General features: G+C 43.8%; 1 protein-coding gene across 1 annotated transcript; it reads right to left on the reverse strand.

Moving 5' to 3' along the window:
• Positions 1-12,548: 12,548 nt before the first annotated feature.
• Positions 12,549-81,068, reverse strand: LOC147886472 (O-fucosyltransferase 29-like). Its single transcript, XM_087395175.1, has 10 exons — positions 80,763-81,068; positions 80,607-80,663; positions 80,412-80,502; positions 53,020-53,096; positions 33,471-33,559; positions 31,867-32,053; positions 28,802-28,983; positions 28,423-28,525; positions 27,981-28,312; positions 12,549-13,772 (listed from the first exon to the last, which is right to left on the reverse strand). Exons 1-10 carry the CDS (start codon positions 80,931-80,933, stop codon positions 13,349-13,351), a joined length of 1,713 nt encoding a protein of 570 aa, XP_087251301.1. The 5' UTR covers positions 80,934-81,068; the 3' UTR covers positions 12,549-13,348.
• Positions 81,069-107,421: the final 26,353 nt, after the last annotated feature.

A 107,421-nucleotide genomic window follows, 5' to 3' on the forward strand; every position in this document is an offset into this window, starting at 1 on the left:
GTAGCTAGAAACTCAAATGCAATGTTCATTGTATAGGATATTGTCAAGGAAAAATATTTGTTTTACAAGTTCAAGTACTTTTTTTTCCCCCTTTGCCATTATTTAGTCATGTTTTGTGTACAAGCTAAAGAGAAGGTGTTAACATTTTTTTCTCTATGTTGTTTTCCTTGTAAACTTTAAATCCTATTTACGATTCCATTTTTGTTTTCACCTTGTAGATTGCTCCTACATTTTTTTCCCCTATGTATAAGCATGAGTTTCAATGTACTTCAATCGCAGACTTTGTTTTGATAGAAACTACACAAGAAGCAGTGCCTTTGTCCTCTTGCCCTTTACAAAAACAACTTTTGCACCAAAAGTACTATGCATTTGTTGTCTCTCTTTACAAACAACTTTGGTAGCAAAAAAACTATGATTATTGATAAAAACAAGATTGTAAAAGTGACTACTTAGTCTCTTGAAATCTCTGACAAGAATGTGAGTTCTAAATATGCCTGATCTCATTGAAAACAACAACACGCATGACAAAATATGAAGAGGGGAGAGGAGATGAGTGGAGATGAAAAGAGGGCACAGCTAGAGAGCACACCAAAAATGACTAGTTATACACTAGATTTAGTTAAAAATGTAGAATATATACAAACCCATTTAGGGTTAAGGTTAAGGCATCCAACCCTTTCCTTTATAGCACTCTATATGTGTTAGTGCTCTACACATGTAATCACATGATGTTGAGCGTGATCTCTCAACACCTTCCCTCAAGATCAACATCATGAAGTAGGCCTTTCCTCAAGATAATGATTCTGGGGAATCAAAGAAGGACTGAGCATTACATTCCATCACACCCATTTAATGGGAATGTCCTTCCTTCGCATTAAACTACGAGGTTTCTCGAAAAGCTGTTTACTGAGTGTTTTGGTAAAGATGTCTGCAACATTCTCTTTGCTATCACAATGCTGTAGTGTGATGTCACTAAGTAACACTCTTTCTTTGATGAAGTGCTCTCTGAAATCAATGTGCTTTGTCTTGGAGTGATATACTGGATTCTTGGCCAATGCTTGAGCCGATTGATTATCACAATATGTTGTTGTTGGCTTTGATTCATCAAAGTAATCTGTTTCTGACAATAGTCTTCTAAGCCATATAGCATCACATGCGCCTGTAGTGAGTGCCCTATATTCTCGAAAAGCTCTTTACCGAGTGTTTTGGTAAAGATGTCTGCAACATTCTCTTTGCTATCACAATGTTGTAATGTGATGTCACCAAGTAACACTCTTTCTTTGATGAAGTGCTCTCTGAAATCAATGTGCTTTGTCTTGGAGTGATATACTAGATTCTTAGCCAATGCTTAAGCCAATTGATTATCATAGTATATTGTTGTTGGCTTTGATTCATCAAAGTAATCTATTTCTGACAATAGTCTTCTGATTCTGTTGTACCAACTTCTGAGTGCTTGCTTTAAGTCATAGAGACTTTTCTTAAGATGGCAAACATGATTCTTCTTCCCTGGTTCAACATAACGTGCTGGTTGTTGCATATAGACTTCCTCGTCTAGGTAACCATTGAGAAAAGCATTCTTGACATCAAGCTAATACACATTTCATATGCTGAGTCTCGCTAGTGATATCAAGAACCGTATGGAATCCATATTTGCTACTGGAGCATAAGTCTCATCATAGTCTTGACCATATTGCTGTGCGAATCCTTTTGCAACTAGTCTGCCTTTTTATCTTTGAATGCTTCCATCTGGATTGTACTTCACTTTGTATATCCATTTGTTTGCTATGGCCTTCTTTCCTAGTGGAAGGTTGCATAATTCCCAAGTATTATTCATATACAAAGCATCCATTTCTTCATTCATAGCAGTTTGCCATTCTGGCTTATCTAGAAGCAGCGTGTGACAACAGTAACTCATTGTTGAGCCTCCTCTCTGCTTGCTACCTCGGCTGCAAAGAACTTAGGTCGAGCTCCTCAGGACTTATTTATCTTCGTGCCCAGACCTGTATCACATAGGAACCTGCATCTTCAAAGTACACTGGCTCTTCTATAGCCATAATGGTAGTCATAAGAGCATAGTTGGTGGTTTCAACTTGAATTGCTTTGCCTTTCTGAGCATATGTCAATCTGACTGGAGATCTACTTTCTCTAGTAGACCGTCGAAGTTGTTGTGGTTCATCTCGGGGTATTTCTAGCAATTTTTGCTCTTCTTCATCAACCTTTTCTGTAGATAATTGTGAAATCAGTACATCTATCTTCTGTGTATTTGACGTTTTCCATTCTGATTCACTGTAGCCAACCGTGATGCATTTACGTGACTTTGCATTCAATTTCCTGCGATGGTCGTCAATATGTGGACATATGCTGTGCAACCAAATATGCGGAGATGTCCAATGCATGGTTTGTGTCTAGTGAATGCTTCATAAGGTGTCATATCCTGAATCAGTTTGGTAGGAAGCCGATTAAGCAAGTAGTTTGCAGTGGCTATTGCTTCTGCCCAATACTAATTTGAAAGATGCTTCTCACTAAGCATTGCTCTAGCACTGTCTGCTAAAGTACGATTGTTCCGTTCAGCTCTTGCATTCTACGGAGGAGTATCTGCACAAGTGAATTGTCTTCGAATGTCGTGACTTCTACAAAAGTTCATGAATGCTAAAGACATATATTCACCTCCTCTATCTGATCTTATGACTTTGTTCTTTCTGCCTATCTGGTTTTCTACCATGGCTTTGAATTCTTGAAATTTGGAAAAGACTTCATATTTCTCTTTCAGAAAGTAGACCAACAATATCTTCTGTAGTCATCGAAGAAAGTCAAGTAGTAAAGTGAACCATTGATGTTGCGGGTCTAGGCATAACCCATACATCTGTATGAATCAAATCAAGACTACCTCGTGCTCGAGAGGTGATTCTACTAAAGTTGGTTAGCCTTTGTTTGCCAAAGCAGCATGCTTCACAAACTTTTCCAAGAAACTGTAGCTTAAGAATCCCAATTACCATATTCTGATTCTTGAGATCTATCAAGCTCTTAAAATTGACATGACCATATCTCTTGTGCCATTTTGTGAATAGTGGCATCTGTTGTGGTTGAGCTAACATGGCATGCAAATCTAGTACTATAGCTAGCATTCTGAACAAGCGTCCTTCCTTTGACTCCTTTTCCTACTAGTAGCTAAAATCCTCTGGATTTGTCTCTAATCATGCATTCATCTCCGTCGAAGGTAACTCGGTAGTTATGTTCTGTCATTTGACCTACTGACAAGAGGTTCTTGCTGAGCTTCGGAACATAGAGTACATCTTTCATGAATACTTTCATACCAGTGAAATTGTTCATAGGGATAATGGATCTCTTAAACTGGATTTGGTGTATTATCTGCCATGTAGATGACATTCTTATGATCTTCTAATCGTTTCATCTCTATGAACCATTCTTGATGCTTTATCATATGAGATGATGCACCGTTGTTGATGTACCAAGAATCCTGATCTGCTTGGTCGACTTGATAACTGAAATTCTCTTTTGAATTGCACTCAGTGTTTAGATACATTGTATCAGTCTACTGCATTTCCTCGATTAGAAGAAACATATTCCCATGTTCATTTGCATAATGATTGTGAGACTATAATGTCCACCATGATGATTTCCTCTTCCACAAAAATTCACTTGATTGCTACTGGGGATTGACCGCCTTGGTCGTACTACTTCTTGCGGCAATCTCTTTCATAGTGTCCAAACTTATGATAGTAGTTACACTGGATGTTTGACACGTTGGTGGATGCATTCCCTCGTCCTTGGAATCTTCCTCGGTTGGAATGATTTCCTCTTTGCTGATTATGATGTTGAGGATGATGCTGATGCTAATTCTTACTTTGATGCTGATTTTGTTACGGATGATGACCACTTCGTTGGAATGATCTACCTCTACCTGTGCCTCTACCTTTTCTTCTATCTGAACCTATGAACGCTTGATCATTAGAATGACCTTTGTGTGCATGAATGGCCTGAGTCCTGAGTTCTTCACCAAGTAAAACTGACTGAATTTCTTTCTGTATCGAAATTTATCGTTAAATGGTAATACTCTGATCTAGATTCTCGTATCCCTCTCCTAGTCCATTTAGGATGACTTGAACCATTTTTGTTGGATTCATGGTCTCTCCTACTACTACGAGTTGATTGTCATAGTCTTTGATCCTTAAGCATGACCGATTTCACTTTGCTGTTGCGGAACTCTGGTTGATTTAGTTTCTCAGTGTGAGAATCCTGGAAGTATTCTTGGACTCGTAGAGAGTTGCAAACATATCCCATGCTTCTTTTGATGTCTTGACGGTATTGAGTTGTCCTATCATGATATCTTGCACATTCAAGATTTCTTCCTATATCGAAATTTGCCGTTAAATGGCAATATTCTGATCTAGATTCTCGTATCCCTCTCCTAGTCCATTCAGGATGACTTGAATCATTTTTGCTGGATTCATGGTCTTTCCTGCTGCTACGAGTTGATTGTTGTAGTCTTTGATCCTTAAGCATGACCGGTTTCACTTTGCTGTTGCGAAACTCTGGTTGATTTAGTTTCTCAGTGTGAGAATCCTGAAAGTGTTCTTGGACTCGTAGAGAGTTGCAAACATAACCCATGCTTCTTTTGATGTCTTGATGATATTGAGCTATCCTAGCATCACATCTTGCACCAAGCGAGTTCCATTTTAAAATATATGGACCATCTGTACCATCTCAAGGCCATAATAGGTGTATAAATTCACATGTCCATTCAACCATATTACAAATGACATGGTACATCCCAAGGGGTTTAGAAACATAGTAAATCCAGTCTTACAAATCAGAAAGACTCGCCAAACCACCAAAGAAAAATTTTTGGGGTTTTCCATTGATATCTGACATTACCCAAGCTTTACATTGGATATTAAGTCGAGACATAATCCCAAAAAACAAAGATCCCCAAGGGGAAGTGTGTGTGTGTGTGTGTGTGTGTGTGTGTGTGTGTGTGTGTGTGTGTGTGTGTGTGTGTGTGTGTGTTTATCCTCTAAATGCAATATGAAGATATTAATATTTAAAACGCTTAACCTAAAGAGTACAACTTCAATTCTATAAAAGTTCTAGATGCACAGGTGCAACTTGAAGAGTTTAAGTAATGATCTCGTGACCCTCCCCTTATTCTGGAGGAAACATTTTGAAGAGTTTACAAAATCAATTAAGATTGTAGGCACATGATGTTGAAATGGGCAATTTTATAATCATGGCTTCATCTCCTCCATAGGCCGCATTACGACATTCTCATCAACATGGTGGGTATGTAATCTTGTCAGGGTGTCCTCCATTATAGCTCTTTTGTCACAATCTTATGGCAATCCATCAAGAGCTTGATTCTTGTTCCTCCCCTGTGTGAGTTGTCATGCAATGCACCTGCACAGTCTATGATGAAGATGGCCACTTGGCCAAACAACTAACCCATAGTAAAGGAATCCGATTTCCGTGACCATTTGCCCTTATTCTTTGGCCATGTCTTAGGACTTGCATACAACTCCGGTGCAAACCAAGAATATCCATTTTGGGGAGCGAATGCCAATGGGCTTATTCTTGGTTCCATGTAGACTCTTCCCCCATCGAAGATTCCCACCTGCACCAATTTATCATCACGTGTGCAATCTAGAACATAATTACAAGCATTCAAATTGATACATGTGAATTTTGCTTATGCCCTTAAATCGATGCATTTACAATGGTGGCTGCAATTTCCAAGGCATTCTGGAAAAACAATCATGCTCACAACTTTGTGATTGGGGAATGCCATGAAAAGCGAGATTCTTCTAGGGGATTATGTTTTCTCACCCAACTATTGTACGATACAAAGGAGGGAGGGAGAGACATGGATAGTACCTCCATTGAAGAATGAACTAATCTCTTTGTCATGTGTATAGCCTATTGCTCGACACATAGCTCTATGCATCACAGACATTGCTAACTCTGTCTTTAGCGACAAATGCACTCGTGCATTATCCTTTTTGAGTCTCTTCCTAACATAGGACAAAGTTGGCGTGAAACCTAAAACGCCTTGAACTTGCACTCGGTACATCCTTCCTTCCAAGCCCCACCCAAATATTCATGGTGTGTCAATGTTGCTTATAGAAAATATACAATGGAAGACACGAGTCAACAAACTGAGGGCATAGTTCAATATGTTTCCTCCCTTCAAGATTTGCAAGATCAATGCTTAGCTCAAACCCACTAGCCATCTGAGCATAATGAACAAGGACACTAGTTGTTGCTTATTCCTACTAACCCTCTCTCTCTAGCATTGTTTCTAGCAGCACGCGATTATTGGATTGTCCGTAGGCTCAACTTATCCTCTCTATTAACAGACAAGGTAATCTTTTACTTTAGTGAATATTTGCAATTGATTTGTTATATCCCCAAATACTTGAGGGAAAAATTGGTTCACTATCCCACAAACCTCGAGCTTTGACATTTGCCCATGCTCTTGCCAAGGAATATAAAAGTTTTCAAATACTTGCTCTTGCATTTTGAATAGCAAAGGTTTAGTAGCTTTAGTGGCCCTACTGTCTTCGTCGCTCAATCAATATGTTGGATTGAGAACTATGGATGAGCATTTGAATCTTGAACTTCAGCTTTTCTCTTTCTCCCTACTAAGTTGTCGTGGTGAATGGTTGTATGATGATCTAAAGCACACATAATCATTAAGTGGTTTGAAAAATAAAACATGACAATTGTACATGGTACAATAATTTCAGCCAAAATACACACAGTGACAAGTGTCGCAATGAAAAGTACATAAGTTCAACATCCACACCATCCAACAGTATGCTGTGGGAGAAGCTCACAATGTCATAATATAATTACACGTCTACACCATCAAATAGAAAATCGATAAAAACTACCTATGTCCAAAACTTTGAAGTAGTAAATGACGGACACATATGTGATAATGGTACAAACCGTACGTAACCTATATTGAGTAGATGTTTAAACCTTCGAAAATCGAAAACCTGCAAGAGTCACTGGTGGGTCAGAAAGATGCAAAAAAGGTGGTAAAAGCTAGAACAAGTAAACGTTTAATAGCATCACATAACCAACATGATCTAGATCATAATTTGAGATCACACATCTAGTTTGAAAGGTTGTCATTAAGGTGGATCGACTAGCAGAAGCAAGCCATGACCTCCCTTGCACCAATGTGTGTGTGTGTGTGGGTTGTGTGGACATATAGGAATTGTAAAGTCTTTGGTGATCCTACTTTCACTTTGTTTGGCCTTTTTAGGCGTTCTCTGCAGCAATCTTTCTTTGATTGCTTGCAAACCCGCTGCATAGATCATGAGGTCTTTTTGGCATATACTGAAATTTTCAATTGATGTAATTATAGCACCTTATTTTGAGGTTGCTACTCATATAAAATAATTAATCAAAGATTTCACCCCAAAAAAAAAGTGTGTTGTGCGTGCATGCATGCGTGCGTGCGTGTGTGTGTGTGTGTAATACTAGATCATAGCGAGATGATTGCGATTGGCAAGAGCAAGCCCGACTATAATTCTCTATCGCTTAAGTGTGCACGTCACTCAAGACCAGGTGATTTTGAGTCTCGTGACTAGTATTAGGAAGCCATCACCTCACCCTGAATAACAAAAGCAAACGTAAAATAACATGAACACAAATGCAGTAGATTTGAAGGCCTCCCATCCATATTCAAATGTATCTCTAATGCTCTTGCACTTCACAGCAAGTTCCTAAAGGCAAGGATGTGCAACGTTTCATGATGTTTGATTAGTTGAAATCTGTAGGAGTGTTGCATTTTTCTCTGAAATCTGTTGACTAGTTGAAATCTGTAGAGTTTGGTTTTAGCATTTTTCTCTGAAATTTATTCAGTCTGCTCGCGCCCTGGAGGGTGTCGCTTCTTGGAGAACCAATGGGCCGTCTCTGTGCCTAACTGGCAATCCTTCAAGCGGCTCATTTTTTAGCTCTAGACCTCTTTAGTTCTACTCTTCTGATGCCTTCAATAGATTCCCAAATTCACGACTCTGAGTTTCTTTAAGTTTTAGAGACCCATGCTTAATCTGTTTTCCTAGATTGGTTCATATGGCGTGCACTTGCTTACATATCGGTTTCACTAGAGTTTTGGGGCCTGCTGAAGGAGACAAAGCTATCAATTTACACCTCAAAGGGTAATCCAGATGAAGTGTAAAATAAATCACAGGAGTGTTCGGTACTCATCGTCAGCATAGTGTGAGGGAGAGAGGAGGACGAATTCTCGTGCACTGTTGCGAAGGAGTCGAGTTAGACAATTTGAGTTGCAAGACGGCACTCAATCTGTGGAGAAATGAGGTAGGAAACTCAGGACTAATGCTGCATGCCTGCGTTGAAGGGCTGGATTTCAACTTCTGATTCCTATCCAAAGCGAGCAGTATGATGGGCAAATTCTTGGGTCCCGATGACACTGCTTCTCGCTTGTCCACCAGTGAGCTGCGCACCTGCATCAAGAGATCAAAGCTCTCTAGCTTCTGGCACCTGCTCTTCATCCATCTTGCCATCTCCTCCCCCTCTCGTTATCCTATCCCTCCATTATCTTCGTCTTTGTTTTCCTTGCAGTACGGCCTGTCTAGATGCCCTCTTGATCGGTCCTGCACAGTATAAGTAAGTCCATCCTCCCGCAATGGATGAGATTTTCCTCCGTCTTTATGCTTATACATAACTTGCTACTGTCTAGTAAACCTTTGCTGCCCTTGTTCGTCTTCCTTTACAAAATAATCCTACCGTAGCTGCATCGCACATGGTAACTCCGAATCGGACAACTTCAAATCCATCTAAAACACAAATGTCCGTCGTGGGAGACTCAAAATCCAGCTTCGGAGAGAGAAGAGAGAAGACCCTAGATCTTAGAGAGAGAAGAAGCCACTTAAAATTGAACAAATGCAAGAGTACGCTCATACATACGCCCCAAATCGTAGCGTAAAAAATCTGAGCTCTATGCGACAGCTAGAAGAGCGCAAGAGATTAATCGCTTGGCAGTTCCTTCGGCCAAAAAACGGAAGTTCTATGAACAGTATCAAAAGCCGAGAGACGCCAAGCTGATGGAAGAACAAAACTGTAGAGGAAAGAGAAGGTAAGCTTAGACGCATAGAGAAAACTCTGGAAAGAAGAAAGTGAAAATGGATGCACGAACATCCTAGTTAAACAATCATGTTCAAGCTCGCTCAACGTTCGTGTATGGTCCTGAACGAAGAAAGAAGAGATACCAATCAGGTTTACAATGTCTTTTGTTGGAGATAGTGCACGTCGGCTGCGTGTTGTCTCTGAGTGTAGTCTTTGTTTGTGAGAGACATGAGTTGTACGTGATGGAGTTACAGCAAAATGATGGAAACGAAGACAGAGAGGAGGAGAAAGAAAAGGACGAACGATTGATTTGCAAAGGCCATGGTGTATAAAGATGTGCTTGATGAACAAATGAGCTGTCTGAACTGCAGTCAAGGTCTTCTTACAAAGAATAAAGTGAGCCTGCTTGCTAAATCTATCCATGATAGTCCAAATCATATCAAAACCCGAGATAGTTGTAGGAAATCCAGTAATAAAGTCCATAGAAATCTGCTCCCATGGCCCAGATAAAGGCATAAGTAAACCTTGATATTTACCCTTGTAGCTCTTGACTTTTTGACAAATAAGACATTGTGCAATAAAAGTTGCAACATCTACTTTAAGCTTAGGCCAGAAAAAATCTTGAATTACAGTTTGATACGTAGCAACGATGCCTCTATGTCCCATGTAGGGTGGCTGATGTACCTCTTCTAGTATCAAGCATCGAAATGGTGCAGTGACACACACACAAGCGCTTTTCATAGAATAGATAGTCATTATGAATGGAATACGAGGCCATAGGGGTGCTATTAGCTTGCTTAATATCATGCCAAATTTCTAAAAAGTCTCCATCAGTAGGATAGTCTACCTTCATAGGCTCGAAAGGGTCTCCCTCGATGACTGAGATATTATTTATGCTAGGTCGACAACTCAATGCATCGGCAACTACATTGTCTTTACCTGGTTGATATTGGATCATCAGTTTAAAGCTGTCAATAAAGGCAGCCCATTTAATGTGCTGATTTGAGATCACCGGCTGAGTAAGGGGACGTCTAAGACTCTAGTGATCAGTCTTAATGAGTAACTCGGAACCCATAAGATAGTATTTCCAGAGTTTTAAGAACATGCACCACAGCGGCTAGTTCTTTATCATACGTGGAATAGTTTAGCTCTATTGGTTTTAATTTATGTGACTCGAATGCAATTGGATGGTTATCTTGCATGAGCACAGTCCCAAAACCCTGTCCACTAGCATCAGTAACCATGACAAAGAAGGATCTCGTAAAGTCCGACATGGTCAAAACTGGTGGTCAATGGATGTGCCTTATGTGTAAAATTTCTAACAAATCTATAATAGAAACTACACAAACCTAGAAAAGATCGTAACTCATGGATATCTTTAGGTTGTGGCCAGTTTACTATCACTTCTAGCTTCTTGGGATCTACTTGAATGCCTTCAGCTGAAACAATGTGTCCAAGATATTCAATTTTAGGCTAGAAAAAAAAAAAATTTTCTGGATTGGCATATAGTTGGTTCTCATGTAAGAGAGAGAAAACAAGATCCAAGTGTTTCTCATGTTCCTCTTGACTCTTGCTATAAATCATGATATCATCAAAGAAAACTACCACAAAGTCCTGGTAGGGTAGGAAGATACAATTCATCATCCGACTAAATGTGGCAGGTGCATTGGTCAATCCAAAAGGCATAACAAGAAATTCATAGTGACCAGTTTGGGTTCTAAAAGTAGTCTTAAAAATATCAGGCTCGATCACTCTCACTTGATGATATCCTGACTTAAGATCGATTGTGGATCCTTTTAACTTATCGAGTAGATCATTAACTCTCGGAATGGAGTGTCAATTTTTCACTGTGATTTTATTTAAGGCACGATAATCGATGCACATCGAAAAGTTTCATTTTTCTTCTTGACAAGAAGAACGGGTGCCCAAGGTAAGCTACTAGGTCGAATTAGGCCTCTAGCCAAAAGATCTTCTATTTGGGTTTGAATCTCTTGCTGCTTAGTAGGATTGTGTCTATATGGTAATTTACACGGTGGTGCGCTACCTGGAATAAGGTCAATCTTATGATCCTCAGGTCTAGATTGAGGTAGGCTAGGGGGTAACTGTTCCATAAAGCAGTCGTCATAAGTAGCTAGAAAAGGATCCAAAGGCTCTTGCTTAGTTTTCTTAGTCTCAGGACTAGCCTCAATCTTATTGACCATAACCAGATATGTCTTTTCACGTTTGCGCAAAGCTCTTTTAGCTTGCACTACTACACATAGATCCTATTGCGATGCCATAGTATCAAAATTGGCAAGCTTCCTTTGAAACAAACGTCTAGCCACAAGGCTAGGCATGGGCACAAGACGACACGGCTAGACATAGCCACTAGATGACATGAGCTGCCTGGCGAAAACCTATTGGAAATAGACTTTTGTTGGTAAAAATCAATTGGAGGGACACTTTTTTAAAAGTGTCAGTATAGCACTGTTTTGTAAGGCAGTGCTAATAAACTGTAGCTCTAACTGAATGATCACAACAATTGCAAGGCCTTAGCATTGAATGTCAAAAACACGTCAAAATGTGAAACGTGAAACGAGAGGCAAAAATCCCTTGTTGAAAAGTTGACACTCCAATTGAGGGAACCGTTCTACTATCAAAAGGTTGAGACCATCTGTTTAAAAGCTTCCAAACTAGCTCAACACAAAACCTAGTAAAAGATGTACACATGGCCCTTGCCAATTGGCCCCCGGTGGAGGGCGGGAGGTGGCTGAGAGAGAGAGAGAAGGGGGGGGGGGGGGGGGGGGAAGAGGGCAACATAGCCCTAGCAGAGATGGCAAAAGGCAAGCAAAGCAAGGTCAAGAGTAGGCGAGGGGGAGGGTAGCTCAGAGATTAGATGGGAAGCATTGTAATAATAAGAAAATACCTCAATTTGCTCTATGCCACATAAGGCCATCTAAAATGGTAGCTGCATTCATTCTGCAATTAATGAGGAGATCTCACTGTAAAAAGCATTGAAAATGCTCATTACAGTAAATTGCATATGTTATTGTATTGAAAATGCTCATTACAGGAACTTGTATATCTAATTGTATTGAAAATGCTCGCTACAGAACTTGGATTTCTTATTGCACATTAGATGTTACAGTTCGAAATATGAGCCAAAGAATCTGCACAACAGCGGGAATTGGATTGATACATAAGAATCAAAATGTATGTGCATTTGCTCAAGCTGAAGTTGTACAAGATAAGCGTAATCATGAACAGAAAGAGGAGAGCCGTTGATTTCCAGGACATGAAATTAAAAGGGTACATTCAGGATACTCAGGGAATTTTTAAGATCTGAAAAACAGAAATCTCACTTTAAACACCATTAAAAATGCTCATCACACAAACTTGCTTAAAAATACTGAAAATGCTCACTACGGAAATTTCCATATCTATTATACATCAGATATTACAGTTTGAAATATGAGCCAAAGAATCTGCTCGACTGCAGGAAATGGATGGATACATAAGTATCAATATCTATGTGCATTTGCTCAAGCTCAGGAAATGGATGGATACTTATCAATATGTATGTGCATTTGCTCAAGCTCCCGTTGTACATAATAAACAGATCCTTACACAGTGTCAGATCTTCAGAGTGAAAAAGGAAAAGCGGTGACTACCCAGACCGATGAGAAGCCAGGGCTTCCACCATATCATGGTCTCTCTAAGAATCCCAGTTATTGAACCGTTCACTCCTTAAATTGTGAGCTTAAGTTCTGTGTGTATCTGAATAGCTGTTGACCCAAGGTGCTTGGGTAAAAAACAATCCAGTAATACTGAGACAATGTCTATTTCACAAGGAACCCTCTCCCCCTCCCCGGCGGGGGAATAAGAAAGAAATGAGAGAAAAGAAAAGCTCCAGATGGTGCATCCAGAAAGGAAAAAGAGACCTTTGCAAATACACCCTTCCCCTTCCGATGAATCCACAGTGCCATCATTTTGACTGGGACCTGAGAATGCATAGAGAACCAAAGAATATGACAGCCCTGTGGGTGCATTTATGTACTCTTTTTTTACATCTCTGATGTTTTTTCAATCCTCAACATCTTTTAGTATTTGTCGTTTGTCATAGCTGTATGTGTAACGTCCCTTAACATGCTTCAATGAAGCAAATCTTGCATAGTTGAAGCTCCATCCAACTCCCTTTGCTCCATGTCTCAGCTACAAGAAGTCTCTGTAAAATAATCAATCCAAAGCCACTTCACTAATCTGAGAGCCAGCGAATTCCCTCTGATTCTCTGCCTTCCATTTGTACAATTGCACTAGCCTCGCTGTCTAGATCTGCTTGCTGGATTGAAAGATTCTCATCCTCTAAGTAGTCATGGTCCAGTTCATCAGTATTATGAGGTTTACCGGCAATGCCTACAGCCGTTTGCACTCTTGCTTCTCCAATCTGTTCTCGTTGTTCAGCATTTGCCTTCTCTTCTTCATTTAGACAAATGCAAGAATCAGGAAATTCAACAAATTCTCCTCCTGACCTTATTTCATTTGGGTCTCCTATAAAACCCCTCTGGGCAATCCTCAACTTAGATGAAAAAACCTTCCATGTCATGTTGGGCCTAGAAAGAAAAATACTTCCAAGCTTCTTCACGTTCGGCTGTATAGTCCGTCTATGACCAAAGTAACGCCTGCAAGGAAAATCATAACAATAATTTGGTGACTAGCTCTCTTATAAGCATGGATGTGCATACTACTAACCCAGACCGCTCCTCTCCAACCTAGAAAACCTAGTCATTCACAAAATGGTTGTACAAGTCTTTAGGTGCACAATATTTGAGGCATGTTAGGTGCTAGCTTCATTTACAAAAAATTATTATCAAAATTTTAAGGTGCAAGCTTGGGAAAGTTTTGTATTTGAAATATTTGAAAAAAAAAAAGTTAAAGGGAGAGGGAGAAGGGGAGGGAAAATATTGCATGACATGTACAGAAGCATAGGATATACTTTGACGACTTAACACATACAGAAATGATCATCAAAAGCAAAAAAACCATGAGAGAAAAACTATGAGAGAATCTTACAATGGGAGGTCTGAGAATGAAAGGGGGGGGCTGAGAGATTGAGAGAAGCTAAAGAGAGGGAAAGGGGTTAAGAGATGGTTAAGAGAGCATGGACATTGAGAAAGAAAGGAAGGGAGTTTCTTAAAAGTCTTGGAAAGACAAACGGGTCTATGAGACTGAAAAAACTAGATACAATGAGCTGAATGGGTGGAGCCTCAAAGCCGGCATTTACACCCAAGACAGATACAACATAAACATTGAAACAATAATGCATAAAATGTCTAAGCCCATGGAGAGGATGGACGTTGTGGTGTGGCATCACTGTGATGGTACTCTAGAAGCTGGTGCAAGGGTCAGGCCTAAGGGAACACCAGGTGGTGTACGAGGCTACAGTGGCATAAAACCTGTGTTAGCTGTGGTAGAGCGCTTGCAATGGTCGGTGTGTGTGGTCCACTATGATCTCCTAGCTATGCCACTATCACACCCATCAATCCATGTCTCCAACCTGTTGAACATGGAGGGAGGATCGCCGACCCTGATCTGTGCATCGAGCTGCTAGCAAATCTGTGGTGTATCTTGCTCCAGGGCCTCCGCTCTGCTGTCTCCTTGGGACCTGTTGGTCCGTACTAAGCTATCTGGCTGGAAAAAATCAGCAATCATGCTATAAGTGGAGTCTGGCTAAGAGGGCGAAGAGAAGGCGAGGTGGGAAAGACAGGGCTGAGAGCTGTGAGAGGGTCGAGAGAGGTTCAAGGCACGAAAGGAAACGCCGTAAGTAATGTGGAAGGAGTAGTTGTGGAATCAAGCAAGTTTTTAGGGGGTTTTAAGGGTGCTAATGGAAGCAAGGTGCATTCCAAAGTCTCAGAATGCTTTGTACAGCACCTTACGATAAGGTGTGATCTTTGAATCAATCATGATTCACAACCGTTCTCAATGTGAGAAAGAGTACTGAGCCTTCACAGGGAGAGATGCCGTCAAGAGTATTGTCCAAAATGGCTTATTCCTAGATGCATCTACAAGCATATTAATTACGTGCATGTACAAGCTCCCAAGGAAAAGAGCACCTCATATAGTCATACAGGAACATATTCGCATGGCATGGGAAGACTCCTTACCTTATCATTACTATAAAGACAAAATATTCCCATTCATTTGTAACGCTTGCAATGGTCGGTGTGTGTGGTCCATTATGATCTCCTAGCTATGCCACTATCACACCCATCGGTCCATGTCTCCAACCTGTTGAACATGGAGGGACGATCGCCGAGCCTGATCTGTGCATTGAGCTGCTAGCAAATCTGTTGTGTCTCTTGCTCCGGGGCCTCGGCTCTGCTGTCTCCTTGGGGCCTGTTGGTCCGTGCTAAGCTATCTGGCTGGAAAAACTCAGCGATCATGCTATAAGTGGAGCCTGGCTAAGAGGACTAAGAGAAGGCGAGGTGGGAAAGACAGGGCTGAGAGCTGTGAGAGGGTAGAGAGGCTCAAGGCACGAAAGGAAACACCAAAAGTAATGTGGAAGGAGTAGTTGTGGAATCAAGCAAGTTTTTAGGGGGTTTTAATAGTGCCTAATGGAAGCACTTCATGGTAAGGTGCGTTCCAAAGTTGCGGAATGCTTTGTACAGCACCTTACGATAAGGTGTGATCTTTGAATCAATCATGATTCACAACCGTCCTCAATGTGAGAAAGAGTACTGAGCCTTCACAAGGAGAGATGCCGTCAAGAGTATTGTCCAAAATGGCTTATTCCTAGATGCATCTACAAGCATATTAATTACGTGCATGTACAAGCTCCCAAGGAAAAGAGCAACTCATATAGTCATACAGGAACATATTCGCATGGCATGGGAAGACTCCTTACCTTATCATTACTATAAAGACAAAATATTCCCATTCATTTGTAACGTCATATTTTTAGCAAGGCTCATGCACACGAACAAAAACGTGTGATGTATTCGAAGCAGATTGCATGACATTAATGGAGCGTTTAGTAACATGCTAATAACATTACTAAAGCTCACAAAGGTCAATAGAAAAATATGATACAAGAAACTCAAAAGAAACCGGTTAGATTTTGTACACTTTTTCCCAAGATGTGCGCATTTAGTACCATGAGTTTGAAGTTTAAATTACAAACACAAATTAATTGAACTAGAACCCTGAATGTTCAATGTGGAAAGATTCCTTGCCTCAACTCAAGCGAGCGGCAAGCTACTCCACAGTCACATCCCCTCCGTATAACCACTATGACTGAAACCATTAATGGACCACATAAATGATAGCTACATATATGTAGATGAATGCATGGACATGCCCAAACTCATCCTCTAAACATAGTGCAGTTTCAATCTCATAATAATCACTCACAAGGTTAAAACCATTAACTCCATCATGCATAGCACAGACTAGCTACTATGGCATTCCCACCGACGTCGTCAGTGCCCAATGGTGGGTATAGACCATAGTATAAACATGTTCTCTCACACATACAAACACCCACACACACTTGAGCATCCATTTATACAAAGGTCTTCGTACTGAGTTTCTATCAGCACTCCGACAATAAGAGGCAGACTCTGTTGTAACGAAGGCTAGAAGGCTGATCAAAAAGTAAACGACATTCTCTTCGTTCTAGGTACAAACGAGCAAGAGTGCTTGGTCTCAGCTAAGTTCACAGAGACCACGATGCAGCTTGTAAGAGAGAGAGAGAGCTCCTGCGAGCTTCCCCTCCCCCCTCGCCGTTAGCCCCTACCTCCCCTTCGCTCCCCCCCCCCCCCCCTCGCCGCGTCCACCTCCACCCCTCCCGTCCGCCCTCGACCCCCGTCCCCTCTCCTCCCCCCCCGCCGGCACCCCGCTACCCCTCGCCTCACCTCCGCCCCTCGCTCCATCCCGCCCCTCGCCTCACCTCCGCCCCTCGCCTCACCTCCGCCCCTCGCTCCAGCCGCCCCTCGCCCCATCCCGCCCCCTCGCTCCATCCCCGCCCCTTACCTCCGCTCCATCCCGCCCCCTCGCTCCAACCCGCCCCTCGCCCCCGCTCCAACCCCCCCCCCTCGCCGCCGCTCCAACCCCCCCCTCCGCTCCATCCCGCCTCGCCTCGCCCGCCTCCGCTCCAGCCCGCCTCGCCTCGCCTCGCCCGCCTCCGCTCCATCCCGCCTCACCTCGCCCGCCTCCGCTCCATCCTCGCCCGCCTCCGATCCATCCCGCCTCGCCTCGCCCCCTCCGCTCCATCCCGCCTCGCCTCGCCTCGCCCGCCTCCGCTCCATCCCGCCTCGCCTCGCCCGCCTCCGCTCCATCCTCGCCTCGCCGCCGCTCCAGCCGCCCCCTCCGCTCCAGCCGCCCCCTCCGCTCCATCCCGCCTCGCCGCCTCACCCCCAGGCTCCACCGCCGCTTCATCTCTTCTTGGGTGGCAGCCTGTTTTTCTTCATCGGAAGCTTGCAGTTAGTCTTGGCGGTATGGCGGCCCCCAGCCCGGATCCGGAGGCCCAGTCGGACCCTCCCTCTCCAGATGCCTACCGCGTTATCCTGACAGAGCAACAATCATCTCGTGTTCAGGAGGTAGCCAGTGACTTTGCTCGTACCTCTGTTTACGGTAGAGTCATTGGACACTCCCCCTCCAGGTCTACCATCAGGGACTGGCTCCAGTCCACGCTCTTGCTAGAGGATGGCCATATCGAGGAGGTGGCCCTTATGGGAAGGGGCATCTTCTGGCTCAAACTCTCCAGTGAGAAAGCTGCGAGCAATCTGATTGCCGGTTCCCCCACATCGGTGGATGGGAAGATCATCATGATAGTCCCGTGGTACCGTGGTTTCAGCGCAGCGGATTTCGACACTCGGTTCCGTATACCTCGCCACCCAGTGACACTCGTTTTTCCAGGGCTTGCTACTGAGCTGCAGCCGATTGTCAGGGACTTGGGCTCCCATTTTGGCTGGGTTATGCACGACACCTTTGCCGACGCGGTGACCACGGCAGGAGCTCCCCGAGTCCGTGTGGCTGTGGCGGATCCTGCGACTCTCCCTGCAGTGATCGAGATCGTTACAGGTGCCGGCAGTATCACCCAGAGCATGATAGTCACCGGACAGCCAGGTCAGTGCCTGCGGTGCCATGGCTTTGGGCACTTGGCGGCTACTTGTCCACGCTTTGCCAGCTCGTCTCGACCCTCCCCGCCCCCGCCCCCTCCGCCCCCACCTCCCCCCCCCGGACAGCCACGTCAGGAGGAGCCGAGGCAGTCGGAGCCTGGGCCAGAGGTAGTGGGCGGTTGGACCGAGGTTCGAAGGAAAAGAGGAAAGAATAAGAAGATTTCGGATAAAGGCAAGGAGGCAGAGGTCACCATTCCTGCAGCAGCACTCCACAGGCCTGACAGGCAGATGCCCCAGGGACCTGGGAGAGCCTCTTCTTCGACGGCAGCCCGCCCTCCACAGCCTCAGATCCTCCTCTCTCCCACCCCCCCGCCTTCTCCCCGGTTTCCCCAGTTTCCCCCCCCTTCGCCCGCCCCGCAGTTTCAACCCCCGCCTCCTTTTCCTCAGTCCCCTCCCCCTCCCCCTCCCCCTCCCTCTCAGCCCCAGTTCCAGATGCATCCCCATCCCCCTCCCCCCCCTGCTCCCCTCGCCCCTCCTACAGAGTTAGCTGCACCGTCGCCTTCCCAGCCGAGTGCAGCCTCCGCTCCACCTTCTCCGCCAGTCGCCTCCGTGGAGCCCGAGTCGCCTATCCCGCAGCCTCCTCCCCCTCCTCCCCCGCTTGCAGGACACCCGGTGTCTGTACCACCAGTGGAGCAGGTTTCCCTTCCCGCTAGCCCCCCAGTGGCAGACTCAGCTGGGTCTCAGCTCCAGGAGAGAGAGCTCCCTCGAGACTTTTACAGATCTGGCCCCTGGGACTACCTGGATGTGGCCGACCTTGGGACCTTCCCGGCTTGTCTCGACATTAGTATCTTCATGCTCCGCAAAGGGGCGGATGGGAGGATTGGTGCCTTGGCTCCCAGGGATGGCCCTAGCTTCGCCTTCACGTTCCTCAGCGATGGCACCGAGACCTGGACAGACGACTCGGTGTGGGAGGCTCTCAGAGAGCAGACACACGCCCAGATTTGCTCCTGGATAGGCCCGTCCGGTGGGCAGCTCCTCGAGACTCAGTGGTCCGAGGGCGATGTGCGCTTGCGGTGGCGTTGCGCTGCCAAACGTTTCCGATTGATTGTGATCCTCAGACCCCCCCTGGCATGGCCTCTTCCCCAGGATGTCAGAGCTTGGTCCCAACAGAAACTCCGAACCTTCTACGGGATGACTGCTTCAGAGATCTCGAGCTGGCTCGAGAAAGCATTTGTTCATGGCACTAGAGGCCTCTCGCCTTTGCTGAAGGTGTTGAAGAACGGGCAGGACGACCCCGTCTCCCCCTCCAAACCTTCTCACAAGCGGCAGCGCCTCCACTCCGATCTGTCTGATTCTTCTTCGACTTCTTCTGCGAGCAGACAGCTGTTCGCAGCCCCCCATCCCTCTCCATGAGCCTACACCTCGTATCCTGGAATGTGAACGGGTTTCACTCTTCGAGTACCCGTGGTCCCAAGAAGCTCATTTTGCGTCAGGAACTTCAGCCTGCAGTGATTGGTCGATTGGATGTACTGCTGCTCCAGGAGCACAAGCTTTCTGCGGCTCATGCCCGTAGCTGCGGGAAGGTTCTCCCCGGACGCTCCTACACTTATTGGGAGCCTTCGATCGGCGCACAGGGGAGGAGCGGGGGGGTCTGTACCTCCGTGTGCGAGCAGTTAGCTCAGTCAGTTTTCGGTCACGGCACGTTGATCCCAGGCCGAGCCCTTTGGGTAGGCCTGAATTTGGAGGGATCCAAGATAGGAATCCTCAACATTTATGCTCCCACAGACCTCAGATGCAGAGCCACCTTCTGGAGGACACTTACAGGGAGTCTTCCAGACATGGATTCCTGGATTGTTGGAGGAGACTTCAACAACCTGGAGACCTTGGAGGACCAGCAGGGTAGAGATCCGGAGTTCACAGGTATGGCTCAGGCAGAGCAGTCAGCTTGGGATTCTTTCATCTTCGCGACAGGAGGGAGGGACAGTTGGAGAGACCCGTCCTTCCGGCGTTGGCACGGGAGCCTGGACTTCTCTTGGGGCTTCCGCAGGGAAGGAGGCAGACTCCTGGAGCGGCTTGATAGGTTTTATGTCAGCGATTGGGCCATCAGCAGAGGTGGCCAGGCGGGCATTGTTCCAGGGACGACACTATCCGACCATGCGCCTGTGCTCCTCTCATTAGATTCGGCAGCCCAGACTCTCCCCCCCCGATCATGCAGGATTCCCGATTCCATCTTCTCGAGGGCGGACGTCCGTAGCAGCATTTGCAGTCTTTGGGACAGAGACTGGGGGGAGGGCATGGATCTGGCAGACTCGGTCGCGCAGGCTCTGCAGGAGTCCAGCCAGACCTGCCAGCTTGCAGCCCTACAGGTTCGACAGGATTGGTGGGGCAGAGAGAGAGCTCTTCGGAGGGACCTCGCCTCCATTCAGCGACTTCAGCAGTCTTCCCCGGGCTCGGAGGAGCTTCGGATCCAGGCCCTTCGAGCCAGAGCCCTCTTGGAGGAGACCCTCCAGCGTCGCTCCGAGTTCTCCTTTCACGCCTCTCTCTCCTTCTGGGCCCGGAAGGGTGACCGGATGTGCAGGGAGTTCTTCAGGACACACGGCCAGAGAGCTGCAGGTGATCAGCTACGGAGTCTCAGGACAGCGGATGGTCACATTGTTACGGACCCGGGGGAGGTCCTGGGGTTGGCCACTGACTTCTACAGGACCCTCTTCCAGCAGGAGCCACTTGCCCCTCGTGCTAGTCGTGACCGTGAGGAGGTGTGGAGGCACATTCCATCCCTGGTCCAGCCCAGCATGCAGGCGACGTTGTTGGCGCCGTTCACCGCGGACGAGATGTTGGAGGCCTTGATGGCTATTGATGGGCAGAAATGCCCAGGTGAGGATGGGCTATCCCGAGCTTTCTTCACCTCCTTCTGGGACCAGATCCATCAGCCCCTCCTTGCAGCTCTGCAGGGGATTTTCAGCAGCGGTCAGATGCCAGAGAGCCTTTCCTCGGGACTGATTTGCCTCATCCCGAAGGGAGGAGATAGACAGGAGATCCGCCAGTGGCGTCCGATCACTCTCCTTACCACTGCCTACAAAATCCTCGCCAAGATGATCAGTGCCAGAGTTCGACCTCTACTCCCAGACCTCGTCCATGACACTCAGACAGGCTTTGTCCAGGATCGCAGTATCCTGGATAATGTCTTCACCTTTTCAGAGGCGGCGGAGTGGGCTCAGTACAGCGGTTCACACCTTGCCATTTTACTTCTCGACTTCGAGAAGGCCTACGATCGCGTGGATTGGTCCTTTTTGGAGGGGACTCTGGAGCGACTAGGTTTCCCGGCAGGCTGGATTCAGGGTATCTCAGCTTTGTACAGGACAGCGTCTAGCAGAGTCATCATTGGAGGCAGGATGGGTGAGCGTTTCAGCTTGGAGAGATCAGTACGTCAGGGCTGCCCCCTGGCTCCTTATCTGTTTCTCTTCTTCGCCGAGGCCATGACTTACTACCTTCGGGCGAGGTCCACAGGGCTCAGGGGTGTTCGCCTTCCACTCCGGGAGGACACGGAGCTTCTGGACTCAGAGTACGCAGATGATACAGCCCTTTATGTCCAGGACGATGAGAGGATGCTAGAGAGGGTGCGGATGGCCCTGGAGGTTTTCTGCTCGGCCGCTGGTGCGAAAATCAACTGGAACAAATCAGTTGGTTTTCTCACAGACCCGGGGGCGTGTTCTCAGTGGGGGCGATTCCTGGGCTTTAGATGGATTCCACGTGGACAGACAGCTAGATACCTTGGCTTCCAGGTTGGCCTAGACATTACGCCAGCTCAGCAGTTTCTCCCGGTGCTAGATTCCATCCGACGGAAGCTGGCTTTCTGGAGCACTGCTAAGCTGTCCCTTGCAGGTCGTGCTTTAGTAGTTAACCAGGTCCTTCTAGCCACGGCTTGGTATGTGGCTTCCTGTTGGTGCTTCTCGAGATCCAGCGTGGCACAGCTCAGGAGGTTGGTTCGGAACTTTCTTTGGTCTGGGGAGGATGGGCAGAGAGATACCAGAGCCAGGGTTGCTTGGCAGACAGTCATTCTTCCGCAGGCGGAGGGGGGTCTGGGGGTCATTGATCCAGAGCTTCAGAGTCAGGCCTTGTTAGGCAAGCTTATCATCCGCGGTTTGACCCCAGGGGGGCAGACGTGGAAGATGTTACTTCAGCAGGGAGTCGGCTCTTGTGTCCCGCGCCGAGGTGGAGAGTGGCTACCGTCCTTCAGGTGGATCTTCACTTCCGCCCCGCTCACTCAGTCCCGCTCCCCACTCGTTCGTAGCCTCCTCATGGTTTGGAGGCGGCTCCGTCTCAGTCTCATTCAGTCCCAGCCCAGCTGTCAGGAGGAGATCGATCGCCAGCCGCTCGTCTGGAATGGGCAGGTCAGAGACGCCGAGGGCCTTCAGCTGGGGGAGAGATCACATATCAGGTGGGACGGCTGGATGAGGGGGCCAGCCAGGTCCCTTCGAGTTTGGAGGGACACGTACAGACATCTGGAGATGGCCGATCTGGCAGACGCAGCGGGAGGTGCACGCGGAGTCCAGGCGAGACGCACGGAGATCGACGGTGCGATCCCAGCCGCTTGGTTGGCTCCACCTGAGCCTCAGGTCCTCATGCCTGGAGACACCCACTGGCTGGGACAGTTCACCCCCCGTGGCATCCCACTGGTGGTCGCAGGACGTTTGGATGACTCCTCTATCGCCTTCTTCGCGGTTTCAGGGGACGGACGACTCAGGAGAGAGGATGCGCTCATTGACCCCCTACTCCCATGGCAGAGGGTTAGGGTCGTAGGCCTTCTGGGGAAGGTCTGGCATACCGACCCTAGTATCGAGCAGGACCAGTTGCAGCTTTGGCGTCTTTGGCTCTGGGAGGGGCGGGCCTTGTCAGAGCTTGAGTGGGACCCAGGAGAGTGGTGGTGGCCAGAGATTGTGACAGGACAGGGCAGACTTCCTTCTTCGCTTACAGCACGACTCTGGGCAGGCGAGTTCTCGGGAGGATGCAGAGCCGCCCCCCCACCCAGCGTCCTAGCTGGTACGCACAGGGTATTTCCAGGTTCTTTTTGCAGGCTTTCTGGAAGGCCTTGTGGGAGAGCTGGCGGCCGCGGAAGATCTCATACTTCCTGTGGCTTCTTACCCACAAAGGTCTTCCAGTGGGGAGCTGGTTGAGGCAGATAGGCCAGGACGGTTGCTGTCAGATTTGCCATGCGGATGAGGAGTCACCAAAACACTGCCTGTGGAGCTGCATGCGCGCCCAGGAAGTGTGGAGGTGGACTTTCGGGCTTCTTACTCGTGCAGCACCAGAGCTAGGAGTGATCACTTGGGGCGCGTTCTGTTGGTGCAGCACCGCACCTGGTCTTCATCACTTGTTCGAGGCATGCCAGCAGGACCCCACTTTCCTTATCACACAGGGGACGTGGGGGCCGCTCGAGGGTATCCCACAGCACCTAGCAGAGGCTGATACAGGAGTTCGGGAGAGGCAGCCAGTCTGGGAGATTATCAGCAGCATTACAGGATGGCACATCTGGACCTCGCGCTGCGCGCAGATCCTCGGTGGCACCTCCTTATCGACTGCCCAGATCATGGCGGAGATTTGGAGTGAGATTATTCATACCCTCAGAGGCCAGTGGGACCAGATTCAGGGAGACTCCCGGGCTGGTCAGGAGAAGCGGAGACGCTTCCTCCAGGCTTGGGATTCACAGAGCCTCTTCTTCGAGCAGACTACGCAGGGCCTTCGGTGGCACTACTCACCACCCCGATGGCTGTTCATTCACACTCAGCATATTCCTCCGTGAGAGTATGATTTATTATGCTACCTTTTGGGCTGCGTCCGGTTTGTGAACGCAGCCCGTCAGCTATAAGCTGACCTCTTGTATCTTGTTCTCGAAGTAATATAATTAGAACTGTTTTTTCGGCAAAAAAAAAAAGGTACAAACGAGCATCTAAGCAAAAAAGAATGCTTAGACGATCTTGTTGATAGGACAAGCCGCAACGCACCACTTAAGATAGGAAGAATTTGTCACAATATCAACAAGCTGCAAAATGGACAAAAAAATTCACAACAATTTGCATGTCCGCTAATATGGCGGGAACATATATCTAGATGTAACCAGGATCATGCCTAAACTCATCCTCTAAAAACACAACACATAGTACAATTTCAATCTCATGATCATCACTCGCAAGGTTGACAATCATATAATCATAAACTCCATCACACAAAGTGGGGACTAGCTACTATGACATCCCCACCAACGTCATCAGCACCCCATGGTGGGTGTAGAAAATAGTATAACATATGCTCTCACACATTCACATCCACACATCCATACAAACTTGAGCATTCATTTATACAAAGGTCTTCATACTGAGTTTCTTCTAGCACTCCAAGGTGAAGGGGAAACTTAGCTGTGCCAAACGCTAGCACTGAAGGAGAAGGCTAATCAAAAAAGTAGTCTACATTCTCTTCATTCATGCTACAACTACTTGTGAAGAAAATACAATTTCATTTTCACACTCTAGAGATATCGACAATCAACGAACACGAGATGCTAGATCCTAGCTTCTTGTGCAATCTATCCACATCACTGCACCACGCTCCTTTTCTTATAAGGTCAAATTGATGGCAAAGCCACCCATACAAACGGTTCCCTGGAATGGTCAATATATGAGAAGCGCAAAGCACTTAGGTAGCTATGTCGTTCCTAGAACTTAATGGGCATTCAGAAAAGAACAATAACTACAAAACGCTATTGATGCTTAATGCCTCTTTTTTAAAAGGCTATTGAGCTTATTTTCTATGTATTCATCTACATTATACAATCTATTTGGTAGTCCCCCAATTTGTAGAGACAAAGCGTCATCAGATCGTGTTTGATATTCTATGATTTGTTCATGAAGGGCCACTTTGATAGCTTGTTATCCACTTCTTCCGTCCTATTTTCTTCCACTAACTTCATCTAAGTGTTGATCATGTCCTACATAGTAGAAATACATTGTAGTGCAAAAAGAGAGATATTATATTGTTGTATTACCTCTTCAATAACTGCTTCCTCGCTTGCCGTGCTTTGGATTTCTTGTATTTTCCTCTCCATAGTTGCAGGTTGAATGTTGAGTTTTCGGATCTCAAATTGTAGATGAAAATCTGCTCCTGGGGTCCCAAAATACTCATGTGTTGATCACATCACCTCTAATATATTGTATGCTTGTGGGGGTCGCAGTAGCAAAGGCCTTTGACTTTGAATGTCCCATTTCGATGTATTTAATTTTTGTTTGACCCTCCATCTCGGCGTTAACCATTGAGTTGAGCTGGAGAGGTCACCCCAACTCAGAGTCGGGGAAAGATTCTTAAAGACCATAATTTTTCTTTGGTTTGGTAAAATCTCCTCTCCATCAATCATTCAACACTTGTGCGTCTGGCAAGAGAATGTGGCTAATTGTTGAATTTTGTGGGGCTCTTTTAGCTGTTCGGGCAACATCTATGTGAGTCTTCCTATTCATCTTCATCCTCTTCATATGTATGACTAGACTTGCTTCAGCTATCGTGCATATGTACATGGTCAACTCTCTCACACCACCTAGGGTATGCCTCACAAGGAGAGCAGCACCTCTAGTGTGAAGCTGGGTGTCTTTATCCCCTATCCTCCACCCTCTTTGAGAAATACATTGAGTTGGCATCAATTGTCGACATTCTGGGAGGATTGGTATAGTTCCTATATAATTGAGATGACATATTGCTAATTTCAACCACAGTAGAGAGCTTGTCAAGACCTCTAGCAGCACTACAAGTTTTGTCACAGCCAAGATATGAAGGCCACAACCTTGGCAAAACCAAGATAGTAATCTTCAACACTAAAAAGAGACAACTGTCATTACCCTTGCAAGGGAGCGCCTTAGGATTGTCACACTCTATGTCTACTGGGGGTAGTCTTCAAAGACCCAAGTTCACCATGACATCAGCAGCCCAAACAGGGTTGACTAGAGGACCTAATTCATTAGTGAGGCTTGAGTTACAGTGCTCCAATGGATCTCTGAGAGGATGAAATGAGTTGGATTCGAGAGGCTACAAGTCATGATGCTTTCATGCATCATCCGGGGTAAGAGATGCACTCCATGTTATTATCCAGGGTAAGAGATGCACTCCATGTTATTATATATAGAGTTAACAAACGTATCCCTATGCATAGATTCCTCTTTAAGAGTTAGAACCTACCTCAATGAAGCTCAACAATATGGCCAGACCAGAGTTTAAACACATGTTATCATTGAGGGGTCTCTCATCATTCATGCAGCTCGCAACTACAAGGGAGAAATGCTGAGGTTTCAATCTCATGCATGGCCATTTTGACAATCTTCTATACCAGGACTCCCTAAATGCCCTTGGTGGTTCAGCTTGCGGTGGATGTTGGGGAGAGCATGTGTTGCTTCCGTTCCACTTGCTGAGTGAATGCACTCAGATTTCCAGCGCTTACATGTGCTGAGATCATGTTCACCCCCTCCTCCCTTTTACTGGCTTTTTGCAAATTTTTCGTTTTTCCCATTTGTGGGTGACTGCTTGTGTCAGCCTTTTTGCGTTTTCCCTCTATTGAATAGTGTGTTACTCTCTGTGAGGAGGTGTGTACCTAAGGAAAAGCGAATTCAGTCACAAAGGGATGTTACGACTAAGATTAAAGCAACTGAAAAACTTTCTCTATCTGTTATTTCAGACCACAAAGGCCGCAGCCATTCCTTGTTCTTCTCCCAGTGATGGGATTCTCTTCGGTGGCAGCTTCTAAGATCTTAAACCTTTAGTAAGAGGGCACTAAAAGGAGCCTTAGGAAATATCTGGTGACATCTATAGATGCCACGTTAAGGTGTTATCACAAAGCCAGGGCTCAAGTGGGAAGCTCTTCAAGGGGCTCGAGCAATCAAACAGCAGCTACACGAGCACAGTGCAGCCCTAATATTTGCCAATACAAGCAGAGAAGCCCAGGCTTCAAAGAGAAGGAAACAAAGCTCAAGAGGATCTTGCTTTTTAACTCTGCGCTATAGATAGTCAGTAGCAGTAAATAGGCCAGTTCTAGGGAGGCAAAATGGTTTGAAAAGGATGGTGTTTGCAACAGCGAAAGTAATTCTCACTGCATGAGCACATAGAAGCAAGGCTTAAATGCCTCGAGGAGACCTCACAGCCTACGAAAGCATTTGCAACACATAAGACAGCACAATCAGTGCAAACTTGAAGAAGCAATATGCAACCACTTGAGGCCTCAGGAGAGGTGACTTAGTTGTGGCAACGCAATGGATTGCAAGCAACTAGTAGAACGCTTGGAGGCCACAAGAGAGCCAGGTAGCAACATGGCAAGCTTAGACCTTGAGGAATTGGCAAACCGAGCATCCATGACCCAGCAGCACTGTGTGACAGTATACAGCTCTTGAAAGCGAAGACTAGGAACAACTAGCCCTAAGCCAAGAACCAAGGAAGGCTGAAGCAGCGTGACACTGTCACCTACCTGCAAACAGAAGAAAGAAAAGAAAAAAAAATGATCGAAACACTAAGGAGCGCATAATCAGCAAAGTGCAGTCGGGCCTCCTGACTGCAGCAGCAGAAACAGGTCACCTTGCACTGCTACATCTGGTCTCATGAGCCTTTACATGAGTTCTTTACCTGTTCTCAATCACATGTTCTACTAATCTAGAGGCAATCACATAAATGTTTCATGACTCAAATTGAAGACAAGACACAAAGGAATTGGTAAACAAGAATGAGAGAAAAAAGGCAGGAGCACACCTGCTGCCTGCAAGAATTCGTGCCATATTCCCATTATAGTTTGTGATAAACACATCACTTTGCTCACACACGATGTAGTCAATTGCTGCCATGCGAGAAGCATACGGAATGAATGGCTCCAGTTCCTTATGACTGGCTAATGAATCTTTGCTGTGGAAGTTTGGGAACAGAGCCCTTAGAGGAGCTAAGGTATCTTCCCCACCATAGATTTCCCCTGAAGCAATATAGATATGAGCATCGGTGCTGAATCCCAGGGCTCGTAGCATCAATCCAACTTCTTCTGGAGTGTGAGGGCATTTCCCACTACGATGCTCACTCTCAGATTTTATTGGCTGTACAAACATACCAAATACTTTAAATGGTCAATAAGTATTACCCTGTATAACAATGACTGTAATCAGAATATGCATGCACAATTTGACCAGCTCATCAACTTACGTACAGATAGTGTAATCCAGCGTTTTCGAAGTTCACCTAGCTCTTTTTTTTCTTTTTCACCACCACCATAGTAGCAGCCAGTGAAAGCTAGCATATCAGGCTCAAACCTGCATCCATGATTGGAATACAAACAACAAATCAGAATCAAAGCTTTGCAACGTTCTATTAACTGATGCCTCACCGTGGTACCCATAAACTGAATCTAATAGATATTGCTTGGAGTGTATTTGAAACAAAATACTCTCTCTTCCTTTTACAAGTTGAGCTTCCAGCAGTCCCTTGACATAGAAACCCATTGCATCCTTTGATTGACAATCAAGACGTTGCTACGTCCACAAAACGGGGGAACCTCATGAGATGAAGTAATCACTTCTCAGCCAAACCTCAGATGTAAAGCAATATATCGCCTACTCCTCTGTTTCAATCTCTCTACCAGTGACTGGCCAAAATTTGTGATAGCAGGAGTAAACCGTAATGCATTGTAATTCACCCTGCAACGAAGTTTTTGCAGGTCTTCCTCCAAGTTATTTGCAAGTCTGTAATCAAACTTAGTCAAGCGAATAGCCTGCATTCAGCCAGGGCCCGAAAACTCAAATAAGAACCACAATCCACAAGAGATGCAGCGGTATGCAATATACAAAGACAATCAAATATCAAAAATCAATGATTCCTTTCCAAAACATCACATTGCAAAGAAACCCTGGGCATTGCATTTTGGGAAGCAAGAGTGGTGGGTAGGCAGCTCCTGAAGAATTTGAAGCAAGTATGCTGGTTCTCCTTTATAAATCCAAGGTGCAAAGAAACCAAATTTCTATGCAAAATACATAGCACACTTCATTAAAAGATCTAGATGGATTGGAACCCCTTGTGTCATGACTCATAAATAGACTCTAAGTGAATCCTTTCACAGTCGTGACTTGTCTTTTTAGCCCTGTAATGATCATAACCTCATCCTTAACCAGTAATAATGATTTATGCTCCCTGCTCACGTGGTCAAATTTCATTCTTTCAAGACTTCACATGAATTCAGTGATGTGTAATTACCCGTCAGCTGGTGTTATATTCACCATCAATGTACCACTTTGCTGGCAGCTACCTCCCTCAACCACACAAATGATGATCTCAATTAGCCTTTTCAAGTCAGCCAGCTCATTCTCATTCCAACTCGCACTGACATCCTTGTGGGATGCAAATATCCTTTCCGTTCTATTCCTTCAAAAGCCCAATTTTACCCTTGCCTTCTTTCTCCACCAAACTTTACTTCCAGCATACTTACCCTATACCTCTCCCCACTTTCCCCTTGATCTCTCAAGCCAACCCTTTACTCTTTGCATACTTCAATTCTATAACATTTCCTCTGTCTTCCACCATTTATCTACCTCCAGTACAACAAACGGAAACTCAACTAGAAAGAAGGAAAAAGCAAAAAATTGACACGCAGCAAATCAAAGTGCTGGCAAAATGAGTATGGAATCCCACTGCCAATCAGTCGCTCCACAAAAGATATCTCAACAAATTTTGTGACCTATTGCTAATCAAACTATCAGATCCTTCAATGAAGATACACCTTCCTTTGTCGTCAAACAATCAAACAGTATTCTCCAAAGAAGACAACGTTGCACAGGTCTTCCAGCCTCGACATGGATGATGAAAATTCCATTCCAACATCGTCTAACAAGTAATGTGATGCTTATTCCAATCAGGTATGTTAAAACCAATAAAAGCTAACTTTTGTCGCATTTGCTTGAAGATTCCACACTATTTTTCAATTGTAGAATGGGTATAGATGAAGTGCCTCGATCGCACGCTATCAAGGGACTTAACTATCGACGGATCAAAGGACACAAAGGTCAATTGAAGTACATAACATTCGGACTCAAGTCCTCAAGGAGGCAAAAGGCCAAAAGTCAATGACAGTCAGCCTGCATTTGTGCTTTGTTCGCACAATGCTTTTATCCCAGGATTACCAGGGAAGGACACAGTAAGTTCAAAGACAAGACAACAAGCACAAATCCAAGCAACCTATGAAGCCTAAGGACACCCAGCAAGAACAAACCAAGGAAGACAAGGACTCTTGGGTGAGCTCTTTCACATTGAAGCCAATTCGAAGCAACAAGTCCAAAGTCACTAATGAATAAAGCAAGCTTTATATTACAAAGTAGCTTTCCCTGAAAGGGGAGCTCAATTGTACATCAGCTGAAGATTTCAGTATATGACAAGTATAAATTATTCTATCCGAGCGAGGTACTAGGATTAGATCATCCATAGTCAGTCACTGGGTTTCCAAAAAAGTTCATAGGGTGACAACTTCACCAGTATCAAAATGAAGGCATTTGATCCCTTTACAATTCTTGCGAATGACAGCCGGTTTTCTGAATTTTTGAATCAGCGGATCGAATGCCGACTTCATAAGGGGGTGAAAAAACTGTAAATTAAAAGATGTATCGGAGCCTGCATCTTGGACAGAGAGGCAATGATCAACATCTGACTCAGCTGTAGTAACAATAGACCCAACCTTGATTCCAACATCTAATTCAACCATAATCCCTACATCTCACAAGCTCAGTGATCATTTAGCTGTGATGGACTTCCTTATCAATCAGCTGACAAGCCTTAAAGTAAGCTTGATGAGGAGGACAAGATGGTTGTCCTAATCAAAAATATGAGTAATTTAACTCGATTTCAATCTTCCTTAAGGTATTCAAGTTGCTTTTACAGCATTCAATGATATGGTGGCCTTATTGCTGGAGAAAGATCACAGAAATAAGGACAAGAACACTAACAAAAATGAACACATGCATCCTGGACTTGCATCTTCCTCAAAATGGAGGGATGGAAAGAAAATGCAAACGCTTTGATCACAATGAATAATTTTGCTTCCAAAAAAAGGAAAACGAGCAAAAAGAGCATAATTTTTGCAATAGGGAAGAAGAAGAAATCAATATTGACGCCTTCGAGATACATGCATGCACTATTCAGGACCTCAATCTTCAGGATGAAGATTATGTTTTCTAAGTTCTCTGTTTATGTAAGTGTCAATAAAGAGTCTCTGCCTAAGATAGTTCTTAGATTATCCCTATATTCCTTGGTTTTTAGATTAGGCTGCAATGCTCTATGAGAAGGCCACAATGATGTGCAATGAAGCTAAAGAATCTGTACGGATATCATGATAGGTCAAGAAACATGCCTAAACTTCTTATATGGGAGCAGAAGGTACATTGCAGTTCTTATCTATGGGGCTGCATCATTTTAGTGCAGACAATAATGCTAGCTATCATCTGGATAGGAATCCGAGGTTTCTCAATGCAAAACTATCTTCGATTAAGTGGTTTAGAAACTTCAATACTTAAAGGCAAAAGCCACACATTCAACAGTCATTGCCATCCAGGATCAATATTGCAGAAGACTTACTAATTTGCCTTTGGTGTTGCCACCTCATCATACAGACCTTCTTTCTTCGCAGAAGAGGTAAAATGTTCCTAACATAGTATTCTGGTTCACACTTTCTTGGTGCGCGTGTTGAATACAACAGTTCCCTCGCTACTTTCGATTTTGCAGGTACCTCTTTCACAATGACTACATCAGGGGCAAGTGCAGCAATAAACCACTCCACATCAAAAATGTCACTGAAGTTGCTGCAAAATCAATCATTAAGAATACGAACATGGTGAGAAATTTCCAGAATCATATGTAAGCAAAGAAAATTTAAGAATGACAACAAATATGGGCAATCCAAAAACAGGTATGACTTTGTATAGTTGGTCATTAAAGGAGAAAAGCCAGCAAGGACCACATCTCTTCAAGCAAAATGAGTCACTAACATGTGGCATATTGATATTTACACCGTCCTTACCTCAGATATGTGTTCACAGATCTCAGTCAAAACAACTGATAGAAAATGAATCCAGGAACAAGGGGCCAACTCATCGTGTAAAGCTTTGCGAGTACACTCCAATTTCTTTTCTTGCTCTCTCGCATTCCAGCTTCCCTTCAAATGCACCCCATCCAACATGCACAGCAAGAGAGGCTGTGCAGGGCTGATGGAGGCAGATCTGGTGGCTAAAATATAGCCAATGGCTGGGGCAGGAGGAGTGCCCAGCCACGGGCCAAAAAGAAGGGCTGCAAGGGACCTCATGTAGGCCATACCCGGTCGGCCAGTAGAGGCAGGCCCAGCCAGGGTAGAAACAAGGTTGTGGACCATAGAGCGGGATCCGGATGAGCAACACACATGATTGACCAGATCTACCCTGTGATCTGCCCTAGTCTGGCCACAAACACGTCAGAGACTAGTCATTGGGGCACCAGCCGTTAGTTCCCTCGATCCACCAGACAACACTGACGCTTTAGGAAGAGCATCCAGCAGACCAGAGGAGGTGGCAGAGACTTTGGAGCAGAAGTAGCAGCCCTCGGTGCAAAGAGACCAGCAGGTTCTGCAGGCATTTGCACGCCGGTGCCTGCATCATTTTGTTCACAGACTGACCTATTTGGTGCCAATATATACTTGGAAGTTAGTATTTTATCTGTCCTATTTTACTGTACTTATCCCTGACTGTCTACGCATTTCCTTGGACCCCTTAGTGTCTACGTATTTGCTTGGACGTCACTTGTGTACACATTACCTTTTAATTGACTTTGCATGTTGATTAAAAGCTGTGATTGAAACAGTGTTTCTGATAAGTTTATACAGAGCTTGGGCACCGTTGATGCAACCAAGAAAATAGAACCAATTTCAGACTCTATTGAGAAGAGCTTCAACTAATTTTGAAATGATCCCCATGTGTAATTTTCAAAATGTGAAAACGAGCCACAGAATACTCAGGGAGCAGAGCTCATTGGAGCATACAACTTACCCAAGTTCCAACTCCCTTGCAGAATTTTGAAAAATCAGTGACATAGCCTCACACGAATACCAGTACACTAAGGCAAACTCCTATCGGCTTCACCACGTGTCAGCCTTCAAACTTATCCCTATATTTCCTTTATAAAGCTACGTATGTTTTCATTCATTTATATAAGCAAAACAATGTAGGAATCTGAAGTAACAACCCTAACCTGCTATCTTTCCAAAAGGATTCATGATCCAAGAAGGGTACAACAAGTGTGGCATTCAAGATCCGTGCAACCACCACAGCATCAGTAATCTGCCACAACAAGGATCTTGGTGAGGAAACTGGATAAAATCAATTTTCTTTTCTTTACTATCAGGAGTCCTAGATAAATAACACTATGGAGAGAGAAACCATTGCATGCTTTAAGAGAAAATCACTACATAACAAAAGGAACAAGTCAATATTTTGAACCCGCAGATAGGATGGGGTGCAATGGTCCACAATATTTAAGGAGAAGTCCACTCAAAATATGAGGGGACTTTAGTGTTCAAGAGCTTAGTGTTAAAGGGAAGTCAACTCAAAATATGGGTTATTTTAGTATTCAGGAGCTAAAACCCACAATCTCAAAAAATTGAAAATACAAAGAAAGGAATATAAGCTATAATCAACCCCCATATACACTGTACAAAAACTATGCGAAAGCCACCATATTGCTTAAAGCGAATCAATGCTACGTCATAGTATCATTCTATTGGTCCTCCTCCCATATGGTAGTGTTACTCCGACACCATTATGTGCATTGAATGGTATAGCATCACTATGCTCAATTGATGCAACTCAAAAAGAGCTAGCGATGCACTGAAAAGTAGCCCACTTTAAACCATTGATCCCATGGGTGTCATGTTGAAGAACACCTTCTGGTGTTGTACACAGATCAACTCGAAAAGAGGCATTGAATCTCAACCCTTGATATTGCCCTACATCTTGGGTAGTTTCCATCTCCTCGTGAATCACATCAAGGATCTAGGGGCATTCAAGAGCTCCTCCTCTGCATCTCACAACTCTACTACCTGTTGAGCTTAAGCTAGCTTACTAACATAGAATTGACATTTTCCACTGTCCATGATGACCTCACAATGCTTTCTCCCTTCTGATTTCTCATATTGTTTACTCTTTGTGAAAAAATTTGCAACTAGAATTCAATATGACTTGGCATAAGGCTTCTCCTAAGTCCTGCCAACACTTGGGAAGTGGAGCTGCTGCAAAGCCACTCAAGCATCTTGAGTGTCATATCAGCCTCGAATGTGGTACCGTATGTGCTATTCTTGTTGGCCTTGTATTGGCCTCAAAAATGTCAAGAGGCTTCACAACCCGCTCTACGGTCGGCTCATGAACTTTAACATGAAATGCCAAATGAGGGTGCAACCTGTCATGACAAGAGAAATCACTAATCCGTGATTAGAAGACATTAGAACATTATTAATATTTTGTACACCATTGATGTAACATGTATTTGTATTTATGATGGACACTGACCGAATTGTTATGGCGGTGAATCATCTCAGTAGATAGGGCTAGTCGAGCTGGAACCACTGCTTCAGACGGCATCAAATTTGGACATGTGGCACTTACTCTATTAATAAAAATATGCACACGTGTCTAGGTCCTAGGGGTAATAGGAACGAATGGGTGCATTAAGGTGCATTGAAGGGTGATGCTGGATCATAGGCTAAGGGTAGGTGTAAATGGGAAGATGAAACTTGAGTAATCTCAAGGGACGTTAATGAAAGGGTACCACTTCTTCATTGTGAATCTCATGCAACATACTCTCTATTCACCTTGGATTCATCCTCCATCTCTTTCCCACCTTGCATGTAGGTCGAAAAGAGAAACAAGTACTCTCACAAGGACACTCTTCCACCATTGGAGGGCCAATTGGCATTCAAATATTCTGCAGGCAATGCGCACATTTGCATTCTTGAGAAGTATGGTTCTTCACATATGGTATCAGAGCAGCGGCAATCCACACCGGACAGGAGAAAGAAAGAGCGGAAGCGTGCAAGACAGAGGCACGAGCAGCCAACCCAACACAGTGAAAGAGTTTGCACAAGGGGCCGTACAGACAGCGCGACACGCGTGGAAGAGACCCCGCACAGGTAGACAATCCGCAGAGATCCGCACCTGCAAGAGGCCTTGTGACCTGCAAGTAGACCATGAAAGCAAGGTTCGCATGTCCATATGACGAGACCACAATTTCAATGGGCAAAAATCGCAAATTGAAAGTTTTCCTACGCACATTGGTGTTCGCTGATTTTGGAGGTCTTGAGATAAGGACTTCTAAAAATTTTGGTCTTTGAACGGAAAACAGGGTGTCCTAATGCCTCCCTCTCTCTCCCACATGAATGTACCCTTAAAACCCTTGAACCGTGAGGAAAAGAGAAAACCTCCCCCCCCCGGTTCTCCAACAACATTTTACGGAGGTGATCCACCCACAAGTATCCCCTATAACGGTGTCTAGAGCTCCAATCCACTCAAAATAAGTAGCCCAAATGGAGTGTACCAGTTTACAGCATAAAAACAAGGAAGAAGAGGTCAATTCAAGTGGTTTTTCCACACACCAAAGCGGGAGTCGGATAAGTACCACCAACTCTATAACACTGGACTTTTGCTGTAAAATAAACCCCTTTTCTGGAATTATAGGAAGACAATTTCTCTCTTGTATTACTAAAAGAAAAGAATGGAAGGGGAAGGGAAGGGAGACTTGATAATGAATTTGTCCTTTTTCCTTCACGACCAAAAGGGAATTTAGGAAGAGAACACCATCACCTCCTCCTGAAGAGCATAATTTAGATGAGAGTTACACACATATTGAGTATGATAACCCACGTATAAAATTATCTTCATCTCTCTTTCAAGAACCTCCTGATAAGGAGTTTTCTTTTAGAAATGAAGGGAGAAACGAGTCCATCCAACGACAAGGCGCTGAGTTTACAACTTTAACACAAAATCCCATACACATGGATTATAATTCAAGTGAGAGAGAGAGAGAGAGAGAGAGAGAGAGAGAGAGAGAGAGAGAGGAGTCTCCCGTTGATAACTTGGTTCATATGACTGAACAATCCATTGTGACAAAAATTGGAACTAGACTGCTAAATTTTGGAGATGAAGATTTAAGTACCCTATCGAAGAGAGCTAAATTCCAACCCCGAGGGAGAATAGAATTCTCAAAATATGATGCAGTAAGAGAGGCGGATAAATTTCTTAATTGGATTCGCTATTTTGAGCTATATTTTGCCCATCAAGATAAGACCGATCACGAGAAGCTTGCTCTTGCCACACTGCATCTACAGAAGGATGCTTTGATGTGGTGGTCTTATTATGAATGGGAAAAGAGTCTATTCTTCAATGGTCCAAGTTGGTACAACATCTGAGGGCCACTTTCATGCCTCCGAGGCATGAAGAAGAATTCACCTTCAATTGGGAAAGGTTCAGGCAATGTGATAACGAGAGTAACGTTAAATTCACCGCTAGGTTCTGAAAACTCTCTTTAGAGTTGCCTGAGAAGAGTGAGGATGATAGAACGAAGAAGTATTTAGCAACCTTAAGCCCGAAAGTGAGATATGAGGTTGAAATGTTTAACCCAACCACCCTTGGAGACCTCACTCAATTCGCTGAGATTGCTGAGCTAGAATTTCCGCAAGTCTCAATGGCTAGAGATTGAAAAATGTTTTAGGGCTTTTCTCTAGGTATTGAACCCTCGTAAACCCTTCAACAAAGGAAAGGAGAAATCTATTGTACAACAGCCAATCACATCCTGGATGGATACCATCTCCTTCCATGACTGACGATGAGAAAAAAAAGCTAATTAAGAAGATACATGTTTCGGATGTAAGAAACATAAGCCAGGGCATCCATGGAATAAATGTCCTACTCTATTAGCCAAAATTGCCAAGATCAATTCTGTAAACGAGAAAAGCGTACACAAGAGAAAGAGACAAGAGAGGATCCAGAAGAGGACTTATGCCCATTCAAGCAAGAGGGAGTGTCATGACAAGAGAAATCCCTAAACCGTGATTAGTAGACAAGAGACAAGAGAGGATCCAGAAGAGGACTTATGCCCATTCAAGCAAGAGGGAGTGTCATGACAAGAGAAATCCCTAAACCGTGATTAGTAGACATTAGAACATTATTATATTTTATACGCCAATGATGTAACATGTATTTGTATCTATAATGGACACCTACTGAATTGTTATTGCAGTGAATCACCTGAGTAGAAAGGGCTATTCGAGCTAGAGCCACTGCTTTAGATGGCATCAAATTTGGACTTGTGACACTTATTCTATTAAAAATGTGCACACACGTGTCTAGGTCCTAGAGGCAATAGGAAGGGAAAATGGTAGATGCATGGGTCATAGGCTAAGGGTAAGTGTAAATGGGAAGATGGGACTTAGTGATCTCAAGGGACATTAATGAAAGGGCATCGCTTTTTCATTGTGAATTTCACGTAGCATTCACTCTATTCACCTTGCATTCATCCACCATCTCTTTCCCACCTTGCATGTAAGTCGAAAAGAGAAACAAGTACTCTCACGAGGGCGCCCTTCCCCCATTGGAGGGCCAATTGGCATTCAAATATTCTGCATGCATTGCTCACATTTGCATTCTTAGAAATCCGGTTCTTCACACAACCCTTGAAATTTGAATGTAATGTATCAAGTTTCCTCTCTCAAACAATGGCTTGCACAAAATTAGTGCTCGCCCCCCATGCCCATATGCATCCTCTCGCTTCAGGCTGACATACTCATGTTAAGTTGAGGGACTACTTCAGAAGTAACACTATGCAGCGGAATAAAATAATCCTCTCACTGTCGATGCATGCACACACTGAACCCACACTCATGCCCATATGCGTCCTCTCGCTTCAGGCTGACGTACTCATGTTAGAGTAGAGAGACTACTTAAGAAGTAACACTTCCCAGCTGCATAAAATCAACCTCTCACATATCTCTCTCTCATTGTCGGTGCAATGCGCACTCAAAGAAATGTAGAAGAAGATAGAAAAAAAGGACTCAGACTTTATTCATCCACGAGCGTGGGAAGAGGTAAGAAACATCCAAACAGAGAGCTTAGTAACCCCCATCATGTGCGGCCGTATGCTGAGATCTACAGGGAGCCTAGATACTCCTCCTGGAAAAGGCTTCAGTGGAATAGACTGTAGTGTGCCAAAGCCCTTATTTATAAAGTGGAGTGACTAGAATCCCCCCCCAAACCTTTCCAACTCATAAGGAGGCGACCAGATCCAAAACCAACCAGTAAACAGGCTGACCAGATCAGGTGACGCCCCGACTGGTCTGTGACAGAGGCCGACCTGCTTGCTGCATGCCGACCAATTGATACGCCTATAAATAGGCCCTGGCCCTACTGTCAGTGCTGCACTGCTCTCCTGTAGTGCTGCCACATGTATGCTTCTGTCTACAGCTATCCTCCAAACTGGCCCAGTGTTTTAGGGACCTTCGCACTGTTCCAGAGAGTATACCAGCCCATACTGCAAGCCATGAATCAGGCCATCCAATAGGCAGATGTTCCAGGCTTAACCAGGGAACTAAACCCTCGTCCTCCTCATATAGGGGCTCCTAGATGGGTTATGACCTTTTCTAACACCCCTTCGTAATGACTTAACTATGGGCCAATACCCATGCGTCGAATGAGATGCTCCAACTGCTCTCTGGGAAGAGCCTTTGTGAAGATAGTGGAGATAATATCCTCTGTCAAGAAATAAAGCAGATCCCGGATCTCGTCCATAATCAACTCTTGGATGAAATGGTACTGGACCTATGCTTCTTCTGGGCATCAAATATGGGGTTCATTGCAATTGCTGTGCAACTCATGTTGTCTCACATGATCACTGTCACATCCTCCTGAAGAACCTCCATGTCCTTCAGTATCCATCTGAGCCAAACACACTCGCAAGCTGAAAAACATGCTGCTCTATATTCTGCCTCTGTGGAAGATAGTCCAACTATAAGTTGCTTCTTGCTAAGCCATGATATGGCACCTAACACAAGCACAAAGAAACAGCCTAATATCAAGCGCCATATACACAATCTGTCCACAGAGCCCCTCAAGCTCCATGAATAACTTCCATGTCCTTCAGTATCCATCTGAGCCAAACGCACTCGCAAGCTGCCAAACATGCTGCTCTATATTCTGCCTGTTTGTAAGATAGTACCATTATAGGTTGCTTCTTGCTAAGCCACGATATGGCACCTAACACAAGCACGAAGCAACAGCCTAACATCGAGTGCCATATACACAATCTGTCCACAGAACCCCTCAAGTTCACTCCCAATGTGGTACATGATCCCATGATTGTGTTTGTATCCTTCAAATACCTCCAGACCATGAATCCCATCATTATATGGTTTCCCCCTCAGCTTCAATATGAATGAATAGAGGAAACCCACTGCAAAAAATATATCTGGTTAAGTAGTGATGAAATACAATAAACCTCCAACCAACCTTCGATACAATGCTACATCAATCAATTAACACGGGGTTGTCATTGCTTGTCCCAACCTCCATTGGGGTTGGTGCTTCCTTATTTTCATCCCCATAGAATCTTGTCAGTAACCTCTTGACAATACTTTATTAACAGATGACAATGCTATCCCTTTTCTACCAGACTTCTATGCCAAGAAAGTAGTGAAGAAGTCCTACATCTGTCACCTCAAACGCCTCCATCAAGAGTCCTTTGACTTCCTAGATCTTCCTCCTTTGGCCACTTGTGACAATTAAGTCATCTTATGAAGAGATGGACTATACGCCTATCTCATAGAATAATCAGCTATCCAATGATACCATGCTCTCGAGGCGTGTTAAGTACCGCAAAGTCTGCATAACTTCGTTCTTCTCTTGGATGCCGCAAGCCCTCTGGCTATTCAATATAAACTTACTCCTAAGGCTCTCCATTTAGAAAGGTAGACTTCACGTCCATGTGAAAGATTGGCAACTAATGGTGGGCAGCCAAAGTTATGACCATGCATATGGTAGTCATCCTCTTCTGCAGTCTATCAGCAAGGTCCCATGTATAGTTCTTCACAATGATCTCCATTTTTGCCCCCATGGCAGCTCTAGACCTTCCTTTGCTTCCTCAAAGGCCCTTGGTTCCACGATCTTTTGAATCTGAACCATTAGAGCGTAGTTCAAGATCAGAGCTTTCCTTTGAGATCTCCTCACTTCCCAACTGCTCTCTGGAATGTTTTGGACTCTTTATTCCTCCAGGGTCTTCAAGACCACCTTTCTAGCTTCCTTTCCGTTACCACGATCTGTCTTGTTGGCTTTTGTGCCTCTGATTTTGACTCCGAATCTTCAATCTCTAGATCCTTTGTCTCCTTTTCTTGCATAATAGCAATCTTGGGTCTCTAAGGAGGAACAACTGTAGCCTCTAATGCAGTTGCTAGCAGCTCAGACTCTTACCTTAGCTTTGTTTCTGTGTTATACAGCCAAGAAGCCTTTGATGCCTGAATGCAAACTACAAAGATGCAATTCTTGCTCTACGGATCTGACTTTGCTCTATCTACTTTGTTCGCATGTACAAAAGCGCATTAGAACCGAAAATCCTCAAATGAGAAATGATAGGTTTCTTACCATAGTATGCCTCGAATGGGCCCCAACCGACTTGGTCTTTGTCTTCTTTAGGATGTAGACTTGTTTTATCTACTTTGTTCACATGTACAAAAGCATCAAAACCGCAAACCCTCAAATGGGAAATGAGAGGTCTCTTATCATAGTACGTCTCATTTGGTCCTTGTCTTGTTCAAGATGGGAACTCCCAACAACATGGACTACCTCACTCCAAAAGGGTCTGGGAAGCTTCTTCCCCTCAACATACATAGCCCCATCTTTGTGATTACTCGATTCTTCCTCTCTACCACCCTCTTTTGCTAGGATGTACCTACAAGGGTCAACAATCTCTTGGTCCTTTCTTTCTTGCATAAGCATCGAAAGCCTTTGAAGTGAATTGTCCCCATCTATAGATTCAAAATTTTTACTTTCTTTCTTGACTCCTCCTCGACTCTAGCCTTCCCTTCATTAAACTTATTGAATGCCTGAGATTTCTTTGCTATGTGAAAGACCCATGTCATCCTACTAAAATCATCAATAAAAGTAAGATAATAGGTGGCTCCAAAGAATCAACGTGGTAGACATCTTTCCAATTATTCGGAAAGAACCACCTCTAGTGGAACCTTGGCTCTTGATGTAGCCTCCTTTGGGAATGTTTCCCAATACTCCTTGCGCTACATCCAAGCCTAGCGCACCTCTACACAATTCCTAGTGTATGGAAGTCCATCCACAAATTCAACCCTCTGCGTTTCTAAGAGAATTTCACAACTGTCGTACCTGAATCTCTCATGCCACAAGTTTGAATTGTTTGCATCTACATGGGCCCACAATGCCCTGATTTTGTACAACTCATGTTTCTATGTTCCTTGTGCTATGATCGTTTTGGTATCCTTTGATCGGACCGGAATTTCTTCATCATAAAACTCTATCTTTATCTTATCCTTTGTAATCTCACTAACAAAAAGCAGATTCTTGCATATAGCAGGTACATAGAGAACATTTGAAAGTTGTATTTTTCTCACTTGACTCCGTAGCGAATGGAATGCTCCCAATTCCTTTGACTGAGCACTCTTGCTATCTCCAATACATAGTCACAACGAATCCGGGCATGCAAGCTGCAACACCTTGAACCAATTCTTGTTATTGAACATGTGTCTCAAGGGGTCACTATCAACAGACCAACCATCAATGTCCTCACCCACCACTGCATGAGCTATGCATTGCTATATTACTAGAAAGAGATCATATTTTGGCAACATTTGCTAAGCATGGACCTCGAGGGGCCACTATCAACATACTAACCATCAATGTCCTCACCCACTGCATGAACTATGCATTGCTATATTACTAGAAAGAGAATAAGCATGTGAGAAGCCAATAAGGGCGCTCGAGAACCACCTGACATTCCTAACAAACTTTGAACTAAGAAAAACACTCAAACAGAAACAGAGTCTCCCTCTTGAAGGGATGCCTTCCTTTAATTCCTTGGATCAAATTACGAGGGTATCAACTTTGGCTCTAGAGTTGAGGAACTAATGAAGTTGTAACCCTACACGGTAGAATAAACTCAGCCTCTCACACACACACGCTAAACCAATGGAAGATAGGAAAGAAGAACTCAGACTTTATACATCTACAAGTGTGGGAAAATTGCTTAGAGAAGAGCAAGAAACATCCAACAAGGAGCTGGGTAAAACCACGGCCAACTGCTGCTATATGCTAAGATCTAAACGAAGCCTAGATGCTCAAGCACTCCTCCTTTGTTGCCTAGAACTAGGCTTCATGGGATGGAGTACAGTGTGCCTAAAGGCCCCTATTTATAAGGATGGAGGGAGTAGGCCCCCGTGCTGCCACTCTCTGCATGTGTTTTGCTTTGGGGTGTTTGTGGATGCATTCTACACACACAAACACACACACTTCTTCTTCTTTTTTTGTGAAAAGATTCATCTTTTATATTACAAAGTCACAATCCCAAAGCAGGATGTGCTCACTTTGGGGTGTTTGTGGATGCATTCTACACACACAAACACACACACTTCTTCTTCTTTTTTTGTGAAAAGATTCATCTTTTATATTACAAAGTCACAATCCCAAAGCAGGATGTGCTCAAGCACATCAAGAGAAGATGTCAAGATATGACAAATATACATCATGTTCAAAAGTCCCTATTTGCAACCAAACCAAAAAAGATTGTTGCAAAACAGTGCCGGGAAAATGGGGGATCACCACAGACTCTATGATTTCTATCTTTCCAAAGAGTCCATAGTGCCCAATACCGAACCCATACAAAAAACAAACCCTGTCAGTGTGGGTGAATCCCAAATAACTAGAAAGATTTTCCAAAAGCAGCACTTGGAAATCTAGTTTGTAAACGCTAGCGCAGCAATCCCAAAAAGTCACACGTGTGAGAGCAATGCCAAAGAAGATGAGGCACTTACTCTCATGGAGCCAAGCATATGTAACAAACAGGAGGAGCAACATGTGTGCGTGACAAAAACTGTCTAGATGGAAGAACTCCTAACAATATTCTCCAGAGAAAAACCTATTGTCGAAGTGGAATTTTAGATTTTCAAATCCCTCGTAATCTCCGTCGCCACCATGTGCAGGACGATTCATATGTCAAAGGTTGTTTGCCCACTATGAAACCCAAGGCAAGGGCTGAAGAACCTTATACAAAGAAGAAATTGTTATGTGAGACAGCTTCAAGGGACAACATGCTCACCCTGGCAAATGAAGTGTCTAGTCTTGAAGCCAATCCTAAATTTCCAATATAATGTTGAAGCATATGAGTAATAAGATACCAAACAAGACGGTAACGCATGCCAAGACTGAATTTCGCAATAGCCTGAGGAAAAGAAAGAGGGGTCCCATTATCATGAATCACATCTACAACAGAATCCAATTAGATTGTTGTCGACAAGTAACCATCCAACCAAGAGGATAATCCAAATGCTTGCATACTCTCAGGAGATATTTCTGATGTATGGACTCTCTGGTGCTTAGTTCAACAAGGCTGTCCACTTAGTGCATTGCTTTATGCTATTGCTACACATCCATGCTTCAGTATGTGGATCACCTAGTAGCAACAGATATGCTTCATGGTTTGGACAGTCTTGGCAGTGGTATGCTGATTACTCATGCATATGCTGATGGTTCCTTTTTAACTCCAAGGAATACTCAGCAAGATTTATCCTCTCTCATGCAACTCTCTCTTTTTGGTCTGGCGCTGGCCTTCATGTTAATTTTCAGAAATCCAAATTGTTACCTTTGCATTCCAAGGAATAGCATTCTCTTTTATGGAGAGAATGACCTAGTGAAATTGTCCAACCAAATCAGCTGGTTCCTCAGTCTTACTATCATTGTAAAGCCAATAAACAATATTCTGTAATTTTTTGCCAAAACCCAATACACGCATAGTCTATGAAATGAAATCCCATTGGATTGTGTCAAAAGCTTTAGCGATGTCAACCTGCAATAGTTAACATCTTGCTCTGTATATTTAGCATATTCTATACTCACATATGCATTGGCAATATTATCTGTAATATGCCGTCGAGGAACAAAACCATACTGAGCAAGATGAAGGCCATCATCCAGATACCCTTTAATGCAATCAACTACCATCTTGGTTATGATCTTGTAAACAACACACATAAGGGTAATCGGTCTCCAATCAGCCTAGGATTCACATATATTCTTCTTTAGAATGACCTTGACAATCCCTTTTTTCCATGAATCTAGTAGATGCTGATCTTCCCAAGCAAAATTGATCATGCATAAAAGAGGCAGCTTAAGAATATCCCAGTGTGCAAGAAAGAACTCAACTGTGAGACCATCCCATCCTGGAGATTTCCATTTGCCACAGGATTTTAAAGCATCAGTCAACTCTATTTCAATAAAAGGCATTTCCAACTCAGAAGCCTGCATAGGAGAAACAATGGGAGAGAACTGAAGGAGAACATTCCTGGCTTGAAGAATATATTGTGAAGGGAGATCTGCCATCCCAAACTGACGCGAAACATGATCAACACATGCTGCAGCAAGTTGTGCTCTTGAAGAAGTCCAGACATAAGAGCACGACAAAGTCTTCATGTAATTCTTACCATAAGTCCTAATGACAGATTGCATGCGAGCAAAGAAAGCATCCCAAGCATAATCTATATCAATAAGACTTTGACAAAAAGAGGCTGACATGCATTATAAACCATATCTTTGTAGGTATTATGCTGCAAGTAACTGTTGTTTACAATGAGCAGCCTTCTATGAAATAATCGATCATCTGGTATATCATGCAAAGATATTCTCAACCAAACAGGAGCATGATCTGAATGCACAAAGGTATAATTCACCCACATTTTTTAAGTAAGATTGTCATAATGCTGTGGATTAACCCTATACCAACGATCCAGGCGTGCCTGATAGCAGGAAATTGCATTGTGCTGAAATGTGAAACCTGGCATAAAAGATAGAGATTCTTTCTATAAGTCGGTCAAACGGAGCTGAAGCAAGAGCTGAGACCAATGATCTCTTTCAAATGCCAACATATAAGTATGTCCAGATGTATTATCTCCAAGTTGAGGAGCATTATTAAAATCTCCACATATGAAGGCATGATAATGCCCGGAATAGCTTTGCATGTCCTCCCAAATTTTGCCTCTAGCATGAGATGATTGTGGGGCATAAACTGAAGCAAACTCAAAAATCTCTCCCTGAATTAAGCACTGCACAACAATCCATCTTCCATAGATATCATTAAAAGCCACTGCAGGCTGCAATTCATGTCTCACCAGAAAGACAACTCCTGAAAAAGAATGCTGTCCAGCATAGAAAATGAAAGTGTCCATATTGTCCTGCATACATGTGCTGATTGTGCTCTTGAAGAGCTACAATGTGAGGTTGTAATTTATTGAAATACACCCAAACTAGTTTCCATTTCCTAGTATCAAACAAACCCTATACATTGAGAGTCAACCATTTAATATGGGACAACATAATTACAATATATGTACAGCTGAGCCCAAAATGCAAGTCAAGTCTGCACCAGGGTCAAGGCTCCTATCCTGAGGTAAATCCATTGCCTTTGGAGAGGACAAAGTAACAATGTCCTCCTCCGCTGGAAAAAGAGTACGATTGGCTGTGACAGCAGCCCAAATAATGTCTACACCCAAATTTTGTTCAGGGGTGTGACCATTAGAAGAAGCCCCATTCCAAGTGCGAGGAGGTAAAGGTCTCCTGGCTGCACCAATTTTTTGTGGAGTTTGGCAAACTTCCTGCAAAGTCTTCTCTTTTCCTTTTCATTGAGAAGTAGAGGGGAGTGAAGCAGTAGCACTTCCATTTGAAACAGCCGGTGCTTTGCCTTTATCCTGAGCAACATATACCTGCCGAGTACCTTTGTTCTTAATTGCAGGAGTGCCAGCAAAATCCTTATTTTGCATCTCAACAAGCATAGAGTCTTGTGGCATTTTTTGCACACGCAAGGGACATTGTGAAGCCATATGCCCAAATTCCTTACATTCAAAACAGGTGCCCTTAAACAAACCCCATTTCAGCTTGTAGAAAGCGCTACCCATTGCAACATTATTTATTGTAACAAAGTAGGACTCAGGAGTGGGATTATCAGTATCCCTAAATCATAGGGTCAAAAACTTGTTGCAACATAGGATGAAAAGACTCCAGAAAAAAAGAAACATCTGTATCCTAAATAGAAAGAGACTCTGGCACAGTCTTCACAATCATAAGAATGGGATCAATATCTGTACTCTCTGAAGGAGTATCGGACGAAAGAGCTGCATTAGATAAATCATGAGTCAGCATGTCAACTTCAGTCGGAATATCAACCTAAGAAAGAGCATGTGAAGCATCCTTTATGATCCCCTCTGCAAGGGACACATCCATATCCTCAGGAGAAGAAGGCTGATGATGCACAACAGGGGTACAATCCTCAGCCTCTTTAGCAAGAGAAAGATTGACTTGAGATTTATCTACCTTCCTCCAGTAGTGCTTCAGAACAGTAGAAGAAGGCTTCTCCAATGAAGCCATAGCAAAAACCGAAGGAGAAGGGAGAGTAACCTTAACAGCTGAAGAAGGAGCACGAGGAGTCCTAGATGTAGAAGGACGATCACGTGCAAAATGGTCAACCTGTCAACACCGATAACATGCAGTGGGAAAAGATGCAAAATGCAAGCTGATGCGCATCGGATGAGCAAATCCCAAATCAAGATCCAGAGTAGATGACACAAGCTGCATCATATCCCACAAAACGCAAAGGCGAACATCACGGGAAGATTGCAAGAACTGTTGTTGCGAAACATGAAGAGACCTCCCCAAAAGTGTTGCAAGAGTAGGAAGATGCTGAAGAAGAGGCACAGAAAACGCTTTGAGAGTAATCCAGACCGGACAGTGTGTCAAAAGGGTAGCAGATGGATCAAAAAGTGGATCCCAGGGCATCACATAAGCAAAGAAACCAGCCCCAGGAACACCAACACAACTGACAAGTGGCTCCACCACATCAGTTGAAGAACAGTGGGCATAATAAAATCCTTTGCCCACAAAAACAAAGGAGGAAATACAATCCGAACCCACTGCAGCTTCAGTCCACCGACGAAGATGAGCTACGAAAAGAACTCTGCCCATGAAGTAGAGACAAACCCCAAACTGTTGAGCATGTCGAAGACCTGAAACCAGAAGGGCTGAATCCAAAGAGCAAACAAAGGGGGAACCCAATGAAGGAACATCTGTAATAGAGGCTGAACATAACTGGTGCAGAAGATCCAGCTGAAGGGAAGAAGAAGGACCATCTGCGAGATCAAGCTTCGCCGATTTGAAAGAGCATGAAGGAGCCAAAACGCCTCACTTCCGTCAAACAAAGACACGTGTAGGAGGAGAAGAGGCAGAAGGAGGAGCTAAAACGGAGAAGACAAAAGGAGAGTCGGTTGAAGCAACATCAAGGAAAGACCGGAAAGAAGTTCACTGCTTGCAGAGGAAGAACCAACTGTACAAAAGAAATATCCAAAAGCTGTACGGGCAAAGGGTTTTACGCAAGGAAAGGCTAAACAGCAGCATGAAGAGGTACAATCATCTGTAGAGGCTCGTACAGCCTGTACGGACAATCGTACAAACTGTACGGACGGCTGTGCAGGTCATCTAGCATGCAAGCAAGGTACGGATGAAGGCAGAGAAAAAAGAGGCTCAAACGAGGTATAAACAAGGTGCTGCAAAACTGGTATGGTAGGCTGCAAAACTGGTACGAGAGGCTGCAAGATCTGTACGGAAGCCGTAGAGAAGGTTGCAGCTTGGAGCAGGCTGGATACAGACAGATTTGCAGGATACAGGCAGATTTGCACAGGGTGCATGGGTGTACGGACAGTGTACAGCAGCGGGCTGAGGGACAAACGCAAGTACAGACAGAAGAAGGAAGGAGACGAGCTTGCCACCACACACACGCACACTTTTTTTTTTTAGTGAAATCTTATATTTCTATGTGGGAAACCTCAAAAAGAGGTAAAAACCCACCAAATAAGTACAAGAAAAAAATTTTACAAGTAAAACCTCAAAGCAAAAGTCATGAGGCAACCAAGTAAAAAGTTACATATCAAGCTAGAGGAGGATCAAACACAGCATCCTCCAGCTTCAAATTATTGCTCTGTAAAAACTGATGCAGTGATGCCAGCTGTTTTTTGTCCTTGTGATTCTTCTTGATATAGGCTGGTACCCGAAATTTCTGAACCACAGGGTCAAAAACCTGTTGTAACATGGGATGAAAAGATTCCGGTAAAAAAGGCCCTTCTGAAAAGATGGCGTAGGCATCAGAGGCAAAGGAGCTAGATCAACATCTATATCCTCTGACGAAAGAGCTGCATCTGATAAAGTAAGACTCGGCATTTCAGCTTCACTTCGAGGATCAACCTGAGAAAGAGTATGTGCAGCATCCTGTATGATCCCCTCTGCAAGGCGCACATCCATATCTAGAGGAGAAGGAGGCTGACGATGCTCAATGGGAGTCGGATCCTGAACTTCTTCAACAAGAGATAGATTAACCTGTGATTTTTCTACCTTCCTCCAGTAATGCTTCGGAGCAGTAAAAGAAGGCTTATCTAGTAAAGCCTTAGCAGAAACCGGAGGAGAAAGAAGAGTAAACTTTACTGTTGAAGAAGGAGCAGGAGGAGTGGTCATGGAAGCCTAAGGGCAAGCACGTGCAAAATGACGAACCTACCGGCACCGATAACATGCTATAGGAAAAGAGGCAAAATGAAACCTGATGCGCATCGGATGAGCAAATCCCAAATCAAGATCCAGAGTAGAGGGCACGGGATGCACACCTACACACACACACACACACACATATATATATATACATATACACATCGTGTAAGCCTTCTTCCTTCTAGACATGTAGATCCTATTCCAAACATTTAAAATGTCTTATAACAGGCTACATCAACACTTGAAAATGCCAGGCAGCAGCACCATGGAAGGCCATGGTGGACTTAGCAAGGGTATGATGACCTTGACTGTTTTCTTTTGGACTTCAAAAAAGCTTATACTTGAGCGGATTTTTTTGGGAGGGTTCTAGTGATTTCGTATGCCCGGTCCTAAAAATTGTAAGGGACAACTATCCTACATTGTACATATCATTGAATATTCATTCTTTTATTTCAACACAAGCTCATCGTAGCCAAAGCTTCTAAGGAAAGAAGGGAGACTTCCTAGTTCTATGTACATGCAGCCCCTCACATACCTGTAACAAATCCAGCCCAATTCTTGGTCCTTCTGTGTGTAAAGGTCGGACATTGTTTCTCAATTCCATTTTCCATCATGTTTAGAGCTGTCTACTAGGAATCAGAGTAAATGCATTCCCCTGCTGATCATTGCAAGATTTTGTGACTTGGACTGCGTTTTATTTCATCAACCTTCCTATCGCTACCAAATTCATCTACTACAGTCTGCAGGTACACTACAAGCCAATTCCCAAATTTGGCAGTCCGTTTCCCTCAGGGTTGCTGAAGCTATAGTCACAGTGGTTATTATTCGACTTCAATTCCAGTTACAACCTGTCACAAATTGGGGAATTTATCAAGGAAGCAAGAAATGGTTGGATCAAAGGAGTCAAAACACTTGGAGTATTTTGTTAGGAAAGGACGTATAGGAGAAGGTCGAAGGCTCTCAATGTAGGCTAGCTATAAAAGCTGCTCCTCTAGTTGACCACCAAACCAAACGTTACCACTACCAATCACAAAAAAGATTTGCAGGGGATGGTGTCAAGCCTGGTCCAGCAAATGACTTAGCAGCTCCTTCGATTTGACCAAAAAATATTCCCATTAGGAGCCAATTGTTCACAGACACAGACCTGCAAAGGAAGAGCAGGACCTAAAACACAGGCAGGGCATGCATGGCGATCTCATGTGAGCGGCAGGTGAAGGGGGGGTGCAGATATAGTTTGAAAAGGGGATTATTTTAGATAATGAAAGGGAAATATGTTAGCACCCCATACAAACCAGGGTAACTAATCAGCCAGCTCAGTGCAGACGAATTATCATAAGGACATGTGTACGATGACTTCAAGAAACCAACCCGGGCAATTAACCTTTCTATTGACATTGATAAGGCCTCCAACCAAATGTCTCATCCCCCATGACAAACCAAGCAACAAGTTACTGCAACACTACCACCCATAATATAAGTCTTGCCCCACCCTCTGATTTGGCCGACTGGCCATCTTCCACAGACCAAATTGGTCTGTCATACTGCCGAACAGACTGCTGATGAGTCTCTACACCAGCCAACTTGTCAGGACACACCAATTAGGTGCTGGGCTATCTATGCCCCACAAACCCCATTGATGGGCCCTTGGCTTCCCATCTGCCCCACCTTTGCCCCTATATGGTCACTGTTGCTGGCCTTTATCCACAAACCCATGGGCTGATCCTCTTCATTAGATCCCCACCCCACATCTGCAGATCTGCCGCCCTCTCCATTCTCGCATGGCATTCCTTTCACTGCCCACGTGACTGCCGCCCTCTCCATTCTCACATGGCATTCCTTTCACTGCCCACGTGACAGTCCTGATCATTGCACCATAATCTTCTACATCTCCATGTGTCCCACATGGCAGCCTATATATGCTGGCCACCCTGGCAGCTATTCTTACTGCCATATTTAGCCCGCGTGGCTGCTCATGTGTCAGCCTAGATGCTGTCCTCGTGGCAGCCCTTGCCTTGGACCAGATCCATGAAGATCCACCCATATGGCATACATATCTCATGTCCATAGGGTACTCTCTCATGCCCGGCCATCCTATGCAAATATCATATCCCCATGCTCTCCTTGTTTGGGGGCTTACAAGAACCCTCTACTGCAACAAATAGACTCCAAGTATGATTCTATCAAGTATGCTTGATTGGTCTGTTAACCGTTTAGAAACACTTGAAAAAGAAACGTTTGGAAACACCACAAAATGGTGCTTTGACAGCACACGTTTGAAAAAAACCTAAGCCCAAATCCACATCAATTTGGACATTTTCTTGGTATCCGTGCATGTGCACAACGGTGTGTTGTACTTGTGTGTGATAGCAGCATCTCCTCGGCATTTGTACTGGCAGGTTGCTCCATACACATCCCCTTTTTACTGCTCTCCAAAGTCCAAGCCCAAAGCCCAAGGGGTCACTTGTATATTTTCTGTAGGTCAGTTGTGATATTTTTTTGTATCAATGATGGTTTGTATTTTGCTACGTTTGGCCTCCATCCTATTGATAGAGGCAAGGGTCAAGAAACTAACCAGAAGGTGCAGAATGGTTAGATGACCACCATCGATCAATATAGCAAAAATGATATGGAGTTCAATCTGCACTAGTCTCTAATCACTCTAGCATCATGCATGTACCATCATGGTTCATCTATGTAGGCTATGGGCTGTAGCGAAGTTTCTACAAATTTTTTACCTTGTTGGTTGAGACTTGTCTTTGGCTGTCCGGGCCGAATTGATAGACCAACTGAATGTATCATGCTTGCGAAGGATCATTATCGCATGCGGCTGCAAAGGACAGGTTGTTTCTGTCCACAAGAGTAAAGTGATGGGAGTCTTTTGAAGCTAGCACTCCAAAACAACAAAGATTAGCCATTACAAGAAACATCAGACCTCAAGATGGAGTTGAGTGAAGTCTCTTCCAACTATCAATCTCCCATCCCTCTTTCAATCTCTCATCCCTCTTTGCTATTTTGGATTTCATCACATTATAAGATTAAGAGTTCTCTTTCTTTCAAGTCACACTTGCCATGCTTGATAAAGAATGTGATGTGGATCACTTACTTACGCAAGTTAGAGAAGTTGCATTCTAAGCGAGAGTCTGAGAATCCAATCACCATAATTGTCAATGATGGGTTGCTCAATGTGGACGAGGAGGAGAAAGAGGATGAGAATGAGAATAGAGACAAGGACAAGACAAGGAAGAAGAAGAGGCCCAAGCAGAACAAATTGAAGCAATAGCCTAGATTTGATTCTTCAAAGTTTAGATTCTCAAAGGTTCTTAAGTTAGTGTAATAAGCTAGTCAGTGGTAACTCTAGAGTCTACTGATGTTTTGGTTTTTCTTAGCTGTCTACTTAGTGACTAGTCATCATTGATCATTGTGAACTCGGAGGTTTGAAGTCACACTTTTATATTTTGCAACTTGCAAGTTGTAAGCTGTTTTTTTGACTCTGTAATTTTGTTTTGTATTTATATGCCCAGGCCCCAAGCTCTGTAATTGATCTCTTCAAGAGTCAAAGCACAAAATGATTTTTCGTTTAATTTTAATAAAATTTGTAGCTTATAAGTTGTGTGCTACTATCTATAATACTAGTATGTTAAAATATGCAATTGAGCATATATTTAGTGAAATTATGATACAAAGACCTAAACCATGTTTCGAAACTTCACCTGGGTTTTTCAAACTTATCAAACTTTTTAAAACCTCCAATCGTTTGATTGTAACTATGGATAAGTTGATCCAAATCAATCTAACACCTACATTTAGACACTTATGTTACTAATACAGCAAAAAATGGACAAAGATCCACTACTTACACTTCAAACAGACCAAAACTTCAACATATCCAAAGCTGGTGCATGTGTTGCAAAAAAACAAAGTTTAACACGCAAAAAGTAACTTACTCCAATCCTTTGTTGATTTAGCCCTCCACTTGTTTCAACAAAGACATAACCATTCGACTCCCATTCTGACACGCGTCCTGCATTCACATGCACCTATCAGCTCTCTTTTGTTTGAAATGCATATAACACCAAAGCATCACGATTGCAACATAGCAACAATAGCAAGTATGTACTGCCTCTCTTTCGATGTAACCCCTTTGCAACAACCAGAGGCACTCTCAAATACCTATTTATTTCTAGGCATCCAAGATTTGATCATATTCCAACTATGTTCCTATAGTAGGGCCCGAACAAAGGCCATTCCTTCAATTTAGATAAACTTGAGGTCCAGGGCATTTTTTACATCATCAACACCAGACATTTCCAAAAGCTTCTCATCAAAGGATTGGGTTTGCCGCTTGTCAACATGGCGATGTGGGGTGTTGCCATTCTTTACACATGGCCCCACTATTCCGAGAGCACATGGACCTGTGTACTTGGTCAAAGTCTTATCCACTAAGTTCAAGCAAAAAAACCGTATCAGTTTCTCTGTTAGTTATTGAAGGCACTGAGACATTAGCTTGAAGTAAGATATTGTTAGAAGACGAAATCCCTACAAAGGATATCCCGCACCGAAACACTGATAGAGGGGCCCATGAATTACACACGGAAGTGTTTCACTATGGAATCAAGCTCCATCAACATCTGTACTTCATAGGCATTTATATGTGTGCAAGCCAGCAAATAGATTGTGCATCAAGACAAATACAAAAGCAACACGTAGACAAAACCTTTCCCTGCTTTGTATGTTGTTATTCTTATCTATTGCAACTTACGTTCAGCACTCTGTCTAACTTGCTCTCTCTTTTTCCATCATTTGGTTTCAGAGCATCTGCTTCTCTCCCTGGGCTCCTGCCATTGTCCGCGTGTGAGAGTGCTCTTAGATCCTGAGCTCCTACCTTTTGGACCAGCTCCCACATCTTCAACTTCAGCTCCCAAGCTCACGTAGCTCCAGCTCCAGCTCTAGCCTCGAGGGGCCGAACACCCTACACCTATAAGTCGTACGGCCGAACGTATCTGTAGCGGAAGCTTGGAGCATCGTACTTCTTCTGTCCGTACAACTCTTGCCAGTCCCATACGGTCATGCATTCACGTCGTCGTCCATACATTGTACGACGTCTGTACTATGCAAGTCCGTACCTGCGCTGCAGAACAGCACCACCTCTGCCTGTATCCATAGCCACCATCCATACAACCGCCGTACCTACGCTAGACGTATCCGCACTGTCTGTACGTGCTTCCGTACAACCTACACATTTAGTCCGTATAGATCTGCGCCGTACTGCATCAACTTCAACGAGCAGTTGCTGAAAGTACCTGTGCCGTACCAACTCTTCTTGTCTATCATACATCCCACGTGTGGGTGTTTTTGTGTTGTGTGGGCATTGCAAAGGGCATTGGTTTTTTGCAGGTATCTCTGTTTGCAGAGAAATTGGGACTTCTGAATTATTTGCAAGCACATTACAATTTTGGGACTTTTGTGCATTTTTTGACACACATTGCAAGCAAATTGCAAAGATTGGCCAAGAAATTAAGGCTTTTGAAGGAGAATTACTATTTGGGTGAAATTTGGCTCAATTTCAGCTCAAAATTTGGGGCTTTTAGTTTTGCATTGCAATTTCTTGCATTTTTGGGACTTTCAGGCAATTTGCCCTCTTTTGGATGCAATTTCCATAAAGAAATTGGGGCTTTTGGCATTCGGATGCAATTTGGCAATGTAAAGCATTTTGGGAGTTTTGCACGCAGTTTTGGACTTATTTTTCAGTGACATTGGAGAGCATTTGCAAGATAATTAAAGTGCATTCTGAGCCTTTGACAGGCTGTGACAGTATTTGTCACTGTGGGCAGATTTTTCTTTGCAAATTTTACTTGTGCATTTTATATCCCAGGAAGGAATTTCACTTGGTCAGTTTGCTGTTTTTTTTTCTTTGAGATTATCTGGTAAAAATGGCTCAGAATAACCCCAATGAGGTGTTCGGGGTTCTCACACAGGAGGATAAGTTGTATGGCACCAACTACTCCTTGTGGAGTTTCATGGTTCGCAATATCTTGGTTGGCATACATCTTTGGGATTATGTCAGTGGAGATGAAGCAAGACTGAATACGACGACTACACCTGTCACTCCTACAACTAGAGGCAGGGGTAGAGGTGCAAATGCAGCACAAGTAGTTGGAGCAGCCACTCCAAGAGCTCCCACAGCAGAGCAAAAAAGATGGGACTCTAGAGATGCACAAGCTCTTTCAATAATTTCTCTTTCTATCAAGAGGTTCATTATACCTCATATTCGGTCATGCAAGACATCTATGGCAGCTTGGGAGATACTAGAAGAGAGTATGTTTGCAGCAAGAAATGATGCCAAGGTTTCCTTTCTCAAGAGAGAACTTTCCCATACGCATATGAAGGAGGGAGATTCCATGAATTCTCACCTCACAAAGCTTTAGGACTTGAGGGAACAATTGCTAAATATTGATGAAGTCATTCCGGATTCAGAGATGATCACCACCACTCTGAACTCTCTTCCTGAGTCCTATCTCGGTTTCCACACCTCGCTGAATTTGTCATTGAGGGAGGGCAGCAATCCTCTCTCTTTTCACGAGTTGGTAGGACTTCACTTGCTCTCTCTTTTTCCATCAAGGCAGCCTAGCTGGGCTGCCACTCTAACTCAATCTGCAGCTTCTTCTAGGTCATCTTCTCCTCCTGAATGTAGGCGCAAGGCACCTCCATTTGCTGCTCTTGTCTACTGTCTGAGGGCTGCTTTAAGTGATGATGAAATGAGGCCCAAAGGCCTCGACATGATCAAGACCCAGAGCGAGTGACACGACAGCTTGAGCAGAAGGTTGACGGACAGATTACACTTGGGGACATTCCCTCCGTGTTGAGAGTTGGAGCACGACCAAAAGAGGTCACTGTCACACTTTGTACTCAGATGACAAATGATCTAATGCTGAGGATGATAGTGATCATGTAGAGGATTATTCTGATATGACTATGTAGCATTTAGCTTTTTGCTTTTTGCATGGGTGTTGATGCTCGATTAGTAGCTCCATCCTTTCAGCTTGCTTATATCAAGTTTCTCACAGTCTCATAGATCAATCGGTCTTCCAAAGACTTTAATAAACTCTCTTTATTTCTTTCATTCCTGCCTTTTATAGGGCAGGAAACCCTCCCCCTCTAGCAGACTTTCTGTCCCCTACCAGCCGACTCAGCAGCCTACAAATCAACTAGAGGGTTTTTAGGCTTATAAATGCACCCCTAGGCTCTCTTTGTAGGTCTTTTGGTGAAGAGCCTGGCCACGTGGCATCCATCCAATGGCCAAGGCAGTTCCAACCTTCTTTCTTAGCCCCAAGCCAGCCATAGGGTCCCAAAAAATTTGCTGTACTGATTTCCCTGTGAATTTATGTCCTCTCCATTTTTGGACAGCATCTAGACCCTTCACTGTCAAATCTGCCCTCCATGGTGAATCTCCTCTGCCATGTACTTGTCTTCTCTCTCTCCTACCCACATGGCAGCCCATGTGTTACCCATGTGGCAGCCTAATGCCTATTACTATTCTATGGTCCACCCCCCGATGCGGTCCTCATATGGAGGCTCACAGGTAGGGAGGTGACCAAACCTATTCCAACACCCCCTCTCACGGACCCACATTGGCCAGATCCAATTCCGTCGACGAAGATGCTCTAGTAGCTCCCATGTTGTAGCCCTCTGGAACACACTGGTGTCCTCATAGTCTTTTCCTATCTTTTCAACCAATGCCTCCTACTCTGCCAGATCCAATTCCACTTTCGCACACCAATTTCGTACACAGGTTCATTATTGGCACCACCACCTTCAATCACGAGCCCACCTTCGAACTCGAGCACTCTAGGTACCAGCATCCTCCACTGTCCCCCTCATGATGGGTGAACAGCCTGAAGTCCTCCAAGCATCAAGCTCTTAGGGTCTATTTCAAACTGTCCTCTGTCTAGCTAGCTCAGCAACCAAACAACGTACCCGAGACATCATTACCCAAGCACAAATCTGTATGCTAGGGCAAGCAATAGAAGCTAAAGAAATGAGAGAGAGAAGACAAAAACGAGCTGCTGTAATGAATTGCTGCAAAACTGAGAAAAAGTACAAGAGAGAGCCAATATAACAAAGCCCAACAAAGTGCCCTACCTGGACTAAGTATCGTAAGTGTCCTAACTGGTACATGTACTAACTGTACCAACTGACCTAGCTGATTGTAACTAGGCCTACAAGGCACATACCAAGGAATGAGTGGCATTTATGGATAGCCCATACAATGGCCTATAAACCCCCCTCCATGGTGTGAGCCAAAGTCACGTCTCCAAATACTTGAATATCTAATGTCATGGTTGCACATGTTCATCTTGTAGGGATATAGCAACCTATGACTGTACAGAGTAGAACAAATCAAGTCACAAAAGGTACTAAGTTTAAATCTTTCCGAAAAGCTTCAAACTTAGGTCAAGAAAGAGCCTTCGTAAAAAGATCTGCCAAGTTGTCTTCAGTGGGGACATAAGACAACTGAATATCACCTGCTAATAATCTCCCTCTGACAGTGTGACAGTGAACCTCAATAAGCTTTGTGCGGGCATGGAATACTGGATTCCATGCAACAACCAAAACACTCTGACTATCAATGAAGCTGATGGTAGGAGCAGTCTCACATACTGAAGATCAGCAAGTAACTAACGGAGCCAAACACACTCTACTGTAGCTGGAAAAGTCGCTTTGTACTCATGCTTCACAGCAAGAAGTAGCAAATGTAGTCTGCTTCTTGCTGAACCAAAAGATGTATGAAGTACCAAGCATGAAACAAATGCCACTATGTGACACACGGGTGTCCGAACAGCCAGTCCAATCACTATTAGTCAATCCATGCATAACAAGTGGAGAACCGGCCTCATAAAGAACACTAGAATGCTGAGTGCCTTTGAGATACCTGAAGACACGCTTCGTGGCCTACCAATGGTGCATAGAGAAACTGTGCATGTATCTGATCAACTATGAGAAGCATACTGAAGATCGGGTCTAGTATGGCATAAGTAAATCAAACACCCAACTGCCTACTGATAGAGAGTGGCATCGCATGTACCGTTGGTATCTTTAGAAGAGAAGTAAAAACCAGGCCCTAATGCTGTGGATACTGGCTTGCAATACTCAAACTTAAAACGTTGCAAAAACTGTCAAGTATACTTGGATTGTGACATCAGAATGCCCCCCTCACTGCTAGCAAATTGAATGCCCCGATAGTAATGCAAAAAACCAAGATCCAACATAGCAAATATTTTCTACAAGTCAAGTTTAAAAGATGCAATTTTCTCAGCATGTATCCCAATCACAAGCATGTCATCCACATAGAGTACTAAAATCAGCAAATCTGTCCCACTCTTGCGGCTGTAAAGAGTAGCCTCAGTAGGGCTGTTCTAAAAGCCAAGTGTAAGCAAATGAGCATCTATCCTAGAATACCAAGCCCGAGGTGCCTGCTTCAATCCATAGAGGGCTTTCTTTACGCGGCATACCTTACTTTCAAAACCTTCAACTCAAGGCCAGGAGGTTCGGAAACATAGACCTCTTCCTGCAAATGCCCATGAAGGAAAGCTGTCTTAATATCAAGCTGATGTACCTCCCAATGAAAATGGGCAGCAAAGGCAATAACAATCCTAGAAGTGGAAGCAAAAGTTTCCTCAAAGTCAATGCCTTGCTACCGAGCATAGCCCTTAGCAACAAGACGAGCTTTGTAACGGTCCACTGAACCATCAGCTTTCCATTTAATCTTATAAACCCACTTAGTTCGAATGGCATGCTTGTCAGGAGGCAAGTCACATAACTCCCAAGTGTTATTCTGATAGATAGAATCCAATTCAGCTTGCATAGCCTTCAACCAACACTCATTCTGAAAGGCATCCTTATGGCATAATGGCTCTTAATTGCATGCTGTAGCAACCAAATTAGCATGCTCTTTCTCGAACAACTGCTCTAGTATGGACTGGCAGAGGAGGTATCCTGTTTGCTGTCTTTTAATGTGTCTGTCTTTCAATGTGTCAAGGAGCCAACAGGGGACCTTTTCAGCTCTCTCCTGGTCAAGAGCCCTATGCACAATATTCTAATCAAGCTAAGGCATATCAGGCTGTAAATCATGCTGAATTTCAGGCTGCACATGTGGCTGCAAATGACCAACAGATGGAGAAGGAGCAATCTCAGATGTGACATCATCATGATAATCCGACGGAAATAAAGGCATCAAGCGGTCAAAGAGATCTGCGACATCAACAATGGGCTGTGTTTGACAGTCCAGCAAATGTATAGAGGAAGATTCATCAAACACAACATCCCCACTGACAAAACCTTGCCCATGAGGGGCTGATCAAGCTTGTAGCCCTTGCTCTCTGAGCTATACCCAATTAAAATGCTTTATCATCCAATTTTGTGCGTGTCTAAGAAGGCACATGTGCATATGCCAAGCATCCAAAAGTCCTCATGTGAGAAATCTTGGGAGCATTACCTATCTAAGCCTCATAAGGTGTGATTTTCTTCAATGCCTTGGTTGGACATCTATTCAAAATGTAGTTTGCACACATAACGGCATCCAACCACAACTTATTAGGCTTGCCTTTCAACATACACCTAGCCATCTCCATGACTGATCTATTTTTTCTCTCAGCCACGGGATTCTACTGACGAGTATAAGGCACAATGCACTGATGACGTATGCCACGTGAGGTCAAAAAATCTGCAAATTCCTTTGACATATATTCACCCCCCCAGCGATTTGTAGCCCACTTTCATTCTATACCAAGACGATAAAATGCCTGAAGCATGCAAAAACTTCAGATCTGGATTGCAAAGAAAATTCCAAGCATACCTGGTGAGGTCATCAATCAATGTGACAAAATAATAAAATCCCCCAAGAGCTACAACCACAAACATCACTATAAACCAAATACAGCTTGTCAAGATCTAGGCCTTCTTCCTCTGCCTGCTACATGTTCTTCCAAGAGCTTCAATGGCTTATTGTGCTACTGGTGGAGAGCACTGTTGGTGGGCTACCTCCTATGTTGAAGCCACCCCTTCCTCCGGGTCTGGGTTGAAAGGTTCTCTAGAACTCACGGTTGATTTGCCAGAGCATGTGTATACCATAAATGGGACTGCCTTCCCTCATTTGTGCCTCAGAAACTCGGGAAAAAATATGAAGCTCTGATACCAATTTAATAGGCTAGATGACTGACTCCTCTCTCTTGTGCATTTCTGTGGAGTAGCTGCATAGTGAAGCCTATTTTGAAGCTGTTAGCATTCATTTCTAGCTATTAACCTCTGAGTTTGCTGTGTGGATCATTATTCAAAAGCTGCCTCTCCTCTTGAGTTGTCCTGCAATTAGTCGACTGTTTCAGCACCTATTTTTCTAATCCATTTACTGTGGCCATTGCCTCTTTTACAAGCACCAGAGATCTGTGGACTTTTTTTGGAGCCTGGCTGTCACCTCTAAGAGCTATTTTGATGCTACTCCATCTGTGTTTTGAGCTGTTCCAATCTGGACTGCTCTGTTGCAGCTAACTTACTGACAGTTTTGACATAAATGGGAGCTCACTTTTGCTGAACAAAAATCCGCAACTGTTAAGGGTTAATTGCAGTCGAATCTGCTGCCTTTTTTAATTGTCTGAACATTCAATTTCAGTATTGTGCAGTGAGCAAATTTTGGCAGTGTAGACCAGTGAGCTTGTGTGGTCAGAATCAGACATTTGCACTTGCTTGTAGTGCATTCATTTGCTTAATTTGGGTTTTGTGCACTAGTGCCTTAGCTGCAATGGTAAACAATGACCTCTTTGGTATGCTTGCTCTTGAAGGCAAGCTTGATGGCACCAACTATCCATGTGGTCACATGTGTTGGTGGTGAGGAATTTGTGGAATCTCATTGCAGGTTTTGAGGTGAGACCTCCTTCACAGGCACCTGCCACTGCACCTATTACCACAGGTAGTGGTAATGCTGATTCTCATCTTCTAACACATTGCCTCCGACTCATCAAGATGGGATGGCAGGGATGCTCATACTCATGATTTAATTGCATTGTCAGTCAAAAAGATGATAATCCCTCACATCAAGTCTTCATTATTGAAAGGATGCTAGGAATAAATTAGCCTTTTTGTATCACAGGTGCAAATGAAGCAAGGCTTGCATATTTGCGGAAGTAGTTGGATGCCTTAAAGGTGGATGAGGGGGAAAGCATGGATGTCTATGTGACCACGAACAAGGACTTTGAAGAGCAATTGGCCAATGTTAATGAAAATGTGTCAGAAAGTTAGATTGTGTCCATGGCAATTCACGGACTTCCTAACTCTTATCAAGGGTTTGCAACCATGTTAGCTTTAATCAGCGGACCACTATATTGTTGCAGAAAGCGCAAATCCGTGCTAATTGGAATGCCCCTATCTCTGATGATCATGCATTTGCTACCCACCCACAACATAAGGATAATACAAACAAAGCAAAGTCGTGTACGAAACCCAAGTGTAATTGTGTTAACACTTCGGAGGCTAACGAGAAGGCAAATAAGAAAAGAAGAGAGGCAACTATTGTCGCACGAAGAGCAAAGCCGTGTTAATCAGAATGTCTCTATCTCCATTGATCAAGCATTTTCTACCCAACATGAGGCAGAGATAGCTTAAGTTATTTGGGAAACCCAAGCATAATTATGTTAGCAATTTGGATGCTAACAAGAATGCTAATAAGAAAAAGAAGAGAGGCAACAATTGCAGAAAACCAAGTCATGACATTTCTGAATGCCCAAAGTGCATTGAATCAGAGAAGAAGAAGACACAGTCTAGCCTTGCAATTACTGATGCTTTGTCTTCCCGTGAGAAGGATCAAGCAACATATGTTGCTTTTTCTGAAGGGACTGCACAAAAAATCCGTGAATATTAGCAATCTGGTAAGCATTACGTAGTTGTTCTCGCAGCCCCTATTTCTAATTACTTACATGAAGATTTTTCCTCTTGTGAATGTAAGAGAATCATGCTGACAAAGATTAACCCTACATGCTACAAGTTCATCCCCATTTACATTAGAGGGAAGACTTCTTTTAAAACTAGTTTTGGTAGAAAAACAAGACATAAAGTGTCCTTTTGTCCTTGACTCCCAAACAGTCCACACCTCACGATCACCTCCAAGTAACAGCCCTAGACCTCCTCTCTGTGTGCTGACTAAACACTCCCTCAACACCTCGGGTTTCTAGCTAACCGTGGCTCTGAGAAGTGAAGCGAAATCGAGAGAGAGAGAGAGAGAGAGAGAGAGAGAGAGAGAGAGAGAGGAGGAGGCAAGTGATCTCAAGCCCACAAACCCCACCAACTGCTGGGGGGAAAACCTCTGCTATAGATGCTCAGGTCCCAAAAAGTCCTTTATAGTATCTCAAGAAGCCCTTGTGGTACTTAAAAAAGATTTATATTGTACTCAGAAAATTCCTTGTGGTACCCTAAAAAGTTACTTATGAAAGTCCCTTGTGGTAGCCTAAAAGTTGATTAATGGTATTCCAAAAAGTGCCTTGCGGTAATCTGCAAATTACCCCTTCATACCTCTTTAGGGTATCCTATTGTAAACATACCATCTAAAGCACCTTGTAGAAGTCAAAGTACCCCAAGGTATGTTCGGCTCAAAGTATCTCGATTGTACCTTTTGAAGTACCTTGTAGAGCTCAAAGTACCCCAAGGTACTATACAAACTATCCTTTGATATGGCATTAGCTGGTCATCCGAATTACATTGCTAAATTTCATTGAAAATTTTTATTTAAAGAAAACATTTCTAAGCACAGTGGGCAGAACACAAGCAAGAATTCCATATGAAGATTCGGTATTGAAGAGGGAAGGATAATGAAATTGCTGATGCATTGTTATGCATTATGAATAATAGGAGTTTCACACTCTTAGAAAGCATTCTAATGACTGAAGTGAGAGAAACTCAAAATGTTCACGAGTATATCCAGAGCCTTTGACCTAAGGATGTTGAGATAAAACCTGGGGTTATAGATGACTTGACATCTAGGTGAGGTCATACGTATGCAAGATATACCATAGAATATGGTATGTTGAAAAGAAATGGCAAGATAGTGTACCTAATCAAAATAATCTCCGGAAGAAGATCATCCATTTGTGCATGATAGCCCATGTGCCAAACATCTACGAGTTGAAAAGACATATGAGCTCATAAAGCGTGATTTGATGAGCATCTCTGCCATCCCATCTGGAGTGTTCTTGAGTTGGAGGCAAAGGAGAGGCAATGATGGAAGATGACAGGTCAATAACATTACTATCACTCATATTGGTGCAATGGCAGGGGCCTGTACCGGAGGTCTCACCTTAAAACGTGCAATGATATTGAACACCCTCTTGGCCATCAATACATGACAGATCATGTATGACCACATTTGGTAGTTGATACCATTGAGCTTAAGCATGCCAAAGAAATCATTGTAAGCCATTGCAGTTAAGGCACAAATGCAAATAACCGAAAGAAATCTGATTGATTTAAATGATTGCACTAAGGTCTGATTCCAACCACACAAGGTCAAAAACCTGCACAGAAACTGTGTGCAAAAATATGCTGCCTGCACAATATTGCAAGTGAGTGTACAGACAAAGAAAAGCAACAAATGACTACATGGGGTTGTTGGTGTTATCAAGCTTAAACATGCCAAAGAGAAAGAGATCATTATTTGCCATTGCAGTTGAGGCACAAATGCAAAGGATCCAAAGAAACCTGATTGAGCCAAATGACCGCTCTAAGACAAGTGGAAATGTCTGATTCCGACCACGGAAGGCCAAAAACCTGCCGGAATCTGAGTACAAAAATGTGCTGCCTACACAATATTGCAAGTGAGTGTACAGACAATAAACAGAAGCCAGCAGATGCCTACAGTCAACCCTTAACAGCTGCAGATTTCTATGCGGCAAAAGTTAGCTCCAAGCAAGTCAAAAGTGTCCATAGTTGGCTGAGCAGAGCAAAACAGCTTACAAAGGTGACAACTAGGCTCTAAACCCAAGACAACAATACGAAACTTCCTGACCTGATTAAAACAGTAAAACAGAGTTGAAATCGAAGTCCAAACGGCATTACCAAAAACTCATAATGTCCAAACATGCTTCTAAAAGCGGTTTTATGCACATCCTCAACTCTAATACGGATCTGATGGTAACAACACTTAAGATCTATCTTGCCGAAAATTATGGCCCCATGCAATGCATCTAGCAAATCATTGATCTGAGCCATCGGATACATGTGCTTAACAATAATATTATTCAATGCTATGTAATCTATACAGCGGCGAAAAGTATCGTCTTTCTTTTTCTCAATATCACTTGCGAAGCAAAAGATGAGAAACTCGATCCAATCTGCCCCAGCTTGAGGTATTCTTCCAGCTGTCTTCACACCTCCGCTTCTTCAGTAAAACTTAAACTGTAGGGAGGTCTATTTGTAGGTTCTGCCCCAAGGATTAGTTCAATCTTACGGTGAACATTCCGCTCTGGAGGTAACCCATAAGGTAACTCATTCCTAAAACAATCAGAAAACTCCTCTGCTATTTGATTAGCCAACTTGGCCATCTCTCCATTTTGGGTAACATCAGTGCTAGCCAAAGGACCATCAATCGGCTCTACCGATGCTGTACAAAGAAACAAAAACTCTTCTTGAGCTTTTCAAACTTCCATTACGTAAACCAACGGTCCTTGAGGTACATCTTTTTCACCTCGTAAGATATACAACACATCATTCATCTTGAACTAATAAATGTGCTTTTTCCAATCTATGGCTGGATTCTTTCTAGAATGCCAAGCCTTACCTAGGGCTATATCTGCGTGAGCAAGCTTTGTCATTTCGAAAACATGCTTCTCTGCATAGTCCTGAATTCAAAGTTCCAACTAGCTAACTCTTTAGTCCCATACTTCAGTTGAACTTCCATCTACCATTCTGACTGTGTATGCATAGTCAGATGGACTAGTCTTTAATTTCAACCTCTTTACAAGCTTGGAGTTAATTACATTGTGTGTTGACACCGATTCAAATAACACAATGACGTCATGATTGACTACTTGCCCCTTCATCTTAATTAGCTCTGTATCGTTAAACGCTGTATACATATGTTCTGCTCTGGGGCCTTCCTCCATTTCCACGTCGCATTCTGAGATCACCATCTCAGTCATCCGACGATCCTTATTTCATGAACAATCTTTCCACTGATAAGGCTGAAGGCATCCAAAACACAAGCCTTCTCTCCTCGCTTTTTCTCTTCGCTCTCGGTTTAAAGAAGACTTCGACCAAGCTCGGGCTACCATTGGTGTTACTTTTCTTTTCAATCCAATGGTGATACTTGGTTTAGAAGAAGTCTCAACTGGCTTCGCCTGCTTGGCTTGGCCACTAGGCTATAAGGCACTTCCTTTGCTAATCCACTTCTTCTTAAACCTAGTATTCTTCAAGTCCTCGTACCGAGTCCCAACTTGCACAAACCCACTTGCTATGTTACCTTTGGCATCCTCATAGTTCAAGGCTATGGCAATTGCTTCATCTAGCATGTTCGCATACTTAGCCCAAACTTCCATCTTCATCCGATCATTCAGTCCAAAGCTAAAATCTTTTACCTGCACCGACTGAGGTAGAGGTTCATAAACTTTCATTACACTCTTTGCACTTGTTAGTGTATTCAACCACTGATAAATTTCTATGAGAAAGGTTTCGATACTGATCCCAAGCTCGGGATGCTTCGTCAGGAGATAAGATGTCACGAGGACGTGAAAAGTGATGTAAAGTATCTTTGTAACTCAACCTACGCTTAACCCAAGGTTAACCATGGTTAAGTGTTATAATGGTTTGGTCGTGAGGGACTGGCTAGAGAAAGTTCACACTTCCTAGAAGTTCCTAAGAGCAAAGTCTAGGTGCACCACTAGGTCCTAGGGACAAGGCAAAGGCTTTAAAAGAGGGGTTTAAAAGTTGGGCCCAAAGACAACCAACGTTGTCCTTGGTATGGGGGTTAGGACTTTAATGAAGGGGCAAATGGCAAGGAGGAGATGCCATTTGTCATGCATGTATGCATGCCCTTCCCCCACCTTCCACCGCTCTCCCCTCACTCTCCCAGAGGTGTTGGACGTTTTCAATTGTTCTTGTGCAGTTTTTGAGCCGTTTGAGCTGTTTCAAGCCTGTTTTCAGCCATTTTAAGCCGTTTTAACTCTGTTTTGACTGTTCTAAGACTAGTACACACTTCCGAAAAATGCCAGAAGTCATTTTTGAACTTTTTGAAAATTTTTGCACGGCGGACGTCTATACGGCTGTACAGACGTATTCAGCTACCTCCAACAGGTGCCTAGCGTTGTCTTTTGCTATGTTGGACCTTTGTGCACATGTTTTTGGCTACGTGGTGGCTTCTGGAGCTATTTTGGAGCTGTTTTGGAATAATGCAAGCTGCAAGAGGAACTTTCCCTGTTGCTTTTGGCACCCTTACGTGGACTCAGGCACAGATCTCGAGGCAATCATTTTGGGACAGATCTGTGGACCATCTTTCCTCTACAACTCTTTCTTGTTCACCCTCCGCTCTCTACCTTCATTTCTCTCTTCTCTTGATTGATGGAAGACACCTGCACCTTGCGGGGAGCCTAGACAAAGGATAGGTGCGAGAAAGGAGCTCACCCTTCTGCCACAAACAGCGAGAGTTGGTTCCAGGTTCGGTTTTTCCTTGTTCTTTCTTGCTTTGCAGCTTTTTGCAGTGCATGCATGTTGTGTGCAGTCCTTTCAAGACTCCAACAAGTTATAGGAAGCACTCAAAGGCAAGGGTGATCCTGTGGAAGGCCTAAGGACAGTGTGGATGCATGTGACAGCCTTGAGGCTGCCTTGAGCTCAGTTTGCCAGTGGTTTGGATGCCTGAATGCCTCTAAGTTGTGTCAGATCAAAAGTGAATGCCTGAGTATGCCTTGCCAGTGGGAATTCTAGTGGTGCACTGGGATTAGATGCCTTGAAGACAAGTAGACGATTTGCAGAGAGGAACAGTGCAGGGTTGAATCCTTGTTGTAAAGCATTTCCATTCAGAAGCATTAAATAAATACCGCAAGGGGCGCCAAGGCATTTGGGACCAGTGGGTGCACTGTGTACTATTTTCATTGAGCAGGGGCATTCTAGCCTCACCTTTGTTGTTGTTGAAGCTTGTTTCTAAGTTGTGCTAAGTGATTGAAGTGACTGAAGCTTGCATTGTGGCTATTTATGAAGTTTATGACTGAGTAGAAGATCACTGCCCTTTTGTTTATCAAAGGCCGGTTTCATAAGAAGTGTTTTCTACATTCTTTTTTAAACCCCTCCCAAGTGGTGGATGCCACTCCATCTTTCTGTTGTTTTATCCACCATCTATCCGCTGCCTCATTAAACATGTGGGTGGCCTTGCGGATTTTCTTCATATCATTCATGATTTCACAAATGGCAAAGGCCTCGTCCCATTTGTGTAACCAAGTCTCTATGATGTCAAAACTACGGTCAGACATCCAACCAGAATACTTATCTAGCCTATAATTGGCAATATTAGGCACCTTAGCCCTCCTAGGCTCAATCGTATGATCACTGGTTTCACACTCCATTGGAGCTTTACCTTTCTCTTCATGAGATAGTCTAATAGACATACTATGAATCATTTTTTTGAGCTCAGAGTGCTCTACATTTGCTTGCAATTTTTGAGCTAAAATCAATCCTCCAATAATGCAATTCTACCAGACAGTGTATGGCTTGATGGACGCGACACCTACGGTTGGCCGAACTCTCGATTCAACGAAGTCCACCCTAGAAGCTTTTTCTTTAACTTTTGTTAAGTCGATGTTACGCCCAAGTTGAGGTAACATGACCTCGGAAGGGTCAGTGGACATTTTCCTATAAATGATCAATGTTTGTATGGTATTTATTTGGCCTTCCTGTTACTTAAATGCATTAAATGTATAATGTGCCTAGGGACAAGTGAATAATGGTATCCCAAGGTAGAAAAGATGCATTTAAGAGGTACCCTAGAATGAAGACATGTGGCATACTAGATCCATCTAGGGAATTGGGGCTTGGTGGATTTGCAAGCAGGAGCTTTCACGTACGATTGTATTCTGAGAGCTTGCTACCACCGAGAATCAGCTAGGAGGATTATCTGTGCGCCTACACCGTGATTGATCATAGACTTGGTATATTGGAACAGGTTATACGTTAGCGGAACGTATCAGTCGATTTGGGGGGGGGGGGGGGGGGGGGGGGGGTTCGCACACTATATAAACTGTACATGTAAACTCTCACAATTCCCTATGCCAAGGGATGCCTGCAATCCAAATACTACAACTTCACAATTCAAACAAACACGCTTTCCCTAGACCAAGAAAATATCAGCAATCTTTAGCAACGGGAGATAACCAAACCCACGATAAAATTTCAAAACTCAAACAACTCCAAGGCATAAAGAAATAGAAAGCTCCCTGGTCCAAACTCTGTGTTTAGGACTCCACGCCATTTTGATATATCCAATTCCACTCAAAAGCGCCTCCAAACTGAGTTTCCGTCAAGTTTCATCAATATATGGATGGAAAAAAACGGGATTCTGCCAGTGATTGACGAAAATTCCTTAATCAATTATTTTTTCTCTCTTGGGGCAAACTGTATTACAACCACCTGCCTTGAAGCGACTCCAACATCCATCCCAAAACAATAGACTATCACGCCTTTGCCCACGAAATCCTTACGGGAGATCTCTCGTCTGTTGCACTTGGGTTGAACGTCCTTCAATACCTTGTGAAGTATGTTGCCAAGCACCTTGCAAGAATTCATTTGGCATACAAGATCCACGTCCTTTCTCATTTCCACAGACTCAGGCCCCTATGGCGCAGTCTGCACTTTCTCTTACGCTATCTCTCATGTATCCCAATGCTCTAGGCAAGGTCTGAGTCATTGAGATCATCTTCAAAGTTATTAAAGAAATCGAGGTCCACGGGCTTGACATCCACAACGGATTCACCGAGGCAATCAACAGTATCGTTGTCACCGTCCATGTCCATCGCAGCAGCACTCTTGAAATCGTCCAATTTCACGACGAGCACGGGTAAGAGCTTGCAAGCAAGATGTCACATACCTACGCTCTCCCTTTCATCAGTTTGAACATAATTCTTTCTCTCTCCACAGTCCAAAGGGTCTTCATTTGTGTATCACGATGACCAGCAACCGCCCTACGCTCTGATACCAAATATGACAATCAAAGAACGTACGACAGATTCCAAGTATATAAGACTACTGTCAATCACCAGTGCAGACACAGTAATATTCCTCCCAGCCAATTCTCTGTGGTAGCAACCTCATCACAATATCAATCGCACTTGAAAGCTACTCATGCTAATCCACAAAGCCCCGGTTCCCTGGATGGATCTAGTCTGCCACGTCTTCATTCTAGAGTACCTCTTAAATGCATCTTTACTACCCCTCTCTTGGAATATCAATTAATTCACTTGCTCCTAGGCACATTTACACACTTAATGCATTTAAGACCCATAGCCTAAGACCCATCGTCAGTGCCTTGTCACCCTCATTAAGGACCTTGACGTTAATCCTTTTGACCATTTACATGAAGCCCAAATAAATATAATACAAACATTGATCCTTTGAAGGAAAATGTCTACTGACCCTTCTAAGGTCATGTTACCTCAACTTGAGCGTAACATCTGCGCTGACACCGTACCAGTGTACTTGCACATGACCGTACAACAAGTACTGCACGCACGCACCTGCAGCCTTACCTGCGCCTTTGCAAGTAATCGTCGTTGTACATGCGCGTACAATCTTGATCTACCTGTTGCAGCCGTACTTACGTCACCTTCCGTACGAACGTTGTACCTACAGTACCTGCTATTGCCATACCTGCGCGTACACATTATACAACAAGTAGTCGTACCTGTTTTCATACAGGTTCTATTTCAATACAGCTTGCTATCACCGTACATCCTGCAGCCCCTTGTCATCGCCGTACGGTTCTGCATCATCAGTACTCTGTCGTACATCCGTACGTGTGGCAGATCTGTACCTGCAGATCCGTACAGGGTTTCCTTCATCTGCAAGTGATCTTTGGCAGGCACATTTTGCAGACAGCCATTGTTTGGCTCAGTCTTTGGGAGTACATTTGGGGCATTTTGCTTGTTGCAGACATTGCAATCAAATTGCAGGATCTACTTCACAAATTTGGGGTATTTTCAGATTCACAGTTACTTGCAAAGCAAACATTGCATATAGATCTACAAATTTGGTCTAAAATTTGCGGCTTTTGTTCAGAAATTGCAAATTTGGGGCTTTTAGTGTTGCCCCTTTCTGATTGCAATTTCAAGGTCGAAATTTGGGGCTTTCAGTTTTGCAGTACAATTTCTTGAAGAAATTTGGGAATTTTGTGATTACACTGCAATTTTGCAGTAAAATTTGGGGCTTTTGCAGACAGAGCGCAATTCTTGCAACATTTGGGGCTTTTGATCAATTTGCCCCTTTCCGGTTGCAATTTCAGGCCTATTTTGGGGCTTTTGTGTTGAGAGAGCAATTTCTGGAGTTTTCAGTTCATACTGCCTTTCTTGGAGTGTTTTGCAGCACTTTTGGCAGATTCTGGAGAGTTTTTGATGCTTGGACAGATTTCTGACACTGCAAGTACAGAAATCTGAGTTGCATTTACAGCCGGTGCTTGGCTGTGTTTTTTTTTGGAAGTTGTGCATTTCATTCCCAGCAAGGGAATTCAGTTTTGTATCTGCTTAAATCTCTTTCTCAGATATGGCCCAGCAAAATCAGAATGACTTCCAGTTCGGTGTTCTTTCACAGGAAGACAAGTTGGATGGTACCAACTACTCCCACTGGAGTTTTATGGTACGCAATATTATGATTTCTCGCAATTTATGGGATTATGTGAATGGGGGTGAGATCCGACCAGCAGGTATGGCACCTAATACCCCTCCTCAGCAAGGAGGTGGAAGAGGTCGTGCACAAGGGGCAGTTGCAGAACAAGTTGGTGGTGCAGCCATAGCCACTACTCCAGATCAGAAGAGATGGGATTCACGGGATGCCTTAGCTTTGTCATGCATCATCTCTCTTTCAGTGAAAAGATTTATCATTCCGCATATCCGGTCATGTAAGACTCCAAGGCAGCGTGGGATATTTTAGAAAGCATGTATGCAGCCCGGAATGATGCAAGGGCATCTTTCTTGAAAAGAGAGTTAAGTAATACACATATGGAAGAGTGTGACTCCATGTCAATCCACCTCACAAAGCTACAGGATCTCAGAGAGCAATTGTTAAATATAGATGAAATTATTCCTGATTCAGAGATGATTACAACCACTCTGAATTCTCTTCCTGAGTCTTATCTCAACTTCCATACCTCGCTGAACTTATCATTGAGGGGGGGTGCAAATCCTCTCACTTTTCATGAGTTGATAGGACTTCTGCTTCAGGAAGAGCAGACCAGGAAAAATTTGGCTTCACGTGCAGGTGAACAAGCCATGCTCTCAAAGTTTAAATCAAAAACAAAGGGACAGGCAAAGACATCAGTAAATCATCCTTCCAGTGGGTCAGGACAGCCTTCACAAAAGGCTAAAAATGATGCAAGTAAGCCCAAGAAGAAGGGTTTTTGTCATTACTGCAAAAAGCCAGGTCATCACATTGCAGAATGCAAGAAAAGGCTTGCAAAAGAGAAGAAAAACAGCTCCGGAATGGCTGTTTCAGATTCAGCTCCTCATGCATCTGACAGTAGGGATGCTGCAGCCAACTTTGTTGGACAGGATTATGCCTCTTTATCTTGCATTTCAGATTCTAGGCTGGCTGTTCCAGATGCTCGGGATAGTACAGCCACTTACAATGATGATACATATGCATTTTTGACTTGCAGTTATGACTCTTCTACGGATGCATCTGCTTTCAGTGTCAATGAAACACTGAACACTTGGTATTTTGACAGCGGTGCATCCAAGCACATCACTTCTAGGAAGTGTCTTTTTACTTCCTTGCATCCACCTCCCGTTGGTAAGAAAGTCACTTGTGCCAACAACTCATCATATTCAGTACGTGGCACAGGAGATGTTGAGCTCACTGCCATTGATGGCTCAATTTTCAGACTTTCAGATGTTTTATATGCGCCTAGTATAACCAAAAATCTTCTTTCAGTGTCCACTCTTAACAGAGCTGGATTTCAGGTTATCTTTGAGGATGACAAATGTGCTATCCGAGACAGGGAAGATGACTATGCCTTAAGGTTATCTGGTACTCTGCTGCGTGGGCTTTTTCAGCTTGATCTTTTTGGAAAAAGAGCAGCCCGTGCTCTTGCAGTTTCTACCCCTACAGCTGCCATGCAAAATGCAGAATTATGGCATGCCCGTTATGGCCACATGCATTACAACAGCTTGATGACACTTCAGAAGTATTCCATGGTTGATGCATTGCCACCTCTTGAGATACCTCCTCCACATGCCTGTGAAGGGTGCATTTTGGGCAAGATGCATCGATTTCCCTTCAAGAAGGATGGTTCAGTTAAAGCTGTCCGCAAATTACAGCTTATACACAGTGATGTCTGTGGTCCCATGAGGACTCCATCGTTGGGTGGTCATCTCTACTTCGTTACATTTATTGATGATTACTCCAATTTCACTTGGGTTTTTGGGCTGAAACGCAAATCAGAAGTGTTCACGGTGTTTAAACACTTTTCAGCCATGGTTGAAAATGAAACCAGACTCAAGATACAAACATTGCACACAGATAGAGGTGGGGAATACTTGTCTGCAGAATTTGATGCTTTTCTGAAAGGCAAGGGTATTGTGCATCAGCTCACAGTCAGGCTGACCCCTCAGCAAAATGGCAAAGCTGAGAGGAAAAATAGAACTCTCATGGAGATGGACAGATGTATGCTGAAAAGCAAACACATGCCTCAAAAATTCTGGCTTGAGGGTTTGATGTGCGCCAATTACATTCTGAATCGGGCTCCCACTAAGGCTTTAAAAACAAAAACTCCTTATGAGGTCTGGAATGATAGAAAGCCTTCAGTGGATCACTTCCAAGTCTTTGGATGCCTTGCTTATGCTCATGTGCCAATTGAATTTAGGCACAGATTGTCAGATAAAGCCATTAAGTGCATATTTGTTAGGTACAGTGCACAAAGCAAGGGATACCATCTCTACAATCCTGCTACATGCAAGATCATAGTCAGTAGAGATGTGAGATTTTGTTCCGCCATAAGATGTCTTGCCGCCTCCACAGGCAGTGGAACAGGTGGTGCAACAAGAAAGTGCAGACATACATGCAGCAAAAACAGTCCCAAACTGGCTGTTACAGACTCTCAGGGAGAGTAAAATTGATGCTCCGTTACCTGGCAGGACTCGCAGTGCAGCAAGGCACATGGAAGGTGCTAATTCAGTGGAATCAGCATATGCAGGTACTCTTCTTGATGAGGAGGAGCCTGCCACATTCGAAGAGGCAAAGGATAAAGTGCATTGGATGAATGCCATGCACGATGAGTTGCAGTCCATTGCAAAAAATCAAACTTGGGATGTTGTAGACTTGCCACTGGGTAAACATGCCATTGGCACACGATGGGTTTTCAAGGTCAAACGGAAGCCAGATGGCTCCATTGACAGATATAAGGCAAGGCTGGTTGCTAAAGGCTATGCTCAGAAAAAGGGCATAGATTATGAGGACATTCGCTCCTACATCCCGGATGACCACCATCCGATCAGTTATTGCAATGGCTGCACATTTTAAGTGGAATGTTCATCAGTTGGACATAAAAACAACCTTCTTAAATGGGGACTTGCTGGAAGAGGTGTATGTCAAACAACCTCCGGGCTTTGAAATTACAGCAAATGCACTTCAAGTATGCAAGCTCAACAAAGCTTTATATGGGCTGAAACAGGCCCCTCGTGCATGGTATGCCAAGATCCATGCCTTTTTGACCAGCAAGGGGCTGCACAATAGTCCTACTGAGAGCACCCTCTACATCAAGATGGATGGGGGGGAAATTTTAGTCATCCTTCTTTATGTCGATGACTTACTGCTCACAGGGTCCAATAAAGACAAAATTGCAGATTTCAAAACTGATTTGCAGACTAACTTTGACATGTCAGATTTGGGGCTGCTTCGCTTTTATTTGGGGATCCAGTTCTCTCATGAGAAACGTGGCACTGTTATGTCTCAGTCCAAGTATGTTCAGAAACTCTTGGACAGATTTAACATGCATGATTGTAAGCCCATAGCCACTCCCATGGAGCCGGGACTGAAACTCACAATGCATGATGCAGGAGAATTAGTTGATGCCACACTTTACAGTCAGGCTGTTGGATGCCTCATATATCTCTGCAACACTAGACCTGATATTCAGTTTGTAGTATCTCAGGTGAGCAGGTACATGCACAGCCCAAAAACTATGCATTGGCAAGCAGTTAAGCGCATCTTCCGTTATTTCCAGGGCACAAAGTCTTTCGGCTTGCTATTTCCCAGGGGGGGTGACTTGCAGATGCATGCCTGCAGTGATTCAGATTGGGCTGGTGATTATGATACTAGGCAGTCCACTAGTGGCAATTGTTTCTTTTTGGGTAAATCTTGCATTTCCTGGCTGAGCAAGAAACAATCTACAGTGGCTACCTCATCATGTGAAGCTGAGTACAGGGCAGCTTTCACAGCAACAGTTGAATGTGTCTGGCTGCAACGTCTATTTGCTAATCTTCATCTGTCTTTGGAGGGTCCTTCTCCAATTCTCACTGATAGTCAGAGTGCCATTGCAGTGGCAAAGAATCCACTGTTTCATGCTCACACGAAGCACATTGAGGTTCACTATCACTACGTCAGAGAGAAGTTGCATGCAGGAGAGATCAGTATGATCTTTGTGTCCACACATGACAACGTTGCAGATATTTTCACCAAAGCACTACCGCATGAAAAGTTTGAGGCATTTCGCAGTGCCCTGAACTTATATCCGTTTGGTGATTGATCAGCCTTGTACATGACATTGGCACTGCAGGGGGGTGTTAGAATTATAGATATAATTCAGCAGTGACCAATGTAATTTAATAAGCCAGTTAGGGGCACTTTTCCCTCTTTAAGAGGTTTTTCCCCCTAACCGCAGTTAGTCCACTAACTATGGTTAGTGACTACTAAGGTTTTGTCACGAGGACAAAACCTTATCTCTCTCTTTTGTGTTGTACTCTACACACTCTTCTATTGCAACTAAGATTTCAGCTTCCAAGCTTTCAGCTCTCACTCTCTTGCTCTCTCTCACTCTCCATTCTCTCACAGCTGGTGAGCATGCCATGCTTTCGAAATTCAAGCCCAAAGGGAAGAGGCAACATAAGCAGCATGCAAATCAGCCTACACGTCAGCATAAAGTTGATTCTGGACAGCCTTCTCACAAGGCTAAGAGTGATGCTGAGAAGCCCAAGAAAAAGGACATTTGTCATTATTGCAAAAAGCCGGGTCAATACATAGAAGAATGCAAGAAAAGAATTACCAAGGAAAAGAAAAAGGATTCAAAAATGGCTGTCACAGATTCAGCTCCTCATGCACATGATGGTGGTGATGCTTCAACCAACTTAGAAGAAGAAGACTATGCCTTTTTTACTTGCATCTCTGATTTTCAGGCAGCTGCTTGTGTGGGCAGGTATGCCTCAGTTTGTTGCACTTAGGTGCCTCTTATGGGCCTCTTGTCTAGGCTGTGGAGCATAGGGTTGGCCAACCTATAGGACAGTAGGCAGCCCTTTAGGTGGGTCGCCCCATATGTTGCACAGGGCAGCCCCCTAGGTGCCCTTTTATAGGGATGTGTTCAGCCCTATGAGCTACACTACGACGACCTACTATTGTGAGGAGACGTTTGAGATTAGGGCTGAGTGAAGGAACTAGAATTAGCAAAAGGAGAGAAAGAAGGAAAGAAAGAAACTTTATTAAAGGTCTTCGAAATATCTAAGGGTCTATGAGACTGAAAGAACTTGATAGAGCGAGCTCAAAGGATGAGCCTCTAAACAGGCATCAACACCCATGATAAATACAAAAAGAGCCATAATCATAACGAGACCAATACATAAAGAGAAATTTGAGAAATCTCTGAGCTCATGGAGAGAATGGGCACTAGCAACACTATGGTGGACATCTGGAAGCAACCAAGTATGTCGAGCTTAAGAGGGGTCATCGATGTACAAGGCTCGTTACAAAAAGCCCATGATGGAGCTCTAACTACCTGTCAGCCAAAGTGGTCCGCTATGGTCTCCTAGCTATGGCCCTGTAGAAACCATTCACTCATATCAGTCGTGACCCTGATGTTGTAAGCATGGAGGAAAGGTCCCCCACTTTGATCTGTGCCTCAACCCGCTGACAAGTCTGTTGTGTCTCTAGCTCTGGTTCTCGAGTCCGCCATCTCCCTCAATCCTATTGGTCAGTGCTGTCTGGCTGAAAAAACTCGGTAATCATGCTCAAATGTGAAATCGGTGTGATGAGATGCGGAGCTATCCAATAGATATCCTCAAGTAGGGATGTATGTCATGGTGAATCAATGAAGCCCTCTATTGAAAACCACAAGCAATGGGCTCTATATTAGTTGAGCTTCACAAGGAGCTCGCAGGGTGTCAATCAGGTCTTGAATGTGTGTAGCTGTAAGAGATCCTCTTGGATGACCCAGATTCTAGACAATTGCCCCCGAGGGTCTACCCATTGGCCAACAGAGGCAAATTGACGAACGCTACACCGCTACACAAAGGGTGATACACAAACATATCACACTATCTCTAGAGCTTTTCCGCAGCTCAAAGATCTAGTAAGAAGCCCTTCAAATAGTGGCTCAAACGCAAAGGTTGCAGAGGGATTTTACTTGGGGTGGGACACCCTAGTTGACAAAGGGAGGCCATGCCTTCTCCATTGGCATGATCACCCCAGCTTGCTAAATGCACAAACAAAGCATGTTCCGAATTAAGATACAAGATGCAGTTCCCCTTTTACAGTTGTAGCAGCAACATCCAATTCTCTCTACAAAGGACAATGTTTGAGAGACGGTGCCCAACATCACCGCTTGGAACATTTGGATTGCCAGATGCACTTGGTGATGGGAGATCACCAAGTCTGGCCAATGGTCATTCTCGTTGACATCTGGCAAAACATTGCGCACCACTTGGGAGTGTGAGACATCAAGATGTAGGATGACCATCAAAAGGTGTTTGGGAGATAGCATCTAGCATCACTACTTAAAACATCTAGATTACCCTATATAGCTTCCGCCACATTGTGCACCACTTGGGAGTGTGAGACATCAAGATGTAGGATGACCATCAAAAGGTGTTTGGGAGATAGTGTCTAGCATCACTACTTAAAACATCTAGATTACCCTATATAGCTTCCGCCATTTGACAGGATATCATCTACATCTTATGCCATTTAAAGCATGCTATACAAGACATCAAGATCTAGGACAACTGCTGAAAGGCGGGAGCATTTTTGCAAGGCTTGCCCTGTGGGTATCTCTTATGTTATTATAAAGCGAATTCTTCGCAGAATATATAGTAGATATCTTTTATGTTTTTACAAAGCAAGGTATTTGTTGGATGTATAATTCTCTACCCGAGTTGTAGCCCTTGTTCCCGAGTTTTTTTTAATTAAGAGAAAAGAACCGTCTATTTATACAAATCTACGAGGCATTGACCGTGGGAAAAAGAAAAACAAAGCATTTGGTCTGATAGAAAAAAACCACCCTGTTTCCACAAAAACTAGCTCAATGCTTGGAAAATCTCTGGAACACGAGCTAACAGCCAGGATGAACGTTTATACAACCAATAAACACCTCTCACTATTATGACATATGTAGGCCAAGCCTTGCTCCCGCCTTTCACCATTAGCTCTAGAACTTGGAGACCCATGCCCCTAGATGGCAAGCAAGGTGTAGATAACATCCTGCCAGATGTCGACCACAGTAGCTACCATTAAAACCCAATGGCCTCTTATACCATGCAACAGACAACCCAAATGTTCGAAGTTGTCATGTTGAACACAATCTGCATCAATGCACGGTGGTAGATTAAAGAATCTACCATCGACCACACATTGAGAGAAAACATGTGCTTCATCGCATATCTTAAATCGGATGCTCTTAAGAGAACAAGATAGAACCTGTACCAGAGTGCACCCTTAGTAGAAAATATGTGTACTACACTGCACACCCTGAGAGAAACCTGAGCACCAACTGCTCATCCTTGTAAACTTGATAGGGAGAAGCCATGCGTTGCCGCACGTTGGAAAAATAGAGGTGGATTTATGAGCAGCTCCATACAATCATTGGGGTTTACAGGTAGATCTAGACCAATTGCACATGTGTCTTACTTGTACACCCATACACCATCCTCTGATGAAAGCGAAGGACAAAAACGAGAGGGAGGAGTCATCTCAAGTGGCTCTATCTTGATAATTTGTTGGCCCTAAATCCTGTAGCTGGAACAGCTCGATCAATGGAGAAGGCATGCCTCCCTCTGTCATCGACACAACCCTCCCCTAGGTAATGTCTCTTTGCATCCTCTACAAGCTAGACACAATCTAAAGGGCTCCTTTCCAGATCCTCTATGCTACTCGGCAGCCCCAACGACCATGTGGAATCGTCTCCAAATCTCTATCTACACAAAGAAGGCATCTATCATCTACCCTCATCTGCTTGAACCACAGGCTACCTCCGTGTGCCACCATTTAGAAGAAATATGATATTTTCCGAGACCTGTGGCTGGTCCACATACTGTAACTAAAATCGAAAAATAACATCCAAGAAAACATATTGCTCCAACGAGCTCTCAAGAATGCCAAGCTGCCGCCTCCAACTGTAGGAGGCGCTTGATCCGAGTCGTGTAAGGAAAAAAGGAACATCCTCCACTCTATTCAAGCACCCTATCCAACTCCTCAAATCCCACGACATCACTCTGAGAGACCGTCTCCCACAACCAAAGACGCCACCTGACCAAGACTAGAACGGTTGTGTTCCAAAGATTCCTTAAGCAATGAGCTAGATTCTCTGAAAACACATGGTCAGTTTTTTCCATGATCAACGCCTTTCAAATCATTGATTTGTATGGTTAGTTTTTCAAGAATTATTATAGAAAGTTATTTTATTTGGGGAGGAAGAATCTTTGCATCTTTCCAAGGTCCCTCCGCACACCATTGCGGCCTCCCTCCCACAAAAAGTCAGCTTGAATCTTAATTCACTCAATATCTCCGAGCAATACTTTGCAAACTACCTTCTTTGTGTGGAAATGCCATACTTCTTCATGAAGACGGTGTCTTGCTACACGTCAAGCCTGATACCTCCGCCTGCTACAAGCTACAACCGTCTGTAAAGATGGGCATTTCATGGTAGTCTCTCCCAAATAATCGTTTCTAAGCAACAGACTCAAAAAAAAAGCTGATATCAACAATGCACCACTGCAAATAGAAGTAATATCACCACGTCGCAACTTGGTATCAAAGTCTTTCTCAATGACCCATAGTAGAAGGGCAAGGCAGAGCAAGACCTTCAGACCAACATAGTCAATGAGTTTAACAAGATGACCAATTCAATAAAGATGTGACTACATCTAAACGCATGGTTTAGGAAGAATACAATACTTGGACCTAGCTATCTTTTCAACCTCCTACTATGTAAATGGTACTTAATTATATTTTTCTTCATTGTGAAATGATTTCAACAATCAATGTAAGGATTGGTTATCAAAACCAATGGAAACTAAACCTTATTGTGCCTTGCCACAATTAGTAACCTCTGAAGTCAAACGGCTTCAAACACCCTTGAATTAACTGCCATATATAATGGAGAAATGAGCAATAGTATTGATATTCTTGGCTCACCCATAGAATGCCTCCACTAGTGAAAAGGTGTACCTATCATAGAATTTTAATCCCGATTGCTTGCCAAAATCTTTTCCAAAAGTGTTATCACTTTTTATGATATGTTGTTAAAAGGCAGGTAGATTAAAACAAGAGAGCACATGATGTGCTCGAAGGTACTACCTTCATTATTTCAATGTTTTCAGCGTTGGAGTATGAGTCAATTTGGGGAGGAAGGAGGGAGAGGGGGAGAGAGAGAGTACTCACGCACGAGCAATTAGAAGCGAAAGGAGTAAATCGGGGCATGGGCGTGGATGACTGTCCAATTGGGAGGACACTTTTTCTCAGAAGTCTCAGTAGAGCGTTGCCTTGCAATGCAATGCTAACAAATGCATCGCTTGAAAGTAGAAATGCATACTAGACGTTGTGCAAATACGCTCAAAAAGTACACTTTTCCTTTAAAAGGCTACTTATTCTCGTTCAGATATATACTTTTCTAAAAAAGTTCCGGACTCACTTGGGAATGATTGACTCGGCGCACTGCACCCACGGTAGTATTTGGCCAGCGGAGATGCCCAGATATTGTCTGGTAGGGTTGCTCCCAAAGCCTACAATAATGGTCCGCTCAAAAACATTACGCAACGACAGTTTATGCTTCTATCCATCAGATTAGAAGACAGATAATTTTGCCAGCAGGAGAGAAGAGTGTTACCGAGACATTAGGAAGAACAGGTTGGACTACTTTCGTTGGCCCAACCGCCTCGATGCGCTGATTTAGAAAAAACTAAGATAGTTAAATTCCAACTCTGCCAGCTGATAACACCTGGCAGGCTAAAGCAAAAGAATGCAGCCGGTGAGGAAGCTATACCGGTGGAAAAGAGTCGGAGGCGAGAGGGGAATGCCGCAAAGGGAAATCGAGGTCAAGCAAGGGGCCGAAGGTGAGGGAGGTGAGGCCAAGCAGGACCAGAATGGATCCGCAAAAGAGAGGCACAGCGGGAGCGAGGAAGAAGCGGAAGCGGGAAGGGGAGAGGAGAGGCATGGTGGTGCGAGGGCGACGAGAAGGCCATGACCTGAGGGGGGGGGGAGGAGGAGGGAGGAGGGGGGGGCTGGCAGCAGCCGTGGCGAATGGCTGTGAGCTTCTGGCTGGCGATGTGTGCTATAATAAGAAGGGAGAAGGGAGAAAAAGGAGGAGGAGGAGGGGGAAAGGCAATGAATGCCATTATTAGCCAACAGAGTGTTTGTTTACTGTGTCGTGTGCAGCTGCCTGCACGTCCACCATCCCCTACAGTTCACTCTTCAAGGTCGCAGGTCTCTGGACATTCAATCCCATCCGTATATTCACTCTACCTTGTAAATCTACTACCGTTAACACAGTCCTCAGAAACAGACAACATCCGTTACTACTGAACCCTTAAATGACACGTGTCTCAATTACCAATCTCCATTTGTGATATCCAACATCGTCAAACCAAAAAATTACCAGATTTCGAAACAGTAGCTTTATTCATAAACCGACATGCCTTAACCAGCCAGTCACAAGTTCAAGTTACAGCACTTGACCACCCGGTTACAAAATAAACCATCCAGTTCCAAAAAAACGGGCAAATAACCACCCGATTGCATAACCGACTATTCACATCCAGCTACAGGCGTTGCAATGCCACCCTCCACGATCGCATAGCAAGTAGGCCGCCATCCACCACACTACTTCTTAGAGCAGGCGTCGGAACACCCCGCTTCACCGGCAAAGAAATTAAAAACACAATTCGAAAATGAACCACAAACATCAACCAAATCCACCAGATCTGCAACACGGCGTCTCTTGAAACCATTGTCTACAACACATTTAGCCAAAGGCTTTTCGTCCTCCTGCAATAAAGCACCAAAATCTATGACATCTTTCAAACTTCCAACACGCTGAATACCCAAAGGAACTGATACACCAACAACAAAATTTCCAGCAGAACTCTGACCAGCACTAACTGCCATAGCAGAAATATCAGAATGAACAGCACCATAACCAGCACCTCCAGCACCATAAACCCCTCCATATCCACTGCCATACAAACCTCCAATAGAACTTTGAAGAAACTGAAGCAAGCCCACCACCAGTAGTAGAAACAAGACAAGCACTCCCCCGAAATCTAGGAACATTTACTCTTGGAATAAAACCCTGAATATGTCAAAACATAGGAGCAGAATAAGGCATACCAACACCATAGCCAAAATTTGTGATGCCAAAACCCGCCATAGATGCAAAATCAACATGAACAGAAACATGGGGGTCACCAGAAGATACACCACCTTGTTGAAATTCACAACCCAAATAAGCAGAACCAGAAGCACCAAAACCCTTATCAACACTGGACTTGAACAATTTGAAGAGCACACAGCACAGAGCACACAGCACTTGTAGAACCTGAAGAAAAACCACAAGAAGAATCCGTAGATATTGAAGCACAAACACCATCAACTTTTGCAGCATAAACTTGTGCACATTCCACAAGAACTTCCTCCCACATCCTCCTACTACCATTCTCATGATAAGGGCGAGACACAATTGACTCACAAGCTGCAATCTGCACGATACAGAATACAAAAACAAACATTAAAGAAAAAAAAACATCATCAAAATAAAAACTCACCACAGTACAAGGACTATCAATAGGCTGCAAGAACACGTACAGTAAATTCTCATCACCAACTACAACAGGAGGCATATGCCGACAAAGTTGATCATATGCAAAGACCAAATCCTGCTCATAACTCTTCGCAGGCTTCCTCAAATGCTCAGTAGAATATCTCTTAAGGTTCAATTTATGATTCTTAGAAAGTCGTTCATGAAACCTACACCACGAAATCAAACACTCATAAAACAAACTAAACAAAACCAAACAAAATACAAAACAAACATAAAAGCTACAAAAAAATACTAACTCCACAAAACCACCAAAAGCATCTGCACCACGAATAAATTGAGCTTGCTGAATACCATATAATTCAGAGCCACCATGAATAGCAAACCGCAAAAGGCAGAAAAATGCAAACCGCTTCTGCAAGCCCCTAGGATGAAAAGGTGTAAAATTTGGATCCTTAAGAACCATCACTTCATCTCTCAAACCTATCACCTCAAACTTCTTTACATCCTACAAACCATCCCTCTGAACTGTCCTATTCATTGCAATACCCAAAGCAACTGAGACTTCTTGAACAAAGGACTTTTCAAAATGTTAAAAGGCACTTCATCCACACTAGTAGAAGCAATACGACACTCTTGTTGATGCCTCAGAATTCGGCCAAAAGCCTTAAAAAGAGCCATAATAGTAGGAGGAATATAAAAACTACCATCATCTTTTGTAATCTGTATAATGGACTTCTTTAACATAGAATCAAACACATGAACATCCAAATCTTCAATAGCAATAGATGTGTCAAAACCATTTGATCTTCTCCACAAATCAAACCTATTTCTCGCCCCAAGTCTCCTTCTCCCTACTACCACCACCCCCATCCTCAATCTCCATCCTCAATCTCCTTCTCAATCTCAAGATCCAAATCAACAAATGGACGTAAGGCAAATTTAGCCTCCTACAGCAATCACATGGGGACAGAAGTCCCAACTTGCTGAACCAGTGGCCTCCCCAGTCTCAACCATGATACAAGAAGGCCCTCTTAAGCAGTTCCAAGCATTTAATAGATCCTTGACTATTTGAAATAAACCTCTCTATACTTGCAGGGAGCTCTCCATGTGAGAGCTGTGCATACTTGATTGGCCTGCACATCTACATCTATCCCAACTCGTGAGCACAACCCACCCAACATCAATGCCAGATGGCAGATTCTAATTTTTTGGAACTAGAATTGCGCACTAGTGCTAGAACTGGCACCCTCAAAAATCAAGTTGCAAAAATGAGCATCAAGGACTACCAGCTTCGCATTATTAGACACATCCTATGCACTGATGCTTAGTTTCAACAAATTCTCAATTCAAGCCGCAGAGGGGCAGCTCACAACCTCAATTTTGTCACCCTATATGGGGCACTGTATGGCACTTATAGTAGAAGTAGATTGCAAAACCAAAAGAAAAAAAAAACACCCGCCAATGATCACCATCTACTTAGGACATCTACTTAGGACAGAGTGACAACTCAGGTGGTTTGGACATTCACCCATCTCAGCTGGCTGCCTGTATTTGATTCCCATGGGAAGACCTTTGTTGCATGTACATATAGGCCACTAACAGTTGTACCCCTCGTAGTTGACCATGTGTGTAAGGAAAAATAACAAAAAAACAAAAAACAATCACATGCACCTCTCTCTCTCTCTCATGTAGTAATACGTAGCATTTGACCAAGCTTTTCTTGGAGCCTGTGCACATGTAGTCCATGGAGCTTAACTAAGGGTACTGCACATTGGGCCCATGATGGAATGACCCTTTGGAGAGCAAAATCACACCCCAAAACATCTAGGTGCCATATGTCACACAAGCCCATCATCTATTGGTAACATGTCCTTCCTTGCAATAATAGACTACCTCAAGGCGGTTCAATGACTTGCATGTATAGGCAAAAGGGAATGAACCATATGTAGGCAAGTGAATAGAGACACGTGGACCAAAACTAAGCATGCCTACTACAGGTCTATGAGCATCCGTCCATTTGGTCCAAGTATGAGGGTTGTGCAGAGATGGTCTAAAGAGCACAAGCCCTTGGAGAGTATGTGGGTGGGATTTGTTCAAGGAATTGGTAAGATTTTATTCAAGACAATGTTCGCGGTGAAGATCACATCAGCAAATGGCATGTCTTGTCCTAGGTTGTTTTTGGATATGGTTGCTAGTTCTTGATCATAAGCAACTACTCATCCATCTTTGAGGACTTTCTAGATTCATAAACAACTTTTCCTCAATCTTGTGGCAACACACAACCTATCTAGTTTCCACTTGCATCGCATGTCACTATGAATGGCTTATCCATTTTTGGATTTTCAACTCACAATTTCAGCCACCTTTTCTTTAATCTATCATAAGCTTGTTAACATTGGCTATCCCAAACATAATGACAATGTTGAAGCAATTTTAAGAATCCTTTGCATAATTTCTTTCATTGCTAGCTAAACCAAAAAGACTTCTAGCCTCTTTAACATCTTTGGAATTGGCCAGCCAATTATGGCTTTAACTTTCGTAGGATCTAAGCATTCTCCATCCTTTGATCATAGCATGTTGATTTACTCTAAGGCAACTTAAGAGGAACACAAGATTCATCTTAGGAAACTGGTAGATAAATGAAGATAGAACTCTTTGTATGAGCAAGTGTTGCTTTTGCAAGCATTCAATGAAGTTAATAGCTAAGAATATAAGAACAAAATTATCTAAATAAACATTATTCATTAAACACATAGAAGTTTCTTTTTCGTTAGTCAAACCAAAGGGGAGAATATGAGTTCTGAATGCAGTCTTAAATATATTCTCTTCTATTATCTGAATTTGGTGATAGCAAGATCTATGATTTAGCTTAGAAAATATTATAGCCCCATATAGTTGATATATAAGTAAATCTCTTCTAAATAGAGGATACTTGCTAAGGACTTGCTATTACTAGTCTGCTTATTTACATGTAAACAATATAGCCCAATTTTAAGTCAAATACACTCAAAATATTTTCTATTTTGCTATTTGTTGTATATTCCAATACATGTTCATATTATTTCAAATAAGTTTTCAACCTATGTAATTGAAAATGAAGACATGATTTATTACATAGAAGACACGTTCAAACTTTTGTGATGTAAAATCATCCTTCAAAATGTCCTACCACAATTATCAAGTGGAGAATAATTAGCACACTATCCTTGTGGTTCAAATTCCTCATACCGAAAAGGATTATTATAGTCGTCCTTCATGAAGCTCACTGCATGCGAGACCAATGCTTGGAAAATCAAGCTTGGTGAACAAACATATTATTTTTTATATCCAATCCAAGGTACAAAAGGAAATGTAACAAATATAGCCAAATTTTAAGTCAATATTTTACACTCATAGTTTGGTATTTTGCTACTAGTTGTGTTGAGTTCATATTATTTCAAATAAGTTTCCAACCTACATCACTACAAATGAGGACATGATTTATCACATAAAAGACATTGAGAGTTTTGTGATTACAGAATCATACTACAAAGTGTCTTGCCACAATTATCAACAAGTAGAGAAACAAACCAAAAATTTACACAAGGAGAATTGAAAAAAATTCATGAGCACTTATTCAACTGTGCTCCTGTGAACTCCCTCCCTCCTCCACTCCTGTCTACCCCCCCCTCGCGCTGCGCGGCCCTCCCCTCTACCTCCTCCCTCACTGTCGCTTCCGCGTGGCCATCCACCCCCCTCTCCTCCCCCTCCGCCCGTTGATCCACTCCTCCCCCCCCTCGCCACACTCGACTCACCCCCGCTTCCCCGCTCCTTCCCCCCCTCTCCGCCTGTCGCTCCCCCCCCGCTCCGCTCCTCCTCTCCTCTCCGCTCCTCCCCTCTTTGCATTCAGCCCCCCCCACCCGCCTCCCCCCCCTCGTGTGGCGCTACCAACCCCCTCGCCCCCTCTTGCCCCTCCCCGCTAAGACGCTACACTGCCCCCCCCCTTCCCTCCCCTCCTCACCTCTCCTCCCCACTCCCCTCGTGCGGTGCTGCCACACCTCCCCTTCCCCTTCCTCTCACCCCCCTGCACTGCGCTGCCCCCCCTCTCTTTCTCCTCCTCCTTCCTCCGCCACCCCCTTCGTCACCACCTCTCTCCCCCCCCGCTTCCTCATACCTCTCCATCCCTCCTCTTCCCTCCCCCACCTTAATCCCCCATCCCCGCCTCTTCCGTTTCCTTCCCCTTCCCCCGCCTTGGAGCGTTCGCAGTTAGTCAATGCGATATGGCGGCCACGTGCCCGGAACCAATGGCCCAGACGGACCCCCCCCCATCAGCATATCGCGTAACAATGACAGAGCACCAGGTCTCCTTGGTGAAGCAGGCCGCCACAGACTTCTCCTAGACATCCGTCTCTGGGAGAGTCATTGGCTACTCCCCTTCACGAGCAAACATCAGGGACTGGTTGCAGTCCACCCTCTACCTCAAGGATAGTCACATCGAGGAGGTTGCACTCATGGGACGTGGCATCTTCTGGCTCAAGCTCTCCTCAGCACAGGCTGTGAGCGATATGGTCAGGCGATCCCCTACTTCTATGGGTGGGAAGATCATCCTCATGGTCCCCTGGTACAAGGGTTTCAGTGTAGCGGAATTCGATGCCCGCTTTCGCATTCCTCGCTATCCAGTTACCCTTATCTTCCTAGGTCTCGCAACCGAGCTTCGCCCGATCATCAAGGACGTGGGGGCGCACTTTGGCTGGCCCATGCAGAGGACACCTATGTTGATGCAGCGGCAGCCCAAGGGGTGCCACGTGTCAAAGTGGCAGTCCTCGATCCACAGAACATCCCCTCGGAGTTCGAGATCGAGACAGACACAGGTGTGGTGACGTAGCACATTCTGGTCACTGGTCGCCCAAATCAGTGTCTGAGATGCCATGGCTTCGGGCACCAGGCGTGCTCATGTCCTCGCTTCATGGGTACAGAATCTCAGAAGGCCCCCGTTCAGGCAACTCAGGATCCCCCCCACCAGTCAGCGACATCCCCTCCCGAAGGGGAAGGCTGGACGAAGGTCAAAAGAAAACGGAAGGGAAACAAAGCAGGACCCAAAAAACCTGCTCCTCTACAGCAAGAGCCCCCCCCGGTGGTCCCTACTCATCAACAGCCCGGTAAGGGGAAGGAGAAGGAAAAGGAGAAGATCAGCCAGCCTCCCCCTCATCCTTCACCCCGCCCTCCTCCCCCTCCCCCCTCCTCTTCGATTCTTCGACCCCCACCCCCTCCAGGATCCCCCCCCCGCACCGGTGGTTTCCACTCCACTTTCTTCCTCGAGCATGATTCAGAGGGAGCTCCCCCCTCCGCCTGAGCCACTTGCAGCCCCGAAGCCAGCACAGACCTCACCCGCACCTATCCCTCCTGGCCCGGTGGAGGGGAGAGGCCCTCCCCCGCAGGTGGCCAGCACCCCTCTCTCTAGCTCAGACTCCTCATCTTCGTCCCCACGGCCAAGGGCTGCTCCTAGAGCTCTTCCATTGGAGTTTTATCGAGCAGGTCCTTGGGATTATTTGGATGCAGCGGGTATTGGCTCCTTCCCTGCATGCCTAGACATCAGCATCTTCTTTCTCCGCAAGGGGGCGGAGGGTAAGGTGTCCGTCCTTGCCCCACACGATGGTCCTAGCTATTCCTTCACTATCTCCAGTGAAGGGAATGAGCAATGGATGAATGAAAATGTTTGGGAGACGATACGAGATCAGTCCCAAGAGCAGGTGCAGAACTGGATCGATAGTAGAGTAGCAGAGCTTCTTCAGCAGTAGTGGCAGGAGGGTGATGTTCATCTGCGATGGCACCACAGCGCCAAACGTTTCCGTCTCCTAGTCATTATTTGGCCACCTCTGGAGCAGGCCTACGCGGAAGGGCTCCGCCCGTGGAGGACCTCAGAGGTAGCGGGCTTCTACAGTATTTCCCTGGCAGAGGCGTCGAGTTGGTTAGAGAGAGCCTACCACCATAAGACGAAGGGCCTCTCCCCTCTGCTGAGGTTTTAGAGGATGGGCCCGATGATCCGGCCTCTCCTTTGAAACCCTCACAGAAGCGCCTTCGTCTCCACACTGGACATCCTCCAACCACTTCGACATCGACCGCAAGCAAATAGCTGTTTGTGGCCCACCTTCCCTCCTCATGAGTTTACACATTATCTCTTGGAACGTCAACGGGTTCCACTCATCAGGAACCCACAGCCCCAGGAAGATGGTGCTTAGACAGGAGCTCCAGCTAGCCTTGGTGGGAAGGGTAGATGTGCTCCTACTACAGGAACACAAGCTTTCGGCTTCTCAGACCAGTATTTGTGGGAAGGTCCTCACAGGACGCTCCCACACCTACTGGGAACCTTCGATTGGCGAGCAGGGGAGGAGCGGGGGTGTCTGTACCTCCATCAGGCTTCTCTAGTTCAGCATGTGTGTGGTTTTGGCACTCTGATCCCAGGACGTGCACTTTGGCTGGGCTTGCATATTGAGGGATCCCGTATCGGCATCCTCAATATCTATGCCTCGACCGATCTCAAACAGAGAGCCGTTTTTTGGAGGTCCTTGACAGACTTGTTGCCAGAGATGGACTCTGATTGTAGGAGGGGACTTCAACAACCTTGAGACCCTAGAGGATTAGAAGGGATGGGGCCCAGAGTTCCTCGGTATAGCTCAGGCAAAGTAGGCAGATTGGGACTCCTTCCTCTTCGCGGTGGGAGGTCGGGACAGCTGGAGGGAACCTTCCTTTCGCAGATGGTCAGGGAGTCTCGACTTCTCTTGGGGATATAGGAGGGAGGGAGGCAGACTTCTGGAGCGGCTGGACTGTTTCTATGTCAGCGATTGGGCGCTTGGCAGAGGCGGAGAGTCAGGAGTGGTTCCAAGGATGACACTCTCAGACCATACCCCAGTCATCCTAGTCCTGGACTCAACCTCTCACTCCTCACCTCCATGCTTATGTAGGATCCCAGACTCCATCTACTCCAGAGCAGCGGTTCACAGCAGGATAGTGGACCTATGGGAGCAGGATTGGGACCCCACCAGGGATATGGCAGCACAGGTAGCTCAGGCGCTTGCTGAGTCTAGCCTCATCTGTCAGCAGGAGGCGATTCACGTCAGGCAGCAGCGTTGGGCGAGGGAGAGGGGTCTCAGACGTGATCTCGCTTCGATTCAGCGGATGCAGCAGTCTTCTCCAATCTTTGAGGAGCTCAGCCAGTAGGAGGTTCGGGCCCGAGCCATCCTAGAGGAGATCACCCAGCGTCACTCAGAATTCTCATTTCATTCTTCCAAGTCCTTCTAGGCTAGGAAAGGCGACAGGATGTGCAGAGAGTTCTTCAGGACTCATGGATAGAGGTCAGCAGGGGAACAGCTCCGCTCTCTTAGGCCGCAGGATGGTAGTGTCAGGACAGATCCAGACGAGGTCCGGGACTTGGCGACAGATTTCTACAGATCATTGTTCCAACAGGAGCCCCCAGACCCTCATGGCCGCCTATGCAGGGAGGAGGTGTGGAGATCTACACCGCAACTCGTGCAGCCTAGCATGAGTGATGCCCTTCTCGCACCTTTCACCGTGGTGGAGATGCAGGATGCAGTGAGCGCTATTGATGGGCGGAAATGCCCAGGTGAGGACGGCCTCTCCAGAGCTTTCTTCACCACCTTTTGGGAGCAAATCCACCAGCCCTTTCTCGTAGCCTTCCAGCATATCTTCTCCAACGGGCAGATGCCAGAGAGCCTTGCGACAGGCCTGATTTGCCTCATCCCCAAAGGGGGGGACCCTCAGGAGATCAAACAATGGCGCCCTATCACCCTCCTCTCGATTGCCTACAAAATCCTCACCAAGATGATCAGTAGCCGCATCCGCCCCCTCCTATACGACTTGATTCATGAGACCTAGACTGGTTTTGTCCAAGATCGTAGCATTTTGGACAACATCTTCACTTTCTCAGAGGCGACGGAATGGGCCCAGCACAGTGGCCAGCACCTTGCCATACTCCTTCTCGACTTTGAGAAGGCGTACGACAGGGTAGACTAGTCCTTCTTGGAAGGTACACTTTCTCGATTCGGTTTCTCGGACGAGTGGATCAGAGGTATTGCTAGCCTTTACAGGTCGGCCTCCAGTCGGGTTATCATCAGCGGCAGGATGGGGGAGAGATTCACACTCGAGCGCTCGGTGCGACAGGGCTGTCCGTTAGCGCCCTACCTCTTTCTATTTTTTGCGGAGGCCATGACCCGCTTCCTTCGAGCCCGTACCACTGGTCTTCGCGGGATGCGTCTCCCTATTCGAGATGATGCAGAACTTCTGGACTCCGAGTATGCAGACGACATAGCCCTATATGTGCAGGATGATGTCGAGTCACTGAGCGAGTGAGACTGTCCCTAGAGATTTTTTGCCTTGCGGTTGGGGTGAAAATCAACTGGCATAAGTCAGTTGGTTTTCTTACAGATCCGGGAGCCAGCTCATAGTAGGGTATTTTCCTGGGGTTTCGCTGGATCCCTAGAGGACCGACGACACGTTACTTGGGATTCCAGGTAGGCCTGGACATCATGCCGGCTCAGCAGTTCTTGCCGGTCCTAGCCTCCATACGACAGAAGCTTGCTTTCTGGAGCACGGCTCGGATTTCCTTGGCAGGCAGGGCCCTTGTGGTCAACCAAGTCCTTCTTGCCACTGCTTGGTATGTGGCCTCTTGCTGGTGTTTCTCGAGATCATGTGTAGCCCAGCTGAGGAGACTGGTGCAGAACTTCCTATGGTCTGGTTCCGATGGTTCCGGCACCACCAGAGCCAGGGTCGCCTGGCAGAGGGTAATTCTCGCCCAGACAGAGGGTGGCCTCGGCATCATAGATCCAGAACTACAGAGTCAGGCACTTCTTGGCAAGTTAGTCATCCACGGTCTAACCCCAGGAGGGCAGACGTGGAAGCTCTTGCTACAGCATGGTCTCAGCGCGTGTACCCCCTAGAGAGGGGGTGTTTGGCAGCCTTCTATCCGATGGATCTTCACTTTTGCCCCTTTGACTCAGCCCCGTACCCCCTTCCTCCGTAGCCTCGTCTCGGTTTGGAGGAAGTTGCGACACAGCCTCTCCCAGGTTCCCCCTAGTTGCCGAGAGGAGATAGACAGATAGCCCTTGATCTGGAGTAGCCAGGTGACAGATGTTACAGGTCATTAGCTTGGAGAGAGATCCCATATCCCCTGGGCGCTCTGGGCGCATGGGCCGGCGTGCTTGCTTCGGGTTTGGAGGGACGTCTATAGCTAGTTGAGCCTAGGCGAGTTGATAGTAGTAGTAGGTATGGCACGTGGGATCCAGGCTCAGTGAGCGGAGATTGATGCTGCCATTCTTGCAGGTTGGAGGATTCCCATAGTCACCGGACAGCTCTTCCCGTGAGATGAGAGGTGGCTAGGACAGTTCACTCCACGAGGCATTCCTTTGGTGGTTGCAGGCCTTTTCTCGGACTCCTCGGTACACTTCTTCTCTGTCACCGATGATAGCCACCTACAGAGCAAAGAGGTCCTGATCGACCCCCAGCTTCCCTGGCAGCGCCTTCGCATTGTAGGGCTGCAAGGGAAGACGTGGCATATAGACCCCTTGATTATGCAGGACCAGGATTGGAGACTCTGGATATGGGAGGGCCTTTCCTTGACAGAGGTGGAGTGGGACCCAGGGGAGTGGTGCTGGCCACCATCGGAGACCTGAGAGAACCCTACCCCTTTCTTCTCTTACAGTGCACGCACGGGTAGGCATGCTCTTGGGGCTCTCCAGCATGGGCTACCCAAACAAGCACATAGTTGGTATGCCCAGGGGATATCTTTGGTCTTTCTTCGCACTTTCTGGAAGACTCTTTGGGCTAGCTGGCGGCCGAGGAAGATCTCCTACTTCCTTGGGATGGTGGCACACAAGGGGCTACCAGTTGGTAGCTGGCTGAGGCAGATGGGGCAGGAGGGGCATTGCCAGATGTGCTTTCAAGAGGAGGAGTCCCTGAAGCACTGCCTTTGGAGATGCACAGATGGTTTGGAAGGGAGTCATGGGGATCTTAGCGAGGGCTGCACCCGAGCTAGGACCGATCACTTGGGGAGCCATTTCCTGGTGCAGCACTGAGACGAGACATCACTTGGCTTATGAGTTCTCTAGACAGGATCCCGTCTTTTTCATCACGCAGGCCACTGGGCATACATGGATAGCTTCCCTTGGCATCTGACAGAGACAGATGCAGGAGCGATGCCTCGGCACCCAGTTTGGGAGATCATAGGGAGCATTGCAGGCTGGCATATCTAGACTTCCAAATGGGGTCAGTGGGATCAGATTCAAGGGGAGTCCCGGGCAGGGAAGGAAAAGAGACGACGCTTCCTTCGCGACTGGGACCACCGGGAGTTGTTCTTCCAGCACTCTACTCAGAGTCTCCAGTGGCATTACGCCCCTTCACCGTGGCTGTTTGTCCACTCTCTAATGATTATGCCTTGAGAGGCTTGTATTTAGCATTTTGACTCCTCGGGCTGAATCCGTTTTGTGATTGCAGCCCGCTGGCCTTTAGGCCTTCTTGTACTCTCGCTTTCAAGTAATATAACTAGCACTACTTTTTGCACCAAAAAAAAAAGAATTGAAAAAGACTCCAAAAACATTATTCTTGTGGTTCAAAATCTTCATGGAAAAAAGGATTATTATAAATATCTTTTCATTTTCTATTCAACATCATGAAGGTTTAGTCTTCAAAAAAATACTATTTTTGTGGTTCAAAATCCTCATGGAAAAAAGGATTATTATAATAGCCCCTCCATTTTCTGTTGACCATCATGAAGGTGCACTCCAAAAACTAAACCTCAAGGCATGCACGACAATGCCTGGAAAATCTCTTTTTTACTCAAGGTGGCTTGGTGAACAAACATATTATTTTTGCTATCCAATCCAAGGTATGAAAGGAAGATGTAATAAATATGTTTGCATGGAATATAGGCATCCAATTTGCATGATCGTCCAATGAAGTCTTCACAATTGCAAGAAGGAAATGGAGAAATGTCAACCTTGTATTCAATACCTTTTTGCATTTATCCTTCTGTAGAAACAATGAACTCAGCATGCTCCATGGCCTTCACGACTGTTGCATCCTTAACAATGCATTTCATGACCAATGACCTCTGAATTCTATTTTCCATTTCTTTGGAGATTTTGTTTCGCCATCTGATTGCTTTGCCATCTCGATGCCGAGGTCGATCTTCATGCAATACTATTGTTTCATCATGGGCTTGAATTGGCGAAGCACAACTTGCACCCACCATTGGAGTTGATACTCCTAATATGACAAACCATGAGCTTGTCAACCTAGCAATCTCCGCACTTGTCAAGGATGAAACTGATTGAACCTTTCACCTTCCTGGTGATGGTCTTGGAATAAGTGCACTCCAATTGGAGTTTGAATCCTCCAAAAAAATGATGGTGCAACAACTCCATGTCGGTTTTCATGATCCTTTATATTGACAAGCTTGTTACATTTTCCTCCTTGTCCAAGCCTAGCAATGGACTTGGCTTGTTACAGGAACTCTTCACAATACACATGACAAGCCATGGTAGTCCAATCTTTCATTCTCTTCACAAAATCAAACAACACCTAGCAATGACCCAGTTCTCCTCCAAGTCTCATTTTATTTACCAAGTCAACCCCTGAACCAGAACCTTGGGTAGACATTTTAGATACATGACACCTACTTAATGAACTATGTTGCAATTGTCCTAAAAACACTATACTTTGGAAATAATTATATCTACAATGTCTTTTCAAGTATAAAATTCCATCTAGCCCATCGAACACAGGTCGAGAGCCACGTCGATGCTCCTCAATCCATCTTGATAATCTATACATAGACAAAAAGTTGGTCAATATTATATTCATTGTCAATAACATAATTTAATAAACCAATGCAATGACAAATAGTATGGTAATTACCTTCTTTTGTCGAGTAAAGGTTCACATTGTTTTAGCAAATCTTGTAGCTCAACATTTGACATCTTAATCCCATCTTGCACTTTTTTAGACAATAAAGTTTCCATAATAATGTCTTGGACAATTATATTTTGTATCCCTTTAGGCATACAGCACCACCAACCCTCACCATTTTAGAAACTTTGGTTTTAATGGCATCCTTTGCTCTCCTAGTCAAACCATCTCCAACGGGATGATTATGATGGCCATCGTGTATGATTGCATGAGTAAGATTCACACTATCTCTACATTCTAGCATGCAAAGTAACATTTCACAGTAACATCTCTCCATGCAAATTGGTGGATGACCACAATGTATACATGATAAGGAGCCACAGTGATTCAATTAACACATTTGCTAGGGGCCACTCTAATCAATCTCCCATCGCATTGTGTCTCATTCTCTATCCCAATTCTTTTTTTATAACCACAAGTTGCATTCATACAATGGAGGTGACCTCCACATTCCTTTCTATGAACCACACCAGGAAATACTATATTTGTTGTAATAGGATCACTTCAAACATGACCATCAAATTTTGACTCCGTACCTTTTGTGCGATGTTTCATTGAAGTAGCTAGTAACTTAAAGAAAGCATCACCATCATAAGTAGAAGGCAACTCATCGACAATGACATGCATTTCAATCTTCTCATAGGCTGAGCACGCAATCTGTTCTTTGTAGGTAGTTGCATAATAATGTCAATGACACTATGTTGTTCGTCATTCTCAATGTTGCCAGTTGAATCAAGTGTCCTTGCCTCATCATTTTTATTGAAAACAGAGTAGAAATATTTTTTATTCTCGTGCAGTAGAGTCTTCTGAAGTTCATTGTCATCAAGCTTGAATCTCTCTACCTTCATGATGAAAATATCACGGAACTGTGCATCAAGGTGAAACAATTTGTATCCATCATCATGGAGTTCGTATTGTAGCTCCATTGTCAAATCAGACCCATTATCACCAAGTGCTGATGGTGGACAGATATGGACCCAAGTGTGAATTGAAAATGGTTAGCAAGCACCATCTTTGACAACACTCCTCTACCTGCTGCAGATGTGCGAACAAACATATGTAAAGATCTATCCTCATTCTGAATTGTGACAAATTCCATTAGAACATAATGGTTGAGCTTTGCAACTCAATGAGTTGAAGTCCAAAGGGTGAGATCAACAGCAGAGTGTTCCTTTCAATAACTCATGCAAAACAAGAGTCTGCCTAAAGAAAAGTGGCTTACAAATGCTTTGCACGCACTGCCCATTGTTTATACTCACAACTTTGTAAGATAAGTCTTGTGATAGTTGGCACAAGTGTGACAATGGTACTAAACCATGATGTAAATTTTAGCCATCATTTTTTAACATTACGACTATCATACCATGGACTCTTAGATCTTTTAATCCTCAACCCATCTTTGACATGTGTGGGAGTAATTGCAAGCCATTCTCATTAGCAATAACATTTCTTAATGTCTACATAATCATTCCGGCAATTTGATATAAGGATACTTTAACTACGTAAATCGATTTAAGTATTTTTAAATAGATATGAATTATATTAGTGGTGGTGAACAAGAAATGGTTGCTCATTACTAAACATTACTATCTATCTCTTTTTTTTCTACATCTCTAACCTCATGAATATAAATTATGGTGTTAAAAATATGCCATTGGCCTCTATCTTTAATTAATAATTGATGAAATATAGAGGCCAATAGACCCCTTTCATCGACGAAAGGGGTCTATTGGCCTCTATATTTCATTAACCATTAATTAAAAAGGGGTCTATTGGCCTCTATCTTTCATTAACCAGTAATAAAAAAGATCTTTCATTGTACTGTCAATGAAAGGGCCTCTATTTTTTATGATTTTCATAAACAATTATGAAAAATGACAATCATTATAAATCATGGTTCCAATTCTCATCATGGTTTGGTAGCGGTTCCATAGCCAATATGTCCCCCTGTCATGGTGGATAAAATAAACGCATCGATTGTAATGATTTGATATAATAAAGATGACAAATGTTACTAAAGGGGCATGGTTAAGTACTTAGGTCGGTAGAGGACACGTGGTAGTCCCTCGCCATCAAGCTCTACAAATATAGATCCCAGTATTTGAGCTTTGCAAATTGGAAAATTAAAGGCCAATAGACCCTTTTCATCGATGAAAGGGGTCTATTAATTTCAATTTTGCCCTTAGGTCTCCTCCCCCTTCTTGCCTTCTTTGCCTTCTTTGCTTCCTTTGCCTCCTTTGCCTTTTGCTTCTGCTTCCTTTGCCTTCTCCTCACACACTGAATCAATCGAGCTTGCCTCACTCACCTCACTGCAAGAAGCCCTCCTCCCTTGCTCGCCTCAAGCACCTCGCATTCAACGATGTTCGCTTCTCAAAATTTGCATTTCTTATTCGCATGCTCAAGAAGCTTGTTTGCTGTTCTCCCGCTGGTCTCCCGATAATAGGATCATCGTCTTCTACCTTTCTATCTTTTATGGTTAAACCACATCTTCAGCTGTCTGTCCGAAAGTCCAAGCTGGACAAAGAGCCGCGCCCGAATGGCTTCTGAGGGATACAAAAAAGAACAAAACTTTAGACAATTTCGAGTTGCAGATTGGGAGTTTCTCTCATCAGGTCCTGGCTCTCCTCCCCAACTGCGGGATGCTTTTTCCGCTTTGGAAGCTCCATTGCACAGTATTTTGTCGTTTGATTCAGGCTTAGAACTGGGCGGGTTGCTGCAAGATGACTATTTTGCCTATGTTGCCGACAGCTTTTAGGGTCGCAGAGTGCTGATAACTCTCAAAGCAGAATCCCTCCTCTTGATCTTTCACCTGAAGCGGACTCTATCGCACCATCTTTCCCGCCTCATGTAGTCGCGGAACAAAGAAAAGATGTTGACGCTCTTACATTTGAATCCCCGAACGATGCTGAGCCTGTCAGAATTGGAATTGGGGTGTTGCCACCACGGCTCTTGCCAGCGGGTCGCAAATGGTTTCAAGCGGAAAGCCAAGTTGGTAAATCACAATGGTTTCAAGCGTAAAGCCAAGTAAAGGAGCATCTCGTGATCCATGGAGAAGCACAACGCTCGCAATATTGTCATTGTAATTCATTGCGAAATCGGATGATGTTGGTAGGGCACTGTTGTCTTGTTGAAGAACCCGCTTCGTCGTGCCTGCTCACCCTCGTGAAGTTTGAGTCTTGTCTGTGGCGACCTTGAGCTGCTTTGACACAGATGGCAGCATTGAGGGTGCCATGTCGGAGGAATCACGAACTCTCTTGCGAGAAATATGATAATCTCGGCTGGCTTTCATCTTGCTTGATCCAGCTGCAAGCGAAGGATTTATGTGTAGACTGCAACCCACGTCCGACTGCGGGAAGGGAGAAATTGCAGGGAGATTTGAGAGAGGGGTGAAAGGCTCTCAAGAGCTGAGAAAACAAAGGAATCGGGAGATGGGGAGGGAACAAAGGTGAAGGTTTGGGAAGAGAGGACGGAGGGCAGAAAGGGAATGGTTTGGGATGCGAGGAGGTGGGAGAGGAAACGACGGATAGACTAGGAACACATCTTGATCGACTGCTATTGACAGAACGTTGCTTCTTCAACCATATCATTCTATGCTCCCAATTGTATTGACAACTCTTTCCACGCTCTTGTAATTAAATGATGCGCCTGTAATTTGTCATGTCCTTCGAGTCTGTCTTAGGCTCGTAAACCATCTGCAATTTGAGCTTTTCCATAGTCTCTTACTCATCACTACAGCTAGTGAGATGAGTATTTGTCCGTGATAGAATGTCAAGAATTCTCGACTCTTTCTACGCTCTCCTGATGCTCCACCTATTTTCTTCACGTCCAACTTCCAAGAGGTGTTGTCAGTACTGGCGTTGGGAGCAGGGGAGGGAGAGATAGAAGCAGAGGAGATGGTCAAAACGAATGAGAAGATGGAGAGAGGAAGGTGGACGAGGACAGTTTGGATGCAAATGAGAAGATTGGGATTGGAAAGCAGCGAGCACAAGGAGACCAATAGCTTGGAGATGGTGAGAAGAGGACTCCATTCCTTAAGCATGCTCAGACATATGCTCCCATCTGAGCTCACGTTCGGATGATACACCTGCAAAATCCCAACCTTAATCAGTCATAAAGCAAAAGCTGGATAACAACCCTGCTCGTATAGATCATCTAAGCATCTATTTAGAGGGCGGATGAAAGGGCTGAACCATATCTTAGTTTTAAAGTTGCCTTTCAGAGGTTTGAAGGGATAGTTCGGAGGAAGTTCAATAACAACAGTAAAAATGCCATCTGCAAAAGGCATGATGGTGGCTTGCCAATGGAAGAGATTAGCCGCACCGATAGGCCCGATGTTGTAGCAAGAGGTAGGCGGATCTTTCTGCAAGGCCTGTAATTCTTTCCGTATGCAGTGCTTGATGAGAATTACATACGTTTTAAACTCTACTTCATATTTCCTTTTCGCAAAAGAATTGCAGCAGTTTTAATTTAAGGCCGCAAACTTCACCTTCCAATTGAAGTCTCTTCTTATTAATTGTTCCAGTATTCAATTACTGCTTGCCTTCATTCTTCGGATAGCCTGGAGGGTTGGATGCGCTCTAAGAGCTCTGCTGTTTTCGACTCAGCTTTTGCCCACCTCTCATCGTAGTCCGAAGAAGAAAAAAGGAAAACCGATGACGAACCTCACAATGATTGGAAAAGGCATCAGGAAGGCCACCAATGAATCATCCATCCATCTTTTTGTCACCAAACTCCAGCTGCCCGCAAGCCATGATGCGCGTCCCATGCCTCTCGATTGATTTCACTTGAGCTCACACGAGAAACGAGTGTATTCTGCCCAATTCTGAGCTCTTTCAGAATCATCGTCTCTCCAGAAAAACTCTCGTTTCTTGATCCTTGCTATTTCTATCTTCCTCATGAGGAAGAGGTTATCTCGTGGGCTAGATTCTCACTGTATTGTCCAATTTTTGGTGCATGCATGGATTGAAATGTATTGGAGAAAATTTTCCCATGTAGCATATTTGATAATAACGACCATTCTTGGTGGTATTTTGAAGATGGTTCATTAATCTACAAGTAAAGCAACAACAATGTAGTGCAAGAGCTAAAATGTATGTCATATAAGATGTATAAATGCGTTGTATTGATTATATTATATATGGTATGAAAAGTTGTTCATCATGTCACACTATGGTCTTCATTCATGAATTACAAATATCAATCTCAAAGTAGTTTGCTATTAATATAGCAATCTACTTCCAAAGAATATTTTCTTTTGTACCAAAAGAAAAAAAATTGAAAGCAGATAAGTTAAGACTTCTAGTTGCATTTAGACAAAGAAAATCTAGTAGTTTTGTCTTTATAGTTTACTTTTCTGTTGCTCAATCTTTAAGTTCTGATGTGAATAAAAGCTTCAATAGTTGGTACTTTTTCTGATATTTGTTTTCTAACGACATGGTAGAATCTACTACTTTATATTCAAGGTTCATGAAAGAGACAACATTTGGTTGGGCTATCGAAATTGTTTCAGTTTTGGGTTGTGCAGGTTAGTCTTTCTATAACCTTTGTGGGAGTCATAATTATGTCATCTTCCCTGACTTGTTGGTAACATTACCTTTTCTTAAAATGCTACATTATGTCATTGTGTTGTAAACACAAGAGTGAGAGGTCTACGAATTGATATGGATAGCCTAAAGCAAGCTCTAGAGGCTGAAAAATATATTCAATAGAAGGGAATGTTTATTTTATCTACAACACTTCCGGATGGTGTTTCACAAGAGGTGACAAATGAACTTGAACAATCATGGGATTTTTGCTGGAGGGATGTAAATGTAGAGTTTGAGGCACGGATTGTTGATGACGTTGATTGGTTATTTTTATCTCGAAAGACGTTTTTTGTGTGGGAGGGGAATCATCGTACTGTTGGATGGATGTCTCTACTTGAAGAGAAATTCAAGACAACAAAGACATGGCATATTCGAGTTTTAGCAAGTTTTTTTACTCCAGAGAAAAACAGAAATGAAGCTGATAGCTACTCTTCAAAGATTTAATCTGTAAGTGCGAGTTGGGAGAGGTTTCTTGCTTATATGTGTTACCTTTTTTCAAGCTTTTAAGGATTTTGTGAACACTTCTTACTAGGTTTGAAACCATATTTTTTTCATTTTCAGCCTCAATGAGACAACAATTATTAAAACAAATCTCAAGGATTATTTGTACAACACGAAGACAATGTGTTCATGTGATGAGAATGAGTACTTATCACTTTTTTCAAAGGAAGAAAAAAAGTTACTTAAAAGGCATAGGGCAAATGAAAGTAGTAAAGAATCAAGTACCTGGTATCCTTTGACATCTCTGATGCTAGGGAGAATGGTATCTGCAGTAAGTTTCATACCATTTGTCTTGTATGTCTTTTGAATTAAAACTAACTAATTCATTGTACTCATTTATTTCTTTGGAATATATGTCAGCTACTATACAAGCAAGATTATAAGGTAAAGATAAAGGAACTTTAGTCAAATTTAAGTGTTGCTAATATGGAGAAAGCACTTAAAAGTATTCGAAAGCATGTGAATCTCAAGTATGGTTGAAAAATGATCAAGGTATGGTTTATTTAATGATTCTTAACATAAAGTTGTTTTTTAAAGTCTTCAAGTGTTTTTTGAGATCGAGAAAGAACCCATAATATTAAAAAAGGATGTGAATATGATGTTTGTTTAGAAAATGATCAAGGTATGGGATATGCATGTATTGTAAGATTAGAAGATATAGTTGAGTGTGAAGATTGCATAGATTCTGTCTATTGTTAAACCAACAAATGGTGAAGATTGGTTTAATATCTTGTGGAGCCTCCCATTTGATGATAAATCATTCATCATCACATTGGAAAAGTTGTATAACATCTCCATTGCAAAAGTCTCAAAGAAGACACAACTAGCAACCCTCAGAATCTTAGGGTCAGATTTAAATTTGAGAACTAGTTATGGAATGCCAAAAGCTGATAGAGAATTCATAAAGTGGATGGCGAAAGAGGCATGGATGGATCAGTTGCTTTGTGAATCTGAGAGGCTACTCTCTCAGGTCTTGGTTGCTAGTCAATAAGCTAGCTTTGTGCTTCCTCAAGATCCTACGTTGAGAGAGTATTTTAGGGAAATACAAGCAATGAACAGACTTGAACTTTATGAAGATCTAAAGGATTCAATAATTGTTGCTACAGCCTGCAACAGGACAAATGGAGATGACGAGGGCATCTCGACGATTGGTATTTCCTTTTCAATTAAAAATCCATCCTTAAGTATTTCACTTGTGTACTAAGACTCTTATGGTATGCAAATTCTTGCAATCCTTAAAAGCTGTTGGTAAGATTGAAAAATTGTTGCCCATATGTCGAGTATGGGCAAAAATTTAGGACTTAAAATTCTGCATGTACTCTCCAAACGTGATAGAAAAAGAAGGGAAGCAAGTGCTCTCTGAGTGAGAGAGAAAGAACTGCCCGTGGTGGCTTGACATGAAAAAAGGATGTTGCATCAAGGAGGAGGTAGAGCTGTACACACAACATAAAAAGGGAGAGATGGGTTCATCAAGCTCAAATTCAGTCCACGAGGATAATACTCAAAAAACACTGGAGAAGATGACTAAAAAGGATAAGGATTCAAGTATGGAACTAAAGAAGGGTGGTAGGTCCCCAAAAAATCCTAGTACTAATAATGGTAAGAAGTTCTCTTGATCTTTTTTCAAGCTGTTATTTGTGTGTGTAACATGTGTTGTTATCACTTCATGTCTTTACATAAGTGGTGTGGATACAGATGTGCAGGTACTACAATCTACACCCATTTTGAAAGGATGTAAATGAAAAGATAGGTCTATCCGCTTTTTGTACATTCCATTGACATCTCTAACTTTGATTGGGAGTGGAACATGTGATGCTTCACATTGCAAGGTCTGGTGCTATGATTATGTCGAGTTTGGGAAGCAATTGTATGTCTCAAACTTCACACAAGCCTATATAGACATGAAGAAATACTATGGGTCTTGGAGGTGAAATAAAAATAAGAAATGGTAAGAGTGTTGCTTGGATTGCAAATTTTGTCATTCTTGATTTCCCTACATAGCTAGAAGCTCTTGGAGTAGAGGATTCCACATCTCCATCTTTTATTAACAGAGGACCATGTACACTACTCCTTGCTAGTAGCAACCATAGTTGTTTCAAATTTTGAGACTGGGTCCTAGTTATGTATGCTCCTCATGTTCTTCATTTTGTTGAGCATTATGTTAGGATCAGTAGATTGGAGTTTGCATGTAGAATGTACATGCAATGCTTGGATGCATATTGCATAATCAAAGTTGGTGGTATTGATCATAAGGTGAGACAATTGTCTTATAATGTTCTATTGAAAGAATTTATGCTCTTGTATAATGAAATAGTTTGTACTAAGCATAAGTCTTATTCTGTTCTTGTCTTTAAGTGGATGTTGTGGTTTTATGCCTTCTTCATCGAGCTAGTATGTCTTGTGTTTGTAATCCTAGAAATGCTTTTGTGGTTGGTACCAAATTAGGCATTGCTTTTGGAAGTAGTTTGTTTTATCATTATTTACCACCAAGTGAGTAGACTATAAAGCACAGAGAGAGTATTACATGAAGAGGTGCATTAGAGAAGGCTCCATGCATGATGTTGTACTTCTTGGAGTTGTTGTGTCCAATTTCTGGACATGTGGTGGACTTGGGTGTTGGTATTGGTTCTATGCAAAAAGCATACGTGCATTTTGGGAGAGCATGCTTATGTATTGAGAATGATCCTGACATTTGCAATTCTATATTGCAACCATTTTTTGATGGATAGAAAGGAAAGGGAAATGTGTTAAGCAACTATGGGACTCTAAATCATTCTGAAGATGTGAAAATGGTTGTTAATCTTCCAGATGACTAGTAAGTATGCTACTCTCTTGTTTTATCTTTTTAAACCTATTTTTTGGAGAATATTATTATCAACGAGGCTTAATATTGATTGATCTATTTTAGCTTTTTGCCTTCTTATGTAGGTGCTATGGCTGAGATGATGTGTAATGACATTGCATTCGATGCCCCCATCAGAGAGAGGAGGCATCATCACAATATCTATGTGGATGACATCAGTAAAGAAGATTGAGTCTAGTGATTTTGCTTGTGATGCCCTAGTACTGAACATGCATAACTTTTGTTGTGTCTTGCAAAAAGATTTCATTTAGTACATTATGTGAGTGCCTATGAACATTTCTCTCAAAATCAACATATTTAAGAATGCTGATTTCATCCACCTATTTCATTTGCTAGAGATGTAGTAATCATATTGAAGAACTATTTAGTACATCATGTGAGTACCCATGAATATTAATCTCAATATCACATATTGAAGCATGTTGGTTTCATAAAACTTTTTCTATTTGCTAGAGATGTGACAAGCATGTCATATATTAGTTAAGGTTTACATGTCAATTGTGTACAAATGATCATCATGGTGAAATGAATCAAAGTATCTCCTTGATGGAACTAATAAATGTTTTGTCCTAGATGCATGCAAATTTGCACCCTAAATCCTTCACCATGTGGCTGGCAATCATTTCATCAATAAATCACTATTTATCATGATAGTATGCATGATGGATGATGTAGGTGGAGGGTGTTGAAATGAAGTAGACATGAAAAGTAGTTTTGTGAATAAAGGGATCTTATAAACCGTAAATACTATTGGAAAGAAATGTATTTAAGTGTATATAGCATCTTTGTGGGGTAGAAATATATATAGTATCTTTGTGGGCTAGTTTTATGACTAAAGAGTGTGTGATGTTATGATAAAATTGTCTATGAAATCACAATATAGGCCATGCTAAAAAAAATGTGCTCAAACCAACAAGACGCTCAGAGAAAAGACGTACCCGTCAAAACAAAATAGTGATTGAATGCCCTACCAAGAGTTTTGTCCTCGTAACTTGATAATTGCAGTTATGACAAAAAACTTTGTTTTTTGTTTTGTCATTTCTCTCTCTTCTCATAGTAAGGGGCATGTTTGAATTTTCTCATCTTGGATTCTTAATGGTTTTTCATGCACATGAGGATGTAGATGAAAAGTTTAGTAGGCTTTTAGAGAGGCTTTGATCAGATTGCATGTTCTCTTTTTGCCACCTAATGAATGCTAATAAATGCCACCAAAAAGAGAACACATAATCTCAGGGGACATCCCACCTGAGATGAAGAACACCTCAACAAGAAGTGAAGGCAATAAGATGGAGTGGAGAACTTTAGATCCAAAATTCATAGAAAGAGCAAAGAGGATGATGGAGGACTTTTCTAGCAATGTCACAAGTAAGGGAATAGGACATATAAGTGCACTGATAAGGCAATACATACAAATGCAAAAGTGAAGGCTATGATGATAGAAGACTGTGTTGAATGTATTTATACATACTCCTCTATGCAAATCTTTGATGCTTTAGGTTCAAGAAAAGAACATGCTCAATATTGAATAATAAGGGTGAAAGGATCAATCCAAGGGAAGAATTATGAGTTGTTCAATCATCCATGGCTAACATCTTGAACATTTACTTGATCAAGTGATAAGCATCTTTGTCTTTCTTATCATGTTTTACATGTTCTTGGACAACACTGATGTTGTGACTTTTTACCTCCTTTCCAAATACAAGGGTTTGTGTCACCTGCAACTATGTCATCATTGCTTATTGTAGTGTAGGTGTTCACAAATGTAGCAATATATTATTGGGTCATATTTTGATGAGGTGTACATTGAAGCATGGAAAGAACTTTTGGTGTGAGATTAGGTGAAAAAGGCATGTTTATCCATAAGGTTTGATGGAGGTTTTTGTCTCCATAGGGGTTCAAAAGTTTAGGAAGGGTTTGCAAGGCTTCGAAGGAGGATAGAATTGAGAAAGCTACCAAGGTTTAAGGTTGAGAGAGAGTTCTAGGGTTTAGTAAGAGTTTAGGTTTGAGAAATTAATTTGAGAGAGAGTTGTAGGGTTTAGAAAGAGCTTAAGGTAGAGGAAGAGTTGCATGGTTGAGGAGTAGAGAGCTAGTCTACTTCACATTTTAGTTTTTTTTTCTCAAGAGAAAATGACTTTCTATCAATTCTTGGAAAAACAACCTTACAAATCAACATTCCCTTTGGCACTAATCATTAGAAACAAAATCAAACAACTTGTTGAAAGAAGACCAACCCGGTTTCAAGGAGCAAGCTCATTTTGTAAATGATGACATGGCATTGGATGGAATGGTAGCAAGGCTTTTGGATGTGAAATGCTATCCTTGTCAGGTCAATGATGAAGATAAAGGTTCGAAAGTTAAGAATAAGAAATTGCGGTGTGAGTATTGTGGGAAGCTAGGGCACAAAGAGCAACTTTGCTTCAAGAAATGATATGGCACCGAAAAGAAAAATCAAGATGTTGGCAAGAGTAAGGAATCCACTCATGTTGTTGCTAAGGAGTTCATAGACCTATGCATTGCAAATGACTCAACTTATGAAGACTATGCCTTTTAGGGAGCAACCATGTATAATAATATCCATGCATTGGATCATTGTGGGTGGCCAAAAGTGCCCTGTAGGGTTGAGGACCAGTCAATAATCGAGTTGCCTATTCGTTGTTTATTAGTACAAGTCCATTAGAAGTGTCAAGTATTTGGTTTAGCCATTCAAATCTAATTGATAGCTGTGAAAACTTTTACCATCATATCTTTGGAAGTTCCACTTTATTTGTGGAAAAGTGTGGTATGTCATCATTTCTGGTTTTGTGTCAACTTTGGTAGCAAGCTTTTGTCTTATGAGCTTTCTAGATTTTGTTGGAAGCAAATCTATTTTATCTCACTATGACCTTTGAGGTCTCCCATCCTTAGTTTGAGGGGGGTGTTGGAATGGACAACTTGCTGTAGATAGGGTCCCTAGGTCGAGTCAAGGTGGGGGTGGTAGGAAAATTAGCCAATGGCACATTGCATGGTAGTTTGGATAATTTGGAGATAAGTATGACTGTATAGATCTGACCTTATATTTGATCATGATGTGATTTTTGTGGATGAATCTCTATTCAAGTCCTATTGGTATTCCCACTGTGATGTTTGGATCATGGTGTTTTGCTCATGTCAACTTCTTGCTTCACCTTATCCTCTGAGCTCTTCTATATATTTGATGGCTCTCAATTAGGAAGGTGTGCTGATAGATAGAGCTATAGAGTTTCTTAATAGTCATGACAACTTGCCTTAGTAATGTGGATCCTCCTACAAGCCATATAAAGATGTAGAGGATCCTTCATGCTTGTCTCTCTTATTTATTGTATGGAATAATAAGCTCGTGTCATTTGTAAAAGTTGCAATGTTTTCTTCGGAGTTGTGATAGAGTAAAATCTTGGTCGATCTGATGGTGGTTAACTACATGTAGTGCATAAATGGAGGCTCATAGATGCAAGTTCAAAAGTTGCAATGATGTGAGGAGCATGTAGAATGTGAAAAACTAGTCACTTCTCCTTTTTGTACCCCCTGTAAATTCGTCCTAGATCAAAAGTTCTCTAAACTTTCATTAAGCCAAAATGCATGATGTGCTGGCAAGTGGGTGCACATCAAAAGTGTGTGATTGTAAATAGTGTCCTTGTCCCGTCCTTGTGGTGCATGGGTGTTGATGTGGTAGGTGTGTGCACATGATGTGTGCAAAGTGTGCTGAATAAGAAGTGTGTCCTTAAGTGGCACATTGTGCCACATGGACTACCTTGGTGGTAGTGCTCTATGCCATGTGGTAGTTTTGATGTGGCACAATGCCACGTGGGTTATTGAAGTGGTAAGGTTTCCATGTGGATTGATGATGTGGCATGCATGTGGTTATCACATGGTTACTAAGCTAAAACCTTATCTGCCATGTGGTAGATGTGCCACATGTTAGATGTGGGATGCTTTATTTGCCAAATGGATTGCCATGTGGCCT

The sequence above is a fragment of the Dipteris shenzhenensis genome, chromosome 24 (assembly GCF_047967505.1).
Source record: "Dipteris shenzhenensis isolate YYH24624 ecotype China chromosome 24, Dip_SZ_1.0, whole genome shotgun sequence".
NCBI lineage: Eukaryota > Viridiplantae > Streptophyta > Polypodiopsida > Gleicheniales > Dipteridaceae > Dipteris > Dipteris shenzhenensis.

Coding starts and splice junctions, on each gene's coding strand:
- LOC147886472 (XM_087395175.1), bottom strand. CDS start 80,933: ATGCCTCTCCTCTCCCCTTCCCGCTTCCGCTTCTTCCTCGCTCCCGCT. Junction 28,984..31,866: donor CTCTTCTGCGAAGAAAGAAG/GTCTGTATGATG, acceptor GGCTGAATGCAG/GCTATTCGCTTGACTAAGTT. Junction 13,773..27,980: donor CGAATTCTTGCAGGCAGCAG/GTGTGCTCCTGC, acceptor TTTTCCTTGCAG/GCGTTACTTTGGTCATAGAC.